The sequence below is a fragment of the Lissotriton helveticus genome, chromosome 9 (assembly GCF_964261635.1).
Source record: "Lissotriton helveticus chromosome 9, aLisHel1.1, whole genome shotgun sequence".
NCBI classification, from domain to species: domain Eukaryota; kingdom Metazoa; phylum Chordata; class Amphibia; order Caudata; family Salamandridae; genus Lissotriton; species Lissotriton helveticus.
In genome coordinates, this window is record NC_136070.1 from 611,530,350 (window position 1) to 611,674,528 (window position 144,179).

Consider the following 144,179-nt stretch of genomic DNA (forward strand, 5'->3'; position numbering starts at 1 on the left):
TGAAACGGGAGGAGCGAGATGGGACGGTAGTTTTTGAGTTCGGTGGGGTCCGCTGATGGTTTCTTCAGTAGAGCGCTGAGTTCGGCGTGCTTCCAGCTCTCCGGGAAGGTGGCGGTGCCAAAGGAGGTGTTGATGATGTCCCGCAGATGGGGTGCGATGACAGCGTCGGCTTTGTTGAAGACGTGGTGGGGGCAGGGGTCGGTTGGAGATCCGGAGTGGATGGAGTTCATCGTACAGATGGTGTCTTCGGTGGTCCAGGCACGGACGGTGGAGGTGGGGGGCGTTGGTGCGGTCGTGGGGTGCGTCGGTTGTGTATTGAAGCTGTTGTGTATGTCTGCGATCTTGTTGTGGAAGTAGGAGGCGAGGGAGTTGCAGAGGTCTTGAGATGGGGTGATGTCGTTGTTTCCGGCGTTGGGGTTGGAGAGCTCTTTGACGATGTTGAAGAGTTCCCTGCTGTTGTGTGCGTTGTTGTCCAGTCGTGCCTTGAATGCGGTTTTCTTGGTGGCGTGGATCAGTTGGTGGTGTTTTCGGGTGGCAAGCTTGAGGGTGGTCATGTTGTCTGGTGTCGGGTCTTTGTGCCATGTTTTCTCTAGGGCTCGGCAGTTCTTCTTGGAGCTCTTGAGTTCGTCGGTGAACCAGGATGCTTTCTTGCTGCCGGGTCTGCTGGGAGGGGTCCTCAGTGGGGCGAGGTCGTCTGCGCAGTTGCTGATCCACTTCGTGAGGTTGTTGGCGGCCTGGCTAGGGTTCGCTGAGCTGGTGGGTGGGCGCTGGCTTAGGGATGCGATGAGCTGGTCGGCTGTGATCTTGTTCCAGCTTCTGCGTGCAACCTGTTGTTGGTGGTGGTGGATCGTGGTTCTTCTGAAGCTGAAGTGGACGCAGCTGTGGTCCGTCCGGTGGCGTGGCTGGAGACGATGTCCTTGCTGGATGAGAAGACGGCGTCGAGTGTGTGTCCGGCGTAGTGGGTGGGGGTGGTCACCAGCTGCTTGAGACCGAGGTTGGCGAGGTTGTCCAGCAGGGTGATGGTGTTGCGGTCGTTGTTGTTCTCCAGGTGGAAGTTGAGGTCCCCGAGGAGGATGTAGTCAGCGGAGGGGAGGGCGTGCGGGCTGATGAGGTCGGCGATGTCTTCGCTGAATTGTGTGCGAGGTCCCGGGGGTCTGTAGATGAGGGTGCCTCTGAGGGTGGTCTTGGGGTCGGTGTGGATCTGGAAGTGCAGGTGTTCGGCGGTTGTAAGGGTGTCGTCGGTGTTGGTCGTGATGCGGATGGTGTTCCTGTGGATGATGGCGATGCCTCCTCCCGTCTGGTTGGCGCGGTCCCTCCGGGTGATCTTGTATCCGTCCGGGATGGCGATGGCAATGTCGGGTGCTGAGGAGGCAAGTTTCCGTGAGGAAGGCAACGTCTGGGGATGTGGTGTCGAGGAGGTTCCAGAGTTCGATGGCGTGTCTGTGGACGGAGCGGGTGTTGATCGGGATGCACTTCAGGTGGTTGCTGCTGGTGTTTGGCTTGTTGGGTGCTGGTGTAGTGCAGGTCCGGTTGCAGGTGAACTTGCAGGAGTGGCAGCTGAAGGGTCCGTGGGTGCGTCTCGGAGTGGCACGGTAGCATCCGGGGAATCGGCCGGTGTTGAGTGCGTTGAGTTCGGTGGCGTCGTAGGTCCGGCGGGTGGGCTGGTGCCTGCGGGGGCCAGGGGTCCTGGTGCTGGGCGCGGTCCAGGCGCGGACGGGCGCAGACGGGCTTACCTTTGGTGCACCTTCGGCGCTCAATCGGTGCGCCCGCTGCGCGCGTCCGCTGTGCGGTCGCTCTGGGGGCGTCATAAGTGAGGAGCCGGGAGGGCGGGTCAGCTGGGTGGCGGGAGCGGGGGGGCCAATGGGCAGGAGGGGGCGGAGACGCCGGAGGGCAGTGGCGGGAAGGGAGGACCGAGGGCAGCTCAGCGGTGGCTGGGTCGTCCGGCGGCTGGGCAGGAAGCACACAGGAGGGGTACAGAAGGCAGGAGGGGAGAGGGGAGAGGGGAACACAAAGTTAAAAACACAGGGCGAAAGGCAACAGTGGAACAAAGGCACAATACAAACGGCGGAGTGCAGAGGGGGAGATAAAAGTTAAGTGAACAAGGCGAAAGGCAACAGGGGAGACACAGGTAAAACAGACGGCGGACTGCAGGGCAAAAATGAAGGCAGCAGCAGGGAGTGCGCAGCAGTCAGCAGGGCAGGATGCTGGCAGACAGCGGGCAAGAGCAGCGGTGTGGGGGCGACCTCGCCTGGAGCAGGCTCAGCGGTCGCTCCCTATCCCTGCGTATGGTCCCCTTAAGTGAGGAGCCGGGAGGGCGGGTCAGCTGGGTGGCGGGAGCGGCGGAGCCACTGGGCAGGAGGGGGGCGGAGACGCCGGAGGGCAGTGGTGGGAAGGGAGGACCGAGGGCGGCTCAGCGGTGGCTGGGTCGTCCGGCGGCTGGGCAGGAAGCACACAGGAGGGGTACAGAAGGCAAGAGGGGAGAGGGGAGAGGGGAACACAAAGTTAAAAACACAGGGCGAAAGGCAACAGTGGAACAAAGGCACAATACAAACGGCGGAGTGCAGAGGGGGAGATAAAAGTTAAGTGAACAAGGCGAAAGTCAACAGGGGAGACACAGGTAAAACAGACGGCGGACTGCAGGGCAAAAATGAAGGCAGCAGCAGGGAGTGCGCAGCAGTCAGAAGGGCAGGATGCTGGCAGACAGCGGGCAGGAGCAGCGGTGTGGGGGGGCGACCTCGCCTGGAGCAGGCTCAGCGGTCGCTCCCTATCCCTGCAAATGGTCCCCTTAAGTGAGGAGCCGGGAGGGCGGGTCAGCTGGGTGGCGGAAGCGGGGGGGCCAATGGGCAGGAGGGGGGCGGAGACGCCGGAGGGCAGTGGCGGGAAGGGAGGACCGAGGGCGGCTCAGCGGTGGCTGGGTCGTCCGGCGGCTGGGCAGGAAGCACACAGGAGGGGTACAGAAGGCAAGAGGGTAGAGGGGAGAGGGGAACACAAAGTTAAAAACACAGGGCGAAAGGCAACAGTGGAACAAAGGCACAATACAAACGGCGGAGTGCAGAGGGGGAGATAAAAGTTAAGTGAACAAGGCGAAAGGCAACAGGGGAGACACAGGTAAAATAGACGGCGGACTGCAGGGCAAAAATGAAGGCAGCAGCAGGGAGTGCGCAGCAGTCAGCAGGGCAGGATGCTGGCAGACAGCGGGCAGGAGCAGCGGTGTGGGGGCGACCTCGCCTGGAGCAGGCTCAGCGGTCGCCTCCTCCACTTTCAGCTCGCGCCACTGGCTTCCATACACAGACACCCCCACGGCCCGACTGTAAAGCCCCCAGACTGCACTGTGCCAACCCCCCCCACACACACACTGCAAAGCCCTCAGACTGCACTGTGCCACCCCCGCAACAATGCCCCTTTCTTACAAGACAGTCATTACCGGCACACGTATGCTGGATTGCACACTACCAGCAGCAAAGCTCTGACATCACCGCAGCGCTGGGAAGTGTTGTGTGGACTGCTGCATGTATTCACTCCTGCAGCAGTCCCATCCGTGAGAGCATTGAACACTTGGTTAGAGTGGACAGGACAGTGACCTGTTTATCCCAAAATGGGTATAACATTTATTTTCAAAAATTCCATAATTAAATGTAATTTTCTTTACTGTGCACTGGTTAATGAGGGTAAAAGTCTAGCGCCTGACTTCCTATGGAAGTGTACTATTTGACAACATTCAAATACATTAAGGAAATTAGCAACCCTCGATGGGGTTATTTAAATGTGGCAGAGTTTACTTGCCATATTATGTTGAGCGAGTCAGGCCACTGTATCAATTAATCACACCCACGTTTTCTGAAAAACATGGGATGAAAGCACACACAGCTATCTTACATGGACTGCAAGCAGACATGTTAGAAGCCAAATATTTGAAGACTTGTGATACCAAAAAACCTTGTAATTAGTGTTGTTCTCAGAACCTCACGCCACACATACTTAGCATACAATGACTGACACACAACTCCCACAGCTTGTGGTCACACTTGTACTCCACTACTGAGGAACACTTTACTCCATCTGAGGAAATTCTCACTGCAATATTGCATGGCTAAACACTTATAAGGTCCCAAAGGCGAGACCTATTGGCTATGCCAATGCTTGTTACACCTCTTTCGACTCAGATTATTTAATATTTATGTATCACCTAAAATGTCCATCATACGAGTCATGTTGCCAAATACGCAAACTTCAAACACCCCTGAATATGCCAACACACCCTTCTGTAGGCTGCATAGTGTTTCATTATGGCTTCAACATTTGGAACTTTGGAAGTAAGTTTTGTAACTCTACCTAGCCTCTGAACTGTAAATATCTTGTTCCTTTAAGACCGCGGGTTATGAAACTGCAGTCCCCTGAATCTAACTCCCACCCCTAAACACGCCTCAGAGGCGGGTCTCTGAATGCACAGGAAGTAAACCGCACAACATGCTCCTGTCACACTGAGGGCTGTCTGTTGCAGTACTACACATCTGGAAAGCCACTTCTCCGAGCCCTGACACCTCTAGACCGCTCAACATGGCATCCCCGCCTAAAAACATCGTCATCTTCGGAGCCACCGGAATGACGGGGAAGACGATACTGGAGCAGGCCGTCCAAGCAGGTGAGGTGCCGCGGGAACCTAACGTAACACACGCACGGACGCAGACAGCGTCACGGTGGGGGCTGCGGATGCACGTGCGCACGAAAACAAATCGTGACGTCACTGACGTGGAGTTCAAGGGTCCTGCGGTATAAGGTCTTAAAAGGAAAAAAAGCTGCAAGGCACAGACTGGGAATAGCGAGCTGTTCATTACACAAGAAGAGACAGGCAGTGCACATGTAAAAGCGCATTCATTACACACAGGGCACAAGTCCTAAAAAAAGAAGTGGGGGGACGCTGTCGCCAGAAGTGACGTCACGACAGGAAGTGACGTCAGGAAAGGTGGCTTCGATCTCGTCCAGGAGAGGTCAAGAAGGTGAAGTCCAGCTGTTTGGCAGGGGGGACGGCGTCCACCCTGTAAAATAAGTGGAGGGACTAATAAGAGAAGACAGAAGTGCAGGTGTGGGGGAGCATTCATTATACAAGAAGAGACAGGTAGTGCACATGTGAGGGAGCAATCATTACACAAGAAGAGACAAGCAGTGCACGTGTAAGGGAGGTAAGCAGTTAGTTGGCAGCGTGGTTGGTAATGAAAATCCGGCTGTATTCTCGGGCGTAGCTTAGTCGGTAAGGTGGAGGGGGGGGGGCGGGGGAGGTTGAGCTTCAGATTTCCTGGCAACCAATCTGACCTATAATGTTAAAAAAATATTATACGACAAGCAGGTCCCATGAGAGGGCCTCAAGGGGCAGTGGAAAGGGAGAGGAATGCGGATTGGTATAAGTACTAAGTGAGAGAAGCACAATATTTAGCAAAATAACTTTTTTTTGGGACTTTCAAAACAAAGGTGTGTGTGTGTGTGTTTGTTTTTGTCAGTGTATGCCTGCAAAAATCCCAGGTGAATTTTGACAGACTCCTCACCATACCCGACTGAAAGCACTTCTAACCCCCAGTTTATCACAAAATCGATTTATTAAGGGGGAGTAACCCCCCAAACACGCCCCTATGTATACTTCTGTCACTTTTAGTTATTTGCCAAAGAACTGTTCATATAGGCAGGAGGATCACATGATATGCCTATGATCACACAATGTGTCAAATGGCTGAGCTAGGACTTTAGTTTACGACCACAAACGTATGTTTGCTCATGGAACGGGCAGTTCTTGAAATGGAAACATTGAAGTGCAGGTTCTCTGTACCAGAGTACCTGCTTTTTTTCTGAGAAGTGCTGGTACTCTCCAATTAAACATATTACGTCACTCTTGAGAAGTGCAGTTACTCTCCCTCTCAAAATAAAAAAGTGGTGGTACTCAGTACCGGTCCATTTAAAGTTCTGGTAGTATTCATTGAAACTGCCATCTGAGCGCTTGTTTCCTCCTCGACGAAAGCCTGCTCACATTGCTGAAACAAAAGAGCTGCAGGAAGAATTTGTATCTTCAAGGGAGAACGTATTGTATTGTATTGTATTGTAATTTAATTTATATTGCACTTACTACCCCAGATGAGGTGATAAAGTGCATTATGGTGGGTAGTATGCTACTCCAGAACCTAAGGTTAGTGGTATTCCTGTGGTAATTGTTGGTTATATTTAGTTATTGGTATTAGTCTTGTAGTTCCAAGAAATTGTTCCATTCAATTTCTCCATTTTACTTATGGGACATTTAAGTTAATAGGAGTTGGGTGAGATTAATAATTCGAGTTGTAAACGGAAGGTTGGAAGAGTAGATAAGCTAAAGGGTCTTAGAACAGTGGAATGTTGGAAGCTCCATTGAAAACAATGGAGTAACTCCGGGCTTCTAACGGCCAACATTCCAATGTTGTCCTTAACAGCTGTTGCTGTGAACAAAAGCCTCGTGGAGCCTGAGGGGACTTCAATTTCCTTGGGCTCCTTGAGGCCTTTGTCTTATTTATTAGAACATTCTGCCCGCTAGTGGCGGAATATTCTGATAGCCTTATAGCCTTCCTTAGTTGGGCTAGACTGGCATTAAAGCTGCTCCCTTGTTAATGGCCCTCGCCGCTGAAGCTGGACTTTAATGGCCAGTACAGCGGGCTATAAGGCTATGTTAGATATTGTTAGATTACAAGGAATGGTTACACAGACGGAGGGTTTGTGGTTTGTGAGGAGAGGCATGGCCAGTTTACAGAAATATGGTAGAGAGAGAAGCAGACAGGCATGTGACACAGTAGGCTACCCTCTCATAATAAAATATGCAGAGAGAGGATGGAAGTTAAGAAGAGGATCATTTGATACAAAGGAAAGGGAGAAATATAGTGGGAGGAAGAGCACCATATGCAATCTGAGGATGTTGCAAGTGTAGAAATACGGGTTGATTGTTGTCACATATGGGCAGGTGCTGTGGGCAGGTGCTATATGCTGTTGCTTCTTTGGTTGTTCGGTTTGGTTGTTTTAGTTGGTTTGGTTATCCTTTGATATTAGTGTCCTGCAGGGGCATCTGTCTGTAGGCAGAGAAGCCACAATTTGAAACGGCACTAGTTTTTGTGAATTAGATCATGTAGATTCTATGATGTATAAAGTTGGCACCATTCTTCTGAGCTTTAAGGGATTCTCATAGCTTTAATCTTTGCTAGGTAGGGAATTCCATAGTTTGATGGCTTGAACGGAGAGAGTAGTTCCATCCATAGTTTTCTTTTTTGTAAGCAGGTAATATTAAAGACTGTGCCATCATGAAATGTAAGTTCCTCGATTGTGAGTATTTGGTGCTTTTTGATTGTAGAAATTTCGGTTCGTTTCAGTTTATCACCATGGCAGTGCCTGTCCTTCCTGAGCTACCAAGAACCACTTCTGGTTTGTAATGTTGGGCCTGCTGGAATATGCTTGAACTACAAAATAAGCTTACCACATCACTTTTCAGCAGCCGGTGCTTAGCTCCATGTGGCCCGAGTATTCAGCCGTTTTTGCTGAGCGCACAGTGACTCAGCAGAATTCGCCGACAATAACTGAGCAGTTGCCAAGTACCACTGCACTCTGTTAACCCCCTTCTCTGAAGCAACTTTCTAATTTTAAGCGTGCAGATCAGCAATGTTTGGGACTTCCGTAAAATTCTGTTACGTGAAACTCCTGAGCCCACCACTCTTGTGTTAGAAGGACATGGGGCACAGTAGGCATACTCTTTTTACTTTAGCAGATATATTTAAGGCATCTTTAGATTCCATGGTTCTTTTTGCTCAATGTGCCATTATAAACAGAGACACCAAATTTTGTACTTTTAGTATTATATTTTTTGTTTACAGATACTGGAATCCAAAGGTATGTATGCTGTAAAGACTTGGCTGGTTGAACTTCACACATATCACATGGGGTAAGCTGAGAGCTGTATGAAACGTCACTATTACAGTAATTATATTTTGATTGCACACTGATGTAGAAAATGATAACGAATTATAAAGTTCGTAAGCTGTAATTGCCTGACAGAATTCTGTACTAAAATCACTGCAGCAATTTCTGACTTACTAAAGCTAGGCATTGCGCTAATGACGAAAATGATCTTACCGTCTTCGACGATACAGTCATTCAACCGCATAATGTGTTTGTAATGCAATCACGGGTGCATCATTAGGTATAGCCCTCGAATGGATTAACTAGCACCTTCCAAATATTGAGAATTGGTGGACTTTGATCTACCATATGTATGAAATGGAAGCAGCTTTGCAAACAATTAAAGTCTGCTAGGGGAAAAGGCTGTTTTTATAGGAAATGGGTGTAGGAGGTTCTCTCAGTATATAGTGACCACCTATGGTGAGGCACTGTGCACTGAGTCCAGGCAACGCTTTGTGATAGTGTTTAGGTCCCTGAACACCAAAGCTCTCAAGGGCAGCTGTGGAGAGGAGCTAAGGCTTATTCAGGAGGGGTGTAAAGCAAGTGCATGTACCACTATAGTCAGTCAGTACGTTTTCACAAGAAAGAACCACGCCAGGCGAGTATAAAAATACTTTGTATTTATTAGTACACACTAGACACTAACTTGGTATATCTCCTGCCCGGAAATATCTATTACACTGAAGAAATACTATAGAAATTGGTAACTAGCATAGGAAAACACACAGGGCCCAACCGGGGGGGGGGGGGGGACGACAGTAGGCTAGAATAGTGGAATGTGAGGTAGGCACCAACATAGGATGAGTATCCAAAGTTGGAGAACCTCAAGGGAAACACAGAACCACTCAAGGTGAGTAGCCAGGGACCCCAAGGCACCCGGGTGCAGAGTGGTTGCGCAGGGTCCAACATCCATAGGATAACACTGGGTAAGTTGCAGTTAGAATTTTACAGTTCTAGGATCCTTCTCAAAGGACTCAGATGAAACCACTTGGATCAAGGAAGGTTGGAGAGCCACCACACCCGTGGATACCCCAGGAACCAGGATACTTACACCAGGGAGCCTAGGTGGATAGGGTGAAGTGTAGTCGGCAACACCCGTAAGCACTAATGGAGGTATGTGAAAGATGAGCAGCTACAGTGTCTCTTGGACAAAGCCGGTGGAATCAGGACGAGGAATCAAAATTAGAAGAACCTGATAGGACAGAGTCCAAGCCTCCCGGAGGTGATCAGGAGCACAATACTAGTCTTGGTTGGAGGTTCTTGCTGTAGCACAGTGAAGATGATTCTGCAGCTGTGAAGCCCTGGTCACGAAGCAGGAGCACTGGAGCCCCCCATGAGCTGTCCTATGCCGGTCAACGAGTGGAGGAAGGTCAGTGGCCGGCAGGACCACCAACAAGCCTTGGCAAACAACGGTTTGCAGGAGAAGATGCTGTGTTGCAGATCAGTAACTTCTGTGGGACTAACCCGGCAAGGTTAAGTCAGGGCCGGCCCTCAGCACACAGGAGAGCCAGCAGGAATTGATGGAGCCTCCTCGAGGACCCTCTGGCAGCAGACACAAGGAGTCACAAGGAGCGCTCAACACTACACAGGAGATGAAGGCCCACGATGCAGGGGATGCAGACAGGACGTCGTTCTTGGAGCTGTGCAGTGCTGGAGGCAGGGGTTTCTTGGAGCTTGAAGATTTTTGGGAAGAGAGCCAACAAACCTTGGTAACGACAAACAGACATGGTGCACAGGGAGTCGGTTCACGTCGGGTGGGGAGGGATTAAAGTCGCCCATGTGGGAGGGAAGACTGGTCCGGCCTCTAGAGAACCAACAAAACACACATGTGTTACTGAGCCTGGCAATGTCTATGGGACAACGGGATCAGCAAACTGATCGACGTAAAGGTGCCTGCGGATGCAGGAAAGTGACTCCTTTACTCCAAGGGAGATCCTTCTGGCTGGGATGCAGGATTGGTGGCTCGGAGGATGCACAGCCAAAGAGTTGCAGAACTTGGGAAAAGCCTAAAGATGAAGATGCAGCGGGAATCTTCCCGCCTAAGCAGTTTTGTCGTAGGTTCTGCCTTCAAGAACTGCAGAGTTCCAGTGTCCACCAACAGAAGAGGCTTTGGACAGTCTCCTGACGACAGGTAGTCGGATCTAGAAGTTGTTGTCGGGACTAACCTAAGGACCCACCCTTAGGGGAGCCCTTAAGTAACCCTAAAAAGTAGAAGGATCTCTTCACTAGTGACCCACCTATGATAGGGGGTCAGGGACGCTGCTCAGTTGTCCTAGCCAGTCAGATGCTCCCAGGGGCCAAGATTTAACATGGCGGAATCAAGTGATCACCTGGAGGAGTTTTAGGCACCTCCCTAGGGAGGAGCTGGACATGGGAGTGGACACTCCCCTGTCCTTTGTGTGGTTTCACGCCAGAGCAGGAGCTCAGGGCCCTTTATCTGGGAAAAACTGGTTTATGCATGGAGATCACCAAATGTGCCTTTCAATGCAGTCTGGTGGCCCCCCGAAGCACCCCCCCCGACCCGACCTATTTTAAAGGAGAGGTGGTTACACCTCTCCTTCTCAGGGAATCCTTTGTTAAGTTTAATTCGGACAGGGAAAGCTGATCAGCAGGGGGCAGAACACATTCTAGAGTTGGCAACAGTGCAGGGTGGCAGGCAGACCCTGTAAGGCTACACAGGTAGGTTTTGGTGGGTCCTCGAAGGAGCCCCCCAGTACATGGTATCATGCAACTAACACTGGAATCAGAGTAGTTGCGTTATTCCAACATGTTTGATACCAAACATGACCAGTTTGGGGCAGCCATTATGTAGTTGGACATCTCGACTTACCAGTGTACACCGCCTACCTTTAATGCTGTACTTCACTTAAAAAGCCCAGAGAATGGAGTCTGGGTTTTGAAGGGTTACCTGTACTTGTGCAGGGGTACCCATACACTTATAACCATGCACCCTACCCTTGGACAGAAGGGCCTACCTTTGGGGTGACTGCTAGGTTAAAATTGCAGTGACCGGGATCTAAGGGAAACCTTATATACAAAGTGACAGGTGCAAGCACCATTTCACGCAGACTGCAAAGGCAGCTCTGCAGACACAGTTTGCATGAGCTCCTGTGGGTGACATAATACATGCTGCAGCCCAGAGGAGACCCCTGGTGTACCAATGCCTTGGGTACCTCAGTACCATATAGTAGGGACTTGTAATGGTACCCCAGTATGCCAATTGCGGCGTGTACAAAGTACTTACCAGAGAATTTGAAGGAGAGAGCACTGCCACTGGGGTCCTGATCAGCAGGATTCCAGTGAACGACAGTCCAACCACACTGACACCAGGCAAAAAGTGGGGATTTCTATGCCAGAAAGATCCACCTTCCTCCCATGGGGACCATTGTTTGTTTTAATTATCATCAATGACTTATGCTGACTAATGACTTTGATACATATACAAAGGGACACATACCGGCAATGATGCTCTATTACTGCTAATGCATCTGTGTATACATGTGTTTGCTCTTGTGCCAAATGAAAACAAAACAGAAAATGTACACCAATGTTCATCTGAAGAGGCCTGGGGATTTATAGTGAGGAAACTGCAGAAAGGGATATAAAGGGCCACGCCGTATTGAACTGGGGTATCTGCACCGGAGCCTTGATTCATGCTGCACAGAACTCTAACCTAAAACGGAACTTGCCTAAATTCATGAAAGAAGGGGCACGTGGGAAAAATGGAAAGGGTGAGTCGGAATCCCAAGGCGCCATAGCCCAAGTGCCAGAGTTATTATTGTACCTGCTGTTATTGTTTGTGTGGTATTCCATTTTAAGTGTACGTATATAAGTATGTTTTGTATCTGAGTAAAGCAGAGGGCGGGGCATTCATTCATTGTGCTGCTGGTTGGTTGTTGAGTTCTGGGTTTATGCACCCGCACTACCTCCCTGAGAAGCCTGTGACGGTTCGCCATTAGTACCAGTGAGAGTAAAATGTTGAAGTGGTTGTACTTGGCCCAGTTTGCAGAGCCATGGGAGTACAGACCCCGGGACATATGCGTGCAACTATCCCAGCCTCCACCGCTGAGGCCCTGTAGCCCCTGCATGCCCAGTGTCCCGCAAAATGGGTTCTGACAATACAAATGTACTCCTGCGGGGCAATCTGTATTTCTGTATTTCTTTTCTCGCTTTCTCTAATGAAGCCATGTCAAGTGGCTTAGCCCGTTGTCCATCTTTGTGTTTAACTTGGTGGCCCAATAGTGATGATGAGGCTCTTCTGCTTCACATCATGTAGGATCCTTCGTTAGTCTTGCCAAGGTTACAGGTCGGCTGCAGGATGTGAATTAGTATAAGATCGGAGTTCAATGCTCAGTAACCAGACTCAACTCATACCACTACCTGCAATTCCACACTTATATCATGCACATTTTTCCACAGAATCGTCACCCCTCAGGTTGAGTCAGACACACTGAACACCAAAGTCCTATGATGCAACAGTTTCTATTTCACTAAACTCCTTTTCAGGTCTGGTTCATGAATGTTTCAAAGCTGGATTTCCATAGGCCAAAGCCTAATAGAGGTAACCTGGACAGTGACGTGAGAAGTGTAATTGTCAAGTTTGCAATTGGTTGAGCTGCCATGGTCATGCATCAGCTGTGGAGTTTTGCACCTGAACAAAATCAGACCAACATCAAATTATGTTTTCATTGGTTTTGAAATATGTGTTGCACAGGTATTAAAAATAAGAATGTTCACTGAAAGGTGACAGTCAGATTCAACAAGTTTCTTACATGTTTTTTCATATCCCCAAATTATGATGTATTGCCTGGGCTGTTTGTGTCTGAACTTTGCATTGTTGGACTTGTAGGTTGGCTTTTAATATTATAAGCTTAAAAATTGCGCCATGTACAGTTTGCTGTGCAAAAAAGAAATGACCGGCTGAAGTTGTCTATCGCTCATGCCATAGAGCACATCATCATATTCCCTAATATTGCATTTCAGCATGTGCCACACTGTACCTCCATAATGCATGGAGCCATGTGCCCATGAACTGTGCATCACATTGGGTTCCCCTGAGGCAGAACACCCAAGCTTCCTCTTGAAGCGCATCACCTCATGGTCCCTTGATGCAAATCACCGAGTGCTCCCCTAGAAAGCATTGCACTGTGCTCAGTGGTTAAAGTGCATAAAAAAAATTATGGGGACTGTGATACTGTGTGCAAAAGGGACAGGGTAAGTGAGCATGGCGGCAGAGTCAAAGGCATGGCTAAAAATATAAATATATATATATATATATATATATATATATTCTTTAATAAAAAAGAGAATAGGTAGTAGTGTTCCCTAAAAGGGAAGAAACCGCACAATCAATCTGTGGTATGCATTTAACAATAACTAAATAAGTGTGAGTCAGTCTGTCACTAAAGTTGAATCGGGGTGCTAGAGTAGCAAGAAACACCTACTACCAAGTGGTGTCATTGGCATATTAGAACCTAACAAGCATGCAAATTAAACAAAAAACAAAGCTGATACAGCACACCCTTTATGATTAATAATTATAATCCAAATACAGTATTGGATAAGTTCTAAATAGGTCCAAATTCCAATGCAGAAGTCAACACCAGTTCCTACGGACAATCTAGTGAGGCATCCGGCATACAATGAGCAGTCCAAAGAGGTCATCTGTCAATTTTCATTTCCTTTTTATTAATTCTCTCAAAAAGCTTTCCCATTACACAAGCTTGCCGACACGTGTTTCGTCTAATCCTAGACTTTTTCAAGGTGATTTGGGAAAGTAGTCGCAATGTGATCTGATGCGATTGATTCATAGGCCTTAATCCGTTGGAGAACTCGAAAAACCAATAATATATAGTAAACAGGAAAGTCAAAATAATTATACGGACTTCAGCGAGTCACATTGAATATTCGGTGATTCCCCGTATTGCTTGTAGACTGGCGACTTTAGGACGGGCAGCTGCAATACGCGTCGCTTCGTTTGGTTTACATCGCTCATACTTATCATGGATTTGCTTCCGTACAGAATTCATTGCTTGGGTAGTGTTGCCACGCTAGTGGAATAAGACTGAAAGTCTGTATACTGTTCCGCGACGTGACCTGGGATTGTTTGGGACAGGACATAAAATAGGGTCAATAATCCGTTAGGTCATACGCGACAATGGATCATCTTGGAAGACTTATTGTGATTTGTTGAAGTCCTTTATCTTATTTGGGTCGCCAGTCCACAAGCAATATGGGGAATCACTGAATATCCATTGTGACGCGCTGAAGTCCATATCATCATTTTGACTTTCCTATTTACTATATATTATTGTTTTATTTTAGACTGGTATTAGGCTGCTACAAAACGTGAAAAAGGATGAAGTTAAAAAAGGGCTTCCGAAATATAGGTTTTAGTAATACTCAGACTGTATATAGTGCAATATTTTTATAACTGTCCTTTTAAGCCCACACTTCACAGCCCAGCTTAAAACTCCCTTGCATTACCACCCAAAAAAGAATAAATCTGTGTTATCAGGAAACCTCTGGTGATTCCTTCAGTTTAAACCAATATCTATTTCCAAGCACCCTTTACAATTGCAAATTAACAATTTGCACACATTTACATTTCTTTCATGCATCAGACACCCTGGCAAGAAGGCTTGTTTAGCTGCTTGCCCCTCACTTGGTTTCACAGCACTGGAGACTCATGGTCTTAAACTTCAGCTGAAGCATTTCAGCTGTTGGAACGAACCGTCCTGAGACTGTTGTCTATACACATAAAGTAGGGGGACTGCTTTTCTTTTATTAAAAAAGTATAGGCACATCGTGCCCCTCAGATCCTGCCAACTTCGACCACTGGCTGTGCTCCTCTGAAGCACAACACCCTATGTTCCCTTTGCGAGCACCACCGCATGATGCCTTTAGAATGCATCACACTGTGCTTCCCTGAGCTACACATTACCCTGTACTCGCTGCTGCTCTTTCTCTTCACCTCCTTGCTGCATATCATCCTGTGCTCTATGTATGCACCATTTCTTATGCACCCTTCTGAAAATGGTAATGCATGACTGTTGGTCTGTATGAAATGATGCATTAATGCTTGCTGGTCTTCGTACGTGCTCTTTCTGTGCATGTGTACCAGTATGATGTGTGCCTGTCTGCATGCACCACACAGAAGTGAAACCTGCAGAGTATGTCAGTTATGGTCATATATTTTGGCCATAACTGAACAAACTATTCTAAAACAGTGTTTGCTTTCATCTTTTAGGCTACCACGTCACAGTGCTGGTGCGAGACGCATCACGACTACCTGCTGACGTTGCAGTGGGCAAAGTCATCGTTGGGGACGTGTTGAATAAGAGCGATGTCAGCAAAGCGGTGGAAGGGCAGGATGCAGTCATCGATATCCTGGGAACCGGGACCGACCTAGGTAAGAATGCCTTGCTTGTGGTAAATAGAAATGTGTTTGGCTGCTTGCGTAGCTCCTCGTGCACCTTAAGATGACCTCATTGTGCTGACAGAAGAAGGAGATGGAAAGGAGGGTCTGGGAAAGGTAAGGCTACAAGAGAATCAGAGTGAGAAGGGATTCTTGTGAATGGAGTGGGATATTTTATCGCTTTGACTGGCCTGGATGGAGAGGTGTAACTCATGTGAGGTGGTTAGAGAGGTACTATAGCTAACAAGAGAAGTCCTAGGAAGTTGTGTGATGCTATTCTCTGCACCCCCACTGCGTCCGGCGTTAGACCTCTCATGCTGCTTCTCCTTAAGCCGTTTAATTCCTGGACACCCCCAACTGAATAGAGGAGTAGGGAGAGCAGAGTATGGGGCTAGGAGGTTGCGTGTGGCGCTCTTTTCCTAGGTGCTCGGGCTTCAGGGAGGCCAAGGTGTCCGGGTCCAAAGAGGGCAACTTCATAAATGCCTATCCTTGGCATTAGCTTTGGTTGGGGAAGCCTATATAGCGCTTCCATATATAAAAACTAATCCTGGACCGATTAAAAGAGTTGGGGGAAATAAGAACTAATCCTGGGTTGACTTGATGGCCACCTGTGACGTTCCATTGACCCTCACCCTATGAGGGCTTGACTTTGAACTTGTGAAATCTGCATAATGTAGGGCACGGACTCTTGCCCATTTCGCCCAGAAATGTCTTGGGCTAATGAAGGAGACAGTCAGAAAACTTTATTTCGGTTACACAAATAACCATAAAAGGGCATCAAATACACATCAATAATATACTCCTATCATTCCACTGTGCAAAATACCACATAAAAACACCAGGAAACGATAAAAAAACTAAACTCAGTCAAAAGATCTCATAAGTCTGACAGCATAGTGAGTCCAAGTCAGACCTTATTGGGGCCTTCCTTCTACCAACCTCCAGCTAAAATAGGGACAAGTTAAATGTGCGTAGAAAACGACAAGAGTTAACACATGCCTCCCGGAACAATTAGAAATATGCACAAAGCAAGAACATAAAAAATCATACGACCTACATAAAAATATATTCACAAGGTGTCCCAAAAGTTCAGATAATTAGAATAGCATAGATTTTCTTTTATAAATAGCACATTTTTAAAAAGAACAAATATTAACAGCGATAGAAGGGGAGTTTAGTTGCTGCAAATAGACCAGAGCGGCACCACATCTTCAAATTCCCTGCTCCCTAATAACTGGTATTAAAAACCTTTTAGTAAAAATTGACAAAAAAAGTGAAATGTAACAAGTTCTGGGTGGCAGATTCATCACATGGGCATATTGACTCTTTAGTTGGATCAAATTGGCCAAGAGGGAAACTGAGATTCCATCTCACAAAACCTAACCTGAGTTGGGTTAAAAGCAATCTATCCAGGTGGTATCAACCCACTCTTGATTAGGCTCAATGGCTGGAGTGGTTTGGAGTATAACCTATTCCCTAATGGTTGGTTTTAAGATTTCAGTTTCCTCTCCTTGACACTGCTGCTGTGCCTTAAAAGTTTTTTTTTAACCCAGACCACATTGGATTTAGTCATAGCAGTGGGATTAGAAAAAAGGGCCAGCCCCCCCAGGTTCGTCAATTCCATCTTAATATATTTGAGCCAGGGGGTTTCAGACCTCTGTCACATGAAAGGTAGTCAGCAATGACCTCCCTGTTAAATGAGGCGTGCAGGTTCTCCCACATGCAGCAACACAAAACCAAGGGAGCAAATGTAATAATATCAACCACATATTCACCCCCAAGCTCCTGGTGCGTAATAAAGGTTGAATAAGTAGGAGGGACACCCAAAAATCACCTGAGGCACCCTGTTCTGTTCACCCTGAAGGGAATTAATGTCCGAATAGCCCCATATACTCGACTCATAAGTGAGGACAAGGAGACATTTGCTACTGTACACCTCCAACAGAGGGGCAAATGTTTTATTCCCAATGCGGGAAGCTAAATTATAACTATACCCTACTGCACTCACAAATCTTTGTCGCACTTTGTCCGGACAGGATCCCAAGTTGCCCCTGGCATCAAAAACAACGCCCAATTACGGAAATTCCTGTGTGGAGACAACGGGATGACCTTGTAGATACACACCTCGCATCTTACAGTGCCTGGAGCCCAAGCCATGGTAAAATGTTTTTGTCTGAGTAGCAAGGCCAGGTGACCCCTATAAAAACAACAAACTCCTGAAACAGAATGTTTTCGCCAATGAAGGTTCTGGCGGGTAATACGGCATTGTCCACATACAGTAAAACTGGGACCTTCTGATTACCAATTAAGGTGACGTCCGAGATTCTTTTGGAAAGGGCTGTGCCTAGGCCATTAATATGCAAAAGCTTAAAATCTGTATGTTCTCGTGATTGACCTTCCCTAACTGAGGCTGATAAATCATTATGTAGTGCCTGCAGGAATTCCACTAGGCCGCCATTCACCCCCAAGTTACTCAAAATCTCCCACAATTTAGATCTCACCATGCTGTCGAAGGCACAGGACAGATCCATGAAGGCCAGGCAGATGGTGCTCTGCTTAGCAGTGGTGTATTTACTGATCAACAGATGCAAATTGAAGCATTGCTCCACTGTGCCAATCCCCTGGTGGAAACTGTACTGCATCTCCAACAGTTTGTCCGACTCCCTGACCCAAGTTAGGCACTCCAGGTTACTCTTCTTGTGAGCTCTACTACAGAATCCAGGGGGTCTACTAGCCGATAACAGCCTGGTGATTGAGGGTTGACATTTTTATAAATGGACTCTATGAGGGCAGTCTGGGGAGTCCTGATTTAAAAGAACATTAAAACAGTTGCCCAACAGGGGTGCCCCAAATTCCAAGATAGATCTCTACAAGTCCATGGGCAGTCCTGGTGCTTTATTGGATGAACAATTAATAATAGTCTCCAGAATTTCTCCACGGGTGAATTCCAAAGCTAAGGGGAATACCACCTCCTCCTCACCGAGCTGGGTGGGGATGTCAGAACCACATAGTACTTTGAAGTGGCTGACTGAATCCCCAGGGCTAATGGTGGTGATAACAGAATTAGTTTTATCACCCGTGGACTTAATGTTATTGGCCACAGCCTAAAAGGCCCTTGTATCTTTTTTTCTGCAGGCCATGACTAGCTTCCCCCAAGTTTCATTTTGGATCTCTTTCCACCTGTTTTTTGGGCAGCTTTATATTCCACACTGCACTGTTTGAATTTGCAGCAATCCCTAGGCTTGATCTTCAGTGCCTTTTGTAGGTTTGCCGAGGCCTTCCTACAGGATTGATCAAACTAGCTGACCTCATAATTCCTGCCTGTGATAGGTCTCATAAGCAAACTACTCCCAGCCAGTCTCAGCTGGACAAAAAGGTTCACCATGACCCAGTGGTCTACAGAGAGGGTAGACAGTTGAACACCATGCCAAGATGGTTAGCACACAGATTGAGCATAATGGCTTTCGCATCCACATTTCTCAATGCCAGGCCGTGACCGTGGGTCTTTAAAGCTAAGGATAGTGAATTCACACCCTTCGCACCTCTTCCGCTCTTAGATACGCAAAAGCCAGCTCATAAAGGGTTGTGGTCGCTGTATAAACTTTCAATGATTCCACCCCCGGGAAACCTGATCCAGCAAATCCTGGGATACAAAAATATAATCAGTAACTAAACAGTACTCTCTCTCCCCTTTCAATAGTGGCTTTGGAAGGATAAAAAGGGCCTAATAGTTTGATCGCATTGGTGAGGTCAAGCGATTTAATAAGATGAAAGAGAGCCTGTCCACTCTGGTCCCTGTGTGGGCTTAAACGCTCAGAGCTAATGTAGTCAAACAGAGTAAATTAATTTTACTCCTGTGTAAGCCCGAGTTTTGCATTAAAATCCCCACCTAATACCCTTTGTGCAAAAAAGCAAATTTAAAATCAAGGCCTAAGATAAAATCTGACAGCATTTTCAATTTGACTTTAAAATCGGAATTGGTATGCCCTTTATAAAAATTGATGAAAACAATATTCAAGTCAATGGCCCAAATGGATAAGAAGACTTGGGGTATAGCGCTATTAGTGCTAACCGGGCTAATTTTACATTCTAGAGTCACTTTAAACCAGGCTGTTAATCCAGCCCTTGTTCTGCAAGATGAAGATGAAATTGCTGGGGCCATATAAGAAATGTAACCGTCCATGTTTTCATGGCCCAGGTCTCTTGGAAAAAGATGTTGTCATATTTACATATAAAAGCGTCTCAATTCTTGCTACCCACTTTGCTAGCCAGGCAGGCAATATTCCAAAAGAGTATATTAACCTCTTGGCCCATGTCTCATTGGCTATATCACGTGGTGTGCTGGACCAAAGGGAAGAATAGCCAACACCACAGCTAGATTCCTCAACCAGGGGCACCTCAGTAACCTGGCAAACTCTGTCAATCATTGTCAGACATCACCAAAGGGTGCAAAGCGATTTTGAACAGGAATGTTGTAGGGCAATGCCTCGGCTGCCTGAAGACAATCAGGGCCCTAACAGGTTTGAGGATATTTAGAAAGTCCTCTATAAAAATAGCCAAGGGTCAGTATCTCTATGTTGCCAAGCATGTATTGACCTTGGTAGTAGGCCCTAATAAGGTTGCCTCCAATCCAGGTGTTTCTAAAGGTGGCAATAACATAAACTTCTGTGAATTCTTTGGGCATATTCCCCTTCCACCACATTCTCCTTGTCATAAAAATTAAATTAAATATGTTACCATTATACCTGATGTTCCCATGGATCCAATTTGTAGTTTTATTAATTAGCTCCACTGTTGGGACAGATTGCAAGATATCTGAGCCCCCACTATCGATGAGTAAGTAGATATTTCATAACCACCTTTCAGCAATAAGAATTGCTTTGTTAACCCCTTCGCTTTGCGCTACTAGGCCTCGCCCCCTACCCCCAACTTACACTCATGCTAAGCCTTTTTATGGACTATTTGGGTTTTTTTGTGCCTGGGCATTTTGTCCACATAAGGTATCCCTGCCAAATTTGTGTCCTTTGTGTCCAACATCCTGAGGATTCTAAAGGTGCCCATGGTTTGTGGGTTTCACCTGGAGGGGACTGAGAAATTAGTCAAAATACAGCTACATTTGGCTTTTTGGGGAATAATTGGAAAAAGTGCTGCAAAAGAAAGCGTCTTTTTCCCCCATGCAAAAGGTATCAACAAAGGGTTTTCGATGCTAAAATCACTATCATCCCAGCTTTCAGGAACAGTCAGACTTTTGTCGGAAAACCACATTTTTCTGCACATTTTACTGGGACATATCCTTTTTTCCTCTTTTTTGTGCCTTCATCCTCTTTTCAGTTAGTGGTAGAAATGTGTGTGAAAGCAGTAATGGATCCTAGAAAGCTATACATTTCTGAAAAGTAGACAACATTATGAAATCTGTAAGGAGTCATTTCTGTAGGTCCTTCAAAGTGTTCTTATAGAAAGTAACAGTTGAAATAAAAACATATCGAAATTGGGTTGAAAAAAAACAGCCATTTGTTCCTAGGTTTTCACCTGTAACTTCTTCTAACTATGGCAGATTCTTTTAAGCAATATACCGTTATGCCCGCTGGACCCTTCTGGTTGCTGGGTTATATAGGGGTCTGTAGGTTCACCAAGAACCCAAGGTACCTAGAGCCAATAACTGAGTTGCATCTTGCAATTGGTTTTCATTGTGTACCGGGTATACAGCAATTTATATGGTAAAATATAAAGGGTGAAAAATAGGGATCAAGGAAACCTATGTATTTCCGAAATGGGAGCAAGATATGGAGTTTAGACGCAGTGGTTATTTGCGGGTCCATACCAGCATGTGAATTAGAGGGCATTTTTCAAAAGGACAATTTTTACGCACTGTCTTACATTTGGAAGGCAGAAATGCATAAAAATTCTCCCAATAAAAATGGCACCTCACTTGTGTGGGTAGGCCTACTGCTCGCGACAGGAAATCGCCCAAAATGCAACATGGACACCACATTATTCCACTGAAAACTGACCCTTTTTTGCAATGTGCCTAGCTATGTATTTTGGGCCCTAGATCAGCCGGTGTTGTGAACGCCGGCTGCAGCAGAAGCAGAGCGGTGTGGGCTTAAAACGGCCCTGAGATTGTAGAAGAGTGCTTCACGTTCTAGTTGTCGCGTGCTGCTCTTCTGTGTCCTGTGCACTTACCTTTGTTCTTCTGGGGTGTTCCGAATCACTCTGCGTTCAGCGTTCCCTCATCCGGCTGGTGCAGTGGCTCGTCGCAGTTCCTATTGTCGTCCTCTTCATTAGGTTCTCGGTATCCCGCCTTAGAACTTCCAGCAAAGCCAAAAGGGTGAGGAGAGGATGTAGCCTTATGGCTAGAGCGGTCAACCTTGAAGCTGGGAACGCTCAACATTCTGTGATTCTGGGCAAATCACTTAATCTCCCCGTGCCTAACAAAACAAAACAAAAAAATTAATGTGTCCATCTGTAATGAAATTGGTGCTCATGTAAAGCACTCTGATACCTGATCTCTTCGGGTCGAGTTCGCACTATATAAAACTTGAAAAAAAACCACAAAAGAAACAAAAACCTAAAGTATCAAGTTACATCTATAAGGCGCTAAAGGATGGCATGCTATATATGCTATATAGACCTATGCACTACTTATCTAATTGTTGTTCCCACGACCTTGGAGATTCATATTTTCTCTGTGCACATTGAGTAGAGCTGTGAATTAAGAAACAGCCTACGAGTGTTTCCTGAAGACAAGGAGACATATATAGCCCGCATATTTTTCCATTTTTTGTGTTTCTTTATTTTCAAGGAAGAGTTCATATATACTGTTTTTACTCTCTTAATACGCCTGGGAATTTAAATGGACCTTTGGGCTATCTTTAACTCACTGTTACTTCTTAATAGTAGGTGAGTGGTTTGTGTGTACATGTATTTATGATTTCATGGTTGCTCTACCAAAGTGAGTTTACAATATCTTTCTTTATTCTCTTTCATATAGATTTCATCTATGATCCTGTGTGGGCTGTTATTGATTTTATAGTGGAAGAGCGGAGTTAAACGGGTAGCATGGCATTTTACATACAGCTTTACTTACATAGAATGTATGCATTGGAATATAACTAGTATATACATGAATCCTCCTTCTCTACTCTTTACATACAGGGAACACCTACACCTACATTGAATCAAGGATGGGGCGACTTGTGTGGCTCTCACCAGGTTCTGTTACCCAGAATCCCTTGCAAACCTCACAATTTGTCTAAAAAACAAATGTTCCTCAGATTTCTGTGATGGAAAGTCCTGGAATCCTTGGGCAGCCACAAACTTCCCTCCACCAAACATTTCCCCAAGTCTCCTGATAAAAATGGTACCTCACTTATGTGGTAGGTCTAGGCGACAGGTAACAGCCCAAAATGTTTTGTGGAGACATCAAAATTATCTATCACAAAACAAACTGGTTTTGCAAGGGATTAACCTGCGTTTTTGGTTCCGGGCTCAGCGGCCATCTAGGAAAACCTACTAAACCCAGACATTTCTAAAAACTAGACACCCTGATGAGTCCAGGGAGTTGTGACTTGCATGGATCCACCAACGTTTGCTTACCCAAAATCCAATGCAAACTTCAAATTAATCTAAATTCAAATTTTTCTCAAATTTCTCTGTGGGCTCATCGTGCCAGCACAAATTTGATACCACTCAGCATTCCTCTGGGTCTCTAGAGTAAAATTATACCTCACTTGTGTGGGTGGGCCAAATGCCTGTTACAGGGAAGGGCCAAAAACGTATAGAGATTAAGGGGATATCACAGTGTGTTAATGAGCACAACCAAAAACTCTGTTGCATATGTTACAATTTAGAACATGTGGGCACACACAGCCCAGGATTAGAAGGACAATCGGGGCAGTACATACAACTTTCCTTTCGCATATCTCTTCGGGCGCAGACTCTACATTTCTTAGTGGGAAATTCTTTTTTGCCCGTGGGAGGAATGTGATTAGGAAAGTGGCGATCTTTCAATCTAGCCACAACTTTCTCTGCTGCAAATCTAGGTACTCTTGCCTGTTCCACTAAAGCAGGGCTGCTTATCACAGACTTCTGAAACTGAACAAATGTCATCCTTGACTCTGGAGAACAATCCTTAAATACAACAAAAGCATTGAAGGTTGCTAAATGGATTAAATAGATAGCCAACTTCTTATACCAAAAGTAAGCCCTACGAACAGCAGTGTCAGGTTCCAGCCTCTAATCTACTCTATTGACACCTCCCATGTGCTTATTGTAGTCTGAAATGCACACAGGTTTGCACACTTCAGCAGGTGAACAGGTGAACTACTTTCATCGTGGATGGTAGCCCACATGTACACCTTTCTCCTGAGAGAAAATTTCACATCCAGAAGTTAATTGCTACGCACGGCACTGCATTGTCTCAGCTCAAGCTCTTTTGAGTAACCTTTACGGGTAGAGCGGATTGTGCCAAAAGCAACAGTGTCCACTTTGAACAATTCCCTGAGCAATTGCAAACCAGTGTAGACATTAGCTGCATATAAATTAATTAATTAATTAATTATGTGCTTATATAGCGCTGGAATCACTCCCGAAGGGGTACCTCCGCGCTTCGACCGCTGCGAAACCCTTCCTGGCTTCCCTGAGAGATGGTCCCTTAATGGGTATCTCCAGGGTGAGACCAGGCATCCCCGGCGGTCTGGTGGGGCCGTTAGTGAAGATGAGGCAAGCTAGTGCCCAGAGTTGCCAAGTGTGATCGCTGATCAGTGTGGGCACCGAGGCGAGAGAATTATCGAGTCCGCTGACCCTGGTCCAGAAACCTGCCGCGTCGGGAATCGAACCCTGGTCCCGGGCCGTCCTCTGCTCTCAGGTCTGCCGCCTCTAACCAGTGAGCCACACTACTCCACTGGTGACCTTTGTTGAAAAGTCCTCTACCAAGTTCCCAAATAATTTTCTCGCTGACTCCAAAAGTGGACGGACCACCAGGGGGGTCAGTACTGGAATCCCTTCCGGTGTAAACCCTGAAATTATAGACACATCTAGTACTACTCCCAGACAGCATATACATCTTAATTCCATAACATGCCCTCTTGCTAGGAATGTATTGCCTAAAAACCAAACGGCCCTTGAACAGGACTAAAGACTCATTCACAGCTATTTCTCTTCCTCGAACTTAGATCTCTGAAAATCGATCTATAAAGTGATCGATCAACAGGATGAATCTTAAAAGGACTGTCACAATCAGGGTGATCACTAACCACAAGTAAGGGGAGAGGGTCAACCGTATCTACAACTCTACCACCCCGAACCCCCTAAATCCCGTTTATACACACAAGGAGGGGTGGAGAGACTCAAAAAACGTATAACACCACAATCAGGGTGATCTGGTGGCAGTGCTAACCATTATCAGTAAAATGCAGCATCTGAAGAAGCAAATACTGATCATGACTCATGGTTCCTGGAAATATAGCTGTTGCCATCAAGGGACTAGTAGGCTAATATCAAGACAGTGACTGCTTCCTTATGAAGCCCTTCAAAAACTTAAACCCAGGAACTTCTTAAACTCATCCAGACTACACTGGGTGGCTCTAGAGTGGAGCTTTAGTCTGGCACTGTTGTCTCTCAAATAGTGTTCACCATATTAATTAGTCTGGTTATCTCCTCCAAAACGATATTATCTATAAACAACTGAAAGAAATTTATAGGCAAAAAGTTGTCACTCTACACCCTGCAACACCGCTTCAGGCAGATAAGACAGGGGCTATGTTTGGGGCAAACCAGAGTCCGCCAGTTCCAATGGGAAGCCTTTCAGCCCCAGACTACAATCTAGATGCTTCTTGCACAACTATTCACATATCAGTTTCCTCTCTCTAAAAGCTGCACTTCATCGGCACTGAAAGTGGCTTTATCATCAGATGATTCCTCTCGGACAAAAAATTCACTGCCAGTATCTTGGACTTTTACCTCTGCCTCAGATGCAGTGTCAGTCTCATAATCATGGTCAGAAGAAGACTCGAAAAACATATCAACAACCTGCAGAGCGGTAACCCTGCGGCTAGCCATATATTCTTACTAAGAAAAGTAACGTGACAAATAAGTCAACAATACCCAAACCTGTTTAAAATAAGTAATCAACGAAGTGTGGCTTTATCAAATGTAAAGTAAAACTATTGGTAGTCTGAAATGAAAAGTCAATCGATACAAACCACATTAAGAGTTATATTTTGAAAAAACAATACCACTCACTTGCCAGAGACCGCTATATTCACCAGCACCCACTCTGCAAAGGCACAGCAAGCACCAATGATATCGCACTAGAAAGGAAAAACTAAAGAAAATTACACACAAGACAACACAATACACATCATGCAAAAGTACAAGTAGAGTTTCACACCCAATAAAACAGAAGCTAAATATGCTGCTATTACACCATTTACAAAAAAACTCATTCATGCAGGACAAAGCTACTCATTTGGAGTAAACAGAACAAAAAACGTGTTCTTACCAAACAGATGCAACTATACAAACTGCAGATCAACCAGTTATGAAACTGCAAACAGGAAACTCAAAGCACAACAAAAGCTTTGCTCTAGAATAAAAACAAGAAAAAAAATTACAATCACAAATGCAAATGATGACAAGAAATAAAATTGTTAACATTCTAAAAACTATTAAGTCAGCTTATGCCAGCCAAGCCTCAGTCCACACACAACCAGCCAAATGCCACCTCGCGCAGACCATCAGCCAAACTACAGTCCACACACACACTTTCCCTTGTGTCTAGTGGCTTCTGTCCCCCTTGGTGGCAGATAGGCCTAAAAATATAACGCTGATATGCCTACAAGGAAGCAGAAACGCCATAACATTCACCCCAAAAAGGACATTGACCTTTGCCCAAGGGACCACCCGTCCAAAACCTAGGATAATCCCTGGTGGTCTAGTGGCTTCTGCCCTTCTTGGGAGCAGATGGGTCTAAAAATATATGGCCGATCTTCCCCCAAATGGGCCAGAAACGGTAAAACATTCACCCCCAAAATTGCAGCGACCCTTGCCCGAGGGGCTACTGCCTAAAAAATGATGCACATCATATAATAGAATCCCTGGTTGTCTAGTGGCTTCTGCCCCCCTTGGGGGAAGAATGCCTAAAATATTAGGCTGATCTTCCCCCAAGCGGGGCATAAACGGCCAAAACATTAACCCCAAAAAGAGGAGCGACCCTTGCCCAAGGGGCCGGTCCCCAAAACATTAGGCGCTATACAAAAGAAAATCCCTGGTGGTCTAGTAGATTCTGCCCGGGGCAGATGGGACTAAAAATATATTGCCGAACTGGCGGCAAGGGCAGCAAAAGCACCACAAATATTCACCCCCAAAAGGGGAGCAATCCTTGCCCAAGGGGTAATGTACATGAAATCCTTGATGGTCTAGTGCCTTTCTGAAGATGGACCTAAAACTCTGGCCAATCTGCCCCTGGTGGAAGCAGAAAACGACAAAAACATTTCCTCAATAAAGGGGAGTGACCTTTGCCCGATTCTATATCCGCATTGTGAGGTATTTAGTAAATGTGAGAGTGTTTAAACATGAACTGAGAATCATAACATTTCTACCCTGGGCCTTGATTACAAAGCTATTAGTGACCGAAGAGCAGTGGAATAACCACTAACTAGTGTGCTACTCATCGTAAAGCTCTTCAATCATCCTTTATGAGGATAGGAAGCACTATACATATGCAATTACAATGCAATAACATTTCAACTGAATCAATTGGACCAACACGGCTGAAAACAGTCATTTATAGAACAAAAGCCAGGTACTGGAGTATAGTGTCCCCATTGGCATGGCAACATCTGGTAACTTTATGTGTATAAAGTGCAGGCACAAGTAAACCACTTATTACGGACTGCCAATAAACATGAAATATTTTAGGTCACTAAAGTGTTGTGATGCATTGTGTATTAATCCATGATGCGTGGGCTGGTTATTTATCAGCATTCTGCTTATAGGTTTTTATTATGTAAAAAAGCTGATAATTAGAAGTGTGTGTTGGTGAGGGACAATTGTAGCACTAGCACCTCACCAGCCAACCATAATTTTAAAATGTAACCCCCCGCTGTCACATATTGTCAGTTCACTGTCCTTTTATTTTTAAATAAAATGTAAACAACAGTTTATTTCCACAGTCCACCATCAACCACAAGCTAAAAGTTTACATAACTATTGAACAGCACTACTAAGAATACCCCAGGCAGGGCTCATCCTCACGCCAACACCCACTGTGGACAAGAATAACATTTGAGATCTACCAGATGGTAGTGCTAGCAGTTTTACACTACTCATTTTCCCTCCTGCCAATTCCACTTAAATAGACTTTGACGTCCACACCACTTCTCATAAAGGATCCTCTTCCAAACATTTTACACCTCAAAAGTTCTCCTCCACCAAGGGCGTAGCCCAAACTCGTACCCAAACAAAGGGGCTGATTCCGAGCACATCGTAATATGCCGGTCAGATTCCTTTCCAACGCCTCATTACGATGAAGGTGGTCAGAAAGGAATCCGAGCGGTTATTTCGACCGGCTTCTGATGGGCTCAGAGAGCCCGTCCGCCAGTCTGAATGCGGTCAGTAATCCCAAGGGCCGCTGTGTCCGCCCTTGGGATTACGATATCTGGTTTCGGCAGCCTTTCCATGCTGGCCTTTCCGACACAGAAAGGCTGACGGAACTCGACTTTGGGGGCTCCCAGAAGGGCCCACGTGAGTGCATGGCCTCCGGTTGGAGGCCACCCTGTTGTCCCTGCACCTCATGCCTGCCACATGGCGCAGGGATGAACTGCACCTCCTATTTTACAATGGGAGCATGCATTTTGGGCAGTTTATGGCCGGAATACATGCTCCCATTATAAAGTGTAGGAACGCGACCTAACAGTGTTCATCGCATCCTAAATAGTCGGCCGGGACCGCTGACTGGGTGTCAGTCAGTCCCATGACCGAGACGATGTTGGTCAGAGGAAACTTCCCCCGACATCGTAATCAGCCCCATAGTGTCAGTGTGAGAATAGGCCCTATGCTGTTGTGATTAAGAGAGATAGACCATGGAGTTTTCTCCAGACTCCCTTGTTATTAGGACATAACTAATAACTTTCACTAAAATAAGGTGCAGCAAAAAACGCAATGGTGAGCTGCAAAATGTCCATTTTTGTGCCACAAAATTTACTAATCCATGCCCTAATATCCGGGGTGGTCTGATTGCAAAGGGTTTCATTCCTGGGTAGTGAAACTTCTCAGCTTTGTGTGATTGATCAGAATGCTTCTTGCCATTAATATTTTGGGCAACATCCTTCCTTATGAGCATCACTTTGAGGTATAGCAATAGAATAATACAAATTCACAATTAAGTTATCTGTTGATTTATTTATATTTGAGTTTTCCTGAAGCAGAATAAAGAATGATGTAATTGCACTTTTTTGAAGTCCGAGAGGTTCGCACAAAATGGTATTACATGTAGAGAGGCATTTTACTTAGAAAGGCATTGAAAATATGCATATTTCATTATCCCGGCAATATTGTAATGTTGCATAACTTCGGGAATTTCATGTCACCTTTGTAATCCAAAATTCCCTAAAGTACACCATTAAACCACGTCATATAATTTCTAGTCCGTTCTGGTAAAAATTCAATCGCGGGAGCATGGTAACCGCGCTAACAAAAAGAACACAAGCGGCTGTTGTTTGTGGCGCTTTTTTTCCCCACTTTTCTTTTAGTGCAGAATGCATTCTCATATACAAAATGGACGGGAGGACATACTTAGCACTTAATGCCAGATTTGCATAAATTTGTGTAACTTTTCAAAGATTTCGCATAGATGCACAAAAGGACATTGCGTGTATTTCACAAACCCTTGAAATCAGAAGGAGCAGAAATCTTGAAATTTATAGTAATTGATGAGCTGCCAATCTCTCTAGGTGTATTGTTACAAATCCTAGGGTGGGTGTGGTTTTCCAAGCAGAATCTTTGCCCTGCGTAACTTTCATTTTCCTAAAGAAGTGGGCGTGTTCAGTTTCATGCCTTTGAAGATAATGCTTGCTGATGAAAACATGCAGCAAGTTTCTAGGGGAACTATTTGAATTGTTTTAGCGTAGGAGTAATTTAATCGTGCTTTTTTGGTCTCAGATATCCTACAGGGCTGCTGCTTGGTTGACGGGTGCAAGGATACCTATGAGAAGGCAAATCGCAGAATGAAGTCGTGATTTAATCGCCTCCTGGGCAGTTGCCTAAAATCATATTTAGAGACTAAAGGCTTTGGTGAATTTCGGCATTCTCAATTTGGAATAGACCCATTTTGCCATAGATTTAAAATGTAGGTTTAGATTTGACGTTTGAAGGTTTTCCTGACATGAGGTAGCTGTGTTGCTTTTGGGGTCTCACCTGCTGATGCGGAATCGTATATTTTTAGTGGGGTTCAGTATCGCTGTACCCTGGGTCATCCAGTCACTTATTAATGCAGACATATGTTGATGTGCTCAGTTGATGTGTTCTGATTTAAGCATAGATATACTTGAGTGTCGTCGTTATATTTGTGTTTGCGAAATCCAAGCAAATGTAGGTCTCCCAGAAGCTCCAGGTTTAGGTTAATACTGTGGGAACTAGGATTGACTATTGTGGTACACCACCAGGCATGATAAGATAGAGGGAGACTCATAGCTAGATATTGAATTGCTGAATATGTAGGTGGTTTTCCCTGAAGCGACTTCTGTCAAGATGAAAAGCTGTCTATAGCTGGGACAGTGCCCGTGCTCATCTTTTCCCTCACTTGCAGTAGCTTCCCCTCCTTCTTGAATCTTCTTCGGTGTTCAGCTCTGTCCCATTGTTTTTACTTTCAGTGCTTCGTACACTTCACTTCAGAGTCCCCATCTCCAGTGCTAGTTGTAGTGTTATAGTATCTCACAAAATAGGCTCTATTGGAGTATTTAACACCACCCACCATACTACTCCTAACTAACTGTCTGACATAAAGTATAAGGCAGGTGATATATGTCACAAACTGAGATCATAAACTGGGTGCAGAAGCATTACATTTTAAAGACAAGAACCCTCACTCAACCTAGGGCAACATGCTACATCATTGGGTCACCTCTTCACTCTGGGACTGCAAGGTACCCAGTGTGGGCTACAACTCACCCTAAGGCGAGGAGCAGGAGGGTTTGTTTTTTGATCAGCCCTTAGTCTGTAGGGGAGGGAGGGGCAGAGTGCACACAAAAATTATGTAGTGAATGGGAGTTAAAACTACCTCTTGGTGTGTATAATAAACTTTATTCTGGCACCCCCAATGGATCAAATTAAAAACAAGCGAAGTGAAACAGGGACATAGATTTTCTCCTATTTCATATTGTGGTCAACATCTTTCTGCCTTGTTTTTTTCAAGAGAAGGCTGAAGGTGCACTCGTAGTAAAGTCATACACGTAAGTAGTAATTCCAAAAAGTACTTCTTTTATTCAATCAGTCTTTAAAACCGTCTGTGTGCCGGTTTTAAAGACTGATTGAATAAAAGAAGTACTTTTTGGAATTACTACTCACGTGTCTTACTTTACTACGAGTGCACCTTCCGCCTTCTCTTGAAAAATTTTGACTTTGACTTGCACCTTTGGACGACGGGTGCAGGAAGTGTGTTGCACCACCCCAAAATTGATTGTACATGTGGATTGTTTGAGCTGGACCTTGGTCTGTCGTTTGTTCCTTTTGTGCTAATGTTTCTGCCTTAATCTGCTGGTGCATGGCATTCGTCAGGACTAAAAATATATAGTGATAATTATACTTTCCAAAATTATAGTCGCTACCCTGTGGTAGTGACGTCTAGTTGTATCCACAAGGTACCAGCCCTTCGCAAACCTGGCGGTCGAGAGGAACCAGCCCAGACCAGCCTTGAAGGGACTATTTAAGGTAGGATAGATGTTATTGTACTTATGCACCCTGTGGACCCAACTAGACGTCCGTACCACAGGACAGCGACTATGATTTTGGAAAGTATAATTTTCACATGGAGGTCGCACCACCATGAAAAGTGTGGCGGTGAGGAAACTCGTAATATGCTTTGAGGGGCTGTAGTAACCCCGCCAAGCATAATGCGTCCTCAAAACTGCTGCAACACCACCAGGGATCTCTGTTGGTTGCATTGGTCCCAGGGTGGCCCAACCGCCCGTACCGGTACTGGGGCAGTCGGAAGACTGCCACCACTGCAGACCCGCAAGTCTGGCAGTCAACCCATAATAATACCCTAAGTATGTGGGTTTATGTGCTTATTTGAAAGATCTGTGTGTGAGTTGGATGTTGTAGATTCAAATCCAGGTAAAAAGCTCAGTTTTTTAATGTGACTCAAGAATCGATTCATGTTTAATACTGGCTTGTACAATGTATTGGAAATTAATGCATCCACTGTAGACATCTCTTTGTAATGCATGGGTCACAAGTTCTGAGTATGATATATATCAGTGGATTAAAGCATCAGCTGCAGAGAGCTGGTGCTTACCCTAAAACCACTTCTGGCAATGAAATGCTCATCCAGGTTGTTAGCCATGAACCAAAAAAAGTCCTTTCATCAGCATTAGACATGTGACAGCAATTGTTTTGTTATTAAAATCGTAGGTATTGCACAGTGGTGACTTGTTCATTGGTCATCAAGCTCCTATTAGAGGAACATATATTTAGGCGTTCCTTGCAACAAGACACGTCGTTTGACAACAACATAGTGTCAAGTGCTCCTTGATTTCTGAATTTGCAGTCAATAGAGTAGATGTTTAATGAAATGGCCATATGAGGAAAATCTGCTGCCAACTCCCTGGCCTCATGCATGGCTCACTGCCTTGAAATGGCACTCCAGTAGCAGCAAAGATGTGGTGTAATCCTGACCAAAGTATTGGGACAGTGCATCGAGTAAACTGTGACGTGAGGACCGACCACAATGTGTTCGACAGACCATATATTTTTAAAGCTGAAACTCCAACAAATGGCCTCTCTTATCCATAAGAGTGGTGGTTCACAACAACATATCACCTGCACCTATGACATGATACCCAGCCTGTCACTGCACAGCCACATGCAACTGACAGTATGGCTTTGGTAAGAGACAGAGCTATGGTGTCAGGACAGTTGAGTCCTTATTTGTTCTTGCGGGTTGACACCACTTTCCAGGTAGAGTGTCCATTGTGTGTCACTGATGTACAGCACAATAGCACTTGCTTGGCCACCTTCTGAGAGTAATGGCTTTGTAGCCAACAGCCTTAACCAAAGGCGAAACTAAAAACTCAAGAATAAAAGTTGCTGTTGGTTACAATCCAAAGTTTGGCATGATGATGTGGTTCACCTGGCTGCCTAGTTAACTCTCCCTTTGTCTTTGTCAATGACTGGGTTTTTTCCATAGAGGGGAGAGCAACATCAAACGTTTTGCTTTTGTAAATGCTTGTTTTAGAGACGCGAGTACATCTCGATGGGAATATGGCGAGTTTATAGTATCCTGCAAATGAGGAAGGAGGGATAAAACCAGACTACTGTAGATTTGAGGTTCCAGAAGATGGAGGGAAGGTTTAGTGTTTGTAACTATTGCATCTAGTGAATCAAGGCTGAGAATCGGCCTAGGGAATGATGAGGCAGGAGATGACAGCAACCATCCTTTGATGTAAGTTTGACTATAAGGAGATACCCCCTCATGTTCCCAATGTTGAGAACAACTAGCTTAACACTAGAAGTATAACTCTCCTAATCATTACATTACGATTGGACTAAGTCATCATGCAGGTATTGTGAAGTGTTATGCACTGTGAACCCCACATACATAAATACAAGACACAGTGATGGGATACAAAGGGTAATACAACAATACATACATTTGCCAAAGACCTTTTCGTCCTGAAGAAGGCTGTTGGCCGATAGGGCAATAAATTGGTACAGCCAAAACGTTGGTGCAAAACAAATGGACGACCGGGTATTGAAAACCCTTGTTCATCCTATTCAATTAATTTCTGCCCCTACGCCTAGGACAGCACCTGGTGGCCCTCCGCGCTCGGGAGCCCACCGGCCCCTACAGACCATGCCCGTAACCTCTGCATCATCTTGGACTCCTCCCTCCCCATGACCCGCCAGATCAATGCCGTCACATCCACCAGTTTCAACTGCCTCCGCACCCGCCGGAAGACTTTCAAATGGATCCCCCCCCTACTGCAGGCAGACTGTCACCCACAAACTCATAACCAGCAGACTGGACTACGGCAACGCCCTCTACTCTGGAATCAACAAACCCCTGCTACACAAACTCCAGACAATCCAGAACGCCGCAGCCAGACTCGTCCTAGGGACACACCGCGCCACAAACACATGACCCAACACCTACAAGGCCTTCACTGGCTCCCCGTTGAGAAGAGGGTCACTTTCAGACTCCTCAGCCACGCCTACAAATCCCTCCACAACATCGGACCCAAATACCTCAGCAACAAAATCTGTTTCCACGCACCCAAGAGGAACCTCCGCTCCGCCGACCTCGCACTGGCTAAGGTCCCCCGCATACACAGAAACAGAACCGGCGAGAGAGCTTTCTCATACATTGCGGCCAAGCCCTGGAACGAGCTCCCTGTCAACATCAGACGCTCCCCAACCTTGCACATGTTCAGGAAGGACCTCAAGACCTGGCTCTTTGACTGATCCGGATCTGCTCTGCCCTCCTCCCCACACCCCCCCCCCAGCGCCTTGGGACTCTCATGGGTGAGTAGTGCGCTTTACCAACCTCTGATTGATTGATTGATTGATTGACTGATTGAATTACACCCAGCACATCCAAGAATATATCACTTTTGTGAAGTGTTCGTGGTTGTCTTAACAGTTCCTTCTTTTCCTGAAATTGTTGTACTCTGGCTGCAAAAAAGAAGTTTGCTTCCAGCTACAGGGATAGGACCCACCTTGGACTCTCATGGGGTCCTAGGTGTGGTAGCCAGACGATGAAACGGACCACATAATTGTGAGCAAGGGCCTTATAGCAGGCAATCTGCACGAGAAGGAACAATTGACACAAGCCGATTCTTCCTGAAGTGATACGAGTTATGACTTTGAAGCCAACAGCTCTTACAAAAAGCAAAACTACAAATTCCAGAATAAAAGGCACTTTTGGCTACAAACAACAGTTTGACATGATTATGGGGTCACCTGCCAGCCTAGTTATCCCACCCAGCAGGACTGTAAACCCTAATCTGCCCTAGCATATTTTTTTAGACCAGCTGCCTTAAGGTGCATAGCGATCGCAGCAAGCGATCCTGCCCACTAAAAGGGAGTTTTGAGATGTTATCCCCCCACCCGAATCATTTTGAACAAATGGCAAATATGTTGCATTCTGCAACACATTTTCCAGTATATATTCAACCGTATTAACTGGTAAAGCATAGTAAAAGATGACCTTACAGTGCACCTGGATTCAACAATCTTTTGGGACTCTTCAATGATTACCTCGTTATCACCCTTCAAAAGGGGCCTCATCTCTCCATAGCCCCTCTCTCACATGTATTTCATTTGTGTTATAGTGCATCTCATACCAGTGTAGTGTGTTGGAGCACTTTACATCACACGCACACATACAGACACAATGAATGATTCAAGTGTAAATCCGTGTATAGAAAATGTTAGATAACACAAAGGGGACTACATGTGGTAGGATTCACATGTCATCCACACTGGTACGCATTTTTTAAGAGTCCTTGGTCGACCAGAAGCACTAACCCAGGATTCAGAATGTAACACAGTGGTTAGGATTGGCTTGGCTATTAAGAATTTATTACCAAAACACACCCTTTTTAGCAACATTAGGATAATGAAAGAATAGGAATAAACATAACTTTCTAAACTGCACCATGCAGTTTGCGTGCGGCTCTTTGGCAGTTCATAGCGCACTGTGCTAGATTATGTTTGGAAGTTATGAATTGCACAGTAACAAAGGGATCTCTGTGACAAAATCCATAACCCACTGAGCAATACAAATAAAATAATGGTCTGTGATATGCATGCAGGCATATTAACCCTCTGCGCTACTTTAGATTAGTCAAAACTGCCACTAGATAAAGCTCCCATCTCTCTCCAGAGGTACATTAATCAACAGTTAGCTTGACACTTTTATTGTTGCCTGAAAACTACTAGGTATTCAAGGAAGTCTGCAGCAGGTGCTTTTAAAACTGCAGCACTGCTACAAAATCGAACTCCAGTAACAAAACCGGACATCCTCCCTGGCAAACGGCTGATGCCTGGTATGGTCACTTTGCTTATCAAAGGGAGTTAGTTGTATTGGTCAGTGTGGTTGGATGTGCTCAGTGTTTGTGATCGGGAAATCTTTGATCTCCCTGTTTACGAATGCAGCAGTAATGTTTGTTGCAGTGGCGGCCGCAACAAACAAAAGGTAGTAGGGCGGGTGAGGGGGCGAGGGAGGGGGAGCACAGGGAGTTTAATAAGGGGGAAAAAAGTAACACTTACCTGAAGCTGCCGGCCGCATCCAGCATCTTGGTGTTCTTCCTGGTCGCGTCACAGACTCCCTGTGAAATCCCCGCGCTGCTCTCATGCTATGAGAGCATTGCGGGCATTGGTCTGAGCTGGCTGCTCTGACACTCCTATCAGGACAGGGAGTCTGTGCTGTTTCTCGAGCCCGGCTGTTCAATACAGCCAGGTTGGAGAAACCTAAGTGTGCATGTGTGTTTGGCTAGCCTGAGAAGGCCAAGCAAACATGCACACTTAAAACATGCACACTTATAAGTGCACAAACCAGTCCCCCGACCCCCCCACCCTCCGATGGCCCCGGCCCTGCCCCTCCGTGCATACGCTGGCTCAGAGCCAACAAATGAAAAGTAAAACGATTATAGTATATCGTTTTATTTTTCAGGTGCTGGCTCTGAGCCAGTGGGGCGACTCTCCTCCGTCATTACAGAGGAGAAGTTTGTTCAGGCCCGGACTGGCCGTTGCGGGCACCAGGCAATCCCCCTGTACGCCGCAAGGGTGGGGGCTGGTTTTGGGCCCCTGGGGGCCGGTTTTGTTACAGGGCCGTTGATGCAGCATAGCTGCAAAATCGGCCCTGTAACAAAATCGGCGAAAACCGGCCCCGGCAGAGAGCTCAGACCTCCCCCGGGGGGGCGGCCAATCACTTTGCCGGGGCCGGTTTTGGTTCCCAGTCCGGCCCTGTGTTTGTTGTGTTCTGATGCGTGGATATATGGATTTTGCCTGAGGTTTGTGCAATACGTTAGATGTTTTAGTGAACAACAGGTTCAGAAAGTGCCCTAACCAGTTTGATAAAATGAGCTGTACCTGTAGAGTAGCCAATTTAATGTGCTTCACATTTTAGAAGATTTGGTTTAAGTTATTGTTAAAGAATGATGATGAGGTTTTGCCAGACTTGCTACTTTAGTCTTTCCAATGAAGATAAAAGTCACCCAGAAATGTGCATCGATGGACCTTGTTGGGGAGCGAATATGAGACTCATGATAGAGCTTGTTGTTGGGGAGCGAAATAAGACTTATTTTCAAACAGCGATATGGGAGCGCCTGTGATGGGGACCTGCCTACCAGGAGGGAGTGGAGACCTTTTGTAGAAGAAGGAATACAAGGATACGTGCTCCTGAAACGTGACTACAAAGCAAATAAGGGTATACCTCTGCCTAAACAAAACTAGAGTGCACATCATGGATATACACCACTTTTACGAATAATGCATAACCCTCATCCACTCAAGTAGTGGCATGCTTCATCATTGGGTTCATCCTGGCCCCTAAGAGCAAGAATGGGCACTACCGTATTCCAGGGTGCTTTTTGGATACTATGGTGACTGGGGGAATCGAAGTATAATAAAAAGATGTCATCCACACTCAGGTATCCCTTTATTAGTAGGGTGGATGGGCACAATATAAAAACAGTATTGGTCACAATGGAGGATATAATGTTTCTATGACCCTCGTTGCATCAACATGTTTCTGTCCTATTCTGTGGCAAAACTGGTCCAGGGCATTCATCAGGGTGGGTTCCATATGCTTTCACTACCCTGGTGACGACCTGGGAATCTCTTTGCACTGCAGCAAGCGATTCTAAATAGCGTGCAAGGGGAGTATTGTACTCGCCTGATAAATGTATGGCACCTGATCGACTGATAAGTGGTACTGTAAATGGAGACACATAGATACATATGGTGCATACGTGGAGATCCCATGGTGCACATGCGAAAAAACACCAATGCGTGTTGTAGCACGGCTGGCATATTTGACACGTTAGGCATGCACTACTTATGGTAGTCATTGTAACTTACCTGTACAGGTGTATTGTTTGAACCCGTGGGGGCTGAGGTAGGTTTGGCCCTGTAGTCCAGACACGGTTGCCCATACGATATTGGTAAACTGAGGATATTGCAACAAACAAACAGATTCATTAGTAACCATGAGGCCACTGCTCAGAAACACGGTCTCTTGGACGCTAAATCCACAACACGGCATTCGCTGCCTGGAACTGCTGTCCCTATACCAGTCTTCAAGGGTCCCAAAACCGCCTGTCTACCTGCTTGGTTCTACACTTGCCTGGCTTTCTGTACAAAGAAAGAGACTCCGGGACGAGTATTTAACTCCCCAGGCTGATCCCATCTGGAACGGGTTATTGTCACATGGTGTGACGTTTAAGGCGTTATGTGTCCGATGTGGCGCAAGGCTGATGGGGGGATGGAGTTAATTCCCCTTTGTGTAGAAACATGTTTGGAATCCGGGGGATAGATGCGACTAATAACATTGCCGTGTGCAAATGATATTTACTGGGCATTGATCCTTATGAAAATAGACAAAGGTACCCGCCATGCTCTTATGGGGATTTTGCTAAAAATAAAGTGAATGCCCATATGATAAAAAAGCCAGCTTAAAGCACAGTGGTAGGCGCTTACACACATATTCCGTCCCGCAAATAATCATTACTGGGCATCAATCCTTGTGAAAATAGATTAGGCTCTTATGGGGAGTTCGCTAAAAATAAAGTGAATGTCCCATGATAAAAAAAGCCTGTTTAAAGTGCAGTAGTATGTGCTTTCACCCATATTCCCTCCTGTGCGGAAATTTGAGGCAAAAAGGGAATGATAAGCATAGTTAAACGAGAGAAAATAGCTTAGAATCGCATTAAATTAAGAGTAGTGTCAAAGCCATGTTAATACCAGGGAATTGTTTATATTAATATGAAAACGCCTAAAACTGTAACTTTTAGGTAGAAGCTCTGTGTCTGGCGTTATAGTTGCTTGGTTACTCATTCAGGGGCCTAAGTGGCACTGAAGGAACTCGGCACAGAGGTACACTGCTATGAGGGCTTCCGGAAGGTATACCATACGTGTTTCCCTCATCTGGAATTAAGTTGGTACCATGGGATGTCATCATTAAGCCCAGTCTTGTTAGTGTGAAGTGTATACACCCACCTTTGCTCTGTCTCCCTCTCGAGGATTCTTGAAGTGACCTCCGTCTGTTTGGATATTTTCTCAAACACTGTCCAGTACATTTCAATATCACTATGATTTTTTCAAGGCAATGAGTGGTGAGTTTAGGAGAACCTCTCTTACACCAAATGGTGCTTCTATGTTTACCTATCCTGACCTTAATTTTTCTTGAGGTCATCCCTATGTAGCGCAGTCCGCACGGGCATTCTATCATATATACCACACTGTCACTTTTGCAATTGGTGTGTGTTCGTTGCTCCCATGGAGTAAATAATCCAAGGGCTAGGGGTTTTGAGTGTTTGGTTAGGGAGCACACACAGCAGTTTTCACAGAGGTAATGGCCAGATACCGGTGGTATTAAGTCTCTCAGTGTTTTGTTTCCAGGTTTTTGTATGGAGTAGTTGATACCATTCACTATTGACATCATTTTAGTCTGAAAATTGCAAGGGACAGTATCAAAAATTAGGCGCTAGTGAGATTTTTTACATACTTTATGCTTTATTAGTAGCAGCGTTTTCTTTCTTTAACATTGTTTTTTCACCATCCTTATTTCCTCATTGTAGTTTATTAGGAGTGGGAAACACAGGGCTGGTCCCTGTGTGGTCCTGATGAAGAGCTAGGGGTAGGCTCGAAACATGTTGATCATACACTGAACTCCTATGCATTATAGTTTGCAGTGTTTCACCCCCTTTTATATATGCCGAACTAGGAGCAAGAATAAAATATTTAAGCCCACTAGTAAGGTATTTTTAAAATCACTATCCACTCCAAACACACACCGCACCACACATAGTCTTCCACTAATAGTGCTCCTACGTAATTCGCAAGTCGCAGCACGCCCCAGTTTGTAGAGAACTGGGATGGCCCCAATGATTAAACATGTCATCATGGGGAAACCCTGGTGAGTGAGGGGACTCAAGAAAGACATTTTTCTTTCTTTCAAGGTTATCCTGACCGCATTGATTAGGAGCCATTTCCTTTTGACTAGGTCTTTAAACCCGTGACCTCGGGTTTTCTTTGATTGTATACTTTAGGAGGGCAACCCAGTCTTGTACCCTCTATCTCCCCCTTCTTGTGTACCCTAGTAACCTGACCAGGGACCGTTTTCCACCAAACGAATTAAAGAAAATAAACCATTTTGTTTTCTCTGAACCACTGTCGAATCACATGCTCGTCTGAAATTCAGTCGTATTTTTGTGATGGATGTGTTCCGTGCATAAATTGCCTTTCAGATGGTCAATATTTTAATTCACCACTAGATGGCAATAAATCTTCAGAAAAGGTAGAAGTATGTGTTTCAATATAGCAACGTCCTTCTGCAGTTTGTCTGATTTGTCGGATTTATACAGTGCATCTAAAACCCGCAAGGGTATCCAGGCGCAGTTCTCAACGCTGGGCTCGGTCGACGTGGGTCCAAGTTTGGTGAGCCACCAAGTTTCGTTCCCAAAAGTCAGCACTTCCATCTTGTCAGTGTTGAGCTTAAGGCAATTTGTTTTCATCCAGTTGGCGACACTTGTTTTTTGGCCAGCGAGAGGATGAGCTGGGTGTTGTCCGCGTAGGATAGGAGGTTGAGGCCGTGGATTCTGACGTTGTCAGCTCGGGGCATCATGTAAGTGTTGAACAGGGTGAGGCTGAGAGAGTAACCTTATCTATATCAATAATCTGTAGCAGTCAACTTTGAAAACTTGCTGGTAAATTAAAATGTATTGCCAATGAAAAAATATAATGTAGATAGACTTTACCAGCACCTCACAGATACAAGTAAATGCTTAACCTCCGCTGAAACTCCCACATAGTGAAAGTGTAGTCTATATTAAATTGGAATTAATTTACTCAGACATGATTATGCGGTTAGTAAAGACAATCGACAAAACAAATATAGACATGGAGTAGACTGTGGACTTGTCAACGATTGAACGAGAGAGGAGCTGTGTAGTTAGTAGCAGGCCCTGCTGCAAATCAGGGAAAATCCGCATTATGAAAGCTCAGCCAGTGTTTTAGTACAGGGTGCCACTGCTTGATGTAAATGATTCTGTGGATGTCTCACTTCTGGGGTATCGATGCAGAGGAGCAATGCAATGCTTTGGGAGTATAGTTGTTGTCCTAACACGGGGCAGCAGCGCTTGATACAAGTCCAAACTGAGGTACATTTTGAGAACCCAAAGACTGTTCCGGTACCCTGATGTCTGTTCATGGGCTTTGTGAATCTGGGGGATTCATTCAAGTTGTAAATTGATCATTGTTGTGAAAGTCTGACTACGGGGGTGTATTTCAGCATGTGTTTTTCAGCTTTCAAGTACAGAATAAAATAATTTTATACCAACTGTTATATTACACTTTTTTGTTGTGTTTGATAAGACCCAAACCTAGTCAACAGGGATGAAGGTCTCACAGGGATGAAGGTCTCACAGTATGTTATTTAAATAATATCTAATGGTTGAACCACTTGTTGGAGCTCATCATAGTTATATAGTACTTGGTTAATTTTGTAAGTTTTAGTTGATGGATAAACTACTTTTGCCATGTTCTTATGTGCATATCTTGTTTGACTTTACTGTCCAGGGTGATACTGATGGGTTTAGCATTGCGAGTTATTGAAAAGCTTAAGTGTGCTTTAGTTTCTGTTACTGCAATTGGACTGTTAGTATTGGAGCTGATAATAAAGCCCTGAGCTTTGTTTTGGTTCAGTTTGAGTGGACAGTCATTATGGAGTCAATAGACTGTCAGTTCAAAACACTACACCTTAAATTCCACTCACGTGGCGTGCCAATAGCTAGGATCGGGAGCAGTGTAGTGCCGAAACAGACTTTGGTGCTCCGCAACTGGAGTCATTGCTGAAGTTAATTCAGTTTAGTTTAGTAGCAGGTGATAAGCATTCTTTGTAAGAATGTCAGACAAGGATTGTAGTTTCAAAGCTTTATATAAAGAATTTTATAAGATTACAGAAATAAGCCATTAGGGAATTTAGCTACAAAGCGTTTAAATCATAAGTACAAGGAACTCTGTACACTTCTTGTAAAATCCGGCATAGATGTGCCTTCTAAAAGTGTGGAAAGGGATCTCTTCCCCATAGAAATCTACAAATCCATGTATAGGGCTTTAGACCAAGACAGTCATAAATTCTGCATGAGTGTACGTTTCTCAGGACATGCACAAATAGGGAACAAGCAATAAGAAACCTTTTTCTACAGAATACATTTGAGGATTCTCTCATGGTAACAAGACATGAATGTACAGACTTTCTCACAGTTAGTTCAGCGATCCGTGCTTAGGGCTCCATAACTTTTCTTCCACATAAGATATCCACGCCAAAGGTACGTCCCTTTTTTCCAAGATCTTGGGGATTATAAAGGTACCCAGGGTTTGTGGATTCCCTTGGAGGGGGCCGAGAAAATGGGCAAAATATAGCAAACGTTTGAGTTTTTTGAAAAACATAGTTAACAAGTGCTTCAGATAAGTAACTTTTTTTTTCTCCTAAAGATGACATCCACAAATGGCTTACTATACTAAAGTCACTTTCTTCACAGCTTTCAGGAACATGCTGAGCTGAATCAGCAAACTTAATTTTGTACCACAGTGTTGGCATTTTTCTAAGAGGTAGCCTATTTTCCCTATTTTTTTATGCTCTCAAACTACTTCCAGTTTGTGGTGGGAACCAGTGAGAAACCCATGGGTGAGCCAGAAGAACTATCCATTCTTGAAACTTAGACAACATTCTGAATTCAGCAAGGGGTCATATGTGTAGAACCCTCAAAGCTTTCCCAAGGAAAATTACTGTTGAAATAAAGAAATATTGAAAATGAGTAGGAAAAACATTTGTGACATTATTTTCATCTGTAACTTTTTGTCACAATGGCCGATTTACAAAAGCAACATACCATGACGTACGCAAGACCCTTCTGGTTGTGGGAATTTATAGGGTTTGTAGGCTGTCTAAGAACCCAAGGTACCCAGAGCCAACAACTGAGCTGCATTATGCAATGGTTTTGCATTGAGTACCAAGTATAGACCATTTCATATAGTGAAATAAGCAGAGTGAAAATGGGTATGTAGGAAACCTATGTTTTTCTGAAATATGCACAAGATATGCAGTTTGGGAGCAGTGATTATTTGTACATCCCTGACCTTGTGGGTATCCATACTAGCCTAGGATTTAGAGGGTATTTTTCTAAATGTCATGTTTTTTATACATTTGAAAGGCAGAAATGCAGCTAAATCGAATTGATAATAACAAATGTTCTACTATTCTATGCTCCCACAAGTCTTACGATACAAATCATACCTCACGTGTGTGGGTAAGCCTACTGCCCCCCACAGGAAACGTCTCAAAACGCCAAATGGACACATCACATTTTGCCACCGAAAACTGAGCCTTTTTTCCAATGTGAGTAGCTCTAGATTGTGGACCCTAGCCCAGCCGGCACCTTGAGAAACGTAGCCAACCTGTACATTTTTTAAAACTAGACACCAAGGGGTATCCAGGGTGGGCTGACTTGTGTTGCTCTCACCACGTCCTCAAGACCCCCCTCCCCCATTGCTTATCAATAATCCCCGGGAGGTGGTGGTCCCCGGGACACAGGGGGTCTTTGAGGCCCTGATTTGTTTTGTATTAGCTCAGCGGAGGTGGCGGTCTAAGAGGCTGCGAAGGAGGCTGTACGCGCCCTGCATTAATTTGAACAACAGCCCCGGGGAGGTGGCGTCCCTGCAAAACCACCCCATATGTTTATAACTTTTACGGCCGCATGTCCCTGGTACCTGGCCTACCCAGGAGCTAAACAATAGCAAATCGCTTTTCTTTTTTTTTTTCCAGTGGGAGCAGCAGCTTCAGCGTGGCTTCTGCCAGTGTTTGTTTTTTTAAACTTTTCTTTCTCCCCTGGCTTGTTTGCCCTCTTGGACAATTCCCCCTCCCCCCTCCAACCCCTCCCCCCTCCAAAAGAGGCCTAGGGGGTCGAAAAGCCGCGATAGCATTTCCCAGAGATTTTTATTTTGGACAGCCCTCCTTGTTGTTGCCAATGGCAGTTCTATGCACCAGGGAAGTAGCGCGTGTTGGCCATTGGAATAATGGCCAAAAAAAGAAATAGGACTCTAATTTTCATTCTACCGATGGGCTCATAATGAGTTATTTGGCAGCGATCACTAACATAGAAAATGCCAAAAATTATGCATTGAGAGAAATGTAATGCCATTGTTATACACAGTATCATTTAGGTTAACTAAATTGCTTTTTGATAAGGTCTGCTAACTAATTCTGCAACGTATCAAAACATTCTTCCCTCTGTATTCAGTTGACCCTTTCTGGAAACTGGAATATGTGCTAAATGTGCTGTCCCTGAAAATCTGGGACACTTGGTCACACTACCCCAAGTCAGCAATATTAATCAAAATATGGTTTGCAACATTTCACTACTGCTACTTCGATATTGAGCAAGATGGACATAATCTTGATTAGTAATTACGTGCCTGATTTATATCTTGCAACAGGGAAAAGTATACATGCCTCCAAGATAATTGACCATCTTCCAAATTTAAAATTATGAGGACCTTAGGTTTAATCGTAGCGGAGACTGCTCTTTCTCTGCCGTGATTAGACCGCACCGACTGTCCGGCGGAGTAAGGACCATCAGAGGCAGAACTCTAATTCCATCCACCTAAATAGGATGGGTGGAATTAGAGGTCAGTTTTTACTGCCCATCACCGCCAGGAAATCCGTGGCAATAAGGGGCAGTAAAAACTGCTAAATGCTCCCCTGTCCATGGGAGAGAAATCCCATGGTGACAGGAGAATTTTATTTTTTTATTTTCAAGAAGAAAATCCCACTTCAGGATTTTCTTTTTGAAATTAAAAATAACAGTTTGGTGCACAGGTCTGTCATACTGTCGGAGCCGTGCGGCAAACTGTAAATAGCATTGACACATGACAGTGGTTCCTGCCAATGCTTCAGAAATTACCTCCAGCGGTCGTTTCTAAATTTGGCTGGGGAAACCTCTTATCAGGTGATGAAGTAATTTACTCAGTCTCCCTGATGGAGAAATGGGCCAACTTACCTTATGTAAATAAGGACCTAAGTCATGGTCAAGAATCTCATTTGCTGCAGACTGATACAGTCGTTCAGAATTCCTTTGTTATCAATTGGTTAGGTTAGTTTATCTATTTTGTTACACAAAGTACTATAATCTTCACAAGATCGGGAGGCCAGTGATGACACTACCTTTCACTGTTATCTGATTCAACTTTAGGGTTTTTGAGGATGGGCCTAATGTCACCTTTCTTCAGGGAGGAATGGACAGATCCTTGACCAATGGTGGTGTTAGTTATGTCTTTCCAGAGTGGCAGGAGAGATGAGTTGACCGACTTTTGCTGGGTTAGAATGTAGGTGTAAAAGGAGTAGTTGGAGGGTTTAGTAGAGGAGATGATGTAGTAGACAACCTGATGTGATTGGGTTACAAGAGGTCCAGTTATCCGAGTCTGTTTGAGATTCTGGAATAGACAGAGTAGGGTTAGAGGTAGATAAAAATATTTCAGTCAGCCTTGAATTCATTGTCAAAAAAGTCAGCAAGTTTAAAGCAGTGATCATTCGAGTCGTGGCTGTGGTTGGACATAACAGCTGTTTGGGCTTTAACAAGTGCAGAGAGTTTCAGGTTTTTCTATAGTGTGCTTTTTCTTGGTCTTATAGAAATTTGTTTTTGATGCCTAGTATGTTAGATTTGTATTTGCTTCTGGATTGTTTTAGTAAGGAAGGGCAAGAGCTTTATTTCCTCCACTTGTGTTCTTTTTTGTGCTATTGTTGTCTTTCTAGATAAAGGGGTGTACCATGCCTTTGTAACTTTATTCTTGATTCTTATTTTTAAGAGGGTGGTTAATGTCTTCATCTTTTTAAGTATTTACGCTTTAGAGTGTTTGGTTAAGTCCGCATATGTTTTCTCTTTCTTTAGAGAGACTCAGATTAAGTTGTTGTTGGGCAAGGGTTGTTGATAGAGAGGAGATGAAAGTGCGAGCTGACCTGTTATTTTGTATGTGGTATTCCATTGCTATCATTTTAGGGTCAGTGAGGATCACATCCGGTTTGGCAACCTTGTGATGAGCAGGCTGTAGTGATGGGTGATATAGGTTAGAGAATTTACCACATCATCTTTATTATAATCCAAGTGCAGGTTGGAATCACATAGCAGCAGGATATCTGTAGAAGAGAGCTGCATATTTGCCTACTAGTTTCTGAATGATTGAGTTGCCACCTGGAGGATGGTACATTATTAAGATATTGATTTGGCTAGTTTTGGAGATTTTAATGTTTTTTTTTTTTTATTCTGTTTATTAATTTGCAGGTCAACTTGCGAGAGTACGGTTACAAATGAAAGTCTCGATATACAAAGCACGCTTCATCCTACAGTGGTTCTTCTCTTAAAATTATACAGTTATTACATTTGACATTTTAGACAGTATCCAACGTGTTTCTACACCCACTTATATTAGCTTGAGTCTGTGTCTGATTCAATCGGAGGTGGAGCACAAATATTCCCTCTGTATGCGATCCACTTTCCCCACACTCTTTCCCACTTTTTGGGGCATCCTCGATGTATGTTTTCCGCCCTTTCTGCCACCATAGCACCATCCATATCTCCGCTCCACTCTCGATATGTCGGAGAAGTTTGTGATCCCCAGTGTTTGGCTAGGTTTCGTTTTGCGTACATCATACCCAGCGTGACCCAGTCCTGTGCCGCGTGATGGAGGTCAGTTGGCTCCCATATATTTAAGAGACATCTTCTAGGCTCCGGCTCGACAGTCCTCCCACTAACTTGCTTAAGGACTCGCATAATTGTTTCACAGTAGGTCGCTATTTCTGGGCACTCCCATATTATATGGTAGAAGGCACTGATTGCCCCGCATTGTCTCAAGCTGAGTGTACTATCAGTCCTTCCTATCTTATGTAGGGTTACCCTTGTATAATAAATGCGATACAGTATCTTTAGTTGCACTAGTCTCAATTTGGAGTACATCACCACTTTGCATGGGAAGGTAAGGGCCTCTTGCGAATCTGTTTCTTCTAGGTCGCCACTTCAGTCTGCCATTTTTCACGTAGAGATTTTGTGGGATCTGGTTGATTATTGATAATTTTTCGATAAGTGAGGGAAATAGCCTTCTTGTCCATATATTCTGTTAGGAGCCTATCCTCCAACCGATATTTGAATGTTTAAAGGCAAGCATTTGAATGTTTGTGTTGCAAGGTAGTGGTGGATGCCATTTAATATGGTCTTTATGGATAGAGGACTACGCCACCTGCTCTTTGCACTTCTCTTCGCTTCTTTGCATTGTATTTAATATTTTTTAGCAACATATGGTGAGCTGAGGAGGAGAGCCTTGTTTCCGTTAAGATGGTATTAAGTTCAAGTAAATCTCAGATAGCAGTAACATTTGAAAGACAAGATCTACAGTTAGGTAGGCAACAGTTGATTGTTCCTGTCTGCATATTCACGCTGATCATTTCCGTAATTTATTTGTGTATACTGAGTGCGGCCATGATGGTATGGTTTGATTGCAGTGGGCTTAGGTGCTTGTGGTTGTCCTCCAGACCTCAGGATTTGTGATTTTATTGTCAGGTTGTAACATGGTAAGGTATTAACTAGGGATAGAGGCTGTGTATCTTTTCATTGTGAAAAAAGAGGGAGACTTAAAAAAAATAATGAAGTTTATTTATTGAAGTTGGGACGATTTCAGGTGGGAGAAATCTATATAAAAAACATTTTTGGCTTTAGAATCCTGAGACTCCCGCGTGAATCAGGTCTGTTCTCATGTATGAAATTGGTTTTTGGTAGATATACCATGAGACTGGGCACTTCACCATTCTTACAAGCAATATCCAGTACAATGTTTTAACCACAGACTTGCTAGCAGCTTTTACTCTGATATTCAATATTCCTAGTCTCGCCAGAAAAAAATGGATTAGAGGAATAAATTCAAACAAAAGGTGACTGCCCAAGAGCACCCACTTTGTCCAAATGGGACGCTAGGACTAAAAACAGTGTATTCCAGTTCCACATTTCCATCTTGTCGGCCACTACTGGGGTAGGTGGCAGTGATTCCAATAGCAAGGCCAACGGGCACTCCTTCCCAGGGAAATGTCACTGTATCGTGAGCACCGTCCAGCTTTAAAATGCACTGTGTATTTCCAGCATAATTAGGTGAAGTCACAAAGCTTATAGTAGAAGTCAAGTATCTTAGTTCCATGGCTGAAACGTACCCAATGGACCAGGTCCTGTGGCAGCAGGTGGTTACTGGGCAGTATGCATAGTAGATACCGGTATTTACCATTGGTGTGTCCCTCTTGGGTCCGGCAGGGATGGGTGTGGTGATGTCTGGTGTTGATGCTGATGGACAGGAGGCCCAGGGAGGCCTCGTCCAGTGGATCTGAGATCTCCATAGCATGTGTGTTGAGTGAGCAGGTGTTGGGGAGCATGTATGATGTCAAGGAGTGGGGTGTGAGTGGGTGTTGGTGTGATGGTGCTTGAGTGTGTGGGGTGATGGGTGCTGTTGATGTGGTCATGATGGATGTTTGAGCAGTGGGTGTGGTGGTGCAGTTGAATCGGCAGGAGGTGCAAGCAACTTCTGTGTTGTGTGATGCAGTGCGGCGCACGCCAGCTGGGATTGGGGTCTTGGAGGAACACAGCAGGGTAATGGTAGGTCGGGGAAGGACCAGGGTTTCAGACACTGGGAGCGGTCCAGGTGCAGACTGGCACAGACAGGATTTCCTTTGGCTTTCCAGTGACACGCCTGCTGTGTGTCCATGGTTCAGCTTACATTAAGTAGGTGTAGGGAAGGGGAGGAGTGCATGGGCCGGAGAAGGGGTTAGATTGGGAGGGTAGTGGGAGGCGGCAGAGCAGGAAAGAGCAGGAGCTGCGAGGAGCAGGTAAAGAGCGTTGGGGTGGAGGGAGATGGAGCAGAAAACAGGCGGGCAAGTGGACAGAGGAAGCAGGCACAGAAAAACACAACAGTGGCAACTCGCACAAGGCGGAAACTGTGGCCAAACTGATGGACAGGTAATACTGGCAAGACAAAAGGCACAAAGCAGTGGCAAACAAAAGGGCATACAAGAGAAAGATTAGCAAACAAAGAGCAGAATACAGTGACAAACTGGGCACAAAAGAGACTGGCAAGACAAAAGGCACACAGCAGTGGTAAAACAAAACAGGTGCAATACAGTGGCAAGACATAGGGAAGGAAAAAAGAGAAAATTGGTGAAACTGGTGCAAAAGAGAAACAGTAGCAAACAGAGTCAAAAGGACAGTGGCTCAAAATAGTGAGTGAGAGCAGTGTGAAAGGAGGAAGAAATAGCAAGAGGGCGCAAGGCGGGAGCTGGGTTCGAAGGGGTCTAGACCAGTCTGAGGACTGGTCACAGGAAAGTTTGTTTAGGTGGTAAGGTGCTTAAAATGTACCGTTCAATCAATCAATCAATCACAGCATTTATATAGCGCACTACTCACCCGGAGGGTCTCAAGGCGCTAGGGGAGGGGGGGTCCGCTACTGTTCGAACAGCCAGGTCTTGAGCTGTTTCCTGAAGGGGAGGTGGTCCTGGGTCAGGCGGAGGCGGTTCGGGAGGGAGTTCCAAGTCTTGGAGGCCAGGTAGGAGAAGAACCTTCCTCCTGTGGTGGCTCTTCGGATGCGGGGGACGGCGGCGAGGGCGTGGCCGGTCGATCGAAGTTGGGGTGTGGGAGCGTAGAAGTTGAGGCGGCTGTTGAGGTATCCTGGGCCTTGGTTGTGTAGGGCCTTGTGTGCGTGGGTGAGGAGACGGAAGGTGATTCTCTTGTTGACCGGTAGCCAGTGCAGATCTCTCAGGTGTCCGGAGATGTGGCTGCGGCGGGGGATGTCCAGGATGAGTCGTGCTGAGGCGTTCTGGATCCGCTGGAGTCTCTTCTGGAGTTTGGCGGTGGTTCCGGCGTAGAGGGAGTTGCCGTAGTCCAGGCGGCTGGTGACGAGGGCCTGGGTGACCGTCTTCCTGGTCTCGGTGGGGATCCACCGGAAGATCATACGTAGCATGCACAGGATGTTGAGATCTTTATTTTTAGATAAAATCGAGACATTCTGTGACGAACCGCCCATTGTATTCGTTGTTCTGTAGTGTGTCTTCTTCACAAGGAAAACAAGTGACTTGATTATCTACGACATGAAAAATATATTAGTCTGCCTTAAAATGTGAAATCCAATTGGAAGACGGACACACGCACTTCTGTTTATACTTGTTAATCTGCAGTCCAAAAAGTTTGTGGGTGCTAATTGGTAAACCCTCCTGAGTATGAGGGTGGATAGATCAAGCGAACAAACGCTGTCTCTCGTGAGAGAAGCATCCCCAAGGTGCACACCAAAAAAGAATTCTATACCTTTCTGTATAGATTGTTTATGAGGTTTTCCAAGAAGTTATTTTATTTCATCTTTGTACTACTGTTTTCATAGTATAAATTTCTTAGATGGTTGTGTTGTCATTTCTGCCCAATGCATTTCGGGCTTAACCCCTCTTCAGGGACCTTTATATGCGATAATAGATTCTGATATAGTAGTGTCAACACGGTAAAGACATGTGTGAATATGGTTAAATATTTCAAAACCGCCACATCAGGGGTAGTGAAGAACGGTAGAAACCGGTGTGGCGTGGTGTAAACTCGCACGTTTGTGTCCACGTTGGCTGCCAACGAGTTTAACCGTATTCACACGAGTCTTTACCGTAAAATAAATTAATTGAAAACCTCATAAACAGTCTATACAGAAATGTATAAAATTCCTTTTTTGGTGTTCAACTTGGGGACGCTTCTCTCTCTCTCTCTCTCTCTCTCTCTCTCTTTCTCTCTCTCTCTAGAGAGCGAGAGAGAGTGAGAGAGGGTGAGAGAGAGAGAGAGAGAGAGAGAGTGAGAGAGGGTGAGAGAGAGAGAGAGAGAGAGAGACAGCGCTTGTTCTCTGCCTCAAATTGCCCATACACTTTGCTGGAGTATGATGTTGTATTTTGTAAAGTGTGTTCCAATCCTTGTCTTAGTACTTGCTGAATTATAGTTAGTTGCTAATTTACTATTTATTGGTAAACAATACAAGTTTCTACTTCTCACTGTATATTGGTAGTTTGTCTTGAATGAAGTGAAACGCTGATTACACCTTTGGATCCTGAGAACTTCAGGGATCTGAGGAATAGAACACCTGAGTCTCAGATTCAAGTGGCTTTTTAAAAAACTATCAGAATGTTTTTCCTGTCCTCTCCATCTGATGAACTCACTCCTTTTCCCCATGAATCTAGGTCCCACCACAGTGATGTCTGAGGGCACCAAAAATATACTGGAAGCGATGAAGAAACATGGCATCAGAAAAATTGTCGCCTGCATGTCATGTAAGTTCCGGCGGAAGCACGGTTGCATTCTATTGTGTACAGTTGAGAAAATGTGCTGCAATTTCTTTAGTAATTCACAACATGTCTGAAATTGAAAACTATGATCAGTTCCCTTTCCAAGAAGTAAGATATCATTTGATTGTGCTCGAGTTTAGACCTCTATCTTTTGCATCTTGCTGCACAGATCTGCAAACAACATCCTTTTCACCATTTGAAGTATGGTTGTTTTTTAAGAAGTAGCTTATTGTGGTTGGAAACTCTGATTTACCTTAATCTAATTACTTAGTAGGCAGATCTTCCGACATGTCCACTTTCACACAGTCCTGTTGAAATCTCATCCTGCATTTGGTGTACAGTGAAGAAGTTATTTTAACCAAAAAGTAGCATCAAACCAGGTACCCCACACCTTGATATTTTCAGAGCAAGAATCGAGGGGGCAATCGACAAAGGAATTGTGTTGGAAGTAGTGGCCTTTCCGCACAGTGAAGTGAGTGGGTGGGTGCAGCAATAAGACCAGAACCTTCAGTTCAACTTGGGGATTTTATGTCAAGACAGGATGCTAGCATTATGCATAAACCGGTTATTCACTCTTCTGAGCAGTACTTGAAATGTTTCAAAATAGAACTTTGAAACATCACAATACAATAGAACTCTGTCCCATAAAAGCCCCTTATCCTCCATTGTCCTCCTCTTTTTTTGTTTTTTCTTAGCAAATAAGTATATTTATTTGTTCCGAATATTTAATATAGTTTTATAAAGTGTTTATTGGTTAGAGTTTTTTTTTTTTTTAAACACATGTTATTGTCAAATTGCACATATGTTGCAGGGCTCTGTACCCCAGAGACAACTGCAGTATCACATTTTACATAAGCAAGGAAGCAACTGACCTTTCAAGAGTAACAACTAAAATACATGATGTGAGAAGTTGGCCTGATATGTGATGTCCACTGTTCTAGTATCAGTCCAAACAACCCTTATGGTGATGGTTGTAAAGTCAACCTTATAGACCAGCTATCCTAGTGGTAGCATGGACAAAGCAGTCTTAGGCTAAAACTTCAGAGAGCATGTGAAGCCAATTGTTTTACCAATAATAACCCCTTGAATACCAGATGAAAGGACACCACACAAGGTATATATAAAATATATTTGTATTTATTTCCAACACAACCCCTCTGCACTCTTTATGAGGTCAGAGTTCGAGATACAGCACAAGTGACTTAATAAGCATACGTTAAGTTGCACAATTACAATTCTGCCCTAGGGGCCTCGTAAACCATATACTAAAGAAGTGGTATAAGAACCACTTCAGGACAGGTGAACAGGCCTAGGGTCTTGGAAATCGGTGGGGCTACACAGGGTAACCGAAGGTTAGGAAGCAGGAGTCCCACAGGATGCGTGTGCAGTGTCTAAACACACACGCGCGTTCTCATAGACTTTCAATGGGAACGTAAAGTTTAGAAACTAGTTGATTTCGGACCTACCGAGAGGACTACTGGAAAACCCAGTTAAAGTAGGACACTTGGATAGTTATTACCCACGGGAGCACCAGAGTACTCGAGTTACCTCACCCAGGGAAGCCGGGTGCATAGGTGTCAAGTTGCGTCGGGTTTCGTCGTCGAATCCTATGGGGAGCTGCAAAAAGATGCTGCAGGCGACCAGGAGGAAGATGTCCGGGTGGATCCAAGGGTGGATCGAGGAAGTGAAGGACCTGAAATCAGAGGCGACAGAGTCTGGGTCACTAGCCAGTGACCGGGAAGGAACCAGGAAGGAACCAGTCGATGTTGAGATGCAATCAGGTGATGTCGTAAAGTTTGTCTCTGCAGCCACGTGGACCAGGAGGCGTCGACGACGATCAGGAGCTGGATACGGACTGTCCCACGAAGGATCTCGCTGTTGGCGGTGTCGGCTTCCGGATTGGAGTCAACAAGCCTTGGCAAAGGCAACCCACGCAGGATGTGAAGATCGGCTTCTTGTACAGACCAGCAAGGTCTGTGGGGCTTCCTTTTTGCAGGAAAGCAGGAGCAAGCCCAGAGCAACCAGGCAAGCAGCATTGTTTCAAAATGGAGTCTTCAAGATGGCCACTAGTCAGCGGGCTAGCAACCGCGAAGACGCGTCGAGAGGAAATGCAAGAGCAGGCCCCACGCGGCACTCGTGGAGTGTGGAGGGCTGAGCTTCGGTGCACTTACGACTCGGTGTTGGGGCTTCTCAAGTCCCAATGCACAACTTCGAGGACGCCTCAGAAGCTGCACAGTTTAGCAAAGAGCAAAATGGCCAGGTGTCCGGTTCCACGTCTCTCGTGTCCGCCACGGGTCTCAGCTTTGCTGGAGGTGTGGGTCGGGGTCGGAGAAGTCTGGAAGTCCAGTCCTTTGAAGCAGGGTCGTCGGGATCCTTCGGGAGCGGCGACAAAGCAAACCGACAATTCGCTAGGTGGTGCCTGTTTGCACAGGGTGGTCACTCCTTGACCACAAGGGAGATTCTTCAGTCTTCTAGTTGCAGTAGAATGTCGAAGGTCCAGAGTTTCGTTTCAGAGTTTCAGTTCAGGATAATCTAAAATCTCTAGCTCCTAGCTTTATACAACATTAAAGGGGCTGGATTACCAGATAGGTCTCTCCTATGGGTGGGACCAGGGAAGGGGTGGTTACATCCCTTTCCCTTTGTCCAGTTTCGCACCAGAGCTGGGGCTGGAGTACCCCAGCAACTGGTTTGAACCGGACTATGCATGGGACACCTTGTGTGCCCCTGGCAGTGTCTCATTCCTTTCAAGCCACCCTGCCCCAATACACTATAGCCTGTCTGGGGAGGTGCTAGCACCTCCCAAGGCAGGAAAACTATTGTCCGGGCCTCCCTCGCTGGAAGGGTTCCCAGCTGCAGGAGGTCAGACTTGTGTCTGTGCAGCTGCAGGAGGTCAGACTTGTGTCTGTGGCAGCAGCATCCATTTTGTGATGCTGAGGCTCTGTTTAACTTTAACCAGGTAAAGCTACAACTACATGTCTTCTCCCTCTAGAAGGGTGGAATGCTACCCCCGCCAGAAATGGCGGGGGGAGGGGGGTAGTATTCCAAAGCGTATGACACCTTACACGACATGTTTTGATAAAGCCAAACCAAAGTTGGCAATAACCGTGAGGATTATAATGCACTTTAGAGTATATGGTATGGCTATATCATAGAACAGCTATAAGGACATGGTTCCGAAAGCTGCAGACAGGCTCAGCTCATGCTAGAGCACCATCTCACATAAAACCAAGCACTCTGCCTCCAGGATTGTTAAGGCCTGCCATAGGAGTGACTTATAGGTATATATGTGTCTATATATCATGGTAGGCATAGGAATACTATACCTAAGCAAGGGGTGATTCCACTACCTTGCCCCAGCTGAGTGATCAGCCAGTTGTGTCAATTTGGATGGCCAGCCAGGGGTGGCATAATTCATGCTGCAGCCCCTGGTAGGCCTTGGATGCACCTATGCCCAGGGTACCTATGGTACACTATACAGGGGCTTACAAAGGTGAGCCAATACCCAATTGGATATGTACCTAAAGTACATTGTATGAATTTAGAGAGAGAACAGCTGGGCTGTGGGTCTGATTAGCAGGCCCACAGCCACACTAGTGTCGAAAAACCAGTTGATCAGAGCAAAACGTGGGGGTGAACATAAGAAGCAAACCCTACTTTCCTACACAACCCCCTCCTCCCCCCCAACGCAGGGACATTAAGCTAACCATGACCAGTTGAGTCTTCATGTTCTAAGTGGAAATATCTGGAGAGTCCATCTGCATTGCCATGGTCAGTTCCAGGTCTATGTTCCACTGTAAAGTCCATACCTTGTAGGGAAATGGACCATCTGAGTAGTTTGGGATTTTCACCCTTCATCTGATTTAGCCACAAGAGGGGCTTATGGTCTGTCTGAATCTTGAAGTGAGTACCAAACAAGTATGGCCTCAGCTTCTTCGGGGCCCAAACCACAGCAAAGGCCTCCCTCTCAATAGCTGACCAACGTTTCTCTCTAGGGGTCAGCCTTCTGCTAATAAAAGCAATGGGCTGGTCTTGACCATCTTTATTCAATTGTGAAAGAACAGCTCCCCCACCCAACTCAGAAGCATCTGTTTGAACAATGAATTCCTTGGAGTAATCTGGACTTTTCAGAATAGGTGCAGAGCACATGGCCTGCTTCAGGTCATCAAATGCCTTTTGACAGCTGACTGTCCACTGAACTTTCTTTGGCATTATCTTTGAGGTCAAGTCATTAAGTGGTGTCACAATGGACCCATAATTCTTAACAAACTTTCTGTAATAACCAGACAGGCCCAAGAAAGCTCCGACCTGTGTCTGGGTGGTTGGAGGAGCCCAGTCCTTGATGGTCTGGATCTTACTCTCCAGTGGTTGAACCTGACCTCCACCTACAAGGTGGCCCAGGTACATAACCTTACTCTGCCCTATCTGGCACTTAGTAGCCTTGATAGTTAGGCCTGCCTTCGGCAGGGCCTCCAAAACCTTTTTCAGGTGGATCAGGTGATCCTCCCAGGTGGAGCTGAAGACAGCAATATCATCTAGATAAGCTGCACAAAAGTCATCCAGACCTGAGAGGACTTGGTTCACCAACCTTTGGAAAGTGGCAGGTGCATTCTTCAAGCCAAAGGGCATCTCCACAAATTGGTAATGACCTCCTGGGTTCGAAAATGCTGTTTTGGCTTTTGCATCATCAGCTAGCCTGATTTGCCAGTAGCCTGCTGTCAGGTCAAATGTGCTCAAAAACGTGGCAGAAGCCAATCTGTCAATGAGCTCATCTGCCCTGAGTATTGGGTGGGCATCTGTCCTAGTGATAGCATTGAGATCTCTGTAGTCCACACAAAACCATACCTCTCTCTTACCATCTTGGGTGTGAGGCTTTGGCACAAGGACTACTGGACTGGCCCAGGGGCTTTCTGAGGGCTCAATAACTCCCAGTTCCAACATCATTGGGACCTCTGTCCTGATACAGTCCCTGACATGGTCAGGCTGCCTGTAGATTTTACTCTTCACAGGCAAACTTTCACCAGTGTCCACCTCATGGGTGCACCAGTTTGTCTGACTTGGGGTCAGGGAAAACATATGCCTATAGGCCTGTAGAACTTGTCTGCAGTCCTGTTGCTGCTGGTCAGTGAGGCTGCCTGCCAAGGCCACTCCATCAACTGAACCATCATCAGGGTTCTGAGAAAGCAGGTCTGGGAGAAAGCTCATCTGTAGCCATGAGCAAGTCTATGTCTGCCCTGTCAGCATATGCCTTCAGTCTGTTGACATGAAGCACCCTGTGGGGGCTTCTGGGAATCCCAAGATCAACTGAGTGTGTTACCTCTCCCTTTTGCTCAATAATAGTGTGGGGTCCAGACCATTTGTCTTGGAGTGCTGCTGGGGCCACTGGCTCCAACACCCACACTTTCTGTCCTGGCTGGTACATAGTCAGCACAGCCTTTTGGTCATGCCAGGCTTTTTGAAGTTCCTGGCTAGCCTCAAGGTTTTTAGAAGCCTTTTCATGTATTCGGCCATCCTGGAGCGGAGACCAAGTACATAGTCCACTATCTCATGCTTAGGCTTTTTGAGAGGTAACTCCCATCCTTCCCTCACAAGACACAGGGGCCCTCTTACAGGGTGCCCAAACAAAAGTTCAAAAGGGCTGTAGCCAACCCCCTTTTGTGGGACCTGTCTATAAGCGAACAAAAGGCAGGGCAGCAAGATATCCCATCTTCGCCTAAGCTTTTCAGGGAGTCCCTTGATCATGCCCTTTAAGGTGTTGTTGAATCTTTCAACTAGACCATTGCACTGTGGATGGTAGGGGGTGGTGAACTTATAGTTTACACCACACTCCTTCCACATAGCAGTAAATACCCAGACATGAAGTTTGCACATCTATCTGAGACAACCTCTTTGGGGAACCCCACTCTGGAGAAACTCCAAGGAGGGCTCTTGCCACAACAGGAGCTGTTGTGGTCCTCAAGGGAATAGCTTCTAGATACCTGGTGGCATGATCCACTACCACCAGTATAAATCTTTGCACAGAGGCTGTTTGGGGATCCATTGGACCAACAATGTCAATCCCAACTCTTTCAAAGGGTACCCCCACCACAGGTAGTGGTATAAGGGGGGCCTTTGTGGTGCCACCTGATTTGCCACTGGCTTGGCAGGTAACACAGGAGCGACAAAACTACTTGGTATCTTCTGACATGTGTGGCCAGTGAAAGTGAGGGATAAGCCTGTCCCAAGTCTTGTTCTGGCCAAGATGTCCTGCTAAGGGAATATCATGGGCTAAGGTAAGAAGGAAGCCTCTAAATGTCAAAGGTATGACCAACCTCCTGGAAGCACCAGGCTTGAGGTCTCTAGCCTCTGAATAAAGGAGTCCTTCATCCCAATACAATCTGTGGGTACCTGTAGCATTCCCAGCAGCCTCAGCAGCAGCTTGCTGTCTGAGGGGTTCAAGAGAGGGGCAGTCCAGCTGTGCCTGCCTCAGGTCTGCCCTTGAAGGTCCCCCTGTCCCAAGAAACTCAACCTGATCAGGCTCAAGCTCTTCTAGGACAGTTCCTTCTTGGGTCTCACTATTGGCTTCCTCAGAAGGCTGATCTTCACTCTGATGCAGGGGGAAGGCACTGCCTTGACCCTACTGCTCTTTCTCTTGGTAGGCAACTGGTCCATTGTTTCAGGATCCAGTGCCTGTTCAGTTTTACCCTTTTTAGCCTGTGACCTGGTCACAGCAAGGACATGTGCTGATATGCCCAGCATCTCTGCATGAGTCCTATACTCCACTTCAGACCAGACTGAAGATTCTAGATCATTGCCCAACAAACATTCTACAGGGAGGTCTGAACTTACAGCAACTCTTTTGAGGCCAGTTACCCCTCCCCAGGAGAAATTAACAACGGCCATACTATGGGCGGTAGTGACATTGCTAGTATTGGTCACTAGGTAATCATCACCTAGTATGATCTGTCCAGGATCCACAAAGTTAGGCGTCACCATGGTGACACACATGTGTCCCTGTAGGCCTGAGACACTTTATCATTGATTAAAGGTGTCTGTCTGTACTTGCCCAGGTTACTGGGGCTCACAGCAGAGGACATAGCCGTGTCCACATCACAGACAAGGACAGCTTGAGTTGGCACTCTGACTAGGCCAGAGTCCATCTCAGTTCCCAGGGTTAACCCTACTACACCCTTCTGTTGAGAACCACCACTATTAGCTGTACTAGGGGGAACAGTTGCCTTAGGGGCAATGGCGGTTGGAGCTGTCTCCTTTTTGGCACAATCACTGGATCAGTGAGTATTACTTTTACAGATATTGCACCATGGTTTCCTTTGGCCATCTTTCTTCTTGGATTTCTTTGAACCCCCCTCATTAGAAGCTTTTTGGGGACCTGTTGAAGACTTCTGGTCTTTTACTTTCTGATCCCCACCCTTTTGGTCTGGCTTCTTCTGCTCACCACCTTGGTTCTGGTTTTTCTGCTTCACCTTGGTTCTGACCCATTTGTCTGCCTTCTTTCCCAATTCTTGGGGAGAGGTCAGATCAGAGTCAATCAGGTGCTGATGCAACAACTGGTTCTGACAATTATTAAGTATTTGCTCTCTCATGATCAAATTATGCAATCCTGTATAGTCCTTAACTTTACTGCCCAGCCACCAGCTTTCCAGAGCCTTAGTGGCACAATCTACAAAATCAGTCCAGTCCTGAGTCTGTGTCTTCTGGGTATCCCTGAACAGCAACCTATACTGTTCAGTGGTTAGGCCAAACCCATCAATCAGAGCACTCTTCAGGACTGTGTAGTTGTTAGCATCCTCATCACTAACCGTGAGGAGCTTGTCTCTGCCTTTTTCTGAAAAGGAGAGACATAAGATTGCTGCCCACTGACTTTGGGGTACCTGCTGTACTTTGCAAGCCCTCTCCAAAGCAGTAATCCACTTGTGGATGTCATCCCCAACTTTGTAGGGTGGGACAATCTTGCTTAGGTTTCTATTATCATAGGACCTATCTTTATCCTTGGGGATAATGCTGCCACCAGTGGGTTCTAACCCACTTAACTTTTGTTCTCTTGCAAGAGCAAGTCTCTCTTTGGCGATGGCAAGTTCTTGCCTCTCGATCCTCAGATTGACTTCTCTCATCCTGGCCTGATGTTCCTTTCTCTAAGGGGAAGGCATTCTCCTAACAACATCTGACCCTACTGAGACTCCAGAATGGTGAGATTCCCTGGATAGGGATCTCCTCCTCCTGGACTCAGTGTTAAGCCTGCTTGGGGGTCTGTATGGGGCTATGCCCCCTCCAGCCCCATGTAGGCTTAGGTTAGCCTGGCTAAGTGTTCCCACTAAGACCTGACTATCAGTATCCTCCTCAGATTCCTCCTCTTCCACCTCCTCTTCATCAGCAGGATTAGGATCAGGGGAATCCTCTGTTGAGGGCTGTCCCTCATCTGTATTAACTGACAGACCTTTGCTAGAGGCCTTCAGAGCATCATATTCCTCAATGAGCTCAATCAGATGTCTGAGGGTAGGGTTGGAACCCTGTTTTAACTTTCTAGATGTGCACAAGTGCCTTAAATCTTGGAAAGTTAGGGTATCATATCTGGAAGGTATCCTTAAAGGATCTACCTCCACTGGGAGAGATCCACATGGTTCTGCTCTCAGAGACATGATCTAGTGAGGTGTGGTGTTTGCACCTACCTACACTAAGTGTTACCTACTAAACCTCTCTAGGAGTTGTAGTCAGGGTGTGCTAGGCCCTTTGCTCTACAACAACTAAGTTCAGTAGAACTAAAGTACTTTAAATTAATTTATTTTTTTAAATATATTTTTATTGCAGAATTCGAAATAAAACCAGTCAATAGGCCAACCAGTACACTTAAGGCTCCCCACAGTGAATATGATGAAAATACAATACACAGCCATTTAGCCCACATCCCGGAGGCTGGGCGGCGCTTCAATGAACCAGTTTTCCGGAGGAGCCTCAGTGCGTGCCTTGTCCAGGCCTTAGGTCAGTTATATCGTATAGTATCCGCTTTTACCCCATAACATCCATCCCCCCCCCCACACCGCCAAGCCCCAAGTTGCACCCACTGTCGCTCCTAGCAAATCTACTCTACGACCTCATTGGGCTATCCGGGGCCAGTAAACCTCCCCGCGGTGTCAAACCACCCACTCCACGAATTCCCTACCCCTTCCTCCTCCCCCCCCAACTGCTGCTAATGCGGGTTCAATAATCATTCCCTGCTCTGAAGTATGTCCTCCACCAGGATAGTCAGTCTAACATGTGATCTCCATGGAACCCCTTCCTATACCTGATCATCCTCCGCACCGTCTGTGATATAGTCCCGTAATGCCTGTACTACCAACTCCCAGGACCGCGCCAGTTCCAAACTTTTCTCGTTGCCAGTTCTAGTCGCCTGCCGCAGCCTAAGCACACTCTCACAGCCCGACCACTTCAACAGCTCATTCCTCCATATCCGCACTGACGGGCCCTCCTTAGACTTCCAATGCCAAGTGATTTCACGCTGTGCCAGTATTATTCCCAAATCAATGAATTTGCTCGTCACTTTAGTCTTCCTGGTATGCGGGAACCAGAGGAGCAGACATGCAGCCATATCAAAATCTACCTCCCTGTCCGTGATAGCATTCAGGAGTTCTCCCACTTCCGGCCAGTATTCCCCTAACTTCGGGCATCCCCACAGCATGTGGTCCAGATCTACCTCTGGTTCCAAACATCTCGGGCACATGGCGTCAAGCACCTGGAAGTGTCGTCGCAACCTCTCCGGGGTCAAATACGCCCTATGGACAATGAAAAAATGCACTTGCTGAAACCGTGCATTCCTCGTCCCTTTCCAGGTCCTATGCAACACTTGGCCCCAGATGGTGTCCGGGATTTGCTTGCCTATGCTGACCTCCCATCTCAACTTCAACGCCACCAAAGGTGCTAATCCCTCATTCAACATTCTGGCGTGGAGGCAAGTCACAGCCTTGACGGTGCCCGCGGCCATCACCACATACTGGCACGCTACGGTCACCTCCGGCTCCGCCAGCCCTCCCCCCAATGCCGCTGCATCGCTGCCACCACCGCTGCATGCAGCAAGAAGGTTCCACTCGGTAGGCCGAATTGTTCCTGTGAAGTCCCATACGGGACTAGCGTCCCGTCCATATAGAGGTCTCCCACCATCTGCAAGCCCAGGTCTTCCCACGCCAATAATTGGGACCAATCGCCCCGTGCGGTAATGCAGTTAGCATACCCAGCGGTATCTCCGGTGCATACGGCCGGTGCTTCTTCGCTCTTTTTAGGTTCCTATTCCAACACAATTGAAGCGTCCGTTCCTCTATCGTAAGATCTCTCACCTCCAGTTTCTGTTGCATTACGATAGATGACAAGACATGTCTCTGGATGCCAATCCCTCGGACGCTATCTGGTCCCCTGAATTCTCTGGCCACGTTCTGCGTCAGAACCTGGAGTTGCGCTGCCAGATAATATAACTCAAAATTGGGGACGGCCATCCCCCCCTCGCTCTTGGGCCGTATCAAGGTAGTCAATGCCACCCTTCGCCGCCCATGGCCCCAGAGGAAGCCGGTCACCAACGTCTTCAACTCCCCAAAGATTCTCTGCGGGATCCACACCGGCAACGTTCGGAAATAATAGAGTAACCGCGGGAGTGCCACCATCTTCAACAGTGCTATCCTACCCAGCACAGATAGTGGAAGAGTGGCCCAGAAATCCATACAGCTCCTCAGCGCACAAATACAGCGCCCCACATTCCCCTCTAGAAGGTCTGCTGCGTCGTGGTAGATGCGCACCCCTAGATAAACAAAACAGGAGGGTTCCCACACCACCGTTCTTGTGAGCTGTGGGCAGAGCGTAGTCTTCCGCAAAGGAAATACACAGGTCTTGGTCCAATTCACCCTGAGTCCTGATAGTCTCCCGAACCTGCTCAGCATGTCCACCGCGCCTTCCAGTGCCCTCCCAGGATCAGCCAGGTACAGTAATAGATCATCGGCATATAGCGATATATAGTGCGATTCAGGTCCCTGCGCTATCCCGTCATATATGGTGCCCGATCTTGCCTGCGCCGCCAGCGGCTCCATTGCCAAGGCAAAGAGCAGAGGAGACAGCGAGCAGCCCTGCCGCGTGCCCCTACAAACCGGGTAAGCCGGAGAGACCATGGGCCCCAGCCGAGCCCGCGCCCTAGCTGAGGAATAAAGCACTCTCGTCCAACTTCGAAACCCTTCCCCAACTCCAAACTTCAGCAGCACTCCATCCAGGTAATTCCATTCTAAGCTATCGAACGCCTTTTCGATATCAACTGCTAACACCACTGGGTCCCGCTCCGCCGTGGTGGCATCGTCAATGACCCTGACCAATCGACGGATATTCATCGAGGTGCTCCTGTTTGGGATGAATCCCGCTTGATCCCTATGTACTAAGGTGGCCATCTGCGGTAGGAGCCTGGTAGCCAGGATACGACTCAAAATCTTATAATCCACCGTCAACATAGACAATGGCCGGTAAGAGGATACGTCTAACGCGTCCCTACCCGGTTTCAGCAGCGGCACCACCAGCGCCTCCCTCATAGATTCAGGTAACCGCCCTATCTGTTTCGCCTCCGCGTACACTATCAGCAGCTTGGGTGCCAAGACATCCACAAATTTAGCGTAGAACTCAATCGGCAACCCATCCACCCCTGGCGTTTTGTTCCGTGCCATGTGTTTAATTGCCCCTCTTATCTCTGCCAGGGTGATGGGGCCCCCTAGGTCCTGCGCGTCCTCTTCATCCATTAACGGTAAGGGGATCCGATCTAGGTAGTCACCTATCTCCGAAGCCTCTGCCTCAAGGTGGCTCGCGTACAGTCCCATATAGTAGGACTTGAAGCGCCCCAAGACCGCCGATTGCGAATAGATCACTTCCCCATCCTCACGTCTTATGCTCATGATCGGGCACCCTCTAGGTTCCGGGTCAGCCAGCTTGGCAAGGAGCGTACCCACTTTATCCCGCTCCTCATGCACCCTAACAGCATACAACTTATAGTCATAACACCGCAGTCTTTCCGTCTCAGTCGCCACCACCTCTTTAGCTTGCAGCAGTCGTTCCTGCAATTCCGGTCTCTCGGGTCTGCGCTGTTCCAGCTCTCTCAATGCCTCTTCCGCTTTCGTAAGATCTTTCAACACCGTCCCTCTCACAGTCAGAAACCTGCCCATGCACACCCCTCTCACCACCACTTTCATTGCATCCCATTCAATCGACCTAGTCGCTGCTGAGCCTGCATTATCCGTAAAATAGCTGTCTATGCCCTGGCGGACCGTGTCGCAGAACGCCGGATCTTCCAGCGTATCCGGACGAAGTCGCCATGAAGGAACAGCCGATCTCACCAGCTGCCACTGCATGGAAAGTAACAGGGGATTATGGTCTGAAATGGTCCTGGACAGATATTCCGAGTGAGTCACCACATTCGCCAATGAGCAGCTGCACAGCACCGAATCCAGTCTAACATGTAGGTCGTGCAGCGCGGAGAAGTAAGAGTAATCCCTGGTCTCTGGGTGTTGCGCCCTCCACACATCCACCAAGCCCCACCGTTCCTGCCATTCCCGCCTGTGTGTCGCTAATCGGCGCACTGGGGAGTCTACTAGAGGTGGGTGCGATCTATCTAACAGCACATCAGAGATGGAGTTAAAATCCCCCGCCAGTAAGATAGGGCCTGCCAAATAATACGCCAGTGAGCGCGATAAAGCCTCAAAGAAATGAGCTTGATCAGAGTTGGGGGCATAGATGTTGCACAGCACCACCTCCCTACCATACAGCCGTCCCTCAACTACCACATATCGACCCTCTGGATCTATTCTCTGACTCGTGACTTGAAATGGCGTGCCCGCCCGTATCCATATCAGCACCCCTCTGGCGTATGCCGAGTATGTCGTGCCAAACACCTGACCCCGCCACCTCTTCTGTAAAGCTCCGCACTCCTTCTGTGTCAGGTGAGTCTCCTGCAGCATTGCAATCTGAACTCCCCGTCTCACCAAGTAAGCATGCACTTTGTGGCGTTTCACCATCGTTCGAATACCATGGACATTCCATGTGACATATTTCAAATTGGGTAACGTCCCCATAAAGCCTCGTTCCTTTCAGTGGCGCTAGCCAATAAATGACTCCCGCATTGCAGCAATTGTACAGCCCCTTCAAAACAATCCCCCAAACTCCCATTAACCCCCTCCCCAGGACAGGACCTACTAACCCAGCTTCAGCCCCGTTCCAAACCTTAAACATCCCACACATCACACTAACCTGTGGTCGTCACCACAGAAGACCTTAAGGGTCTGAAAAGGGCTATGGAGCCCCGAGCCAGGACGGCAGAGCCATCACCCCGCGCCCATAGTCCCATACTGCTTACGCAGCCCCGTACCTGGCAGTCCAATAGAAGTTTGGAGTGTCCATACCGTCAGGCATCCCGGAATTGCTCAATAGCCTCGAACCTCACTCATTAAACATGCCATCCGATGTCTGTGGGGTGACCACCGGCCCCCGCGCTCCCCCCACATCCGAGTCGTCTTCCCCGGTCTTCTCCCCCTCCTCCTCCGATGCCGAGCCTCTAGAAGTGTTCTCCTGCTGCGATCCCGTGATGGTCGCCGTGGCCGCCAACGCACTCTTCCTGTCAGCCAGCATTTGTGCTTCTCGCTCACCCGTTGGCGCTTATTCCGGGAGCGGATGCGCTGGGATTTCCTGATCTTGACTGGTTGTTGCCGGTCCCTGTTGGTTCCGTGTGTCCGATCCGTCCCCGCACGATACAGTTCCAGCCAGGACCATGCCTCGTCGGGTGTTTGAAAAAAGTGAGTCCTATCATCAATGATTACCCGCAGCTTGGCAGGAAAGAGCAAGGAGTATTGAATCCCCTCCTCTCTCAGCTCCTTCTTCACTGACAAGAAAGAAGCTCTGCTCCGCTGCACTTCCTGCGTGTAGTCCGGGAAAATCGTGACCTTGCTGTTGTCCACCTGGAAGGGACCCCGGGACCTCGCCTGTTGGATCAGCAAATCCCAGTCTTTAAAGTGCAACAACTTGACCACCATCGGCCGAGGCGGTCGGCCCTCTAGGGCCGGCCTGGCCGGCACCCTGTGCGCTCTTTCCAGAGAGAAGAAGGGGGACAGACCCTCCGGCGCCACCACCGTTCGGAACCAGTCTTCCATATAGGATACCGCATCACCTTTCTCAATTTTCTCCGGAAGGCCCACCACCCTCACGTTGTTCCTCCGGTTACGTCCTTCCGCGTCCTCCGCTTTACGCTCCAGGACCGCCAGTCGGCCAATAACGTCTTCTAGTTTATGTTCCACTGTGACCACCGCCGGTTTCAGCTCCTGAAGCAGTTGTTCGTTCGATTTCACTCTATCAGAGAGCTTGGCGTGGTCCGCTCTCAGCAAGCCCAGCCCCGTCGCCACCTGCGCAATGTCCTGGTGCAGCTCTTCTTTCGTAGCAGTAATCGCGTCCAAAATGGCGTCAAGGCGTAGGTTCAACCTCTGTTCCTGTGGTGAGGTCTCCACGGGGCCTGGGGTACCGCCATCTTTAGCCGTGGCATTCCCGTCCCCCCGCACGGGTGGTGCGGCGAGGGCAGCTCCCAGCGCGGCCATCTGGAACGCTGGAAACACGCCACTCGAGCAGCCTCCACCGATGATAGCTGCCCGTAGCAATCCCCCTGGCCGTCCGTCCCCGGCCCCACCCGATGCCGCCTGAGGGCAGACAGCGTCAGGTGCAGCTCTCCTTGCCCCAGATCCAACTTGTCCCAGCAGTACTAGCAGGCCCCTGTCTGCGTGTGGCCGCCTACCGCCGTTCCATAGGCGCGCTCTGCGTAGCACCACCAGCACACTCACAGCGTCTCCAGAGCCTGCAATGTTCGGGGGGGGAAGCCCAGTGCGCCCCTCCCATAAGGCCAGCAGACGTAGGTCAATCAGGCCGTATGTCCGGGTAACCTGAGCCCACTGCTCCTCGCAGTACTACACCACGCAGGCCCCAGCACGCGCTGGTCTTCAGTCGCAGTTTCACCAGCCCAGTGCTCCACGGACCCCCACCGGGCTGATCCCGCCTCCGGTGTCCAATCCGCCTTCCGCTTCTCGGTCCGGCCGCTCCCCGGGGCACCCAAGAGCCGTGGGCGGCTGCACCCTCAGCACGCCGCCAACCCGCTGTGCGCTTCCACTGCGCAGCGGTCCTCAGTGAGGCACTCGGGGCTCCGATCGTGCAGACCCCGGCAGCCCAGCTCCAGCAGCGGCAGTCCCGACAATGGGCCGGCCTCACAAGCCAGCAGCGCCGTCACTGGCGCAGTTCAGGGCCCGGTCCTCCAGCCAGGGACCGGGGAGCATGGGGGGGAGGGGCAACGTCTCTACCAGTCCTCCACCGCTGTTCTCCCCCGCCGCTCCGGATCTGCTCTCCCGGCTCTCATCCCGGGCTGCCTCTCCGCCGGTACCTCCCAGGAGCCTCCAGCGCGCTCGCCACTCCGCGATGGTCCGGCACTAGCTCTCTCGTTTCGGCGGCGCCGCCATCTTGCCTCCGCACGCCAGTCGGGTCGGCCAGGCCGCCAGGTCCGGCCGCACGCGTCGCCCAGGGTCCTGACGGGGGTCCAACTCTCTACTCTGGGTCAGCGACCCCTCCGGAGCTCAATTTACGCCGCCAGGGGTTTCGGGGCCAAGTATATCAGGATGAAAAACGGGACTCGGCGCGGAGCAACTCGCTCACGCAGCCATCCCGGTCGGCGCCGAAACCACGCCCCAGAACTAAAGTACTTTAAGACTTGAATTATATGTACCTCAAGGTCTGTGTGGCTTCCCTTTTGCAGGAAAGCAGGAGCAAGCCCAGAGCAACCAGGCAAGCAGCGTTGTTTCAAAATGGAGTCATCAAGATGGCCACTAGCCAGAGGGCTAGCAACCGAGAAGACGCGTCAAGAGGAAATGCAAGAGCAGACCCCACGCAGCACTCGTGGAGTGTGGAGGGCTGAGCTTCGGTGCACTTACGACTCTGTGTTGGGGCTTCTCAAGTCCCAATGCACAACTTTGAGGATCCCTCAGAAGCTGCACAGTGTAGCAAAGAGCAAAATGGCCAGGTGTCCGGTCCCACGTCTCTCGTGTTCCCCACAGGCCTCAGCTTTGCTGGAGGTGAGTGTCGGGGTCAGAGAAGTCTGGAAGTCCAGTCCTGTGAAGCAGGGTCGTCGGGATCCTTCGGGAGCGGCGACAAAGCAAACCGGCAATTCGCTAGGTGGTGCCTGTTTGCACAGGGTGGTCACTCCTTGATCACAAGGGAGATTCTTCAGTCTTCTAGATGCAGTAGAATGTCGAAGGTCCAGAGTTTCTTTTCAGAGTTTCAGTTCAGGATAATCTAAAGTCTCTAGACTCAGCTCCTAGCTTTATACGAATTAAAGGGGCTGGATTACCTACTAGGTCCCTCCTATGGGTGGGACCAGGGAAGGGGTGGTTACATCCCTTTCCCTTTGTCCAGTTTCGCGCCAGAGCTGGGGCTGGAGTGCCTCAGCAACTGGTTTGAACCGGACTATGCATGGGACACCTTGTGTGCCCCCGGCAGTGTCTCATTCCTTTCAACCCACCCTTCCCCAATACACTATAGCCTGTCTGGGGAGGTGCTAGTACCTCCCAAGACAGGAAACCTATTGTCCAGGCCTCCCTCGCTGGAAGGGCTCCCAGCTGCAGGAGGTCAGACTTGTGTCTGTGGCAGCAGCATCCATTTTGTGATGCTGAGGCTCTGTTTAACTTTAACCGGGTAAAGCTACAACTACATGTCTTCTCCCTCTGGAAGGGTAGAATGCTAACCCCGCCGCCAGAACGTATGACACCTTACACGACATGTTTTGATAAAGCCAAACGAAAGTTAGCAATAACCGCGAGGATTATAATGCACTTAAGAGTATATGTTATGGCTAGATCATAGAACAGCTATAGGGACATGGTTCCAAAAGCTGCAGACAGGCTCGGCTCATGCTAGAGCACCATCTCACATAAAACCAAGCACTCTGCCCCCAGGATTGTTAAGGCCTGCCATAGGAGTGACTTATAGGTATATATATGTGTCTATATATAATGGTAGGTATAGGAATACTATACCTAAGCAAGGGGTAATTACACAACCTTGCCCCAGCTGAGTGATCAGCCAGCTGTGTCAACTTGGATGGCCAGCCAGAGGGTGGCATAATTCATGCTGCAGCCCCTGGTAGACTTTGGATGCACCTATGCCCTGGGTACCTATGGTACACTATACAGGGGCTCACAAAGGTGGCCCAATACCCAATTGGATATGTACTTAAAGTACATGGTATGAATTTAGAGAGAGAACAGCTGGGCTGTGGGTCTGATTAGCAGGCCCACAGCCACACTAGAGTCGAAAAACCAGTAGATCAGAGCAAAAAGTGGGGGTGAACATAGGAAGCAGACCCTACTCTCCTACACATGACATAGTATATGGGGAAGGATACTAAGACCCCCCAACTCCCCCCTCCCTGTCTCCCCCAGCGTCGCACAAAGTCCATTGAGTCCAGTCCACGAGCAGTATGTATAGAACAAAAGAGTATTAGCATAGGTACACGCACCCCCAGACCCCCCCACCCTACACCAGAACAAGCCCATGGGACTCAGCAATTACTCCACTGGAAGATCGTCCGCAACAATGGGAGGCTCCAGCCACAGACCCCGATAGTCCGCCCATCGTTTCCATATTTTGTAATGCTTACGTGGGCATCCCCTGGCTACAAAGACTGGCTGTTCCAGCCCCATGCAAAAGTCCAGGCCATTTTTCCATGCTGCCACCGAGGGGGCCTGTGGATCCTTCCACGGCTTGGCTATATCATGTTTCGCCAATGTGAGGCCCAGTTGCATGAGATGTCTTTTATAAACATTACCCCCTATCCCCTCCATGACATGGAGCAGGGCGAACTGTGGCGTACGCGGGAGTTCCCACCCCAAGACCTCCGACAGACAGAAAAACACCCCCTCCAAAATCAGTCAAGGGATAAAAACTGCCAAACAGTATGCATAAATGTGCCCTCCTCCCGGTGGAGATGCATCGCTATGGCTGCACCCTGGGGAGGGGGGGGGGGGGGGAAGGACCTCCGTCCAATCCTCCTCCTCCAGTGTACCCACATCCTCCTCCCAATCCCCCCGAAGCTTCTGAAGTAGGGGGGAACATTGAGTAACCAGGGACTGGTAGATCCGGGAGATATTCTTTGTCTCTAGATCCCCAATGAAAACCTTCACCTCCTACGGGATACATTCTGGGAGAGATTCCAGGCCCTCTAGCCTGGGGGATAGTGCATGGCTGAGTTGGAGGTACCGAAAGAACTGGGACCGGGGCATGTAAAATTACCCCTGAAATTCTCGAAAGGACTTGAGTGACACGTCCCTCACGACATCACCCAGGGTAGAGATACTTATAGCATTCCAGCCCGGGAAGCCGTGTAGGGCCGCCAGGTCGGGCAGGCACCCATTGTGCCATAGGGGAGTTTCTTGGGTCAGGGTATTCCACCATCCCATGCGCCTCAACGACTGCCTCTAAATTATGAATACTACCCGCGTGACTGGTGGCAGCGCGCTTCGCAACGATGCCGAGAAAAGAATAGTGTGTGGCGTGTGAGGCCCCATAAGTCGACGCTCCAATGCATAAGCCGGGTCCCCCCTGTCGCCATACCACCACTCCTTAAGGACTAATAAATGCGAGGCCTGGTAATACGAAAGGATATCTGAGGTTGCGAGTCCTCCGCAGTGGGTGGATAGAAAGCATGTGCGCAGTGCTACACGCACTGCTCCCCCTCCCACAGGAACTGCCCAAGCACGGAATTCACCAACCGGAACCATCTAGGTGCGATCGGGTACGAGTGATTCTGTAGCTGGTAGAGTAATCAAGGAAGCGCTACCATCTTAAAAATTGCTGATCTGCCGTATATTGTCAACGGCATGCCCAACCAGGTTTTTATATCTGCACGGACTTGCTCCCATATCGGTGCCAGGTTCCGTTCCCAGGAGATGGCCGGCACATCCGAGAGGAATACCCCCAGATAGTTGAGGCCACCCACCGCCACCTGAAACACGGACGCCCATGTGCCTACTCTCACCCAATCTCCTAGACCCAACAGTGTGGATTTGCGGGGATTCATATATAGCCCCGACTTTTCCCCGAAGATCTGCATGATCCGCAGGAGCCGTGGCCCCGATCTGTCCAGTGCTGTAAGGAAAAAGAGGACATTGTCCGCATAAAGTGCGATCTTGTCCGACAAACCCGGGGCCCACTCAAAGCCCCTGATCTGTGCGTCAATGCGCACCCAAGCCGCCAATGGCTCCATGGCCAGGGCGAATAAATACAGCAACAGGGGGCACCCCTGCCTGGTGCCTCGTCTGATAGAGAAGCTGGAAGAGACCGCTCCTGCCACCCATACCGACGCCGTCAAATCAGTATATAGGAGCTTCAAGTATGACAAAAAACGTGGGCCAAAATTAAGTCTGTGCAGTAGGGCGAACAAGTAGACCCAACTTAGGGAGTCAAATGCCCTGTCCATGTCCGCCAGGAGGAGTGCCGCCGGCTCCCCCGTTTGTCGGATAGCCGCCACTGCCACATGCGCCCGCCTTATGTTATGTCTTGTCGCCCTCTGGGGCAGGTAAATGTGGGCAGGTACATGCATGCATGGAGAAGGTACATGCGTGCTGCATTGCGTTAAGCGCTCCTCGAGCTGCGCTATTATTTTAAACCACCTTATTTTGGAGTTCTTACTTAACTTTCTTTTGTTTTATTCCTGGTTCCTCTAGGGTCATACTATCGCCCTCTTACCTGCATTCTAATTGGCACCACCACCGCCGCTTGGCGGGTCAGGTCCCTCGGGTGGCATTGGGTTTGGGCGCCATATTGGAGTGGTGTGGACCCGGCTGGGTTACATCGTCGAGCGCTCTAGCGCTCAGGCTGAGGCGAGGGACGCCTACTTAAGGCGACCAGATCGGCAGTCCAGCCGAGAAGGTACATGCGTGCTGCATTGCGTTAAGCGCTCCTCGAGCTGCGCTATTATTTTAAACCACCTTATTTTGGAGTTCTTACTTAACTTTCTTTTGTTTTATTCCTGGTTCCTCTAGGGTCATACTATCGCCCCCTTCCCTGCATTCTAATTGGCACCACCACCGCCGCTTGGCGGGTCAGGTCCCTCGGGTGGGATTGGGTTTGGGCGCCATATTGGAGTGGTGTGGACCCGGCTGGGTTACATCGTCGAGCGCTCTAGCGCTCAGGCTGAGGCGAGGGACGCCTACTTAAGGCGACCAGATCGGCAGTCCAGCCGAGAAGGTACATGCGTGCTGCATTGCGTCAAGCGCTCCTCGAGCTGCGCTATTATTTTAAACCACCTTATTTTGGAGTTCTTACTTAACTTTCTTTTGTTTTATTCCTGGTTCCTCTAGGGTCATACTATCGCCCCCTTACCTGCATTCTAATTGGCACCACCACCGCCGCTTGGCGGGTCAGGTCCCTCGGGTGGGATTGGGTTTGGGCGCCATATTGGAGTGGTGTGGACCCGGCTGGGTTACATCGTCGAGCGCTCAGGCTGAGGCGAGGGACGCCTACTTAAAACTCCCTTAACCGCGCAGCGGTTCTGCGCAGCGGGCGTGCCTTCGCTGTGCCAGAGTCTTGCCAGAGTCCTGCCCGTCTGCGCCCGTCAGCGCTAAGGAAGCGTGGGGCGCGGCAGGACTCTACGCTTTTCGCTGCACAGGATGACTACAATCACTATCAGGTATTGCAGGGATGATTTGCTAGCGATACGAGGCAGGCTTTCTGCCTGTTTTCTGCCCCCAGTGGGGCCGTTATGTGGCCCACATCGCTGCACGTGTTGCAGCTGGACTTTACCATCCCCTTCTCGCATTCGATCCTTAGAGCTACCATCCCGGCAGAAAGGCGCACCGGGAGTGCGCGATATTACCATCTGCAACCTGAACGTCAGGTCCCTGGTAAAGCATCATTCGGAGATTTTTGATCTCCTCACTAATGAGTCCCCTGATGCTCTTTTTATGACAGAGACCTGGCTGCAGGACGCGGATCTTTCCATACTTAACTTAGCCTTCCCCCCGGACTAGGCTGTGTTCACTCTCAATCGTGGCACGAGAGGGGGTGGAATTGCTATGGCGGTTAAGCTGTGCTATCCCTGTGAATGGAAGGACCTGAAGCTCTCTGGATGTGAATGTGCCCGTTTTAAAATCTCTTTTAGTCATCATTATACCTTCTCTGGCCTTTTAATTTATCGTCCTCCGGGTTGCGATGCTGCCTTTAGGGCCGCTCTCCCGGATTTTATTAGCTCAGAGGCGCTAGGATGTGCGAATTTTAATGTGCTTGGAGACCTCAACTTGCACTTTGATTGTTTATCCTTACCCTCTATCCGGAGCTTCTTGGCTGATTTAGAAGCTCTTCAGCTTTCACAGCTGGTGACTCTCCCCACACATCGAGACGGACATATTCTCGATCCACTTTTTACTAATTTAGAGGGAATTAACATAGGTTGCCCTACTCAGCTGATTTGGACCGACCACATGTTGGTGAAAGTGACTATTCCTATGTCGGAACCCCTTTTTATTTCTCAGAATAAAACTACCCTCACACGACAGTGGAACAAATTAAAGTTAGAGGATTTTTATCTTTTATTGGAGAAAGCCCCTCTGGGCCCTTTCACTAATGTGGACTGTGGCTATGACTCCTTTTGTGAATGGATTTCTCATGCCCTTGACTCTTTGATCCCCTTGGTCTGGTCTAAACGGCGGGCTAAAGATCACAGCCCTTGGTATGACAGCACTCTAGCGTCTCTCAAGAGAGACTGTAGGCAGGCCGAAAGGCGTTGGAGAAAATCCTTCGACCCTGCGCTTAAAACTTGTTACGCGGGCAAAACAAAAGTATATCATAGAGCGGTATGCAGAGCTCGTGCAGCCTATTATGCACAGGAGTTTCTGAATAGCCCCAATCCCTCTAAATTGATATTCAAGGTATTAAAAGACCTTATGGCTAAGAGGATCACTGCAACAGAAATATGTTCGGACCCCCATTGCGAAAGTCTGGCATCTTTCTTTCTTGAAAAAGTGCAAGCAATCTATCGCACTTTCCCCACCGACCTGCTGACTCCAGAACCACGCAGCTGCTCCATGAACGGTGGTGTGGAGTTAGATACTCTACCCCCCCTATCTATGGAGGTATTTGATTCTCTGAGCAGGAAAATTAAGTCAGGCTCCCCTGCGGACCCACTTAAACCTGTTCAGTTGAGGGACATGCTGCCGGTATGTCGTGCCCCTGTGCTAGCTCTTATTAACTTGTCGCTGGCCTCAGGAACTGTGCCCATTAGGTGGAAACAGGCGGTAGTCACACCCATCCTAAAAAAGGCTACATTGGATCCTCTAAAGCCTGAGAACTACCGCCCCATTTCGTTACTGCCATGGGCCACTAAAGTTGCTGAGGCTCATGTGAATGGGATCCTGGCAGACCATCTTGCCAGAGCTAACATCTTAGACCCCACCCAAAACGGGTTCCGTGCAGGCCACAGCACGGAGACTGCCCTACTTTTTATGGTCGAGCATTTGCGTTCCGTGCTGGATGCTGGTCGAACTGCGGCACTCCTGTTATTAGATCTGAGTGCCGCGTTCGACACGGTTTCACACGGCATCCTTCTGCAGCGATTTGAGGAAGTGGGAGTTAGGGGGTCCGCGCTGTGCTGGTTTCGGTCCTTCCTTACGGATAGATCATTCCAGGTTGCTATCCCACCCGGCAAATCTAAATCTTACCCGCTGACACTAGGGGTCCCACAAGGGTCATCTTTGAGCCCCACTTTATTCAACCTATACGTTAGACCGTTGGCTGCGGTTGTCAAACGCTGGGGCCTGACAATGGTCTCGTATGCGGATGACACGCAGCTGGCGGTCACGTTGAGTGGGGACTCTGATGTGGAGGCCCTTAGGTTTCGCGAGGGTATATGTGCCATGGCTAATTGGATGAATCTGAACTGTCTCCAATTGAATACTAAGAAGACAGAGGTCATGGTGGTGGGAAAGCAGGTGGGGTTGTGGAATGATAATTGGTGGCCTCAGGAACTGGGGTTGACCCCTTCTCCTGTAATGGAGATAAAAAACCTTGGGGTCTGGCTGGACCCGGCTCTCAGTTTCACTTGCCATACCAAGAGAGTGGCAGGCTATTGCTATGGCATTATCAGAGGACTTAGGCCAATACTTAAATTTTTTGACGCCCCCACCAGACAGTTGGTGGTTCAGGCGTCGGTGCTATCCAGGTTGGATTATGCCAGTGCGCTCTTGGCCGGGATTAACCAGGCAGAACTCACTCGACTGCAGCGAGTGCAAAATACTGCAGCCATAGTGGTGGTGGGCCTGCCTAAACGGTGCTCGGTTTCTAAAACACTGCACTCGCTACATTGGCTCCCTATGAGCCAGAGGATTAAATTCAAGGTACTTTGCCTGGCTTTTAAAATCCTCAAAGGTATGGCTCCACAAATCCTGGTGAACCTTCTAAGTCCTTATGTCCCTTTGCGATCCTTGAGATCCCTGGGCATGCATTTGTCGATGGTCCCTCGTTTCAGACTAAGCAGAATGGGCGGCCGCTCCTTTCGAGTGGTGGCCGCAAAGTTATGGAACTCCCTTCCTGTTGAGATTCGGGCAATAGACAACTTATTCCAGTTTAGGCGGGCAATAAAAACTTTCCTGTTTGCTTAATTTCTGACTGAGCCTGCTCCACTTTCGACGTTGTGTTGTGTTTACCTTCTCAGTGCGCCAGGACGCCCCTTTGCTGGGCAGCTGTGCGCGGTACAAAAACAAATAACATAACATAACATAAACCCGGCTTGGTCCGGGTGTACCAGTGCCGAATGGTGAGATAAGAGGCGGTTAGCCAACGCTTTGCCCAAGACTTTGGCCTGCACGTTCAGGAGAGAAATGGGGAGATAGGAGGAGTGCTGCTCCGGGGGCCGGACGAGCTTATGGAACACCACGACCTCCGCATGCCTCCAATCCGGGGAGAGCCGGCCCTCCGCCTGGCTTCTTCCAAGGCCGCCTGATAATAAGTGGCTATCTGTAGATTGTACCGTCTGAAGAACTTGCTTGGGAACCCGTTAGGTCCAGGCGCCTTCCCAGAATTGAGCTCACACAGGGCTGTGCCTAGTTCCTCATCTGTCAGAGGGAGCTCCAGCTGCTAACGTACCTATTCCGACACCGCTTTGGGCGGGCGGTCCGCTATGAATTTGTCAATTGAAGCCTCCGGCAAGCACTCCTGAGGGGTGCGGAGATCTGCATAATATGTAGCGAAGCTCTCTGCTATGGCCATAGGGTCTGTAATCAACACCCCCGCCTCATCCAGTACCCCCGGAAGGGCCTGGGAGTGAAAAGTGCCCTGGCAGAACTGATGTAGCATCTTGCCGGACTTGTCTCCCCAATGACATATCCTGCTACTCTGCCAGCCTAATCTGTCGAGCCTCATCTATCAGGAGAGCGGCGTAGGACTGTTGCGCCAGGAGCAGTTGTCTCACCACCTGCCCTTTGCCTGCTTCCTGGCCCCGGCGTTCAAGCGCCTCCACTTCTGCCGCAGCCAGAACCAATTCTTCCTTGCACTTTTTGCGGGCCGCTACACACCAGGCTATGTCCACACCTCGCAGAGTAGGCTTCAGAGCCTCCTACAATATCGCGGCACTGGAGACAAACCCCTCATTGATGGTGAGATAGGAGCGATTGCCTCGCTCATGTGTTTCCCATACTCATCATTCTGCAGGTGCCACACCGAGAGGCGCAAATGGAATGGTTTTCGCTCCCTGCCTATCTGAAGCTCAACGGACACCGGGGAGTGATCCGAGAGACCACGGGGGAGAATCTCAGCTGACGCCACCCGACCAGCCATCACTCGGAGAACAAATATTTTGTCGATTCCAGAGAAGGACTTATGAACCGCCGAAAGATATGTGTACTCCCGTCTGTCCCCATGCACGTGCCGCCACGCATCTACCCAGTCAAGACCTGCCACCAAGGAGCGCAGTTTTGCGGCCTTACCTCAGCCCAAGCCACCCCCATCCCTGCTCCTGTCCTTAACCACATCCATAACATCATTCCAGTCCCCGCCCACCACAGAGGCCACATCAGCCACGTCGGCCCATTAGGTAAGGAGCCTCTCCACCAGCTTCCACTGTAAGGGGGGCCATACACGCAACCCAGTATCAGGGGGTCCTCCCCAATCATGCCCCGGATAAACAAGTAGCGCCCCTGCGTATCAGCCCACTGCTTTGCATGTACGTATGGGACCCTGCGGTGCACCAGGATCGCTACTCACCTTGAGCCCTTCGTAAATCCGGCATGGAAAACCTGCTGAAACCCATATCACTGTAGACACAGGACCTTAGTACCCATCAGGTTAGTTTCCTGCAGTAGGAGGATATCGACTATGGCCCTCTTTAGGTTAGAGTTGTTTTTGACATAATGTGTTTATGTTTACCCAATTTATGGGTAGAAGTGATTAGTATGTTAGAAGATCTTTATTTTGTTATGGGGAAATATAAGATTTTTAAATAATGTAGTGTGTATATTAACTGTGTAGCTATTAGTATAAAGTCGATTTTTTTTCTTTCTCGCCCTTTGTGCTAAGTATTTGGCAAATATTTGAGGGATTGTTTTAAAAAGGAATTAATATAGGAGTTTTACCTCGAGTTCGTATGTGAGGAACGTTTGATTTCGTCCTTGCGTTTGGACCCGGTGAAGTGCAGTGCCTTCGATTGCTGTGCACAAGGAGAGTGTTTTTTTCTCCTCACACAGGCGTGCGTCATAACGTCCTGCCAAGCCGTGGTAAGACACTCAATTGGTGAGCTTGAGCTTCTATTTCGTAAGGAAATAGTGTGCTTTGTGGACAGCGGTATGTTTTTTGGAAGGTGGTAGGCCTTGTGTTTCAACATTTTGCTATATTTTGTTGGGAAAAAGGTTTGCAAAGCTCGTTGCTTGGAAACAAAAAGCTTGGCACAGCGCTGTGACTGAAATATCGGCAGTTGAAGTCGGATTTACACATTTGAGGTGAAACTGTTGAGGAAAAAGATTCAATTGTGAGAGATTGATGTAAAATAGAAACTTACATTAAAACAAAGGATATTTGGTGAGGTCCTACTAGATGATATAGAACAACAAGGTAGTGAGTCTTGTCAGGAGAGCATCATAAGGAAAATAATTGCTCAAGAGTTGGGCAGTGCAGTCCAGGGGTCTGTAAAACAGGCTTTACAGAAAGAGCGGAAGATGGCCTGAGTTAAGGACAATAAATATTTTTCAGTCTCTGATGAGGAGGATTTGCAGAGAGGCCCTGTGGGTATATACACAAGGAAGAGAAAACATGTGGAAGTGACATCAAGTAAGAAGGGAGTCCTAAGTGGCTCAGAAGGAGAGGGTGCCCTAAGCGGCACACAGAAGTGGCAGTCAAGCACTGCGAGTGATGTACCATCGAACATGATGGAATTAAAAGGAGGTTCATCCAATTTGGATGAATGTGTGTTGGATTTGGATTATAATGATAATTTTGATAAGGAATTTGGAGATAAAATAGATGAAAGGTCAAAGAAAGTAACAGATCCTATGGGGGAGAATCTTTTTGATCCCGGTGACATAAGACATCCCGAGGAAATAATTGGTGGCCTTTGGATCATGTGTCAACACAAGATCAGGAGGCCCTAAGAAAAAGAGGAGCGCAATATAATGAAGGCATATTATTCTTGGCTGGTAATCGATGATAAAGTGACAATGAGTGTGACTTTAGATCCAGAGTTTATCAGTTATTTTGTTCAAATTGGGGCGGGATCCTAGAAAAGGTTTGGAGAGATCTCTCAAACAATGTCAAAACAGGCTCCTAGATATTCTGGGGCCATTGTCAAGAATGTTTGACTTGGTGAAAGATGCTTACATTAAAGGAAAATATCTGAATAGTGATTTGTTGAGGGGATGGTGCCAACATGCAATATGTTTTTTAGGCTATGCTAACGTGGGCCTAATAGCAGAGTGACTGAAAACTTTCTTGATACGCATTAACACAAAACTGGGTGATTTGGCCAAAAGGAAGACTAGAGAGGACGACAAAAGCCTTTTAGTTGGTGCAGATATGGTGAAATCCTTGGGAAATTACGTGCCAACGTTTACCAGTTTAGATAAGGCGCTGTTCAGTATGAACAGAGTTTTCAATAGGGGTGGTTTTTCTGGGCAGGCTGGAAGGAGAGGGCAACCTTTCAGCTGAACCAATTATAAGAGCCATTATTCTGTTTACCAAGCGAATGGAAAATTATATTTTCAGAGGAAATGAAGGAGGTTTCTATCTCTAAAGGGGAAAAGGAGGAAAATATATATCGAATAGAGGTCGAGGGCAAATGTCCAATTCAGGACAAGGTGAGAATGAAGACCTCTATTGTTTTTATCCCCATAAAGGTGGGAGGAAGTTTAAGATTGTTCCACGATCAGTAGAGACAATTAACAAGAGATGTCTGGATTTTAGAGGCCGTGAGAGGATATCAAATAACAGTTTGTAAGTCTGCCCTATCTGGTAAGGGAGCCAAGCGAGTTGGAGTTCAACAAAGAGTTGGAACACATTGTGATAGAGGAGAAAAGCAAATGTTAGCTAAAGGAGCAACAGTGAAGGTCGGAGAGGAGAAGCAATGCTTTGTGATAACAGTTTTTTTATGCAGGGAAAAGGGCAAAGGATGGAGGCCAGTAATAAATGTAAGAAATTTGAATCAATATGTAGTGTACAGGCATTTAAAAATGGAAAGGGTGCAAATGTTGCGAGACATGCTGCAGGAACAGGATTGGATGGTGAAATTAGATCTCAAGGATGCCTATTTCATAATTTCAGTAGGGAAAGAGAGCAGGAAATATCTGCAATTCTGTTGGAAAATGGTTTTATACCAGTTGCAGTGTCTTCCGTTTAGGTTATCTTAGGCCCCTTGGTGTTTTATAAATGTTTTGACATCTGTAGTAGGATATTTAAAGGAAGGAGGAGTTCAGATGATAATATACCAGGACGATATCCTGTTGGTAGGGCTGGAGCAGTTCAAGAGCCAGCTGGTTCTAGTGAAGGATTTGTTGGAGAATTTGGGATTCATAGTGAATATGGAGAAATCAATTTTGATTCCAACACGGCAATTGGAGTTTTGGGGTTTGAAGTGGACACAATGACTTGTTAGTTGCAGTTACCGGAGAAGAAATTGAGAAAGATAAGATAAGATGAGAAGTGAAAGCCTTGTTGAAGAAAGATGAAGTGATGTTGAGGGAGTTAGCTCGAGTGATTGGCCTGTCTTCATCAATTCAGGCAGTTTTTCCTGGACCATTACATTACCGGACATTAGAGTAGTTGAAGATGTTGGGTCTTTCCCTAGGTCGATGGTATGGAGACAGATTAGTTTTGAGTCAGGATACAAAGGCAAAGTTGCAATGGTGGAAGGAGAATATTGATACATGGAATGGAAATGTGATATTTGGGGTACAACGAGATTTCATTTTGGAATCGGATGCGAGCAAATTTGGATGGCGAGCTTGTTGCTCCTGTTAGGAAACACGGTGTATGGAATGCATTCGAAAATCACATCAGAGAGTCACATAAATTGTCTGGAGATGAAAGCATGATTCTTTGTCTTGCAGAGTGTCCGGAGACAATTGGAAGGTCATTCTGTTCCTTTAAGGATGGTCAATATATCGGCAGTGACCTATATAAACAAATTGGGAGGAACAAGATCAAAAAGATTGTTGGATTTAACTCGGGAAATATGGGAATTTTGTTTAGGACACAAAAGTATCCTGAAGGCAGATTATTAACCTGGTATATGCAATGTAATAGCGGGTTGGAGTTCAAGGAATTTGGCACATTACAGTAATTGGAAGCTGAGGGAGGATTTGTTACAGAAGATTCAGGAGATTTTAGGTCCCTTTGGGGTAGATCTTTTTGAGTCCAGATTGACAATTCATTACGAAATTATGTAAATTGGAGACCAGATCCACGAGCGATAGAAGTGGGTGTTTTCATTTAAAATTGGTAGGGAATGAAGGGTTATGCATTCCCTCATTTTTCGATGATACAGAGGGTGTTAGTTTAGGTGAGGAAACAAATGTGTCAGGTAGTGTTTATGACCCCGTTTTGTAAAAGACAAGTTTGGTTTCTAACTCTGTTGGAGATGGCAGTTGACATTTCCTATTTAATTATTTGTGAGTAGGACTTTTGAAAGGAGTGGAGGAAGCGACACATCCTTTAGTATCAGTGGGTTTGCTCGACCTTCTAATATGGAAGGTGTCAGGAATTCTGGATGATTCTCAGGTCTTTTGGGATCAGCTTCAGAACTGCTCAATGAGTCTTGGGCACCTGGTACAAGGAAGAAGTAAAGAGGATCTTGGCGAGTTTGGGCACGTTGGTGCATGGAAGGGATTTGAATGAGGTAGAAGTGTTGAATTTCTTAGCAGAATTGTTTGGAAAAGGTTTATCAAATAGGACAGTTAATCATTATAAGTCTGTTATAGCGGCAGGTCATTCTTTGGTTCTATTGGAAGAAGCCCTTTGGTGTACAGAGTAATGAAAGAAGTTAGGTTGCAATAGCCACTAAGTATCGGACGTTATGGGATGTGGATGTAGTACTCAAGCTATTTGAGAGTTGGCCAGGAAACAAATATTTAGGTATACGGGAATGGACGTAGAAGTTGCCAATGTTGCTGTGTTTGATTTCTTTCAGGATATTAGGCCTTTGGACTTATCTGTTAGGTTTTATTAACCAAATAGAGGGCTTTATGAAATCTGGAAATAGATTAAGACTATGTCTGGTTCCATTTTTTTTTATCCAAGTTTTGATAATATCCCTAAGTTATGTGTTGTGAGGTGTTTAAAAAAGTATGAGCGTAGACTGTTATGGAAAAGATCTGCAGGGGAAAATCAGTTGTTGATCTTTTATGTACAGCCATTTAAAGGTATATCAAATGCTACAATTGCAAAATGGGTGAAATCGATGATGAAAGAAGTGGGTGTAGATTTGTCAAAATGTTCAGCTCATTCGGTTATAGGGGCCATGGCGAGCAAAGTGTGTATGTTAGGAGGGCGGTTAGAAGTCGTGTTAAAAGCAGCAGATTGGTGTAACGCAGACACCTTGAGGAGGTGTTATTTTAGGACTGTGGAACATGTTTCAAGTTATGCCTTGAAAAGTTTTGATCATGCATAATGCTAGCCTCCTGTCTTGACATAAAAGGATGATTCTTATAGGTTGACTGAATAAAGAATGACGATTTTATTAAAGACTAGGAGGCTTGCATTATCCACCCACCCACACTTCCCATTGAAGGAAATTCTTTATGGTGGTAAGAACATTTTGAATGGGCAAGTATGTTTGTTGAAAGTGGAATAGTTAAAGTATTGCTGTTTACAATTTGGAGATTTTTGGTGATTAAGAAAAGTAGATATGGATATGTTTCTTCTTGATGTATTTCTTTATTCTACTTTATTATATGGAAAATGAAAGTATGGCATAGGAGTGATGAAGAATAACTGTTAGCTGGAGCAATCAATCAAAAGAGGAGAACAATGGAGGACAAGGAGCTTTTATGTGACTGAGAGTTTTATTTTATTGTGATGTTTCAAAGTTCTATTTTGGAAGCTTTCAAGTGCTGCTCAGAAGATTGAATAAAAGGTTTATGCATAATGCTAGCCTCCTAGTTGTTAATAAAATTGTGGTTCTTTATTCAGTCATCCTTTTAGAATAGTCATTCCACAGACTTGGTATCAGACTAACAATCTTTTTAGAGTTTGGCTACAAACAGATTGGGCTTTAACTTTTAAATTTAGCTGTCACTGTTGACTTTTTGCACTGCCAACCAACACCCACTTTTCCTATTGCCAGCTAGTAATGCCTGCAGGCTTTTCCCATCTGGGCAGCTCCTCAGACTTCCCATCAGTTCTTGTTTCTCACACTGCCTGCCATTTCTAAAGGACTTTGGACAAAATATTGAGTTTTAAATATCGGGAGACAGAAATATTGGGAAAAAATAATGTAATACAAAAATATTGTGATGCAGAAATATCGTTGTCAACAATATTGTTCTTTTCAGGTAAGTAATATCTTTATTGAAAATATTGTTATTAATATATTTTTCAATTATATAGTTATGTTAAGGTGTTTTAGTTCATATATAAATTTTATGTGTTATTATTATTTTTATAATTGTTATTCATTTTTTTACTATAGTTTGTGATTTTAAGTGAATTAGAAATTTTAATTTGATTATTAATAGTAATCTCTAGTGTCCCAAGGGCATTTACCACTCCAGGCACAGTATTACAGCTTTGGATTGGTAAAATACAATCCAAGCCACCCTGAGATTAATAAAAGCAACCCCTGACGTGTTTCGCTGTCATTGCAGCTCTTCAGAGAGGTTTAGCTCTAACTTGTGTGGCACTCTAAGCCTGAAAGGGTATTGATTTGAGATCCACACACACACACACATATATATACAAATATATATATTAGTTGTACCTTTAAATAATTGAACAGAAAAAGAATATCATGTAAAATATATATTTTTAATTGTTCATTTTATATAGATATAGATATATAAACATGCACACATATATACATGTATGTGTGTTTGCATAAGTTTATATTTATATATAATATTAAATATTAGTAAGATATATTTAATGAACATTATATTAATGGTATATAATAAAATGCTTAAGATTTACTACTTTAAACTATCTATACATATTAAGAAACAATATTTTGTAGGTCTTTAACTATATTAGTGTGAAATTATATATATATTTTTTGAGATTTTTTTACTTGCCATTCTAAGGATAATGAAACGATATTTTTGTAAATTATATTTTTGACACAATAGTTTTGTTACACAATATTGCGTCAGTGATCCATTTCTAACTTATTCATTAATTCCTTACACCTGCCCAGCTGTGCATGCTCCTTGCGCTGCTGGGGCCCGTGCTGGCATCCTCATCTGCCCATCTGTTCAGGCTCCTTACACAGCCCACCAGTTGCTGCTACTCCCACCTCCCTCTAGCGCATGATCCTCTCGCTGCTGACCATTGGCTGCTCTTCACACTGCCCAGCTCTATCTTGTACTCACACACCCGATCACTGCCGGTTCCTCACACTGACCACGGGTGACTTTTCCTTTCCTCTTCTTACCACTGCAGTCACCCCCTTCCGCCAGTGGCCACTCCTTTTACTGCCTTCTTGTGTGCTTTGAGTCTCATCCGAGAGCCAGATGTCGCAACCAGTCTGCTGATTTTCTTTCTAACCAACAGTTTAACCCTTCTCGTATATGCTGTTTTGCCTTGGCTGTACGCTTCATTTTATGGCACCTTAAAACCTCCTTATTCCTCTTATCTTGCTGTCCCCCATTCTATAACAATACCCTAACTCACCTTCCTTACCCAACCTTATATTTATTTGTCCTTTCTCTCGTTACTTCTCAGACTCCCTTCAATCTTTCATCTTCTTTCATCCTGTTTTCCTCCCCATCTCTTCCATCCTTTCTACCTCTCCTGGCAGTGCCTCTTGTCCTGGTTCACTCCTCGGCTTCACTCCTGCCTCCCATCAGTGCCATGTGCTGCTAGTTACCAGTTACAGCGGAGACCATGATACGTAGGCGAGTATCAATGGAACTTGGCACAGTCACCGGTGCCTCTAGTGCATGTGCTGTGAATGGGAGAGACAGCTTAGGTGGGATCTACACACCACTGACATGTTCTTCATTAATAGCTTTAATATGTTCCTCATTTTGAGGCAGCCTCATTTCACTCACTTTTTTAATTTAAAAAATGGTAGCACTGCCGTAACAGTTGGTCAACCACTTCACGGTACCCAAGAATCTGCTTCTTTTTTACAGTTCTTGCTCTTCAGTTTGCACATGGCCTTTGTGATGACTAAACAGAAGTTCTTGGTTAGGGTGCAATACATTGCCCACTTTTTCTTGTAACCCATCCCTTGTTCCAGTTTATGTTATGTGTAGTGCATAACATGTTAATGTTCTTGTTTGTTCAGCTCGGTGATCTGTTTTGAAAGTGCGGAATACCGTTAATAATAATTGGAAGTTGGTTCTGTTTTTCAGCTACTTTTATTTCGGTTTTTGTGTACTCCATGATAGATCTCACTCCTGTGTTCCTCACAGTTTGCGCTTCACGGAATTCATTCACCAAATTATGAAATATTTGCCAGCTCAATAGTACCTTTTTCTAATACGAAGATGATGGGCTGAGCAAGATCTGCTTTGATGTGAACCTGTGATAAATACACGATAAACACAATCCCACTTTCCTCTTTTTCCCCCTCCTCACCCTAGTGCAGTTGCACTTAACCAACTAAGTATACTTATTAGCAGTCATAGTGAAGAAAGTTGAAGAATGTCAGGTGTGGGCATCTCTTCGTGTGTGTGTTTTTTCATCTTGATGCATTTTTGTACAGCCCATGTCCTTACCCTTTTCATGCTTTAAATGTTTAAATTGGTTCTCTAATTTCTCATTCTATTGTTGCTCTCTTCAATTGTATTTTCTACGGCACGAACTGCTAGTCATTCCTTTTCTACTTGCTATTTAATACATGCGATTATTTTCTCTTTTGTCTTTTCATTAATTGATCATATATTTTTCAAATGATTTAAAAAAGAAAAGTTTTAGGTTAAGCCTACAGTCCGCTTTAGCTGTCTCTTGTCAAAGACCTATAGTCATTAGTGTGAGATAGAGAGAGTGTGTGTGTGTAGGTAGGTAGGTAGAGCTTATTGCCACAACACTCAACGCGTTTCTACCCAACAGGGCTCATGAACTTGGGTACAAACTCTTAAGTACTCCGTATATACAGTGCCAGTGTGGTAAAAGTATAGGAAAGACAAAACATCCTTAGTTTCTTACGGCACCATCTTGTCACAGGTCCCAATTTTTCTTATTGCTACATATCATTTCATTAGTAACACACATTGCTTCATCTCTGAGACACTACATTTCAAATAAGTCAACTCTGTTAAATATAAATATTTAAGTGTTAAATATACTACTTAAATAATCCAACATATCGTGTGAGCAAAGGTCACATGCAGGTCCCTGCTCCTGCATACATCAATCTCAGTTCTTCAACCTGATAGGGTTGTGTGAACTGTGTGAATCACGCCAACAACATTAAATTAAGCCCAAGTGGGCATTTACATACAATCAGAAAATTATGACACTCTTTTCTGTGTATCTCTAGATGGTTCAATCATGTTCTGAAAATACAGCCTATATCAGTTCTACATGCTACAATGAAATTAATCTAAGGAGGGGAAGGGGCATATGAATATATATATATGTGTGTGTGTGATTGTATATAATATATATATATTTATATATATATATTTATATATATGTACTTATACATATATATCTAAAGTGCTAATGCATTGTATTGCACAGAATTACTCCAAAATATGTTTTATTCAGACACTATGCAAAATTTGCGTATCCTTCCTAATGGAATGTATATCATGTTTTCCGTGAACGCCATGGCCAGGTGCAAAGTTCGCAAAAATACTTAGTTAACTCTTAAGTGCTAGTGCATAATACTACAATTAATCACTCCTAAAATATGTTTTTGTTCATATGTGCAAATTCGAATGTCCCCCATGGTGGACTACAGGTCATCTATTTCCCGAAGCCCCATGGAAAAGTGCAAGTGCAAATCCTATACTATTCGATTGATTCATAATAGTCTAGTAATACCAGTAGTTGTCTCATATTAGTTCATTGTGTTGGTATTGCTTCTAGAAATTACATTAATTGAGAGTCAGGGAACACAGTGTGTAAAATGCTGTGCGGCCTAAGATCTTTACATCTTAACTTACACAGAGAGCAATTGGTAAAAATTATGATGATATTAACCTCTCTGTTTCATCGGTGCCTACAATGTTATCTGTGAAGTGCAATATTATTTCTAGCTCCTGACGATGGCTCCCAAGAGCTGAACTTTGTGTATATCTATGTGAGAGAAGGAAAACACAGCATGCACAGAGAAAGGAAGAGAGAATAAACCAGAAAGACATTGTAACCGAACTTATGGTGGACCCATAATCACTGAGACAAAGAGTTTGATCATGATCATTCACAATAACACCTGTAACTTACACTTCTCTGGGACAGTAAGTCCGGTGGCAGCGGACTATCTCGACCTCAGAGTGTTTGTGAGTGAAGGCAAATTGCACACCTCGCTATACCGTAAGCCGACAGCCGGAAACTCCACGCTAATGGCTAACAGTAACCATCCAATGAAACTCATCCAGAGTATCCCTTACGGGGAGCTACTGAGACTGAAAAGAAACAGCAGTAGGGATGAGGACTTTGAAATAGCAGCAAAAAACTGTATCGAAAGATTCACTGCGAGAGGGTATGACACTCAGGCACTCACCAAAACCCTAATAAAAGTAAGAAAGATGCCAAGAGCAAGCCTGCTACAACCTAAATCGACCAAGGAGACAGATATAAGTGGAAAATTCAGGATGATCACACCATACTGTACCGAGTCGCAGAACCTCAGACGAATTTTTGCCAAGAACTGGCATGTGCTCTTGACGGATCCAGTAATCAAAGAGGACATTCCTCCGAAACCCTTAATAACTTTCCGCAAAGCGAGATCCCTCAAAGATAATCTGGTGAGAAGCCATTATGAAAAGAAGAAACCTAAGGCTGGCGGACTAGTAGAAATGAAGGGCTTCTTCCCATGCAGCAAATGTAAGGCCTGCGCAGGGAGTAGAAGGATTTTGTCATACTGGGTGGCTGGGGCTGAGATGAGTAGACCCATCAAGAAGTTTCTCACATGTAGCACACCTTTTGCGGTATACTGCCTTGTCTGTCCATGCGGCCTTCGATACGTGGGCAGCACGATTCATCCCTTAAAGATCAGGATACTTGAACACCAGCGGGCCATTGAGAGAGTTGATCCAGCCTATCCAGTTGCAAGACACTTTTGTGAAAAACATAATAAGGATAGGAATAAACTCCAATATTTTGGCCTAGATTACATTCCAGCAAATATCAGGGGAGGAGACAGGTTGAAACAGCTCAGACGCCTTGAATCGAGGTACATAATCGACATGATGACCAAGGCACCGCTGGGGCTCAACAGCGGAGAAGAGCTTGCAGTACACCTGGGCAAATAATGCCACTTACTGGATAAACTGAATTGAACTAGCTGGATACAAGTAATACATTAGGGATCAAAACGATAACTGAATGGAAGATGATGATGTATATTCCGAAATACGATTCATGACTGAAATGTAATCTTGCTTGAAATTTTGAGACTTGTCTGAAACATCCATGGGGAGTGGAGAAGAGCATCCATGAACTCTTTTTCCACCTTTACGATGAACTATATGACTTTAAATTTAATTTGATTAATTTTCATCTAAACCATTGTGTTGATTAGTTGGCTGGGCATTAGAACAACAGCAGTAGTGAGCTATTATGGATTGCATAACTTTAAGCGTTTAAGTGCGGTAGAGAATGGAATATCTCGAGACCGAGGCCAGGGTAAGCTGTGCCCTTTTCTTTATCCTAGGTATAGGGGCCTGCCGGCCATCCATAAGAACCCCCATCATTGGGGTGACCTGCCGATACACGGCAATACGTAGACCTACGAATGTTTTCATCGTTAAATGTCAATTTATTAATATATAATGATATGGATGTGTAATAACATGGGCAATGGCTAAACATGTAAACCCCAATACTAGGATGATTGGCTGATCCACGGCTTCATGCTTTGCAGAGCAGGGAAATGCATACATGCTATTATAGCATTGCACTTTCCAATATGGCGCGACCCCTAGCACATCGGTCACAGTCCCTCTTCTAAATGTGAATACGATCACATGACACCCCTTTAAATGCTTTGGCTGCCAGGCGCGCGTAGACAACACTGACGAAGGCTTGTAGCTGAAACGCGTCTGTTGACACTGTAAAAATAAACCCAGGAGAGGCATTACCCTTTTGTCTACGAGTGCTGATTTTTGAAAGAATCACTGAGGAAATTGAGCGTGATGTGAGTGCGGGGCCCCGCCGCCGCAGACTGCACCCACTCGTGAGTGACCCGTCACTTCGGCAGGGAAGAGAGCTTTGGATATAAACAGAGTGTGTCTGTTTCCTTGCCTTCCCCTGCATGTGCTTCTTCGATCTTGTATATCCCCACCTTTGTGTTGTTCGTCCTGCAGGGTTTGTTTTTAACGTTTAAACCCCTCCTCTTGTTGCTCCTCAGCCCACCCTCTAGTCTGTGTTCCCCCACCCATCTCAGTGGCATTTGTTTTTATTTCTTGTTCCTTTTTTGTTTGTAGGATCTGCTGGTCGCAGTTTGCGGCCTAGCTGTTCCTTTCTTAATGTCCAGTTAAGTAGTCTCGTCATTCCAAATGCACATGCATGCGTGGTGATGCATGCTTATGCATAGGTTATCACGCTGGGCCGCTTTAGCATCATGATACATAAGCCTTAATGCATGAAGACTGAGCATATGTGCAGATCATGGTGTTCGGCAGCAAAGCCAGTAGATCCATATTGCTTTTAAAAGGCTGGTACCACAGTTCTAACCCTGTCACCTTTTCTGTCTTTCCACTTGGCCCCATTGTATGTCTCCTTTCCAACTCCGCTCCTCCTTTCAATTGAGAATATTTCAGAACTTTCAGATTGCTCAACCCCTTTCCCCAATTGTTCCATATTATGCTCTCTTCCAACTTCAAGTTCTAAGCCTTCCTAAGCCCTTAAGTAAGATTTATTTCTGACCGATCTTTTCAGCCTTCTTGTTCTGGGATATCGCTAAGGTACCGCCACGCGTCCTCCCCGTGACAGAAGACCACATCCGCATGTATGAAGTCCTAAAGGAGTGTGGACTGGACTATGTTGCTGTGCTCCCTCCTCATATTGCAAGTGAGTTCATTTCTCGGTTAGAGGAGCATGTGTTAGTTTTGGGGAACTATCGCTGAAAGTCAGAGAGTAATTTTGTTATATTAATTGTGAAGGGAAGAGGTGCAGACAAAAAGCCATGATTTGATTTGGTTTTCTAGCCATCTGGGTGCTTTATGGGTGCACTGGAGTAATAAATTGCCCAAAAGTATCATTTTGCACAGGAATTATTTCTAGTTGTTGCTAGAGATCTTGTGTTCTTGAAGATGCCTTCCAGTAACAGTGGGGTCCACCAGGTAGCTCTAAGGCAACTTTAAGTGACCCAAGGGAAAGAGCATTTGATAGATTTAACTGCCACAAACAAAGGTAAGTTTGAAATAAAGACAATGTCATTGATTTGCTGTGCTGCTTTATGGTGGAATTGGACATTGTGGACGCATACAGTAGTTTGCCAGTGAAATTAGGACTCTTGATTAGTAGATAATGTGATCTTTGTAATGTTTCAGCCAACCTTTCGTTCCTTCCCTTCTGCTCTCACTGGAATGTCCTCTCGTAAAACCTTTTATCAATCGCCAAGGTCAGGATGACCAATGTGGTTTGCAAATACTGCATCCAATTTTATTATTGAGTCCTTCCGCCATCCACTGGAATTGTTCTAGATATAGTTATGTGGGAATCACACAACTCAGCTCCTGTACTTATCTTCTATTTACTGACTTTAAATCCACTTACTGACAATTAATAATACAAATCTATGCCACACTAAGCATTTTTCGCCCCTCTACGTGCGCAGCAGTCTCACCTTTGTATGTGCCATACAAGGATGAAGGTGGTATATGGTGTAACATTGATGGGCCTCATTCCTCCTGACTTTGAGGTTCAATGATCTGAGCTCTCCAAGCATGTGACAACAAAAAGGACCACCTGGAATAAAGGTGATTGGAGTGTACTAAACGTGCTTCTTCAAAAGAATAATACAACATCTCCCAGGGTGGTTTGTTTCTTACCAGGCGAGTCCACCTTGTCTCCCTTTAAGAAGGGAGGGAATTGATAAGGACATTTCCCTCCAAAAGCAAGACATCGATAATAGTAAATGAAGTCTGCAAAGTAAAGTTCAGTATTCTATTTATTTTAACATCGATGTGTGCACAATGCTTAAAGGTGTAGTGATTAATTAAGGGGACAACCTCAAGTTTAAATGTGCCAGTTAAAACTATTCTCAAATTAGGGCACCTGGACCAAAGTAAACCAATAATTTACTCGATCTGTCGTTTTTTCTTTCCTACCTTTCTGCACATCTCTGTCCACACAGGCATAGTGCTATCACCAAAGGGTTCTTGACAGTTTATCTCCAATGCTGTAATTAAGGAGTTAGGGCCTGATTTATATCTTGGCAGACCCCGTCACAACGGTGATGGATATCCCATCCGCCGACTATAAATCCCATTATAACCTATGGGATTTATATTTTGGTGGGCGGAATATCCGTCACCGTTGTGACAGAGTAACCCATCCTCCAAGATGTAAGTCAGGCCCTTAGTATTATCTCATTGATGGAAATGGTGGGCTTCACCAGTGTGGGCCATGAAGCTGTGAGTCTGCCCGCTCCCACCACTAGTAATCCCAGCAGAAAGCTTTATACCTACATCCGGGAACGTACGTCTGAGCACAGAAACTCTCTGACAATATTCACAGGGTTAGTTTATAAACATCTGTAGTCTGATCAAAATATATTTAAAATATATCTGAGGAATGCAAGTCGAATGCTGGCTAGTTTAAACAAGTTCAGAGTTAATTCACATATTAATTATCTTGATGTGTTTCAGCACATTAGTTCCTGCTTTCCTTATATTAAAATGGAGAATGCAGTCCTTTCCAGTCAGTACTTCTCAGGTGTTGGCGATGAAGTGCATTTTATTAATGATGTGAATTTAGCATGTTTTTTTATGCAGGATAATATGTGAGCTTGTTTGGATAAACAAAAGACAGGCAAACAATATACTGTATAATCCTGCTGCCACCGTTGTATGTCTTCATATAACAGATCTACTAGTTCCACCCGCAACAAAAAAAAAAAATCTAATTCGCAGATCAATGGTAGCGCTTGTAAAATAATGTATTTTCGTTATCAGGGTTGTTTCCCAGGACTTGACAGATTGTAGATGTTGTGATATGACTCTGAAACCCTAGGTTTTTCATCGGTTTGATGTAAATTTGTTTAAAAACTTTGTTGGAGCTAATCATTTCTGTCAGTGAGATAAAACAACTGAAGTCTTAACATTGATAGCTTTTTCACTGACAGAGAAATTCTTTAGAAAAATAAAATGATGGATTGATTTGTACCCACCGGAAAATTGAAGATGGGGCAAGTCTTAGACTATGCTGACCGTCCTCTATTCCCACTCACTCCACACCGATAATACTGGTGCTAATGCATGGATTCTAATTAGGGGTGTGTGAAATGTGAATAATTTGCTTTTCCTAACTTGCACAAAATGTTCTGCAAAATCACGCAAAATGCAAATCCATAATTTCACCCTATATTTTAGTGTAAAATGCACCCTTTCATGGCGCAAGGATGCATTTAAACAAAGCACCACAAACATTAACTGCTTGCGTTCTGTTGTTGGCTTGTGATCACTAAATGTTAACATAAATGGCAGGTTTAGTGGTAATTTTTTACCACAAATGGCACATAATTAAGAGAAGTGGTATAACAAAGTATTTTTGAGAATTTCGCATAACAAGTGTAACACTAAATTCCTGAAATTACTCCACTGTAATTCGTCCAGGCCTAATTCTAATCATTCACAGTTGACAATTCAAGCATTCTGCAAGTTTACATTGACTCAGTTACATATATTATCTGTTTGCTGTGCCGAAAAAATTGGTTCTGAAAGTGAACTGTGACCATTTATTTTGAGGCTTTCAGAATTATTTTGTGAAACAAAATCTGATCTCGTCCCACTTTATTGTTTTTCTCCCAGTCCAAGTAAACTTGCATGGAAGGATCAGGTTGTTAGATGCTCCAGACCAATGTATATTAATACTAGTGCTTTCACGCTACTGGCGTGCAAGCGTTCCACAGGAGGTGGAAGACATGTCTTTAGAGAAGGTCAGCAGATTTTCTGTAGCCTCTTGTTAAAAGATAAAGTTCAGTACATTTGCCACCACAATCGAACAAGCTAAGCCACTTAACTTATTTCTATTGTTCCGGGGCAAGGTAAGTAATCATTTTCAAATCGGCCTCCATTGCAGCAAAAAGTAGCGTGTACATTCGTAGCCAAGAAAGAAAAGTACACATAAAAGCATGAAGAATGATGCATGGAGATGTTAAGAGATTTCCCTTCTCAGCCACTAGCAAGTACATGTGGGCCAGAACAGAAAAGATGCGGTCCAGTTTCTGAAAATTTGAGACCAAAATGATGCAGGGCTTTGTGCTCTTTGTCAGCAGTAAGATATTTTGGAAGCCTTAAATACAAAGTATTGTGGCTGTCAAGCCTAGATATTGAGCTCATAGAGTGACCACTGCTCTTTAGTTTCAGTGTGAAAGAGTGCAAGCGTAGAACGTAGCCCAGCATTTTGGAGAAAAACGAAAAGAGCATACAGCCCTTTGAAAATTTTCTTTGCAGTAGATGACTTTATGTTATCTTGCAACGCCGTTGAGTCCTTTTCACAAACTATGCCCACCGACCACACCCGGGCAGGTAAAGTCATCAAGGGCCCTCTGCTGGTGGATTTGAGTGACGTGTGAAAACCATAATCTGGAACAGAGGGTGGACCAGTATGATACCCTCCAAGTTGATGAGATATATCAGTGACTAGATTCTGGACCCAGAAAGCCACCCTTAAAGTATGGGGTGTCATGAATCTGGTTTAGAGCAATTCCGTTCAACCGAAATGTTGATCTGAGTTTTGAGATGTTGTATTATTGTTTATAGACATTTAATGATTTTAATGTTTGTTTAATCAAATGCAAAGGTTTATTCATTTTAATACAATTCTCTAGTTTGGTGTCCTTATCCTCAGTCTGCTGAGCCTACAAAGCATATGCAGAGCAGAGTACATCCCAAGAACAAGGCTTCAGAATAAGGGTCAGCGAGCAGGACCCGGCCCTGCTTGTCACAGGGAAAATCTGCTGCATCCATATGCAGGCAGTAGAGCTTGTGAGCATGCGACTTCTATTCCAGGTCACGATGAGATGTAGAGGCACTCCAGCATGTTGTTGGAAACACACTTCTATTGGTGTGCACAAACACTCTTCCTCACAAAGGATGATTTTGTTTTTATGTTGGAGAAAACGAGGCACGCTTAAAGTCTTGCATACATACAGGTCAACCTCTCCCAGGATAGCCATAGGCCATGAAGATCTGACCCGTGCCTCTGGCGTTTTTAGACTTTTTCCGATAAAAATTTTAGAAGCCTGCGCTCTCCAGAGAGTGCAAGGATCAGTCGACTCGGCATGTAAGACAGGGTTCAGGAAAAAAAAGGAAAAGAGTACCACCAGTTCATAGATGCCTCATTGTACTTTGGGCATACACCTTGAATTTAGGTGCAGTACCAGTTTGTCTTTTGAGAAATGGAGAAAGGGTTTCTTGATGTAATTGTATTGTATTGTAGCGTTTATATAGTGCTTCATACCCCTACATTTGGCAATAAAGCGCATCCTTTTGTAGGCAGGCACCATGCTACACTGTGAGGGAGTGCATGGCCGAAAGAGTGTTGTATTTGCTTTGATCCTATTGGAAAGTATTTTTGTGTTGTACTTTGGTGACCAGAGAGGTTCCCTTGTGATGGGGTGCTACACCTTGCAGTGAGATAAAGGTGGATGTGGGAGAAATACGTGCACAAGGACAGGAGGTAAAGGGAAAGAGCTGGGTAAAATAGGCAGTTACCTCGCCAGGATGGTCTGTGTTATAGGTACTCCAGTTCACTTACTGTTCTGAAAGAGGTCAGCATCCGAAGTAAAGCCATTTTCTTGGAGAGAAACTTCAAATCCACTTTGTGGATTGGTTTAAACAGTGGTGCTTTGAGTCAGCTTAGGGTTGTGTACAGCCAAGCTGCCACTTTGTTGCCTATAATGCTCGTGTGCCTTCCCAGTCCCACATGGAGCCTGTTCCATGACACAGATTTCTGCCCTCCTGGAGAGACGGACCAATGACTCTCAATAAGGAGAACAATGAGGGAATGCAGGCCAGGGAGGTGTTGACTAACTCCTGCAGGAAGGTGACAACCCCAAAAGGCAGGCTTTAAAGGGGAAGCCACCTTTGAAGGGTGATGTATCATACTAGGGAGTAGGACTGCCCCATTGTTTAGGTAGACAGACTGGCATGGGGAGCAGAGAGTGGAAACCAGTTGCCAAACCATGTTCCCCAGGGGCATGTATCCCTGAGGTAGCCACCCCCGGGGTGGGCAAGGGCGATTGAACACATAAGGAGGGGTCCCGCCATCTTTGGAGTGGGCTGAATGGTGCATCCTTGGCTAGCCAAATGCCACACTCCACAGGAAGTAGTAACCAGGTGGGAGGGAACCTGGTAAGCCATTGTCTACAAACTGTATCCTGACTTTAGGCATTTTCCAAGCATAAGAGAGGCATCCCTGGCACCCGGACCTCAGATCTCGACTGACTTGAAAGAAGGACCGAAGGACTGCCCTGCTGCAAGAGGGACTAGCAAAGAGAGGCTGCATTGACGAAGACTGCACCCGGAAACTAGCAAAGAGAGGGAATTGTGCCTGTTATGTCTTGCTCAAAGAGAAGTTGTCTCCAGAGCCCATTCCAGCCAAGAGAACTCCAAGGGTTAGCTGACTGGACTTCTGTTGGCAGTACAGGGACACAATAGCTGAAGAACGCTGCTGGGACAAGTTGGTAGTACAACGTCTTTACGCTGCTACATGCGCCACCAAGTTCTAAGACCCGATGCACAGAGTTCCACCCGTGTTTGCTGAGCCCAAGGGTGATGTCAGAGAGTTTCTGGGACCCTGAAAACGCGAGTTATTGAGCCAGAAAGGATTGGCCTCTGACCGCGACTGGTAGATCAGTGGCAACTGCATTTCAGCCAGACCGAATAGGCCTGATGTGGACCCTGCAACCAGGACCGCCACCATCTTCGTGGACCAAGAAATCCCTGCAGGAAGATCCTGTCGAGCACATCCACTGAATCCTTATAGTATCTTCAGCATCCTTCATCCCTTGCATCAGGACCACTGCATAGGAATCCATTGAAACACTGATAAATTGCCTGGAACTGCTTTTTCCGAGAAGGTAACTGTTCTTGAGGACCTTGCTGTCCCCCTGACTAGCTCCCTTCCAGAGATGGTCATCCCAAGTGCTTCCAACCGACCGCATTGACACTTACCTATGTTTTACTTGAAAAGTTCCTAAGTGTCCAATTAGTTGACTTTACCAAGGCTTATTTGTGGTTGAGTGAAATTGCTTTGATTTATTATTGCTTGTAAAATCTATATATCCGGAACCCTCCAGTGGATTTGTTTTATTCTTGTGTTTCAATATAAAAATAGTCAATTAAAAAAAATTGGTGTTGGATGTCTTGAGTATCATGTTGATTTCTTAAATTATTTGTGCTACTTAAATGCTTTACACTTGTTCCTCAGTGTAAGCCTTGAGCTAAGTGCCACAGCTACCCAGGGTTGAGCGGAGGGCTTTACAGACAAAACCTACTGGACCTAAAGTTATTGGTAAGTGCATTGCACAGTGAGGTTGCTCAACCACACCATGTAATACACCCCATTTCCTCACAGCCTTAGAATAGTCTTCCCTAATTGAGGAGCCTCTGTTAAGTCTTGTGATGGTAGAAACACTTCCAACAGTGATGTAGTTTAAAGAAAGTGTTTGCTTTAAGAGTTTTTTTTTTTTCTTAATGTATCCTGTTCCTCTAGTTGTCCTCTAGATTTTCGTAGTGTAACTCCAGGGCAGTGGTGGTGTACTAGAAAGCACATTTCGGCACAGTCATGGTTGTACAATACTTGTAAGTAGACAAATAATCTTGATTAGTTTAGGGAATTTTGAGTATCACTTGTTATGTAAAATTCCCCAAACTACAAAACAAATGGGTATGCAGTTCTTAGGGGGGAGAGAAAGATGAGAAGGCGAGATCCTAAGGCGGAAACACACTGGTTATTCACGAGAGGAGGGAAGGGGAAGTCCTTCCGTTCAGAATGGTGGCCCTCACACACCCAGCCCGCTGGGTATCATGCTTCATCATCAGGCATGCTCCTCGTCGGGTTGGCGCTGCAATACCCGACGGGCACCCTTTGGCAGAGATCTTTTATTCCTTGCCGTTTGGTGCAGTGGGTGTAAGGGGCCTAGGAAGTGTAGAAGTGTAAATGTGTTGGTCGTGTAGCCCATGTGAGTTAAAACAGGGATAAGGAAGAGCCAGGCAAAATAATTTTAGTTATCCTGCCTTCCACCCTGGTTAAAAAAGTGGAGTGTCGACTCGATGCAGTGTGTTGGGCTCAATCTCATGCAGTCGACATGTTTCTTGCCTATAGTCGGAGGGATCTTGCGGCAATTCTTCAGGACCTAGTGATAAATGTGGTGAATCTACACTAAAACCAATGGTAATGAGGTGTTTTAACCTAATAATACCTTAAGTGGCACCAAGAGGTGTAGTACCTGTCAACGTGGCAGCCAATCTATATAGAGAAAAAGTGAAAAATTCATTGCAGTCAAGGTAAATGAATACAGGATAGCTTCGAGGATCACACCATCATTCTCCCCTATAAAACACCAATGTGGGTTCACACGCTACAAAAGTGAGATTTGTTTTGTGAAGGAGGCTGGGAACAACTGAACTGTGGCTGCCTTTGAGACCAGATTAATCTTTAATTCAAACAATCCCTACTCGGCCAACCTGATTTTGTGGAAGTTACATCGACGACATCCTGGTCTTTTGGAAGGGAGGCAGAACTAGTTGCGTTGATTTTTGTACATGGATCAACACCTTAAATCCGCACCTCAAATTTACCCACACAATTTCCGATTTACCGGTTCCCTTCCTCGACCTGAATATCAAACTCGCAGGAGGGCGCACTTCACTATACAAAAAACCTACTGAGAGCAATAGTTTCTTACTGTTCAGTAGTAACTACCCCAAGGCTCTCGAAGAGAATTTGCCGTTTGGCCAATTCCTCCGCATCCGGAGAAATTGTAGCTCAATTAAAGATTACAGATTAGAAGCTAACAGTCTTTAGCAGAAAACCTGCACAAACGAGAATATCCACGGCAAACAATAGCGCACGCAATGAAGAGAGCAAGAAATAACAACAGGGAGATCTACTGAGGTTTTAGGCTACAATATCCTTTTTGATAGCAGCAGTTCACCATCGACCTGGGGCAAATCTCCACGAGTCTCTGCCGATAACTGTGTTTTCCGGCACGATTCTTGGCTGACCGCACTGCGTGGCACACCTCTCGGGGCTGGAGCGCTTTTGGTCTGCTGGCTCTTGTGTTCGGTCCGCCGAATCATGCAACCGTGATTTATGGACCATGACATCGGACCCTGACTACTAGCCACCTCAGTAACCACTCTCGCTGCATCAGAGGCTGTTATTTCATTCTGAATATATAGAGGGACCTCAACTCCCCGCCTACCTGTATTAACTGTTCACATCTTTTGGCCCCCTTCATAGGACACTTGTTACCTTAACGTGTCCATGACATGCCATGATTTGATGGGGCCAGTCGCTATTAATTCGTAGGTGAGTTGTTTGATCTCACCACTCTGCTACTACTTTTTAACCACATTTTTAGCACTACAGCTACACTAATTGTGTTTGTCCAATGGGGCGCGAGCTTGGCTGTGTACAGTTGTTCTCAGCCCATTCACAAAACAAAGCTCACTTTTGTAGCGTGTGCACCCACTTTGGTGTTTTATTGGGGAGAATGATGGTGTGATCCTCAAAGCAATCCTGTATTCATTTACCTTGACTGCAATGATATTTTCACTTTTTCTTTTTATAGATTGGCTGCCGCATTGACGGGTGCCACACCTCTTGGTGCCACTTATGTGGAATTTGAGTTTGTGAACTGAACATCATCTGCGCCATCTTGTCCATTCCTCAGACCCACGTATGAACATACACGATAACCATTTTAGGTACCATGGTCTCCCTGTTCACGATCGATCATCAGCGCACTTCCCTGACCCTGCAAGCCTCCCCCATGCACTCTGGCTGACCCCGCACCCACATGCGCAAGTCATGAACCCTCCTCTTCCACATGACTCTGTCTCTAGGAATCACACCTCGCGCCTGACCAACACCTCCTTTCCTTCCATGAATACCCCTCTTTTGATAAACCCTCCCTCTACGCTCGATTATCCACACTGATCCTTTCTTTCATGAATACCTCTCCTTTGATGACCCCTTCCTCTGAGCCCAATTGTCTGTACGAACCGCTGGTCATCCCTTGGCCTGAGGATACAGTTTATTGCCCACTACTGTATGCACTCGACCCTTTTCAAAGGAGCTACTATTGATCATGACCTCCCCACCCCTTGAGATTCGATCAGGCGCACACATTCCAAAGGAATCGGCGAAACACTCAGCTGCGTGATAGCCCCCTCCTGTTGTATGGGGGGTGAGGACCTCTACTGTAGCCACGTGTTGGAATGAGCCGGAACCGGGGGGGGGGGGGTACTGAGGATGTCATTTTTCACTACTTCACAATGTCTTTATTGTAATAAAGAGTGGTCACATGTCATAAACCAGTGTATAAAAGGCCAGGCCTCAGAAAGGCTGTCAGAGAGCACCTCGAGACGATACCTTGTTGTCCGATCTGATGTGTTCTGCTCCGTCGGAATAAAACGTGTTTCCTGTCTTCCTGTCTCCAGCGCCTGCCTCTTTATTTGATAAATCTTCATAAGGTATTAGAGGCGTTTAACGCCGGGCAAAATTACTTAAGAGACATCGACTAAATCGCCTGACCATAGTACTGATCTTCATCAATTGGCGTCCCCAACGTGGGGCCTGTGAGAAGTTGGCCTGGTAGGGGGTGTTTCCAATTCTGGAACCACCTACTACCTGACCAAACAATCCCTTATGGTGTCTGGTTGTAAGTCAACCTTATTAGACAAGCTATCCTAGGGGTAGCATGGACTAAGCAGCCTAAAGGCTTAACTTAAGAGGTCGTGTTAAGCGAGCTGTTTTACCACATACAATCCTGTAATACCAAATGAAAGGACACCACACAAGTATATATTATAAAAATATATGTGTTTATTACTAAAAACAATCCCCAGTATTCTTTATGAATAAAGGGGCACAAGCGTTAAATCAAAAGCACTGTTTAAACATACAAGTTGCACAATTATGGATGAGGGCGGGTGGCCACTCAAACCATATACTAAACAAGTGGTATAAGAGAGGCCACTCGAACAGTGGTTAGGCCTAGGGCCTAGGGAATCGCTGGGAGCAGTCAGGACAAGCAATGCTGAAGTCGGGAATGGCCCTCGGGATTCGGGAGATGTGCGGAAAGCGCACGCATGCACCAATGTTAACCAATGGTGCGTAAAAGTCACAGAGTTAAAGTTTAAGGACACTTCCGCTGAACCTAGAGGAACAAAACTTAACACACAGACCCTAGAGGTGTGCACCAGTGTGGGAACACCGGCGGAGCAAAGTTACCTCACCCACAGGAAGTGGGTGCACAGGGTCGAAGTGGCGTCGGGTTTTGACACGCAGGCTCTTGGTGCTTGAAGCTGAAAGGGCTGCAGGCGGGTTAAAGATGAAGTGTCCGGTGGAGTCCAAGGGTGGACTCAAGTTGTAGAGTACCTGAAAGCAGAGGGGACAGAGTCTGGGTCACTCAGCTGAGTGACCAGGGTGGAACCAGGACGGAACCAGGCAGTGTCGGGCGCAATCAGGTGGTCGTCGAGGAGCTTCTCTCCGCTGTCACGTGGGCTCTGGGGCATCTGCGACGTCCAGGAGCAGGTCACGATCTGTCCCACGCAGGCTCTCACCGTCGGTGCAGTCGGCTTCAAGTTTGGAGCAAACAAGCCTTGGTAAGAGCAATCCACGCAGGATCGGAAGATTGCTTCTCACTCGGACCAGGAAGGTCAGAGTCGGGGCTCCTTTTCAGGGGAGCTGGTGTGGATCTGGAGCAACCAGATTCACGAGTCTTCTTAGGTAGTTCGTCGGCACAGGGACCACTAGCCAGCTGGCAAGTGACCGGGCCAACGCGTTGAGCCAAATAGTGCCAAAGGGCCCCACGCAGCACTCGTCGAGTGTGGGGGGCTGAACTTCGGCTCAGGAGTAGCTCAGGGTGGGGGCTTCTCAAACCCCGGTGCACAGCTTCGAGGGTCACTCGTGGGCTGCACGGTCAGCGTCTCGTGGTCAATTCAAGATGGCGTGCCCCACGCTTCCGGTTGCCTCCACGGGTCTCAGCTTTGCAGGGACTGTGGATCGGGCTGTTGGAAGGCAGGCAGGCTTGATCTCGTCGATCTCAGTCGCTCGAGCTCCGGCGGGAACTGCAACTAAGTAGACGTCGAGGGCTGGATGGTGCCTGCTGCTGCAGGGTGGTCACTCCTTGACCACAAGGGAGATTCTTCGGGCTTCCACGTTGAGATGGAGGGCGAAGGGTCCAGAATATCGTTTCAAATGTTTCTTCCAGGAAATCTGATGTGCATTGGCACTGCTCCCACTCTTATTCCAATCTGGGGGGCGTGATTACCTGCTAGGTCCCCTCCTATGGGTGGGACCCAGGAAGTGGGTGGATACACCCCCTTCCTTTGATCCAGGCCGCCCTGGCACGAGGGCTGGAGTGCCCCAGAACCGGTTTGGCCGGATTATGCAAGGGGCAGCCTTGTGCGCCCCAGGCAGTGTCTGGTTTCTTTCAAACCTCCCTGCTACAATACACTATCTCCTGTCTGGAGGGTGGTGACACCCTCCTGTGACAGGAAACCCTTTGTCCAGACCCCATCTGCTGAGTTTCGGTCAACTGCAGGGGTCCAGACATTTGTCTGTGGCAGAGGCATCCATTTTGTGGATCTTAAGGTCTTTGGAGAAATTAACCGCATTTAGTAAAGGAACATGTCTTACCCCTCTAGAGGGGTGGAATGCCATCCCCGTCGCCAGAACTGGCGAGGGGATGGTATTCCAAAGCGTATGACACCTTACACGACATGTTTTGATAAAGCCAAACCAAAGTTGCTAAATAACCGCGAGGATTATAAGGCACTTAATAGTATATGGTATGGCATTATCCTGAAACAGCTTAGGGATTTGTTCCCGACGGCTGCAGACAGGCTCAGCTCATGCTAGAGCTCCATCTCACATAAAACCATGCACCCAGCCTCCAGGATTGGTGAGGCCTGACTATAGGAGTGGCTCACAGGTTTACATGTGTCCAGATATAGGTTTAGACATAGGTATACTATATCTAAGCAAGGGGTGTGTACACCACCTTACCCCAGCTGAGTGATCAGCCAGTTGTGTCAATTTAAGAACCAGCCAGGGGTGGCAAAAGATATGCTGCAGCCCCTGGTAGGCCTTAGTGGCTCCTATGCCCTGTGCACCTATAGTGCATTCTACAGGGGCTGACAAGGAGTCCATTTCCAATTGGTATGTGCCTATAGCACATGTGTCATTAATTTAGTGAGAGAACAGCAGGCTGGGGGTCTGATCAGCAGGCCCACAGCCTCAGTAGTCGAAAACCAGTGAAGCAAAAAGCAAAAATTTGGGGTGACCATAGGATAGCAGACCCTACTCTCCTACAGGGCCCATCAGCGACACGTGGATCCGGTGGGAGAGGTCCCAACGACAGAGTGAACGACTGCAACGATCGGAAGAGCTCCTGTCCGATAGACCCTCGTCTGACAGCCGATCATCTGAACTTCACTGGTTCCGAGCAGACCTCTCCCCGAGTGATCTACGGTCCTGACTGGGAACCATCAGGAGTGCCGCGGTAGTAACAGAGAGTGGAGGACGATCTGGCGCTGGAAGCGGAAGACGAGAAACTGTCCATACGGTCCGGGTAAGGTCGTGTAACACGACAAACTAAGAAATATTTGATTGTTTGATTAGAAAATACTAGTATTACTCTCCGAATTGTTGGTTCTCTTGGAGATTCTCTGTCTGCAAACTGAGAGGGATAAAAATATTCTCTCTTCCTTTGCATGCAGCGAAGGGTAGGTAACGCAGGTTTTTGCCCCCGTTGTAATCCGTCGTGCCTATCTTTTCTCCCCCACTGATTGATTGTTTGCCCGAACATTGTTTGTTCGAGGATTGTTTTTCTCGAGAATTCTCTGTCTACAAACGGGGAGGGGTAAAAAGTATTCTGTCCCCCTTTGCAGATAGCGAAGAATAAGTAACGCAGGCTTTTGCCCCCGTTGTAACCCGTCGTGCCTATTTCTTTCTCGCCACTGATTGTTTGATTGAACGAACATTAATTGTTCGATATTGGTTCTCTCTTTGGGTATTCCCTATTTGCTAATACTGTAGAATAGAAATATTCTGCCTAGTCTTCGCGAAGTAGTGAAGGATAGGTAGTGCAGACTTTTGTCCCCGTTGTAACCCGTCATGCCTATCTTCTCCCCATTGGTCAGTAGTTGGATCAGCCCGGACCGCTTATTAGAGATGAACCATCCAGCTCCATTGGAAGGCACCCCTAATAAGGACATGTTCACTAAACAAGGACTAGTCGCTATAGCTTATAGTAAGTTATGGCATAAATATACGAAAAAGGACCCCGAAAGTCAGTGGCCACTGATAGGTTCCTTTGATGATCATAAAATAAAGGCGCTAGAAGCAGCTGTTAGAATAAATAAGGCAACACCCACTATGCTCGATAGTATCGGCATGTGGCGCAAAGAAGCAGAGCAACTAAGGAAAAGAAAAACAAAAATAGGGAAAGAATTACGAAAGGCAGCCCACCTGGCAGCGAAGGAACTAGATGAAGAGATGAAAAGGAGAGAGGAAGTTAGACAAACGCAAGAATCAGGGTCGACAGGCCAATGCCCTGTTAGGACCCCCTCTACGCTCTACCCAGAGATGCCCTCCAAACAACGGGCAAACGACGAGTTACTGCTAGGTCCTCCGATCATCTACATGCCCCCTCCTTATGCCCCCTGCCAGCCACTGGCACAGCACCTACCAGTCCTGAGTGCGGGCGAGGGTGACCCTAGCGCTAGTGCCCCGGCTCTTACGGCCTCCGCACCAGCCACATTGGTAACAACATCAGATGAACTCGAGACTGGCAAGCAGCCAACAGCCAGACCAAATAGGTTGAGCAAAGACGAGCGGGATGGGATTGATAAGATAGCAAAGACACTGGTAGAACGGAAGGAGAGCGAAGAATATGCGATGGATATGTACAATTCACATGCCGATAGCCACAGACGGCATTTCATTTTACGGTTCAGCTTCCACACCCTGAACGCATATGAGGATAGGTATCAAACTAAGGGTCCTGCTAAACTGACGGCTCTATATAGAAAGGTCGATGTAGGAGATGGGACTGAGCATGATGTGACGGACCTCTTCATGCAAACGCTTGAGGTCTTCCGCCACCTCACTGAACAGAAACCAGAGGTCAAGATCACAGTCTCTGAAACGGCTGAGCCCCCATTAGAAGTATATATGATGCCTATCAGAGAAGCCGCCCCCTACTGGGTTCCCCCAAGAGGTCAGGGAACAAGCAACGATATTAACCACGCAGATGCAAAAGGGAGGGTTGTGTACAATTGGGTTTATCAACCATGGGATCGACAAGATATTTTAACCTTTAGGCAAACCCTGCCCGATTTAAGAAAGAACCCAACAGCATTTTATACCGAACTAAGTACAGCCTTGGGCTCAACCATATTGACTCTAGCGGACATTGATTTGTTTTTTGGGTTATGTCTGCCGGCTGACGTGTGGAAGCAAATCCGGAAGGCTAACCACACAGATCTGTTCGGACATACCTGGAATCAACTCAGTGAACTAGATAGGCAGCGAGAGCCCGGTAAGAAACCTGTAAAAGACATACTGGAACTCCCGGACAAATAGTGCAGAAGCTAAAGACATTGATCCCAGAGAAAAAGGTAGACTGGTCGATAGTCACGGCTTGCCGTCAGAAACCCCAGGAAGACGTATCAGAATATTTCTCCCGATTTGAGACAGTGTTCTCCGACTACAGTGGCCAAGACATGACCACCGCAACCGGACAACACCTATTCGTGCAAAACTACGTAAAGGGGCTATTACAAGAGGTCTCCCAGAAGTTACAGACAAGCGAGAGTAGTTGGGGGGCCTCCAAACCTGCAGCTATCCTTCAGATGGCTCAGTATTACGAACACCAAAAGAACGAGAACGAGAGGGCGACTGAGAGAAAGAAAAAGGACTTAAAAGAACGAGTGATGATTGCTCAATTACAGGGAGTGACTTAAGGAAGGGAACGGTATAGGGGAAACTACCATTCGAATGCCCCTAGAAATCCACCCCCTAGAGACCGCACACCCACACCCGGCGCTCCACGAACAGACCTCGATGAGAACCAGTGTGCGTTTTGCAAAGGATTTGGCCACTGGAAGTCTCAATGCCCGGTCCTCCGAGAAACGATTAAGAATAACGAGACAAGGGACATGGCAAATGGCCCCAGGACAAGAGGGCAGGGACGAGGGCACACCCACGACACCAACAGTAACCGACCTGGCAGACCGAACACATTTGACCGCCCCCGACAGAATCAGTGCCAACAGTCCGGCTGCGACAATACTCACGACTTTGCATAGGACTGCCAAGGGCGAGGGAGGGATCCAGTCGAGCTCTGTGTTGATCAGCAAGGTCCTTACGTCACCGCTAAGGTCCTGGGTACAAAGTCTCCATTTTTGGTAGACACTGGAGCGACACGTAGTGTATTATCAAAGTGACTGATTCCAAGGGCACCCTTGTCTGGCTCACACATTACATCGATAGGTTTCGATGGAACGCCCTCCACTAATCCCCTGTCTGTACCTATCTCCTTTGACCTAGGAAACAATCCCACGGACACAACATTTCTGCTCTCCTCCAACTCCCCTGACGCCATTATGGGTATTGATCTACTAAAACATTTCCGAGCTACTATTAGGTGTTCCCCAGATGGAGTCCGAGTCATCCTGTACGACAACCTGAGCATGTCCAGATCCTGCCCCGCACGACATATGTACTCTATCACTGATGCTGACCTAACCTTGCTCGACACCCTACCCCTGTACCTGTGGTCCAGAAACGACTCGGATGTAGGACGAATGATGATCGATCCTGTGCACATAACTGTTTGACCAGACGCCATACTCCCGAAACTCCCACAGTACCGGATATCGCCCGAAGGCGAGAAGGCATTGGTAGCGATTATTCAGTCCCTGGTAGATGCAGGAGTGGTAGAGGAAGTGGTTAGTAATGTTTGCAACAGCCCTATCCTACCCATTGTTAAGAAGCAAGGTGAGGGAGATGAGAAAGCGTACCGCTTCATCATCGACCTGCGAGGAGTCAACAAAGTGGTAGTGCCACAGTACCCCGTAGTCTCAGACATCACCACCATTCTGACCCTCATCCCGTCCACTGCCACCACCTTCACAGTTATTGATCTCAAGAATGCATTTTTCTCTATCCCCATCCATCCAGACAGCCGTTATCTCTTCGGCTTCACCTTAAAAAACCGTTCGTACCGATTTTGTAGAGCTCCTCAGGGCTACACTGAAAGTCCCAGCATCTACAGCCAGGCCCTCAAAAGACAGCTGGACGCCGTCCAGCTACCAGATGGAGTGGTGTTGATCCAATATGTCGATGATATCCTTTTGGCGGCCGACACCACTCCACTTGCAATCACGGCCACTATCCAACTCTTGCACTTTCTTGCGGAGAATGGCCATAAAGTCTCCAAAAAGAAACTGCAGTTCTGTCAACCTCAAGTGACATACCTAGGCCATCTCCTGTCCAAAGAAGGGAGGAAACTTACACCCGACCGAATCCAAACCATCCTAGACACCCCCATCCCAAAAACACAGAAGCAAGTCCGTTCATTGGTGGGCCTTACCTCTTTTTGACGACAATGGTTACCAAATTTCAGTCTCGTCATAAAACCCCTACTTTCCTTGTTGGCCAAAGATGTTCCCTTCCCACTCCCTTGGACCCCCGTATGCCAAGCGTCCTTTAAGGAGTTGCGAGACGCCCTTTGCTCGGCACCCGTCCTAGGAACGCCAGATTACTCCAAGCCCTTCTCTCTCTTCACTCACGAAAGGGAGGGATGCGCATTGTCTGTTCTAACTCAGCCCATCGGCTCCAAACAACACCCTTGTGCCTACTTCTCTGCCACTCTTGACCCAGTCGCCTGAGCTTTACCTGCCTGCCTTCGAGCAGTAGCCGCCGCTGCTGTCTCAATCCGTCAGAGTGAGGGAATTGTACTATCAAACTCTCTCACGGTGTTAGTACCCCACGCAGTTGACACCCTTTTGAACCAGACCAAGACTCAACACCTGACTAGTGCACGACTGACGGGATACGAATTGACTCTACTTGCACCCCATATCACTCTTAAGAGATGCACGACTTTGAATCCTGCTACACTGTTGCCCTTGCCTGAAAATGACCCCGATGTGCCCCCTATACACGACTGTTGGACCCTCACGGACGAACAGACCAGGAGTAGAATTGACCTCTGAGACATTGCTTTTACAGACCCTGATGGAGAACTATGGGTAGACGGTTCTTGTATCAAACTCCCAGACGGCACCACCTCAGCTGCCTATGCGGTGACGACAGCCCGAACAGTAGTTGAAACAGCCCGTATCACGCAACGATCCGCACAGGCGGCAGAACTAATTGCTCTCACACGAGCATGTATCATAGCAGCAGGAACCACAGCGAACATTTACACGGATAGCCAGTATGCCTTCGGGGTGGTTCATCATTTTGGGCTCTTGTGGAGGGAAAGGGGATTCCTGACGTCCCACGGCACACCCATTCTCCACGGAGATCTAGTCTCCGCCCTAATTGAAGCAGTTCTCCTCCCCGAACGATTAGCAGTGATCAAATGCCAGGCACACAAGAAGGTGACGGACTTAGTTGGACAGGGAAACGCACTGGCCGACATCACTGCCTGAACCACAGCTGAGAATAGGACGACGACACATATGTATGTGACCAGGTCACAAGCAGAAAAATGGACTGACGCTAGGGAAACGATTAAGGACATCCAGTCGGCCAGCACACCTCACGAACTGACTGAGTGGGCACGGGTGGGTTTAAAGGACGACGAAGGCTGCTGGCGGACAAAAGACACAAACAAGTGGTTGCTGCCTGACTCATACTTGATCCCCATACTGACTATGGCACACTCCCCTGCACACATAGGTGCTGCCCCCATGATTGAACTCATTTCCAAAGTCTGGCACACAACAAAATCCCCGACTCAGCCAAACGCCTGGTCCAGCAGGGCCTTATCTGCCTACAACACAACCCCGGGAAAGGAACTGTGGTACCCCGGGGAGGGTTTGGGACCCCCGACCACCCCTTTGAAGTCCTTCAGATGGATTACATCCAGCTGGAGAGATGCCAAGGCTTGAAGTATGTACTAGTCATTGTATGCGCCTTCAGCAAATGGGTGGAAGCCTATCCAACCCGTGATAACACTGCCATGACTACTGCCAAAGTACTACTGAAAGAGTTTTTCCCTCGCTACGGCCTTTGTCGAATTTAATGGAGCGACAATGGCCCCCACTTCATAGCTGAAGTTATCCAACTAATCTTGAAGGGGCTGGGGGTAAAGCAAAGGTTCCATGCGGTCTTCCATCCCCAATCCGCTGGCCTAGTTGAGCGACACAATGCTACACTGAAACTGAAACTGTCAAAAATAGTGGCCACCACAGGACTCAAGTGGCCAGATGCCCTCCCACTGTCATTGCTATTGATGCGCTCCACTCCCACTAAGCACCACTTGACCCCCTACGAGGTGGTGTTTGGGCGACCAATGAACCTCTGGACTGCCCCCAAACCAACCTCCATTCACGACGTCCCCGACGTCCTGCTGTCAGATTATTTGTGCAAATTAACTAAAACGTTGTCTGTCATTCATCAACAGGTGCAGCAGGCCATCCCCGATGCTTCCAGGGGCCCCGGTCACGATATCCAACCGGGAGATTATGTTCTAGTCCGGAACTTTCAACGGGCGAAGAGTCTGGAACCCCGGTGGACGGGCCCCTGGCAAGTACTGATCACCACTCGGACGGCTCTTCGAGTGGAGGGAAAAAGGCACTGGCTGCACGCCCACCATTGCAAGAAAGTCTCCTCGACCCTGGCCACGACAGAAAACGTCGACACCCAAGAAGAGCTCCTGAACAAAGACCGGCCATCACTGAACTGCTATCCTGATACCGAGGCACTTGAACTTACAAAATTCTCTGATCCCACTGTGCCATCCCGGGAAGGGTGTTTCCTGCGTCGAAAGGGGGGAGCTTCGGCTAAGTAGACCACGGACTAAGTTAAAATCTCAGAACGGTGGCCTAAAACAACCAAGGGTCACCCGGAGAGAAGCTAAACAAAGTCTGTGGTTCTGCCCACTACTGAGCACCTTGAAGATGATGGAAGCGCCAGACAAGAAGATGATGGAAGCGCCAGATAAGAAGATGATGGACACAACCGGAAATACCCACTATAGGAACCCAAAGGCTGACAATTTGCACAGATCAAAGACAATCGCCTTCTTCATTGTCTTCCTCTTTTGCCTCCTCCTCATGACTTCCTTCTGGATCTTGGAGGACAACACACCCGCTCATCAAATGTTGCCGACCACTGCACAGCCAACCACCATGAAAGAACATCACCTGATCTCCCTTTCGCCTCAGCTCCGAGAAAGGCGTAAGGAGTTCTGGAACAATTCCTTCGTGCAACTGTTGCACCAGCACAACCTTGCTACAAATGCCACGAACTGCTGGATCTGCGGGTTGCTCCCGCATGCCACTGAACACTCCATACCTTTCATCCCTTCTCCTTTCTCAGTTCACGGCTCCTGCCTCGCCTGGTTGATCCTCTTGCAGGAGAGCCACAAGGACAACGCCGCTTCTGGTCAGACAGTGTCACACTTCTACTATGGGTTCTGGCTGAACAAAACAGGAGGAACGTCTGCCCCCTTTTGTCCTGTGGCCTCAGGTTCCGCCTTCCTTATGAACATCCCTGCCAAAGAAAGAGTCGAAATGCAAGTGCTCCACAATCCAGCCAGACCCACCTTCTCCCACCTGCGGAAGCAAACGGCTGCCACCCTGACCATGGCCCTGTCTGTCATCAATGTCACAGGACTCATGTGCCTCGAAGGCCAGGGAACGCAGCTGGTGGGTCACAGTTCCTGCCACATCACCAGAACATTGGTCTCAGTTGACCCCCCTTCCTTTGTTGCTTCTCCAAATATGTACTTTGTTTGTGGCAGCAAAGCTTACACCTGGCTCCCGAAAGGTTGGAGGGGTACGTGCTACATCGCCTTCATTCTTCCTCCCACGTATGTGGCCTCAGCCTACCATCACCAGCAAAAGCGCGCCGGAGACGTTGGACAAGCCGACTCCACTGGAGCACAGTTCCTGGATGCAGCAAAGGGACTTGTTCCTCTGTGGGGACCAATGGCAAACAGCCGCGCTATCCGACACCTGACTCAGGCAGTAGAAACAACCATTAACATCACGGCTGGCATCCTCGCTAACAACAAGGCTGAGCTTCAGGCAGTCCGCCTGGTGGCTCTCCAAAACCGCCTTGTTCTAGATGTGATTCTGGCCGACCGTGGAGGAGCATGCCGCATCATCGGCTCCAGCTGTTGCACCTACGTGCCAGATAACTCGCCTTCAGTCTACAAAGCAATTGAACACCTCCACAGACTATCCTCAGAGGTTCACCAAGAGCAAGAAGGATGGTCGCTTGGAGGCTGGTTTTGGGACACTTTGAAGGACTGGGGATGGAGGTTGTTTACATTTATATTGATACCAGTCGTGGTACTGTGTGGGTGCTGCTTAGGTATTCAATGTCTGCCACCTTTGTGTTCACTCATTTCTAACTGTATGTGCCCTAAGACTTTGGACTTTAGAACTGAACACATGAGTCCCCTCTATGAGATAGAAATACGTGGTCTTATGGGGATAGATCCGAATTGACCAGCTGGCGAGACATGTTAAAAGGGAGGACTGTGGAATTTTAGTTCGTGAACTGAACATCATCTGCGCCATCTTGTCCATTCCTCAGACCCACGTATGAACATACACGATAACCATTTTAGGTACCATGGTCTCCCTGTTCACGATCGATCATCAGCGCACTTCCCTGACCCTGCAAGCCTCCCCCATGCACTCTGGCTGACCCCGCACCCACATGCGCAAGTCATGAACCCTCCTCTTCCACATGACTCTGTCTCTAGGAATCACACCTCGCGCCTGACCAACACCTCCTTTCCTTCCATGAATACCCCTCTTTTGATAAACCCTCCCTCTACGCTCGATTATCCATACTGATCCTTTCTTTCATGAATACCTCTCCTTTGATGTCCCCTTCCTCTGAGCCCGATTGTCTGTACGAACCGCTGGTCATCCCTTGGCCTGAGGATACAGTTTATTGCCCACTACTGTATGCACTCGACCCTTTTCAAAGGAGCTACTATTGAGCATGACCTCCCCACCCCTTGAGATTCGATCAGGCGCACACATTCCAAAGGAATCGGCGAAACACTCAGCTGCGTGATAGCCCCCTCCTGTTGTATGGGGGGTGAGGACCTCTACTGTAGCCACGTGTTGGAATGAGCCGGAACCGGGGGGGGGGGGGGTACCGAGGATGTCATTTTTCACTACTTCACAATGTCTTTATTGTAATAAAGAGTGGTCACATGTCATAAACCAGTGTATAAAAGGCCAGGCCTCAGAAAGGCTGTCAGAGAGCACCTCGAGACGATACCTTGTTGTCCGATCTGATGTGTTCTGCTCCGTCGGAATAAAACGTGTTTCCTGTGTTTCCTGTCTCCAGCGCCTGCCTCTTTATTTGATAAATCTTCATAAGGTATTAGAGGCGTTTAACGCCGGGCAAAATTACTTAAGAGACATCGACTAAATCGCCTCACCATAGTACTGATCTTCATCACTTATGGAATTATTAGGTTAGAACACCTCATTACTATTGGTTTTAGTGTAGATTCGCCACATTTATCACTAGGTCCTGGAGAATTGCCGCTAGATCCCTCTGACTAATAGGCAAGAAACATGTTGGACACATGAGATTGAGAGCAACACACTGCATCATCACTGCAGAGAGTCGCCACTCCACTTTTTTAACCAGGGTGGAAATCAGAATCCTTAAAATGATTTTGCCTTACTCTTCCTTACCCCTGTTTTAACTCACATGGTCTACACGACCAACACATTTACACTTCTACACTTCCTAGGCCCCTTAAACACACTGCACCAAATGGCAAGAAATAAAAGATCTGAAAGAAACACATAGTGATAGATTCCTTACCTTAGAATTACTCCCAGGCGTCAGACTGGATCCGTAAAGTTTTTCGGCAGCAGTACCCTTGCACGTCGGTAGGCGCCGTCGTTCGGCTCCGCGGGCGTCGTTGGCGCCGGGATGGATTCGCTGGAGCTACTTAGACTCTCCCACACGCACTGACGTCAGTTCTTTCTTTTTCCGTGCCAGCAAAGCAAGTACCCTCAGTAATTTTTTGACTGTGCTTTTCGAGGCCTTTTACCTCATCTTTTCGGGTCGATCGACTCCTGGTATCGTAGGGATCCCCGGTTTCAAGAACTGTGGAGGCTGTCATCTCATGATGTCGGTGACGGACCTCCACCACGTGTGTCTCTACTGCCTGGGGCGCGACCATGACCCCAAGTCGTGCCCCGACTGCCAGTCCATGGCGCCGAAGACTTTGCGGGAGAGTTCCCGAAAGGTGCTTGAAGTCCAGCACTCGGCTCCACGCTCGAGGTACCGGTCCCGTGGGAGGTCGAGGGACCGGTCCCGGAGTCGTCATCACCATTCTTCTGGATCTAAGTCTTCACACTCGGGGTCAAGTAAGTCTAAGCATTCCAAAAAGAACTCAAAGAAGAATCCTCGCTCTTTAACTTCCCCCTCGTGTGACGCCGCTGAGGGTGCGGGTGGTGCCACCCCCGCGGCTCCGGTGGAGCCTGCAACGCCGCCTCCAGCCTACCCCCACTTTCCAGGTGCGGGGGCGACGCCTGCTCAGGTGCAAGAGTTTCTTGCTGCCATGGCCCGACTCTTTGGGCCGTCTGGCCTCGCCGCTGTGCCTGCGGGCCCCGCAGGGGGTCCTGGTTTGCCATCTCCGGCGGCTCTGGTCCCGGTGTCACCGGCGACTCCGGCCCGACGCTGCAGGCCCCCCAGGGAACGGACCCCGATCAACAGCAGTTGACCTAATGACACCTCCACCGGCACCAATCTCCCCGGCACCACTTCCGACATCGCCCGCTCCTCGGGACGTCGTCCCAAGGTTCAGACCTGACCCGGACACGATGCCGTATTGGTGTCGCCCAACGCCGATCCGGACGCCAAATGGGCCTTTTGTGCCCTATGTTCGTCCTCCTTATTTTGAGCCTGTTCCACAGACTTCGGAGGAAGGGGAGGACTGGGAGGGGTCTGAGGCCCCTCTAGCACAGGACTGTGCTTATGATGCGGAATGGGCAGAGGATTTGGGGGAGGCCAGTGGTCTTGACACCTCACCTGACCTTGGCATGCTGTCTCCTCTTACCGTGGCTTCGGAGGAGGGAGCCAGTTACGCAGTGGTGTTGCGTAGGGCAGCCGAGGCTCTCCACCTCAAACTCCTTACGGTGGCCGTCAGGACTAACCTCCTGACAGAAGTGCTCCAACCGGCAGCTACCTCTTCAGAGCCCTTGCTGCCTTTTAATGAAGCACTTTCAGGCGTTCTTTTGGGCACCTGTTCCAGGCCCAACACAGGAGCTCCTGTGGATAGGAACATGGCCCGACGCCATCGCCCGGCTCTGGGCGACCCCCTCTTCCTTACCCAACACCCACCCCTGAGAGCTTGGTTGTCCAAGCCTCCACATCCCAGAGCGTGTTCCCTACCGCACCTCCAGATAGGGAATCCAAGAAGCTGGATCAGCTTGGCAAGAAGCTGTTTTCATCTGCCAGCTTAGGGCTGCGGTCGGTGAACACCGCATGGCTCTTAGGCCATCATACCCACTCTCTGTGGGACACGGTTGCACAGGTGCTGCCCAACTGCCTGAAGGAGGCCCAGGCAGTTCTTTCCCTGGTGGTTGCAGCTGGGAGAGACGCAGCGAAGTTCACCATACGCTGTGGGCTGGATACCACCGACTCACTGGTCAGGTCTTTTTCCACGGCGGTGGCGCTTCGGCGCCACGCCTGGTTGAGGACAACTGGCTTCTCAGGGGATGTCCAGAACACCGTGATGGACATGCCCTTTGATGGCATTCACCTTTTTGGCAATAAGGCAGACAGTGCGTTGGAGCGCTTCAAGGACTCCCGGGCTACGGTCAAGTCCTTGGGCCTGTCGGCCGCTAGGCCTCCTCTGCCTTCTGCTTTCCGCTCCTTTTGTGGCCATGGAAGGGGCGCCCCACAGCGTTTGCAGAGCCACAGGCCACAGCAGCAACAACCTCGGCGTGGCCGCAGATGTGGGAACCGTTGAGGCTGTTCAGGGGGCCAGCGGCTTCCAAGCCTTCTTAGTCCGACCTTTCAGGCCCATCAGACGCCAGTGGGTGGACGCATACGCCATCATCACCACCACTGGCGCAACATCACTTCGGACAAGTGGGTGCTGCAAATTGTCCAAAGGGGCTACTCCCTCCCCTTCGAGACAACCACTCCAGCCATGCCACCTCAGTGCCACCGCATGTCAAGGGATCACTTGGCACTTCTCCAGCAGGAAGTTGCGGCCCTCTTGGCCAAGGGGGCCATTGAGCGCGTTCCGACCCCTGAAGTAGATCGTGGTTGTTATTCCCACTACTTTCTCATTCCCAAGAAGGACGCCTATTTTCATATTCCCATCCTGCCTGCCCACAGGCGCTACCTGCAATTCACGGTAGGCCATGAGCATTTTCAGTTCACAGTGCTCCCCTTTGGCCTTACCAGAGCCCCTCGGGTGTTCACAAAAGTGATGGCGGTGGTTGCAGCTCATCTGTGCAGATTAGGGGTTTCAGTCTTCCCCTATCTCGACGACTGGCTGTTGAAGGCGGGCTCGCCCCAGGCAGTTGTCTCCCACCTCCAGATGACGGCCAACTTCCTGCACTTGCTAGGGTTCTCCATCAATGTGCCGAAGTCGCACCTGATTCCCTCGCAGAACCTCCTTTTCATCGGAGCGGTTCTGGACTCAGCCCAGTTTCGGGTTTATCCTCCCAAACAGCGTGTCCGGGACATTCAGGCTATGATTCCGATCTTTCAGCCTCTGTCCCGGGTTTCGGTCAGTATGACCCTTCGACTACTGGGCCTGATGGCCTCCTGCATCCTGCTTGTGGATCATGCCAGATGGCATATGCAGACTCTGCAGTGGGACCTGAAGTTCCAGTGGGCACAGCATCAGGGCAACCTGTCCGATCACTTCCAGATCTTGGAGGGCACAGCACAGCAATTGCAGTGGTGGCTCACGAATCGCGATTGGGTCAATGGCAGATCCCTCTCCCTTCCCCAACTAGAACATACAGGTGTGAGAGGCGGAGATCAGAGGCCTCTGGTATGTGGCAGAGTCCAGGCTCCACATCATCCTGCTGGAGCTTTGGGCGATCCGACTTGCACTGAAGGCATTCCTCTCCTCTGTCATGGGGAGAGTAGTGCAGGTGTTCACAGACAACACCACCACCATGTGGTCCTGCAACAAACAGGGCGGGTGGAGTCATGGACCCTATGCCAAGAGGCTCTGCGCCTCTGGGCTTGGCTCGAACATCAGGGCATGTCCTGGCAGGTTCTCTGAACATCAGGGCGGACAAACTCAGCTGCCGGTGCATGATAGATCAAGAATGGCGTCTAAACTCTGACGTGGTGGAAGGTCTCTTTCAGCAGTGGAGAGAGCCTTGGTTAGATCTATTCACCACCGAAGAGAACGCACGTCATCAGTTCTGTGCATTGGAATTTCCAAGGCGGCACTCGCTCAGCGACGCTTTCCGTCATGAGTGGAGTTGCGATCTGTTGTACGCCTTTACGCCTATACCACTTCTGCCCAGAGTGCTGAAGAAGATCAGGCGGGCCCAAGTTATTCTTGTGGCTCCGGACTGGGCTCGAAGAGTGTGGTATCCCAAGCTACTCAGTATGAGCATCGATCCCCCGATCCGTCTGCCTCTTCGAGAGGATCTTCTGTCGCAGCAGCAGGGGACGGTCCTCCACCCGAACCTGTCCAGCCTTCACCTCCTTGCGTGGAGATTGAGCAGCGGCAGTTGACGTCTTTCGACCTGCCCCCCGAAGTCTGTATTGTTATCTTGGTAACCAGGCGTCCCCCCACTATAACGGTATACACCTGTAGGTGGAATAAGTTTGTGGCATGGTACACAGCAAAGGCTGTGGATCCCCTTTCTGCCCCTCTTTCAGAGGTCCTTCTTTTTCTTCTCTTTGGCCCAGCAGGGCTCTGCTCTAGACACTATCAGAGGCTATCGCTCTGCCATTTCCGCTTTTTTAAGGCTCCCAGAGCAGCCTTCCCTTTTCATGTCCCCTGTTGTAAATAGATTCTTGAAAGGCATCAGGCACATATTTCCTCCTGTTCCTTTTGTGATGCATCAGTGGGACTTAAATCTAGTGATTACCTTTTCTGATGTGCCCTCCCTTTAAACCGCTTCATAATTGCCCTCTTCGTCTTCTCACTCTATAGACTGCTTTCCTGGTTACCCTCACCTCGCCCAGAAGAGTGAGTGAGCTCCAGGCTCTTTCTTCTAAGCCTCCTTTTCTCTCTGTCCATCCGGACAAAGTTGTTCTAAGGACTCGGCCTTCTTTTCTGTCAAAGGTTGTCACTGCCTTTCACATCAGGCAGACCATCACTTTACCCACCTTCTTTCCGCCTCCGCATCCTTCTAAAGAGGAAGAGAGGCTCCACCGTCTGGACCTAAAACGTGCACTCTCTTTCTATCTGAGCCGCACACAACAGTTCCGGGTGGATGACCAGCTCTTTGTTGGCTACATAGGCACCAAGAAAGGTCAGGCTGTGCACAAATGGACCATCTCTTGGTGGGTCATTCTGTGCATAAAGGCTTGTTACTCATTGGCTAAAAAGGAGCCTCCGGTGGGGTTGCACGCCCACTCTACCAGGGCGACAGCAGCCACTACTGCTCTGGGACGAGGAGTTCCCTTGCAGGACATCTGTCAGGCAGCTACGTGGGCTTCGCTGCACACGTTTACCAAGCACTACTGCCTGGACAGCCAAGTCCAGAGAGACGGCTTCTTTGGCTATTCTGTTCTCCAGGACTTTCTGGTGTGATCTTGGTTCGCAGACTCACCACCGGGGTTGGTATTGCTGGGGTATCTATTCTAAGGTAAGGAATCTATCTCTACGTGTTTCTTTCAGATGCACAAGTTACTTACGTTCCGTAACGATATATCAGTAAGAAACATTAGTAGTGATCGATTCCTTACCACCCCACCCATCCTCCCCGTTCTCCGAACTAATTTCTAGGGTTAAGGTCATCCCTTTCAGGGCCCTAGTTTTCATGGCACCAATGGTCAGTTTCTTTCATGGCTCTGAGTTCCTGGCGCTAAAAGTCGTGTACATAACTGACGTCAGCGCGCATGGGCGTATCTAAGTAGCTCCAGTGACGTCATCCCAGCGCCAATAATGCCAACGACGCACACTGAGCAGCACGACGATACCTACCGTCACGCTGGGGTACTGCTGACGAAAAACTTTTCGGATCCAGTCTGACGCCTGGGGTAATTCTAAGGTAAGAAATCTATCACTACTAATGCTTCTTACAGAAATATCGTTACCGAAGGTAAGTAACTTGTGCATCTCTGCCAAAGAGCCCCTTCATAGGGTGCCCGTCGGGTATTGCAGCGTCGACCCGATGAGGAGCATGCCCGATGATGAAGCATGACACCCAGCGGGCTGGGTGTGTGAAGGCCACCAGTTCGAAAGGAAGGACTTCCCCTTCCCTCCTCTCGTGAATAACTTGTGTGCTTCCGCTTTAGGATCTCGCCTTTTCATCTTTCTCTCCCCCAGGAACTGCATAACTATTTGTTTTGTATTCTCGTTAGGGCACGTATGCTGGACCTTTTAAAAGCCCTCAGTCTCCCCTCTTTGATTGAAATTCCCCAAACTGCCACGTCGCATAATTATGCCAAAGGGCACCGGCACAACACAAACTACCAGAACGTGAGCGGCTGTTGTTCACAACACTTGTGTATTTTTTTTGCTTTGCATGATATTCGTTCTTGTGCCATCTAAAATATTACGCTAAATTCCTGTTTTGGATTTTATGCAACTTTGCGTAAATTTTGTGCAATTGTGTTTAATTAGACAAAAGCAACTTTAGCATTCCTCTCCTCATAGGGGATGGGAGGCTCAAGAAGGAAATGTTTTTCACAGTATGGGCATTAAAAGCATGGGAATGTATTTCGCATGCGAGTAGTGGTAGCAGAATCCACCGGCTTAATTTCCTCCATTGGGAAATTATTGTGAAGCCATTCCGATGGAGAATCCACTTCGAATTTAAGGTTTGCCTGGAAAAGAAGGACTTTCAGAAACCAACAAACTCTGAATCATGCCAGTATAATTCCATCCCCCTTTGGCTTTATTCAGGGCTTTAAGTGGGAAAAAAAACTGGTGGTGCTTCACAAGGGTCGTGGCAAATTTCTTAAAGAGGTGTGGCCTATCCCAGTAGGGGCGTGGTCAAAATCAAGATAACAAGCATTGTGTGCTTAAGAAAATCATGAAGTCTCATCCAGCAAAGTATAATAAAATAGGCAAAAAGGTATATTTATTAAGTATAAGCCATAAAATACCAAACACTTTAAAACATGTAAAAATTGTTTACATTACTTCGAAATCTATTGCAGGATTTCCCAAAATCCTTGAAGATATTCACTGTGTCTATTTTGCTGGGGTTTCTCTCAACAATTTTCTTCAGCACACCACCTACCTTTTGCCAGCCAACTCACAGCACACCAGACTGGTGGGAGGAATAGCACCTGGGTCTCAATAGAGCTGTGCCTGCCTGCCACAATGCTGGCTCAACCTCCTTTGAGGCCCAAAAATAGAGCCCTCTTTTGAGACCCCCCAACAAAAACTGGGGGGCTCAGACCCCCACAGACACCCCCCCTCAACCCCCCCACTTAAAGCCCTGACTTAATTTAAAATGCCAGATTGCTGAAAACGGTGCATTTGAAACGGGGTGGATTAGATAATGGAACATTGGTCGTAAGAGAGAAAATAAAGACAAGTGAAGATGTAATACTGCCATCTAGTGGCCTGTCAGAGTATACCAATGGCTGTAGACTATAAGGAAACCAACCACATTGAGGCAGGAGCTTTGCTGCTAATTTAAATAGGACAATGATTGTGGTACAAAGGAGAAGACAGTAGGGACGGAGAGATACTGGTATTGTAGTGGTTCCTGATAGGCAGCAATATCGTAGCATTCCCTAAGGCTTCCAGATGCGGCCTGCATGCCTCATCTATGAAATCACAGTAGAGTCTGATTCTGCTTTAGAATAAGTAGATTAGTAGACATAAGGGTATATTTACAAGGCCCCGCACCACTGAAGTGTCACTTTTTTTGGACGTTCCAGTGGCACGTGATGCTGAGCCATATTTACAAGGCCACACAAAGCCACCCTGCGTGGCTTTTCATGGCCTTGTAATTATGGCCGCTTTCACACATTACTCTGCGTGAAAGCTGCGTTCCATGGGTGTTGCTGTGTGTTTTCTCATGCAACACCCATGGATTCTGCGGCATTCCCATATTTACACTGTTTCGTAAACCTTGGAATGCATCAGACCCTCGCCAGGGGAGGTGTTAAAGTGGGCAACAAGGAGAAATACCTTTATTTCTACTCTTTATTTGCTCTTTCTATGTGTGCTGCATTCTGCAGTCCTCATAGAAAGAGGAAAACACCATCAATGATTGCTTGGCACAAAACCAATCCTCCCTGCTAGCAGGCACGGTGCAAGGGTGCCTGTGTTGGCGCCAGACAGCCAATTGTGCTCCAGCACAGAGGAAAGCACAGGGATGTGTCATATTGCTGTAAATACGATGCATCCCAGCACTTTCCTAATGGCGCAGTACAGCGTAGCAAGATGGCTTGCAGCGCCTCACTGCCTCATTTTCTAGTAAATGTGGCCCTTAGAGTGCCTCTAGAATCTGTTTCCTATAAATCAACAGAATCTAAATGCAGCTTGTAGTGTGCAGGTAGAGAGAAGGAAACCAAGGTAGATTGGATTTAATTGCAAAAAAGTAATTTCAAAACTAGTTTAAAGGAAATTTGGAAAAATCTGTAACCTTTGTTTTTGTATATTTGTATCCAGGTGACAAGCCTTTCACTGGAGATTACAGTATTTCGATCGAGGCCTGGGGTGGAAAAGTCATCTCTAAACCTGACCTGGCTCACTTCTTCCTCAAATGCCTGACAACAACGGAGTATGATGGGAAGCGAGTCACACTCTTCAGAGATTATTGAAGCGACATTTCCAATCCAGACTAAAGGCCCCAGCATCGGTTGTATCCGACATCTCCCTTCCTTCTTTAAGATGGTCCAGCCTTTACAGATTCTGTCTTTAGACATATGGTTCTTATTGTTCTTTTCTTTTTTACCTATCAAGCAGCAGCACTAATGCTAATAAATAAAACATTCATTCTTTTTCCAAACCTTCCAGATGCGTTTCTAATTCTGATATCTGAATTTGCTCAGCCTCTCTTTCCAATGTATAGATCTAACAGAAAAGTGAAGCAAATTGTATCCTTGCCTCTTCTGTGCATGCACCAGTCTCGCAAGTGTCCACTCTTCAGACACTTTTAGAATTACTACCAGCTTTAGCAACTTGAGTCACTGGATTAAAAACAGCAGGCTTCCAATCCTTGGTGGCTGGAATGAGGATAGGAATTGGGAAAACATAGCTTTTCAACATCTTGGTATTGGAATTCTGCAGGATTTGTTCTGCAGACTATGGCTACTTGATTTCAGAAATAATGCTCGAGATTGTTGTGACCTGACCACGAGGAACAGGTTCTAAGTAGGTGGCGTGAGGTGGAAGCTGGACCATAACTGAAGGCTGCAGAGTCTGCTGATAAAATGTTCCTAAGTCTCATGAGTATTATTTAATGTAATCAAAATTCTTCATTGTTTCTGCACTCAAGTCATAGTAAACTGCTGTGTGTCGGGTGTTTGTCTACATTTTCTTTGCTGGTTCGTCACAGTTTAGAACGTGATCGAGAGCATAAAGAATAACCAGTGACGCACTAATTCAGAGATCTGCGTGTCACACTGGGCGTCACTTCCTCAAGCCCATTTCAACGTCATGCCCTCTTAACATTATATTTATCAATTTATAAGCAAAACACAGAACAAAAGGAGTGTTACTTATACGCCAAAAATCATACATTAACCCTTTGCATGCGGCCGCGATTCTGCGCCTCTGCGGCAAAATCGCAAGTGGGCGGGTTCATGACGGCCCCCAGCCGTCATCAGCACACGAGCGCCGTAGTGCATGACGGCTGGGGGCCGTCATCAGCATGCAAGGGGTTAAAAGACGTGTCCTGAAAAGTAATCCAACATTGTTCCTTTGTATTTTCTTTTCTTTTCTTTATTTTATTTATTTATTATTACATTAACATTGTAACTAGTTATTCTTCTCTACTCTCAGAATCCAGCAACTCCTCTCCATCACCCGCCCACCAACACTATCACTATCCGATTGAATCTCAGTCTTCAGGCCTGTACAGCACTCCAATGCCTTTCAGGTAGGCTTGCGGTATGCAGCGCAAACATTTCTACCTGTACCATCAAGAAATTTCAGTTCTATCAAGGTCTCACAGGGAAACATGATGTTCCTTACTTTACTGCAAACGTCCAGTAGCCAATGAAAATATTACAGATTATAAACTGTCCACCATGCCCATTTTCTGACTTGTCATGGGCCCCATCCACCAATCAGATAGTACATTTGTCCTTAGGTATGAGAGACATCTTCCCAACACTTTCTTTTCTCAAGAGTAGAACATCCAAGATGTATCATGTCTTATTTCTCTAGTGCATGCCTCGGAAGACCTCCTCCTAAATATCATACTGTGCATAACTTATGGCTGTGAGGAAAGGAAGGATAGAAACTACAGCATGAATTAGTGTTAGGATGTTTCTTAACTGCAAAAGAAATTCTTAACTGCAAAAGAAACTCTACTCAGAGAAAACGCTCTACCGATTAAGTCGAGAACACATATTTCAGATAACTTTAAACCATGATATCAGGTATAACAAAATCGGTAATTTGTCAGACAACTGTTTGCGGGATTAATCTTCATTATCTAGCCATTTCTCCAAAAATGTAATAACTACGGGGCATATTATCAACAAATAGCGATATTTATCGCTAAGTAGGGTTAGCTGCAATTTATTTTTTTATCGCCGCACATCACGGGATTTTATCGCTGAAATAATGTGCTATTAGCAATGTTTATCTCAAAAGCGATAAAATTCCCGGCGATAGCGGCAAAATCCATGAATATCGCTGAGAATACAGCGATATTCACGCATTATCGCTAACAAGGTTTTAGCCATTATATCCACCTCCCATTGGATATAATGGCTAAGAACTGGTCTGAGCAGGCGTTAGTTTTTGGAGATATTCGCGCTTAGCGCAAATATTTCCATCGCTACGCCTGTGTTGGTAATAGGCGATAGGGATGTTAGCGACTGCTTTCAGTCGCTAACAGGTTGGGTACGCCCACTTTGCATGTCATCAGAGATAAATATCGCTGACATGCAAAGCAGGCCCCAAACTGCCTACAAGCTGTCGCTAACTGCTGTTAGCGGCAGCTTGCTAATAGGGCGATAGGCAATTTTCGCTGCTTTAGCGGCCGTTTTCAGCCGCTAAGCGGCGATAATTCTATCGCCCCCCTTGATAATATGCCCCTACATTCTCTTCTCATAGAATTGTGTACCAAGGAGTGGGAGGATTAGCTAATTGAATGCCTCTCAGTTGCTGCATACCAGGGTATCTTGCCCTACTAGCTCACCCTCCAAAGGATGATGTCCCACTGCAATCAATGACTGAAATTCTCTCTTTTTTTTTTTTGAGTTTTGTATAGCGCGAACTTGACCCAAAGATATCAGGTATCAGAGCGCTTTACACAAGCCCCAGTTTTGTTTCAAATGGACACATTCATTTCCTGTAAAAGGCCTGTTCTACCAGTTGAGATTAGAAGGTTGCTGCCATATACCACTCTGATTCCAAAGGACACACCCTGTTTGTTCCACCAGCTAACCTATCTCCATGCTGAAGCATATCGTTTACGGGTATTAGCTGACCAGGCTTGTTGGATGTAAAAACTATCTTGTTGTGAAATCCCCGGCATGTTCCAACTTTCCCTGAAACCCTCTAGGCTACAAGGGTTGTCTGCTGTAGGAACTGGGGTCACCAGTTCCCCGGGGGTAGCCTGGCACGAGCAGGTAGGCACCCGAAAGCTCAGGTGTTAAGTGCCCTACACAACACACACATCCACTGAGATGATGAGTGCATGCAAGGACTTAGACCACACCAGTTACGTAGGCTTGAAATCAAGGCAATCAATGTTCACAGTAGCAATAACTCTTTGGCATATTTCATTGAGGGGAAGCAAAGGTATCAATATTCTCTTAAAAACATTTCATCAACACATTTCCTTGGGGTAGAGTAAAGGGAGCAATTCAACAATGCAGCACATCTCAATAAGGCTTAGCCTTTCATTACCTCCTAATACGAATTTCAGTGTAACAAACTCCAGCATTTCATTAAACCAGCGTGGAACATTTCATCATTTACTGGTAGGTAATTAACCAACATTTTCCTATGGAAGAATAACCATTTCATTAGGCAAAGAGAACAAGGCACCAAGTTTACACATTGCCTCCAGCATGGGTAAAAGATTTGAGTTAAGCAATATTAAACAGTGCCTACAGTCACAGAAGCATTTCATTAAGGCAGTATTCAACAGTGCACTAGCAACATGAGCAATTCAGTAAGGCTATAATAAACATTGCACTAGTAACCTGGTAGGTATAACCATTCCCTTCATCACGGCCTGGCAGAAGCCAATGAACACCTACTCCCCAGCCGGGGGTTAACCTCTATTAGCATACAGGTCTCCAAAGGTCTCATAGGACTCTGGCCCAGTTCAGAGGACCGTTCAGAGTCAGTTCGGACCAACGGGGCCCAGTCACAATATTCCCTCGGAGAGGGGTGAGTTTGGGGCCTCCCCGGGGGGTTTACCTCGTTCTTCGGCCCCCTCGGGGCCTTTGCGGTGAACTCGGCCGGCCTCAGAGGGCCTGCGCAGGCAGGTGGGGCTCCGATGCCCAGACGGTCCGCGCGCTGCTAGGGGGACCGGTCCCGGGCCTCTGGACCAGTCTGGGGCACAGCACTCAAGGAGGCAGCAGCAGAACGGGCCCAGGCTTCTCCCAGCCTTCCCCGGGCCCGAGGACCAATTACAGCAGGCAGAGGGGAGGCACGCCCGCGGCCGCCAATGGCAGCGCGGCCTGCGAGGCGAGGCAGCCTCTCCTCCAATCACGGGGCACAGGTGGCGGGGGCGTGGCCGATGACGTGGCCGGGCACCCCCGTCACGTGAGGCGAGTCTGCAGCCTCTGGGCCTAGCGCGGCCTTCAATCGGACACGGCGGCCTACCTCAGGCTCCGGTGGCCGCCGTGGGAATTTTCCACTCTCTGGCCGGGCGGCGGCGGTGACAACGGCCTCCGGGCACGCCGGAACCCGGCGTCTTCTCCGCCCACTCCTCCAGACACGGCGGCGGCCCTCTCCTGGCACTGGGGGCTAATCTCAGGGCTTCACAGGACGGGGCAGGTGAGCGCTTGAGGGGGTCCACAGCGCTTCTCAAAGGGGCCCCGTGCGTGGGGGTTTCACGGCACTGGAGTCAGTTGGCAGTGCGCGAATGGCAGCGCTACTCAGGGGGGCAATTAACACAGCGCCTCGGGCCACAGGCAGCTCAGTCAGCTCAGGGAGCTAGCGTGGGGAAGCTAGATAAGATCACGCCAGACAGCAATTCAGGCAGTTCAGTCAGGGGGAGTTAGGCAGGACAGCGCAGGGGCCACAGGCTCCAGTGGTGAGGGCAGGGATGGCACCGCACAGTACCTGGTTGATCCCCAGTAGTCCTGGTAACACAAGAAAGTAGTCTTTTCGGCGCTTGGTTGTACTGGCGCCCTTAGGAGGTGGTTTCTCACAAGGGGGGGGGGTTGAGTTGAAGGCTTGTCAAGTTTCCTCAGAAGGTCACTGAAGATGGTCCCTGGGTTCCCCTCCCGCCGGGCCAGATCAGTGGGCTAGCTCAGGGTTCCTCACTCTACTTGGAAGGCAGCACCTAAGCCCTGTCACTCCCAGTGGCATAGGCCCCTGACTAGGCCCTGCCGCCTAAATCTCCTGCGTGGGTCCCCCAGGTCAGTGATGCCCCAACTGACTAAAAAGTTTCCCTCCCTTCCTTATATATGCCCAGGTCAGGTGACCACTCTCTAAGGCGGCAAAAATAGACTCCGCCTCTCTTCTGGAAGGTTCCAGGAGCTTCCCCACTCTATCTATGGGCAGGCGATGGAAGGCTGGCATTGCAACAATGTTTGGGGTCCCAGCCAGCTCCTGGCAACTAGGGTGCTACTAGAAAAAGACCACGCTGCAGTGGCAGGGGCCAGTGGCAGACATGTTTGAAGTAGAGAGCACCTGCACCTTAGCATTGATTGGCAATGGGAAGGTGCCTGGAGACCTAAGGGCCAACAAAAAGACGGTGGGAAAAATAAGGCAAGGGCGGAAAAAAAATAGGGAAAGACCACCCTAGGGCTGACAGGTCTAACATATGCCCCGTGAGAACTAACTGATCAGGTTCCCCTAACGGGTCCACCAGGAGTTCCCTAAAAGATGGAAACCTTATTGGTAACTCAGGCGACATTACGAGTAACAATGGAAACCATGGTTGAGCTTTCCACATTGGAGCCGCTAAGACTAGCTCCGCTCTCTAACATCTCACCTGAGTCAAGAACCTGGGATCATCACAAACAGGGGAAAGACATAGTTTCTGTTCCCAGACCAGTCCTGGAGAAACTCATCAGTGGCTCATGCTATCTGATCTAGTTTCCAGCTATAGAAAATCAGGAGTTGTTTGTTTAGTTGTGATGCAAACAGCTCCTGCACACAAGGGCCCCAGATCTGATCCAGACTCTTGAACACTTGAGTAGGCAACATCCAATCTCAGTTGTCTGTCAAGTATTGCTAATTTTGATCCGCAAATACATTCCATTATCCCAGAGTATATTCCGCCACAACTGAAATTTTTTGTTGGAGACAGTAATGCCCAAAAATCACCATCCTACTCAACACCTCTGACACCAACGCAACATTTCCTAACACCTGGAAACACGCCAAAGTCAGCCACTACTCAAAAAAAATCTCCACCAGCCCCACTGAACTCAAAAACTACCAGCCAATCTCCCTGCTCCCAATCCCAGATAAGGTACTGGAAAAGATCATCAACAATCAATTCATGATACACCTGGAGCAGACCCAGCCACTCAGCGCCTCTGAATACAGCTACTGCAGCAATCACAGCACCAAAACTCCTGATCGCAGCTACGGATGACATGTGAACCCTCCTTGACTGAGGAGAAACAGCAGCTTTGACCCCCCTCAAGCTCTCGGCAGCCTTCAACACTGTATCCCACCATACACTGATCGAAAGACTCAACCACATCAGCATCCAAGGGGACGTGCTCAGATGGATCACCATCTTCCTCACCAGAAGAACCTAGAGGATCCACTCCCACCTTTCACCTTTGAACCCAAGTAGATCACCTGTGATGTCCCCCCCCCCACTGGCCAACATTGTCAGATACCACGGTCTCAGCATAATTTCCTATGTAGACAACACCCAGCTCATTCTCTCACTCACTGACAACCCCATCACTACCAGAACCAACTTCCACAGATGTATGACAAACGACACAAACTGGCTGAAGGAACAACTGCCTGCAGCTGAACACAGACAAAATGGAAGTGCTGATCTTTGGCAACACCAGCAACACATGGAACGGTTCCTGGTGGACATCAGATCTAGGAGCCACACCACTCCCTCAAACCACGCCAGAAACCTCAGAATCATCATTGACAACAAGTTTACCATGAAATCACAGATCAACGCAATCTCTTTTGCCTGCTTCTTCACTCTGCGCATGTTATGCAAAAGCTTCAAGTGGCTAACCCTACACACAAGACTTACTGTGACACAATCCCTCATCATCACCCGGATGGACTACGACAAGGCCCTCTACGTAGGAATTGCTGTGTCTTCTACACAGACTTCAGACCATACAGAATGCCGCAGCCAGACTCATCCTTGGCCTTCCCTGACAAACCCACATCACACCTCACCTCAGGAAACTCCACTGGCTCCCCGTACAGCAGAGATGCTGATTCAAGCTGTTGACTCACCTAACCATCGAAAAGACTACGCTCCTCCTCCCTTTCACTTGCCCATACCCCCGCATCTACCGAAGCAGAAGTGGATGAGGCTTTTTTCTCCCACATCGCGGCAAATACTTGAAACAGCCTTCCCATGCACCTCTGGACCATCACCTCACTTCCGGAATTCTGAATGGCCCTAGAGACCTGGCTGTTCGAATAAGTCTCTGGGGCCTTCAAAGGGCCTGGATAATCTATCGGGCGGTTAGCCATGCTTTATAAATCCTGATTGATTGATTGAGCCTTTACAGTCTCCAGTTTTTGACAAGGAAAGATTTTGTCCGGTTAACATCTGCTAAAAGGTTAGTGAGGTTTGAGCTTAGTCCTGTAGACCTCCATACTTGGGAATGTACACCGATAAACTGGCCTGTATACTGGGTGCCTCTTTCCTTGGTAAAGCCAATTACAGTTCCATTTATAGCAGGAAGAAATCCTACCTGAATGTGTTCATGATCCTGCTACTGTGGAAGAGCTATCTCCACATACTTTGGATATTAAGAGAACAGTTCTTATTTGCTTAGAGACGTTTTTAGGTCTCGCCTGTCGATGCGCATGCGCATCGAGCAAGCGAGAGTATTGGGACTTATCCACTCTTTATCCACACTGCAAGGAATCGTGGCGATTCCTTGCAGTGCCCGTGACTTTTAAGCTCAATGCGCATGCGCATTGAGCTTAAAAGCGCGTCCACGTCCGTCTTTGTTTACCCGCTCCGCCCCCTCCCCTTCCCGCCGTCTCGCATTTCCCCTGCCGCATCAAAGGCTTTCACGGCCGGCCGGCCATGCTTTCAGTTTCACGACCGGCCGGCCGTGTCAATTACATTCCAAAGCCCGCTCTCCCTGCTCCGCCCCCTGCTCCGGCCGAGACGCATTTCTCCTCCCCCCTCCCCTCTCTTCCCTCCGTCTTGTTCTTTCCTGTTGCCTTCTCAAACACGTTTTCGTCTTTCCTCGTAGTGATAATATTCAGTCACTCTGCACAAATACGATTTATACAGTATTTCCATCTTGAAGACGTCGCGTTTCATCCTTACACTGATAATAGTAAACAGTGAGTCGAAAGATCAAAGAGAAGCATGTTCCAAGTGTAAAGTAGTCTGAAATGGGACAGTTTCATCAATTGGTCGAGCAATCCCTTGGAGCGAATGCGCATCAAAAAGTGCTCCCCCGATTTTGTAGACCTTCCGTGATCATGACTGTCAATCATTTATATCTAATGCTCGTTGTAAATTCTTTTGTTTTCGTACAATTTCATGTGTTTTTTAACATTATTATTTTGGGAGTATCAAGTAATTCACACATTTGGGTGAAAAATACGCCGGACAGGACTTCATGGAGCTGGAGTGTAGACTAACAGTTCCACAATTCCCCGTGTTTAACGTCGTTTATTTCTTCCTGCTTCCTTTTTACGCCCGAAATGTGACATCATTTTGAAGATGTTCACGTGTGTTTTTTGAATAATTTTTCCCATATCCACAGACATTAAGACGGCTTGTTTATCGTCTAGTCCACGGTACGGTCCCCTGTAACATGTCAACTCTGTTCTGCCAGCTGCCAGTCACGTGGTGTGAGTTATATTTCGCCAGTGCAGCTTCAGACAATACTAGTTGTGCATTTGTGTAGGCACCACGCTGTTTTCTGGGGGCCCCCGTTCCGTCTTCCAAAACCATCACGCTTTGCAAATTAACCCCTCCCCCACCACCTCCCTAATCGCCAACCCCAGCTCTCACAGTGCCTCTATTGCCATCTGACTATCTGCAAGCAACAGAGCATGACAATGGCAGCAGAAAAGATAGCAAATGGCCGCTAGTCTGACTCTTTGTTGGGAGACTAACATGCGTTCCTTGGAAGCTGCGCACTTGAGTGTTTCTGTCAGCGCAGTTAGACTGGTGTCACCCAGCAGCTTTCGGGCATGCCACGGCTCTCATAAAGAGTAGTGCATCAATGAGGCCGATCCTAGAGAGCAGCATGTGAGGCTACTGCGGCTCTCTCCCTGCCAAGGTCCTCAAGCAATTCCCGTGCGCTGTGCTCCACTCTTAAACTGTAGCCCCATGCGCGGTGCTGCACTCCAAGCTGCTGCCTTGTGTGCGGCGCTGCAGTATAAGCTGCCCTGTGTCCTGTGTTCCAATCTAAGCTGCTGCCCAGTATGCGCAGCAGCACTCTAATCTACTGCCACGTGCGCAGTGCTCCATTGTAAACTGCTCTGCAGTGCTGCACTCCAAGCTGCTTCCCCGTGCTGCAATATCCACTCCTTTGTGTCTCCTTTCCGGCCTCTTCCTACTTAACTTTTCATCCTTTCTCCTTTAATCCCATTTCCACCTTCTCACAACCGATTCGAGCACTGTTATCTTAACATTTGTGTTTCTCTCTGTCTTATGATGTCTGCCCTGCCACCATTTACTTCGGACCCTCACACACCCTCACCCTCACACACCCTCACACCTCCTCACCCTCACACCTCCTCACCCTCACACCTCCTCACCCTCACACCTCCTCACCCTCACTCACTCACCCTCAACCCCTCACTCACCCTCACTCACCCTCACTCACCCTCACTCTCACTCACTCTCACTCACCCTCACTCACCCTCACTCACCCTCACTCACCCTCACTCACCCTCCCTCACTCACTCACCCTCACTCACCCTCACTCACTCACCCTCACTCACTCACCCTCACTCACCCTCACTCACCCTCAACCCCTCACTCACCCTCACTCATCCTCACTCACCCTCAACCCCTCACCCTCACCCACCCTCAACCCCTCACCCTAACTCACACTCACCCTCACTCACCCTCACCCTCAACCCCTCACTCACCCTCAACCCCTCACTCACCCTCACTCACCCTCACCCACCCTCACCCTCACTCACCCTCAACCCCTCACCCTCACACAGTGCAATAGGTCTCGGAGCATTTGAGTTAGAGCTTTTAGAATTGTTTATGGCTTTTTTTATTTGTAATTCTTTAGCATTGGCTACAGGAAACAAAAATGCTAAAGATTTACAAAAAAAACCCATAAACAATTCTAAAAGCACTAACTCTAATGCTGCGAGACCTATTGCATTTCCAATGCTTGTTTTCTTTTAGAAAGACTGATTATTTGTTACTATTCCTTCAGCAAGTAAAGATATGAAACCATCGGTCTCCTCTTTATGTAGATGGATGTCCATGTCTTTGGCTGAGGTTCAAGGTGCTTTGATTTTGTGTGTAGAGCAGCTATGTGGGCTCTGTCTTCTACATTTGTAAATCATTACAGAATCCAGTGTGTTACTGAGGGTTCCGGGGACTTTGGTACAATAGTGCTTTCTACAGCTGTGAAGTATTAACAGTTGTAATTTCTTGAGCTGAATAAATCTAATTTATATCCATTTATTCTGGTTTCTCTGTGTTATAACCCAAAATGGCAAAAGCTTCGTTGTGCCTCAAAACTAAAGCCTGGAGCGAGGAAGTAAATGAGGAGGTGATGTTTCAATTACTTACTAGTATTTCATTACTCAGATTCTTTCTTCCTCACTCCAATCATTAAGATCCGTCCACACACTTGCGGTTGCACTTTAGGCCATACTTAAGTGCTTAGATGTGACAGGCGTTGTAAGAGTATTAAGAGTTGTAAGAGGACATGTTCTCTTTGAACTTTCCCTTGACCGTGGAGACCCTGCTATTTGACCGATGCCCGTGGAGCTACCAGTTAGCTGAAGAGGAGATGTGCTGTGGATTCCCCCTCGACCGTCACCGACCCAGCCGGACTTTGGGCAGACATTCCTTTGTCTCTCTGTTGTACCTCCTCCTACCCCTTCACCCTACCCCCTTCCACCTCTACGCTCCCTTCTTCTTGCCTTCTACCCTTTTATCTGTTTCTATTGAGACCTAGCTATTTGACCGATGCCCGGTGGAGCTACCTGATAGCTGAAGAGCAGATGGGCTGCGGACTCCCCCTCAGCCGTCACCTACCCAGCCAGAGCTTGGGCAAACTTCCCCTTCATCTCTCCATCGTATCTATACCCTACCCCTTTTTCCCTTACCCCCTCTCCCTTCCCCACCCCATTTTCCTTTTCTTCTATGCTCCTTAAATGTTTTTACTGGTATCTTTGGTAACTTGTAACTGATGTAAGTTTGCAACTATGTGGAACCTTATGTAAAGCGCTCTGATACCTACGGGTCTAGCCAGCGCTATATAAAACTCCTTAAATAAATAAAATAAGAGTAAGGCAAGGCTCTATATATGGGGTGGGACTAATAGGTAATCTGCTAATGGAGATGGGCTCCTCAAAAGTAAGGATTCGAACAAGGAAAAAAGACTCGAGTGTAATGAAATTACCTGTAATTGAAATATTAGTGCATACATGTTTACATATATAGCATTTCAGTTATTACTTGTCTCTACAAATAGTAAATAGTGCTCATATGGGATAAATGATGTATTACTTGATATTGAGTGGCTAAATCAAAACAAATGCAATGTTGAACTAACACTAGAACACAACAAAGAATATTGTTTCTAGATATTAAATAGCATGTCCTTATTCAAATGCTTCACAGAAGGTCCTCATACACCAACAGCCACCATTGCAATTTTATGTGTGACTAGTGGCCACGTACAAAAAGTAGCAAACAACATTCCCTATGGAGATGTTGCACAAACGCAGTTTTTACTCCATTCAAACATGTGGTCAGGTTCACAACAAAGCAGCTGTATGCAGATAAAGCACCAACCGCTCCTTCCAAAGTAGAGTAAACTCCATTCCAGTGAGAACAGTGGGGAAAACAGAGGTAAGAAAAGGGAATGCACTACAATGTGATATGGGCAGGTCCACTGGAATTATGCGATTCTCCAGCAGCAGCGTTTTCTGCATTACAATGGATTTGCCAAATAATCTTCAGACTTTTAACAAAAAATATTTCTAGTTCTAGCAGATCAAATATTTACTAAAAACAGAAAACACAGTTATGACGCAGTGGAGGACCTTTCACAAAGTTTTACTGGTCACATTTCTGTTGCTTGATGTGTTTGGATTAAAGTTCAAATTCACTTGGTTTCGGTAACAAATGTAGCCTTAAAAGCACATAGTAGTTTAGCACAAAAATTCATCCAACAATTCCTCAGATTAAAATTAGTTAGAAAGTTAGAATAATAACCAGCTGATACACGTCCCTGTTAAAAAAACAGAAGCAAACATCACCACAGTATACCATAATCATATGTTGTGACGCTAATTCAATTAAGTGCACAATTAATTCCATCTTACATAAGGGATAAGTGCATATAAAATGCAAATGTCATTACCTTGGTCATAGCTTACTAAGCGATTTTCAATAAAGTGCTGATTTCTTTCCTTCTTGCAAAAAAATGTATGGAAGTTCAAATGTCATATAACATAAAATCACACGCGGGCCAAGATAAAATGGCAAAAATTTAAAAAAATGTTCTTATAAATCAGCAATCACAGCAGAAGGCTCAATGAAATAGATATTACTACCCACCATGAAAAATACCGTCCCATTAAAACATTAATGGTTTTCTTCTGCTAATTGCACATTTGGAAAAGAACAAATACCGACTCAGTTAGATCGGAAATCGAGTTGATGCAGGTAAACCAAGGCTAATCGAGAAGTTCTGATTCCCCGCTCCCGTATATTAGGAATTAAAACCCTTTTGGGAAGATCAATATAAAATTGACGAAAAAAATGCAACAAACTTTGTGAGGAGGATTCATCACAGGGATATAACAATACCTTTGATGACTCGAATTGGCCAAGGTGGAAACCAAGGTTCCACCTCACAAATCCTAATCTGAACCTAGTTAATAGTCTATCCCAGGAACGGTCAATCCATTCCAAGTATGGTTCCAAGCTTGAAGAACTCTGCCTACTCCCTAACAGTCTGTTTGTTGAGTTTGAGATCCTCCCTAAGAGCTCTTGTCCTTAACTTGAATGTAGCTTTGATCCATACCAGATCAGTTTTGGTTATAGTGGATGGATTAGTAAAAAGAGTCAGCCTTCCCAGCTTCATCACTCTTGACTTAATATAGCCTAACCAGGGGAATTTCGAGCTTTTCTTGCATGCAGGCAATTGTTAATAATCTCTCTATTTAACAAAGCATGCACACGACAGAAGCAGGAGAGGCATTATGATAATATGGTCAGAATACTCCATCCGAAACTTCTGGTACATAAAGTAAGTGGAGCATGCAGGTGAAACACCCAGGATTCGCTTGAGGATCCTATTTTGCTCAACTTGGAATGAGCTTATATTAGAATAAACTGAAATTCCAGCACCATAAGAAAGGACCTCCCAATGTGGTTAGCCATGTTAAAAATATACCCCAGCGAACTTGATTTCTGTGGCACTTTAGCAATGACTGGTACCCAGTTTCTTTTTGCATCCCTAACTAAGCCCAAATATGACAAGTGCTGGGTCTGAGCAACAGGGTGGTCTTGCAAAAATATGCCCCGCATCTTATATTGTCTAGGCTTGCAGGTCATAATAAAAGTTTTAGATTGATTGGTGACCAAATGTAATGTCCCCATAAAAGATAAAAATTCTTGAAATAAAATATAAATACCATTAATTGTTCTAGAGAGTAAAATAGCATCATCTGCATATAATAAAACTCAGACCTTTTTCTTGCCAACTGAGGGGGCATCAAAAACTATATTGGAAAGGGCAGCACCCAGGCCATTAATATACAGAAGAAACAATGAGGGAGCCCTGACGCACCCCACTTCCCAGCTTAAAGCTGTCTGTCCATTTTCCTGATGGGCCGAACCTAACTGAATATGACAAGTCATTATGTTATGCTCTCAGGAACTCACCAGGTTGGCCTCCACTCCTAGGTCAGATAAGATCTTCCATAATGTTGACCTGACCACGCTGTTGAAGACATAGAAAAGGTAATATTTTAGTTGCTCAATGTGTTAGGCTGTTAAATTGGTATTAATCGGGTGAAACGTTTGCTGCTATAGTGTTAACATGAGTAAAAAAATAAAGTAATGCAAGCACAAGATGTGCCACATTACGGCGCTTAATTTGCTAATACTTGCCTCATAATTTGGTCCATCCCCTTGCATAATTCAAATGGCCCTTGGTATGGGTTCTTCAGTGATTTACTGCTGCTTGTTGCTCCAGGCATCGGGGTGCAGTGAAAGAGAGGAAAACACAGTATACAAGTCCAAAGAGAGGGAGGAAACAGGAATTCTAGATCAAATGTTTAGAGAATACATTCAGATACAGTGGGCCTCATTTATGAAAAGTGATGCATCGCTGCGTGAAGACAGCGATGCGTCACTGTTCATTGCGCCCTCCTTGCGGCATGCTGGATGCGTCATATTTACAGTATGACGCATCATGTCACAAGGAGTTACAGATACGTCCGTATTTCTGAAGTATCTGTAGGCGCAAAAATGAAGCATTACTGGAGTGTGTCACCAAAGTGACGCAACTCCATCAATGGGTCATTTCACATGGGCAAGTCCCATTTCAAATGTGCCTGCGTCAGTTTTACGCCTGCTGTGAGGCAGGCGTAAGATATTGACACATTTGCGTCCTAGAAGTGACGCTGTGTCACTCTACGAGGCTTTCTTGTTTAGGAACGCCCACCCTGCATACATTATACCTGGCGCAGGGGTATACAAAGTGACACATCTACCTAGATGAGTCACTTTGTAAATATGACACAACATGGCGCATTTTTTTACCCTGACGGTGCGTCACAAAAAGTGACGCAAGGGCTCATAAATAAGCCCCAGTATGTCTCAGATTGTTGCATATTTGCTTTTTCTTATGATGATCTGTGACGAACCCAAGCCATACAAGCAAGTGTGCAGCATAAATGCTAACAGGATTAGCAGGAAGGTTTTGAGTTGGCATTTAAGAAAAAAAACAAGAAAAATCCTTTGTGTAAACTCTGACATGAGTGCCCAAACCACATAGGTCTTCTGTGAATTAATTGCTGGATAAGGTGCCCTTTGTATTGTTAACGCAATCCATGACCATAAGTCCTACTAAAAGTGAAACTAGTGGTTGCCTACTAGCAACTCTCAGCTTGACGTGCTTTTCTCAGAACCTGTACCCACACCTTAGGTGAGGTGTTTGGCTTTGCGTGCTGTTTCTGTCAGTCCTTACACTCACTATAGACCAAAGGCTGTCTTGTTGTGTTCATCATAGCATTTAAAGATGCTAATTACAGAATCCCTGATTATTTTTTAAAACAATACAGATCTGAAAAATTACAAATGTGAGCCCCTCGGGGTAGCATCCGTATGGAAGTCCACTCCTGGGTTACTTGGGCGAGTGGTGCATTCCAGGCCCATGGTGGTCATGGATTGGAGGATTTAGACACAGGGGAGGGGCTATTATGGCAGTGTGATGTATGTATGTACTACGTATCTATTTCCAGTTGTTATCTGCACCTTCCCAACCCACTGAACTATCTTACCTCTCACTACAGGAACTGCCTCTGCAGCTTTCCCCCTCTCTCCCGGATCGTATTCCAACTCGGTACCAAGACTCTCACCTCCCTTTCTCTTGCCTGCTCTGTCTCGGACCTTAAACATCTGATAGCAAGTCTCCCACATTAGGCAAGCTAATTATAACATTCCAAAGACATAGACATACCTGACACGTCTTTTCCCAAGTGAAACAAAAGAAGGCTGGGCTGTTCCTCAAAGAAATGAATGTACGTGTCACGCTAGTGGGTAATGGATGATGTAGGGTCACGTGGTTTCCTACAAAGGAGCATCCATTTTGTTGGATGTAATGCCCTCACACACCCTTGCAGGTGTCATGCTTCATCATCTGGGCTGCTCCTCGTTGGGTCGGCGGTGCAATACCCAACGGGCAACACCTCAAAGAGGGGCACTTTGGCGGAGATCTTTTATCCAACTGCCGTCAGGTGAAGTGCGGGTGTGGGGCCAGAACAGGGTGAACGTGATAAGTGTGTTAAAATAAAGCTCAGAGTACCAGGATCAGTTTTATTCTGGGGGTCCCCTGCTTTAATTAAAAGGTTATACAACTCACTGGGACTTGGTGTAATATAATGCTTCCTTTTGCCAGTCTCAGTTCAGTTTGTGCTCTTATTAATTGGTCGACATGTTTCTCGCGTTGCCATTTTGGCTGCGATTCTTCAGGACCTAGAATGTGGGATTGTCACTGTCTACGTAAGGGTGATCAAATGTAAGGTGTTGTGTGTATCAATAGTTTATGTTCTATACAGGGATAAGTGTTCCATGTAAAATACCTGTGTTGCCTGCATCTACCTAAAATAGGAAACAAAGGAGTAAATCACAACAGGTATTATAATCAATACATCCCTAGGGTTATCACATACAATTCAAGTGTCAAGCTAGAGTGAGTGTCCCTAGCTGTGGAATAAAAAACAAGGAACCAGTGTTCGTGCGGTTCTTACAGTGAGCTAAGTTGTGGGCATGCTCCTGTAGAAGAGGTAAAAAATGCAATTGAACGCGTTAAAAACAAACAGAAATAGCAATCACATAGGTGATGAGCCACTTGACTCACCTATTGGGTTTAGTATACAGGCCGCAACAGTACCCGGCATGTTGTACAACGGGTTCAGAACTCAGTGTGGCTGAGGATGAAAAAGAATTGCAGTGAGGGATGTGTCATTCATACATAACTGTGCAGTAGGTGGTATGATAACGTTGGATGTTATAATGCCCAGTTATCCCATGCTCTCTATTGTTGGTGGTTTCAGTGTACTGCCTGGTTGCTCATTGGGGTGTAGGTGTACTATCAGGAGGCCCCCCATTTTACATTCATAATGAGCCTCCCCGCTTAATCAACAGCACAACTTTATCTGTAGACATGGTTCAGAAAACCTTGCCTTGTGGTGTTGTTGCCCCCTTGTTCCATCCGGAGAGAGCGTGTTGTATATGAGCCCTCCATTCAATGTCAGCTCAAGCGAGTATCGGTATGCTTTAAATAACTTGGTGATAGTATGCCATTTCGAATTAACTTTTACGGTCAGTTTAGCGGCACAAGCAGTCCGCCTGTGGTATCACGGCGGCGTAGTGAACAGCCGCTCAGTGAGCCCGCCTTTAAATGTCAGCTCAGGCGAGTCTCGGTATGCCTCCAATGGGCTAGTGATAGTGTGCCATTTCTAATGAACGTTATTCGCTCAGTATTGGGGAAACAACCACTCCGCCTCTGGTATCACTGCGGCGTGATATGGTGTATGAGCCCTACAATGGTTGTCAGCTCAAGTGAGTTACCCATATAGTGGTATGCCTTAAATGGGCTGGTGATAGTGTACCGATTCTGGTGGGTTTATTGGCTCAGTTTGTGAGGAGAATGACTGTCTGTCTATGATAACACGGCGGCACGGTTAATCGCCGTTCAGTGTCTCAAGCGTGTTTCTAAAAAAACGATAGAAGACCGCCCTCCTTAGTGACCATGTTGGCTCCGTTTTACGGAGGATTACAGTCTGCCTCTGGTAACTCGGCGGTGTGGTGATTCGCCGCTCAGTGTCCCAATCTTGTGTGTTGAAAAACCCGAAAAAAGTAGCTGCCTGCCATTGCCCCACTTACTACTGTCACCCCGTGTAGACTCGTCTTGGACCTACCCATCCACGCCGGGTCCGGGAGGTGACTGGAGTCCGGTGTGTGGGGTATTTCACTGGTCATAACAACCACGTGACCGCAGGGGCAAAGGTCAATCACTGCCTTTGACGCTGCTGTATGCAGGTTATGTGATATTAGCGGTTAATGTGTCGGCCATGACAGAGTGGGAATGGTGTTCATGTCCGGGCCCATTTCATTGGTCATTGTAACCACGCGACCGGGTAAAGGCCATTCTCTTCCGTTAACGCTGCTATATTCAGGTCATGTGATCTCGATTGGTTAATGTGTCGGCCATGACAAAGTGGGATGTTTATTTATGCCCGGGCCCATTGAGTCTATTGAGTACTGGGTTCACTATCAAGACAGGTTAAGATCCAGCCACAGTGTGTCTGCTGGTCCCTCAATGGCTGTCGTGTGGGGGGGCAAAGTCATCCCTGCTGGGGTGTTACCATGTAGTTCGCCACCCAGTACCATGAGTCCCATGTGGTATGAGACTAACAGGACGGCCATGATTGGCCGGCTTGGTGATAGGCAATTGTTCCCTATGGACTTGACATTAATTTATTGACATGTAGATAGGTACTCTGTTGAGTTGATCTGTGGGTGTGCTGTGATTGGTACACCGTTACATTGACATGTGTTGGTCTGGGGAGGGGTTCTGGGGAAGGGTTCTTTGTATATTCTATAGGGCACTCCACGGTATGTCCTCATTGAGGCCTCTCCTGTCTGTGGATAATCGATGTATCCACCTTTGTTCTTTATAGAAAAGGCTCTGTTTTGACGTTTGCTGGTTAGCTTCTAGGACCAGCCATTTGATTGAGTCTGGGACATGGTTGTGCTCAATGTAGTGTCTGCACATTTTGGTGTTGCTCTTTTTGCACCTGAAATTACTTCGGTGTTCAGTAATGCGTGTCTTGAATGGGCGAGTTGTCATCCCAATATAGAACAGTCCACATGGGCATATAAGGAGATAGATGCAATTCACACTGTTGCAATTTGTGTGTCCCCTCATTTCCCAGGTGAACGAGTCAGTCAGCTCAATCGTCTTGTGTACTTTGGTAAAGGGGCAGACACTGCAACTACCGCAAGGGCAATGTCCCAACTGCGGGTAGTTGCCAAAGGGTGGTTTGTACTCCTGAGGCTTTTTTCTTCTTCGGTCTTGTCTGTATCCAAAATGTCCTTGATATTTTTGGACCTTTTGAACGCGAACCTGGGTTGTTCGAGCTCAAGGGTCCCTGTGTTCAAGATCTGCCAATGTCGTTTAAGGACTTTCCTTATTTGATTGGATGCTGGTGTGAACATTGTCACACAAGTCATGGGTTGGTTGTCTGTGGGGTCCTGTATCTTGCGCTCAAGCAGGCTCTCCCTGTTATTGTGCTCCACCCTTTTCCTTGCTCTGGTGATCTCCCTCGAGGGGTAACCCCTCTCAGTTAAGTTTCTCGAGAGGATCATGGATTGTGTCTTGTAATTCTCCAGGCTACTGCAATTACGCCTTACCCTAAGGTACTGACCGAAGGGTAGGTTGACCCTCAAGGCTCTGGGGTGATGGCTTGTAAAATGCAGAAGGCTATTCCGATCTGTGCTCTTCCTATACATGGTGGTGTTGAGTTTCCCCCTTCCATCATGATGGTTAAGTCTAGGAAAGCAATCTGGGATGGAGATGATGTCATTGTAAACCTTAAGTCAGGATTCAGTGTGTTGACCCACTTGAAGAATTCATTGTAAGATTCTCTGCTACCCGCCCAGAAAATTAATATGTTGTCTATAAAACGCTTCCATAATTTTATATTCGACTGGTATGGGTTGGATTGCTGGGAGATATGTTTCTCCTCAAAGTCGGCCATGTACAGACAGGCCACACTTGGGGCGAAGGTGCTCCCCATCGAGGTGCCCTGTGCCTGATGGTAATATTGGCCTCTAAACTCAAAGTAGTTCTCAGTGAGAGCATGGGTTGCACATTCCATGATGAATGTGGTGAGAGTATGTGATTCCCACGGGCCTGTGTTTAGGACTTCCTCAATCACCACTAGTGTGGCCCTCTGAGGGATGTTGGTGTAGAGGGCCTCCACGTCAAGGGTGATGAGAAAGTCTATTTGGGAACAATCCTCAAAGTCATGTAGCAGGCGCAGAATATCCGTTGTGTCCTGAATGTAGGACGGAATCTGTTTCACTAATGGTTGAAAAAAGTGATCACAAAATTGTGATAAAGGTTCCAGTATTCTTTTCCCAAGTCTCTGAGAGCCAATATTATGAGTTATGCATTGGTACGCACAGATATATTAGGTTTGTTTGCAGGGGCAGCTGGTGCCTTTTGAAAGTGGTGAGGCAAGTGAAGTGCCCCACCACTTCCCAAAAAACAAAATAAAACACCACCTCCCTCCAAAACCCAAAAGTAAAACACCCCTACCTCCAAAAGGCCAAAATACCCCCTCCCTCCAAAAGCCTAAAATAAAACACCTCCTCCCTCTAAAAGCCCACAAAAACTACAATAACATTTTAACAACATTTTACTTACCTATGGCTGCACATCCTCCTCGGTGTTCCACTTCTGAATCTGCAGTCTGCTGTGGAAGTCGACCTCCCCTAACCAATCCAGATAATGCTCTCATGCTACTAACCCGCAGGAGAGAAGCGCCTGGATTGGCTGGAGCAGGCTTGCAGTACGCTCTTTCAGGCCCTGGAGGCCTGTGCTTTGTCCCACCCAGCTATCCAGCTGTCTTAAACAGCTGGGTGGAGAGCTTCCAAGTGGGCATGTCACTTTGGCCGACGCAGAACAGGCAGCTAAAGTGACAGGCAAACTTTGAAGTGTCGGGCCAGCCACTGCTTCAGTCCTTTATGCTGCCTGTTGGTAGCAAAGGACACACCCCTCATGTCTCCGGGCTTGGGGTAGACTGGTTGGTGCAGTGTGCATATCAGTAAAAAATAAAACGCCAATGAAATCTTTACATTGCTGTTTTATTTTTTCCTGCACATCTCGCAGTGGGCGGAGAGATCCTCCCCCGCCCTCATGAAGAAACTGCTGCTCTTTGTTCCTGAGCACCTGGGGTCCTTCTTTCCGTCCTTCTGCCAAGGGTGCAGGCGTTATTCCCTGACAAATGGTGGCCCTTTTAGGGTAGTGGGGAAGGTCCTGCCAGTGAATGGTAAGTACCCTGCCACTGTGACATTTCAACACTTAGGATAGAGTGTGGTCTTTCTCTCCTCTCAGGCAGTAGAACCAGAGACTGAGGGGTAAACCGCGAGTTGCTCCATGTCGGTAAGTTGGCCGACAGTGCCAGATCCCTAAGGGGAAATCGTAAATTCTGTGCAGCAGAGCCAGTGCTGTAGGGTTTTGGGAGACTCCAGGGGTACCCTTCCGGAGTGTGGTAGGGAGGCATCTGACTATTGGGAAGGGGTGGGTGGAGTTTGCGGAGTTGCACTATGCAAAATTCCGCAGAGTTGCATAAAAACTCAGTGGAATTCCGTGGAGTTATGCTCTGCCCTAATATCTCCTGCTTTCAGTGGGCATTAGCAAGCACATGGTCCGAGCTGGACAAGCCAAGGTTACCTTCTCTACAAAGTGCATGCACTTTTCAAAATATACCGGCCCACCATTTTAAGAAGTAACTCCACTGGCTTACTTGTGCGACTGGAATTGTTTTAATATTTCTTCTGAAAGTGGAAAAAAGTAAATTAACGGGTTAAGACCTTCTTCCTGAATGTTAACACATTCTTATTATTTTAGTTTGAAAACGGAACCTACCTCATAAGCATTTGAGATCTGGCCTGCAGGGTATCGTGCTTAAGTGTCATAAAAATTGCAAGTAATAAAAACACACCTTTCAACAGAAAAGGCTCAATTTCTTTCTAGTGTGAGAAGGTCAGGAAGTAAGGTGTCAGGGACGTACCTTTTGCATGGGCACCACAGGCCTACAGTCCCCTGCCTGGACGGCCACCGAGCTGACAGCTGTGGTGGTGGGGACCTGACTGCTGGGTTCATCCTCGCCAGACATGGTGTTTGTCCACAGGGTGTCCAGGGTCTACAGAAAGGCAGCGCATGGAGAGCCTCCACACCCTCCCTCGAGTTTCAGTTGCCACCTCCCTAGCCGGCCCCTTCTACAGCCACTTCCTCAACTTGTGCAAAACGTTTAAATAGTAAACTTAAAAAAAAAAAAGCAGAAAGCTACTGATTTCTCTCCCGTTCCCTTCATCCGGGGTCATAGACAGCCTCTCATTTTGATGCCCTCTTCACACTGTCAGTACTGGTTTGTTCAAATGCCTTATGCAGGATTGATAATAAACAGGAATGGGCGGCGGACGTGACTCGCTCGTGATGTCGATACAAGTCGGATGGCATTCGGCGATGGATGGTGCCTCGAGAGCTGTTGTGGGGCAGAGACTGAGTCCTGTCAATGCCGCCTTCAGGATGAGTCTGCTCGCCAGCAGAAATTCACTTCATATTGGTTACCTACAGGGCACAAGTCCTAAACAAGCATTTACAATGCAATGGTTTTGCCTTTGTTAAAGTTAGAGCTATTGGCATTGCTCTTGACATTATTTGTATTTATGTTTTTTTTAACATAAATAAATGGCATTGTCATTTACAATGCCGCTAGCTTTATCTCTCGCAAATGACACCCACAAACACCCACAGAGAGCCCCCCCAAACACACAGAGCCCCCCCACACACACACCCACACAGAGCCCCCCACACACACAGCCACACAAAGCCCCCCACACACACCCACACAGAGCCCTCCACACACACCCACACAGAGCCCCCCCACACACCTTCTGGCCCATTATCTTTTCTCCTCATCAAAATAACTGCCACGCCCCTTTCTTTGTTCTGAAAATGGTAGGTAGCAAGCCATTTCAAATCTAGGGGCCTGTGGCCTAAAGAGAACTTTCTGAGGGCATGGAAAGAACAGCAGCCTCCTTTTTCATGGATGAGCATCCCCTAGCTCGGTTCTTATGCTCCACCTGTCTTTCTTTGATACTTCCTCCATTCTTTCCATAGTGTCAACAGTGGGTCAATATGCTTTGTCCTTTCTTTCCATAGCATCATTGCCGCTGTTGGATTCGATACCAAGTCCCCTCTTTCCATTGCTATCATAAACAGTCTGTCTCGATTCCTCCTCTTTTCGTTCAATAGCTTTCAAAGACTGTCTGGGAAAACGCGTGCTCTAAATGTAAGACTGGAGGCAAATAATATCTAGAGGCAAATAATATCTGGAGGCACTCGCATCATGCACACTCCCAGACTTGCTTGTGCATGTTTTTTTTGTAAAACAGATAAACAAATGGCTTTGTCGTTGACTAGTAAATAGCTTTATAGTTACGAAATGTGGGACCTATTGCATTTGCACTTATACACACATATAGGTATATGTACACAGAGCTATACACACACACAGAGCTCCTCCTCTACACGCATTGACAGGCTTTGTATACACAGCTACATACACACACAGCTACAGACATGCACAGTTATACAGACAGACACAGTTACACACACACACACACACACAGTATTGTACATACATAGCATCACACACACATAGCATTACACACAGACAGCATCACTCAGCTCCTGGACACATATCTGCACACATACACAGCTACAGACACACACAGCCACACATTGCTACACACATACACATAGCATAATACACACATAGCATCACACACACATACACAGCATCACTTAGCTCTTGTACACATAGCTGCACACATACACAGGTGCACAGTTTGAACTTGTTATAGACACATACAGCATCACACACATAGCTCTACACATACACAGCCACTCACTGGCACTCTGGACTCGCACTCTGGACTCGCACTCTCAAGCAGGCAACAGGGTCACAAGCAGGCAACAGGGTCACGAAAACGGAGGCACAAGCAGGCAACAGGGTCACGAAAACGGAGGCACAAGCAGGCAACAGGGTCAAGAAAACGGAGGCACAAGCAGGCAACAGGGTCAAGAAAACGGAGGCACAAGCAGGCAACAGGGTCACGAAAACGGAGGCACAAGCAGGCAACAGGGTCACGAAAACGGAGGCAAAAGCAGGCAACAGGGTCACGAAAACGGAGGCACAAGCAGGCAACAGGGGCACGAAAACGGAGGCACAAGCAGGCAACAGGGTCATGAAAACGGAGGCACAAGCAGGCAACAGGGTCACGAAAACGGAGGCACAAGCAGGCGACAGGGTCATGAAAACGGAGGCACAAGCAGGCGACAGGGTCACGAAAACGGAGGCACAAGCAGGCAACAGGGGCACGAAAACGGAGGCACAAGCAGGCGACAACAACTTATTGTGGGCACAAACAGTGGACCAGTCCCACCCACTAGCCAAATTGACTGGTCAGGATTTTAGTTGACATGGTTTTCAGCCATACTGTAAAATTACATAGGCCAGGTCTCCTGTACAAGATTCCTACCATAAACACAATTTTCGTACAATAAAAGAGGTGGTTGAAAAACAAAAACACACATGTAACTGGTAGCTGAATTTCGCACTAAAGGAGGGGTCAGTAGGGGTCATTGAAACAAACCAGCAAGTGAAACTGTGGGAGGACCCCTGCCAGCCGGAACAGGGAGGACAAGGGTACCCCGTGAGGAGGGGGCGTCGAAAACAAAGAGGAGGGAGGGGGCAGCGAGGACAAAGGGTAGCACTAGACATGAAACAGAAGAGATAGGCCGAGGCACAGAGGTGTTTGAAGCCCTTTCGCCGCTACAACCTAGAGTACCTGTTTTCAAATGCCTAGCACCCCCTCTAGGACCAGTGCTCCTAATGAAGGCGGGGCGGGGGGCTTCCTGTCATTGTGATGCGAGGCACATAAACATCGTTCAAGGGCAAACGGAGGGAGGGGGGCTATGTCTGATAGCAGTTTAGGGTCATGAAAAGAGATTTAACCCCCAAAAACATCCCTTGTGCCCAAGTAGACAATA

At 46.9% G+C, this 144,179-nt stretch overlaps 1 protein-coding gene across 1 annotated transcript; it reads left to right on the top strand.

Moving 5' to 3' along the window:
• The first annotated feature begins 4,434 nt into the window (after nt 1-4,434).
• On the top strand, nt 4,435-119,852 carry LOC144781674 (flavin reductase (NADPH)-like). Its single transcript, XM_078660648.1, has 5 exons — nt 4,435-4,642; nt 15,206-15,367; nt 51,099-51,188; nt 88,974-89,105; nt 119,509-119,852. The coding sequence occupies exons 1-5, from the start codon at nt 4,558-4,560 to the stop codon at nt 119,658-119,660; spliced, it is 621 nt and encodes a 206-aa protein (XP_078516774.1). The 5' UTR covers nt 4,435-4,557; the 3' UTR covers nt 119,661-119,852.
• Nucleotides 119,853-144,179: the final 24,327 nt, after the last annotated feature.

Excerpts from the sequence above, each read along its gene's own strand:
- LOC144781674 (XM_078660648.1), top strand. The coding sequence starts at position 4,558 with ATGGCATCCCCGCCTAAAAACATCGTCATCTTCGGAGCCACCGGAATG. Across the intron at positions 51,189-88,973 it reads AATTGTCGCCTGCATGTCAT|CCTTCTTGTTCTGGGATATC; the intron begins GTAAGTTCCGGC and ends CGATCTTTTCAG. Across the intron at positions 89,106-119,508 it reads GCTCCCTCCTCATATTGCAA|GTGACAAGCCTTTCACTGGA; the intron begins GTGAGTTCATTT and ends ATTTGTATCCAG.